The sequence below is a fragment of the Xenopus laevis genome, chromosome 3S (assembly GCF_017654675.1).
Source record: "Xenopus laevis strain J_2021 chromosome 3S, Xenopus_laevis_v10.1, whole genome shotgun sequence".
NCBI lineage: Eukaryota > Metazoa > Chordata > Amphibia > Anura > Pipidae > Xenopus > Xenopus laevis.
Window position 1 is genome coordinate 32,560,517 of NC_054376.1, and position 144,179 is coordinate 32,704,695.

The following is a 144,179-nucleotide window of genomic DNA, read 5'->3' on the forward strand; positions in this document are numbered from 1 at the left end:
CCAGCACTCATCAAAAAATCATTCGGACTTATCCCATTATAAACAACCGCAACAAGTCTGAGATGCCGGATTTTCTGATTTGGACTTTTCCATCCTCTGGGTTTAATAAATTCCGAAAAATTTGTGATTTTTTTAAAAGTCAGAATTTTTCGGGTTTTTTGCATTCGGAGTTTAGTAAATAACCCCCCAAATCTATAGAAAAGAGGACACAGAGGTTTACATAAATTACCGTATCAAAATAGTTAACTACAAGTCACTTACGTAGCATGGCACTAAATAACAGATCTAATCAATTCTTTTTAAATTTACTTATGCCTTGGTGACTGAATTCTAATTATAGCGGAACACCGATTTTACATACCTGGAAATTACCTGTCATTCACGAATATGATGATTTGCGGTCCGGCGCAGGAAAACAGAACTCTTTGCTATATTTTTTGTAGTCCCCGGGAAACCGTAAAAGTGGGGTTTTACTGTAGTTTAGATACATGCTGCATATGTCACTGATTTCTGTGCAAAAGTGTGGCATGCAATTGAAATAATCTGAGATTAATTAAAATTGCTGAATTTGTAGTTCAGACCCTTAGCTACTGCTCCATGCCTCACGGGGAAAACTGGTAAAACAAAGTGATCTGAGTGCCATCCCGCCAGCGGAGGCAGGGAAGCGAACCGATTGCCATCCCGCTGCCGATTTACAAAGAAGAGCAGAGCGACTAAATCTCCCCGAGTCTCTGCCTTTGTGAATAGGGGGGTGGGGTCAAAAAACTCAAAATGGCCCCCATTCACTTCCATGACCACTGCCTGGTAATATTTTAATACTCTCAAAATCTGTATGTTACTTGATTTGCAATAGTTTATTTGTGCAATGCTGTGCTGATTCTTTAGGCAAAATCTTTAAAAAAAAAAAAAAGCATATGCCTCCAGTATTCTGGTGATTAAAAATTACTTTTTATCTTAATTTCAGTTTAACACTTACAAATTTAACTGAACCTTTATCGTGAATAAATGGTGGGATTTTGTTGGACATCTGAACAAAATCTGTGCCTTCTTAAACATACAGAAGCTTAGCTCCGGCATCCCAAACACAGTGAACAAGTACTATGCCTCGAACACTAGGGAGCAGAATAACCATGAAAAGAAAACTGGTGAACTACTGGATCCAACGGCACAGACATGTATTATTACTATCATTGGCTGCTGTCCATTTGGGCTGGTAGAGATGAATCCAATTCGTAAAAAGGTATAGTACATCTAGCTTAATTCTTTGTCTTTTGTTCGTTCTCCATATGGGCACTGCCATCAGCCTGTGGTATGCTAATGTGTTGTTCTGCATTAAGTAAACAGAAAAAGTGTTGTTCTGGTTCACTGCCATCAAGCAGACAACAGTACAAAGAAAATTAGGTCCTTTTGCCCAAGAACAATACAAGACATTAATTCAGTTAAAATAGATTTTGACCCTTTCCCTTATGCATTTACTGGTCCAGTGTATCAAGATGGTTAGAAGGAAACAATCAAAAGCCTCTGCATTTGTTGGACATAGTCTTTTGTCGTTTAGGGGCATATCTATAAAGTATGTAAAACAACAAATTTGATACGTTTCTGTTGTAAGATTACATGTAAATTATTAAACTCTGATGAGCAGGGACCTCTTAAATGGGTTATTAATATTTTTGTAGCTTTAATTTCCCTGTATATTTTAAAAACTAACAAATACAAACAGTTTTTTTTTGTATGTTATTAAACCAACAGGCAGAAAGTATGATGAAGCAAGTTCAATGAACTCATGTTGAACAAGGGGGGTCAATGGGATAAATTCGGGTGACAGAGAAATTCTGGAATGAATTAATGGTGTAAAGAGCTCAGTACCATTTTTTATGCAGCATTCTTCATGCTAATACCTCTTTTTACACTTGGCTGTGTGGTTTTAAACAGCATACCTGTGTAAGGTGGCAATTTAATGTATCCTAAAACTAGTTGTTTTTTTTTAACACAACCTTATAAATATGCGGCTCTTATTATTTTTTATCAAGGTCCGAATTTATCTCAATATTTCTAAGTTTGAAATCCGACCAACTCCGATTGCCTGAATGGACCTTATTTATGAAGAAAACAGGCCGAAAAAATAGGGTTGGGCAAACTTCGGAGCTTTCTTCTGAAAACCCACAAATTGTTCGAAGTCTTGCGCAAAAACTACGATTTTTTTGTAGTTTTTTTGCTCAGAAACCACAAACTCATCGGATATCGGTACGGACAGTGCAGACACGGGGGGCACATTTACTATGGGTCGAATAACTAACCCTCGATAATCGACCATCAAAGTTAAATCCTTCGACTTAGAATATCGAAGTCGAAGGATTTACCGCAATTCGTTCGAACGATTAAATCCTTCGACTCGAACGTTTCAAAGGATTTTAATCCATCGATCGAACGATTTTCCTTCGATCCCAAATTGCTAGGAAAGCCTATGGGGACCTTCCCCATAGGCTAACATTGGTGCTCGGTAAGTTTTAGGTGGCGAAGTAGGTGGTCGAAGTTTTTTTTTAAAGAGAAAATTTAGCATGATCTGACCCTTTAAGAATTGAAATTCGACTATTCAACACCTAAAACCTACCGAATTTCTGTTAAAATCAATGGGAGAAGTCCAGGGATCAATTTTCGTAGAAAAAACTCAAGAGTTTTTTTGTAAATTCGAATCAAATTCAATTCTAGTTTTCGGGTCGATCTAATTCATCCGAGTTGTAAAAATTCGATTTTTTTTTCTTTTAAATTTTGATTGGACGAATTTCAAATTTATGGGAGTTTTTAAAAACTCACATGAATTCGAAATTCGACCTTTGATATGTGTGCCGCTAACTGTCCATCAGACTGAGCGCCCCATATAGAAAATTTGTAAAGCGACAAGCATACATTGCAACCCCTAATAGGTAATTTAATTCTATAATGTAATGACTCAAGAGCAGAAAATGTGCGCAGGAGTGTTGTTTATTACATATTTAATATATTCAGAAAAGGAAAAAAGAAACAGTTTGAGTGCAAAAAATAAATATAAAATTTATTAAAACACCCACAATATTTTAGTTATCAGGAATAATACAATTCACAAACAAGGTGTTTATGAAAATTATAATAAAATAATAAAAACAAAGGGGCAAAAAAGATTCATACTTGCAATTTGTAGGCATCCTAAAAAATAAAAAATGACAGAACACAGGAATGGGGGGGAGGGAATGAAATGAGAGAAGGAAATGTACAAAAAAAGGAGAATTATACAAAATAAAATTATCAGCATCAATTTACTGTACTAGTCATATCTGCAGTTTAATATACATTAATCCTACTTGCTTTCGGACATTGTAAAATCTATCATTCATCCGATCAACCCCAAAATAAAATGAATTTTCAAGTAACCACAGTCACAAGTTGAGATATATTCAAGTGTGGCTTCCAAGTTTACCTCCATTGGAGAACCTTGTAAAGACAATGAAATCAAAAACATCAACACCTATTTGCTACCTAACTATAATGCGTTTATTTATGCCACAAAACCAACCTGTTTTTCCGTATATTTCTTTTTTTTTTTTTTCTCTCTTTTTTTTTTTTTGAATACTTTCCAATGCTGGTGGACTAAACAATGCATTTGTTGCACCACTCCCAACAAGCACGGAGAAGATTTAAAATACATAAAAATAATAAAATGGACAAGCCATACCTAAAATGTACATTTTTAACCTGCGTTTCACACAGTGAGTACAAAGATTTTAAAAGCTACATTTTTTTGTTTTATTAATAATGGGTTTTGAGAAATATCCCTGATTATGTAAAATGGTGCCTGGTGGTAAAAGGTCTGTTTGAATTATCCCTGATAACAAATAAACATATAAATATATAGCTATGCTGAGTGTTAAGCTTTACATCCTACCAAAAACTATTTCTAGGGAAAGATAGTCTGCATTGAACATCTAAAATGCAATATTCTTGGGCTGACTTTAGAATATTTTATATTTTATTACAGTCCGAATTTGTCTCAATATTTTCTGCTACAAACTCCAATCAGGTTTTTTACGCTTATTTATCATCACATTTCCCCAAAAATATGCTTTGGGGGAAAAAAAAAAAGATTTTCACGATTGATTTGGATTTTTCCATCCGATTTTCACTATTTTTTCAGAATTTTCACCTGAAAACTTCAGGGTATTGGATGAAACCCAACGCACATCAAAAAATCATTGGGACTTCGCCCAGTAAGACAAATTTACAGGTTTTTTTTTTTTGACAAATCGTTTGAGGGACGTAAAAAAGGTATATTTGAGGTATATTTCAGGAAAAAGGATAAGTGTTGTGACAATTTTTATATGGCAAAATGCTAAAAATTGTTTTTTGTACAATTTTAAATAAATTACGCAAATCCAAATAAAGAAACAAAGCACCAACACATAAAAAAATGATAAATGTTTTGGAAGTACACAGAGAAGACAGGGCAGACACAGGAAATCTTTATATAAACCAAGCAAAGGAAGTATGAGACAGGAAGAGAACTGACCAGTAACCAGCATTATTATTGTAGTTATTCATAGAGACAATGACTTGGCGCAACACAAAGCCAGTGACAGCACAGAGTGTTAGATACAGACACAGCTGCCAAAATGCAAGTTAGCTTAACCATTAAAGGAACAGTATTTTTTTGCCTTTTAATAAAAGAAAAAAATATTTTCACTTTTTTTTTGTACAGCTATGGAATCTAATTTATAGCACCATGATATGCCAGTAGATAAAGCCTTATAATCTCTATACCCTTTAGGGCTAGGCCACACGGGAAGATTTCAGGGAGATTAGTCGCCTGGCGATTAATCTCCCTGAATGGCTTGCTGTTATCTTGCACCCGCTAGAGCTTAAGTCGCCTGCACCTATTCACACGGGGCGATACGTTTTTCAAAGTCGCTCGAAATTGCCTCACGAGGAAATTTCGAGCGACTTTGAAAAACGTATTGCCGCGCGTGAATAGGCGCAGGCGACTTTAGCGCTAGCGGGTACGAGATACCAGCAAGCCATTCAGGGAGATTGGTCGCCTCAAAGACGCAGCGATTAGTCGCCAGGCGACCAATCTCCCTGAATCTTCCCGTGTGGCCCTAGCCTTAGGATGACTTTTCGATCAACATAATACCAAAGACTAAAAAAAAAAAATATATTATATTCCAGTTCTATTAAAACAGATATTTTGGAAAAAAAAAAAAGATGCTGCATCTTGGGGTCCTAGTTGTATTTCATTTGACGTAACCATAGATAGGACGCGATGTACTGCCTGACTGATCTGACCATTTAACTTTGATTTGCATACCCATTCATCTCCCCTACTTACACATGACGAGTGAAGGCATGTGATTGTTCATACACCCATATCTATAAATCAAAGCTGAATTGCAAGACGAGGCACAGTGTTTAGTAACATATGATTCCTGAGCTAAAAGAAACATAAGGGCCAGAAGTCAGTTGTGAGCCACATTTGGGACGCGCAGAGCCAAAAAAATACTGTCCCTTTAAAGCATAATAATCACAGTATATTATGACAGAAGACGCCCTTCTACAATTCATACATGCAGTTCCAACTGCCTGTGTACTATACCAATATCCATAATGTCTACAGGGAAAGGCCATAAATGCACCCACTATGTTTGGTCACCAGTCTGAAGCTGGTTCTGAAAAGCCTAACCACATTGCATAGACCCAGTGATTGGCAGTACAGGAATTACACAGAATATTTTCTAATACAGAAAACTGCAGGTTGTATATTATATTGTCAGTAGCACCATGCACAGGCGGTACAATGATAAAGCACCAAGCTGAAACAAAAGTCTCACAGCAATGTAACCTTCCTGCTTGCTCTCCCTGCTAACTTTCTCCTAAAAACAGTGGCCCACTAATATTACGATGCCCCTTAATTAATTAATTGATCTCAGGAACGATCCCACTCAAGCCCTGCAGTCTGATCCTTCTCACAAAATTGAAGGAACTCATGCATTAGTGCTGATTGTGACATAAAGGCATTTAAACATTAACAGAATTTATTGGGCACAGTTTTGTCAACAAAGCACCATAAAGCATCATTACAATCTAAATCTTTCAGTGCATTGGGAATGCCACAGTCATGCAAAGGTAAAATTGCTTTGGCCACCACATGTCCCGAGTAAAAATAAGGAATTTGCATTCATAGAAATACAGATCATTGCCATATTTTTTGACTCGGAACAAGGTTAGCAAATGCTGAACTCTCCAGCTAGTGCAGAGAATGCTGGAAGTTGAGGTTATTCCTATCATTAGCTAATGCACCAAAGACAGCTTTAAAGCACACATTTTATGTAGGCTCCCAAATAAAGCAGTTGTTATGTGTTTATATAAAAGAGTCTTTGGTGCATTAGCTAATGATAAGAATAACCTCAACTTCCAGCATTCTCTGCAATAGCTGGAGATTTTAGCATTTGCCCTTGTTCTTTGAGTCAAAAAATATGGCAACGATCTGTATATATACACACTGTACATAAGAGATGCACCAAATCACTATTTTTGGGATATAGTTCGGATGAATCCCGAAACATATCCAGATCCTAATTTGCAACCAGAAGAAGAGAAAAGCCCATATCATGTGATTTTAAGGGTTTGGATTCGGTTTGGCCAGGCTTTTGGATTCAGCTAATATACCCATAGATTTTTTTTTTTCACACTTTTCTCATTGCACCAGATTTAATAATATCAGCACCTATTATATGGGTGAGTATGTTTTTGTTTGTAAAAATGTCTTTAAGTTGACTTGAAACAATGTTTAATTCTTTGTTTCCCACTATGAAACAGTAGTGAATTCTGGAAGGTCTTGAGCCCTTAAAAAAAACCATTTTGATTGTTGACATGCAGACCACGGTGGGCTAAATGTTTAATATTTAGATATTGGTGAGGAAATTGAATTGAATAATAATTAAATACCCCTTAATAAATACATTCAAATTCATAAGCAGAAGTTAAATTGTAGTACACTAGCTACGGTAGAAAAAGTACTGGCTTCAATGTTGCACAAGGACATAGCAAAATAAACAATACATTTCAATGGAAAATGTAAGAAGAAGAAACGACTGCTCGCACTCTAGACCATTATTTTATCATGTAAAGACCTAAAGGTGGTGGCACACGCTGCTACTTGGGGAGATTAGTTGCCCATCGACAAATCTCCCGATATTTCATAGGAAAGGCAAGCACTTCACCACTTCTTGCTGTGCAAATAATCCTTTATTTTAGCCAGTTTTACCACTCCAAGTACAGAACAACGTTTCGGGGGGTTTGCACTTCCCTTCGTCAGGTAATCTCCCGAAATGCCTTCCCAGTCGGCTAGAATTTAAATCACAGGGATGGCACTCGGAATGATTCGTTTTCCGAAGTCCCCCGAAGTTTCCTAACCGGCGAATCACATTCTAGCCGGCGGGAAGACATTTCGGGGGGAGATTAGTCGCCCAACGAAGAGGCGATTTGTTGCTGGGCGACTAATCTCCCCAAGAAGCAGAGTGTGCCACCATCCTAATGAGCCGTTAGTTGGAAGCCAAATCCAATCCATAATATCCTATGACAATATCTTGTTTTAAACAACTAGATTACCCATTCAATCATTTTGTCCGCTCCCTTTCTGTTCACAAACACGTTGTAGTAGAGATCTTAATGGGAGAATAATAAAAAAAAATGCAGAAGTAACATTTTCAAACATTTTACTAACCTTTTTAGGAAAAATACTCACTTAATATGAGGCACGATGAAGCGGGGCTGAATGAGACAATGTTGTTTTATAGAGAAAAAAAAATGATAGTACATTTATTACAAAATACAGAATTTTAGAGGTTGATGATCCAGCTGCAGAGCTATGCATAGATCATGGTGCGAGGCATGCGCAGTCTAACCCTTTTCACTGCCAGATTCTCTCTTTCAGGGCCCTTCCAGGCTGCTTAAGGGTTAAGGATTTTGAGGTAGGCTAGATGTAGTGTAAAACAAGATTTCAAACACTGCCACAATATTTAAATTGTCTTTTTCCAAAAATACATCTGGATACATACAGACCTGGTCTATCTCCCTTTACCCATTATATGTTAAATCACAGTTACCATTTTGTATAATTCTTGATTAAAAAAAAAAAAACTAAAACCAGATTAAAGAACTTGTCTGAGATTTATGGAATTAAGCACCAGTATTTTTATTTATCAAAAACACAGGGGAATAGACCTTTTTTTGCAGGGACATCCAACTTTCTGGGTTGTAATTCAAGACCAGTTTGTGGACCCTGTTTAGAATTTAGGTTCTCTGATATTCTATTCATGTATATTTAGAACATTTCCCTAAGGCATGTCATAAGGAGAAAGAGGTAGGCATTGGTTCTATAGACTCCATGTTAGGCGATGTTAACATCCTGCATTGCTCTCTTGACTCCTATGCATCAAGGTGGTTATATGGGGACATGAATAAACACTATATGCAATATATTATTTACTGTGAAAAACTGCAGAACATATCAGGATTATTTCTAAAGACACGATTTCACACAAAGTCATTCATTCCATTCTGAGCTTTTTTTTTTTTTATTTTTAACGCCCCCATAGCACCACTTTATAAATAACCCTAAGTGAATCTCAGACACACATTGGTAACTGCACGAACTACAATACTGGGTAGCAACCTTACAGGTCAAAAAAATACATTTCCCCCTTTTCATTTATTTGGGTTGAACAACTGACACTAGATAAATAATTTAGCTGTTAAAACACCACTCGGAATCTCCGGGTGAGGGTGAAGGGGGAGTTTAGCAGAGCAATTATTATCAAAAATACTTGTTTTACTTTCTAAAACATCAATAATATTTACAAGACACTATTATATGCAGTTCATATTCCAGCACCCTTTGGCTTGCAGGCCAGGATATGTGTTCAGTACACAAATCATATCAATGCTTGACATCAAGAGGCCATTATACACAGAAGCACCATTAATATAAAATAGAGTTGCTGGTTGCGAAGGGGTAATATTTGCCAATTTATATCTAGAATTGTCAATGGGACATACATGGCTTATTGTACACGGATGCAACAATTACAAAGACAGTCTGGAGTTTCAAGACACATCAGCTAGGTATTTAAAGCAATGACTCAAAAGTAACTGAGTGAGGTCTAACAGCCCCTGTGAATCAGTATTATAGCCTAAATTTGTAAGCCACCATTAGGTGTTCTTAAAGGAGAAGCAAACTCAAAAGTTTAAAAACCCCTACCCCCTACCCTAGATAGACCCACCTCCCTCCTCCCCCCAGAGGCAAATGCCTCTAACTTCTTACTTACCCCTCGGTGCAGATTCCGGCATCGGAGTTCACGGGCGCCACTGTCGGCTGCTTCAGTAATCTTCGGAATGAGACCGGCACTTTGGCAATTTTCGTGAGTTTCGACTCATGCGCAGTTGTCGCGAAACAGAAAATTGTTCCAACTGCGCCGCTCAGATCGGTCTCATTACGAAGATTAACAAAGAGAAGAAGATGGCGCCGTGAACTCTGCTGGACAGAATCTGCATGGAGGAGTAAGGAGTAAGAGTCAGGGGCATTTGCCCGGGGTAACAGTTAGGCTGGAGGGAGGAGGGTCTATGCAGGGTAGGGGGTAGGGTTTTTTTTTAAACTTTTGTGTTTGCTTCTCCTTTAAGTAGTTGTGGAAGTCAGGTTCCAAAAAAAAAAGGTGCTGAACTACAAATGACATCAAATTTCAGACCCCAGTAAAATGCACTGATTAATACACGTTTACATTTAGTATCCAGTTAAGGTTTGGACCTGTAGTTATATTTCTTTCTTAACAGTACAACAGCACACTACATTAAAATAGGAATGCTTTCTAATAATCGAGTGGCTTCTCCCAATATGCATCTCTATTTAAAAGAAAAAAAATTACTCATGATATAACCACCCTTAATAAATCTTTGCATTGAACACGATGCCTGGTCACTCTGGCAAACATGCTACACGGGCAAGAGTCTGGAAGAACTGAACTGTGCTACACAAGGGTATGCAGTCTGTAGGATAATCGATTGTTTATGTTCAAAACAGCAGAATATGACATTGCCAGTCTGGATACTGAATTTTTTTTACTACATTTAGAAGGCTCTTTAGAACTAATCACATACAACTCCTGCTATTATAATATTTTGGACAGTAGAGTTAAGGACTATGGTCTTTAACTCACCCTGTCAAATAGTAAGGGGGTTATTTATCAAAGTCCGAATTTATCTCAATATTTTCTGCTACAAACTCCGATGAAATACGCTCGGGTTTTTTACGCTTCTTTATTTTTACATTTTCCTGAAAATTTGCTTTGCTAGAAAAAAAAATCAGATTTTCATGATTTTTTCAGATTTTTCATCCGATTTTCATGATTTTTTCAGATGTTTTGCCCCGAAAACTCCAGCTAACATCAAAAAATCATTGGGACTTCTCCCATTGACTTATATACAACCTCGACAGTTCTGAGATGCCAGATTTTCTGATTCTGACTTTTCCATCCTCCATTTTTTAAAAGTCAGATTTTATAAAAAAAAAAGAAAGAAATTTTTGTGATTTGTGCATTCGTAGTTAAGTAAATAACCCCCTAAATTTCTACTGATACTCTGTATCATTCAACAGTGTGGTATAGTCTGTTTATGGCATGATTTAAGCTTCATTCTTCAATGATACTAACTCTTGCTCTAGCCAATATGAGAGCAACCTTTCCCTATTTTACAAAAACTAAGAAACGCCAAAAAAGGATTATAAATGCAGATATAGTAATTGGTAGGACGGACACACTGTGTTAAACATTCTACTGCTATGTACATTACATTTCTCCCATTATCTATTCCAATTGTTTGCAGCAGGATAAAAAGTGCTTTAAAATAACATTATAAAACAGAAAAATTAGCTATTTACAAACTGACGGTTTCAGATATTTGGACAGCATGGAATCCATTTCCATGAGCCTCGTTAAAATCTATTAGGAAAATGAAGTGTAAAATTCCTAGACACAAAACTGCCTCATTATTATAACTAGAGATTTACATTCTGTGATATTAACCGCTCTGAAGCTAGAGTGGTTAACAGTGTTGATGCAGGAAAAATAATCTTTTTAAAGACCCCATATTTAAATTTACCCCTACACCCTCCCCCATGCCGAGGCACAACCTGACCCTCATTTTGAGAATGTAGATAAAATGACCTTCTTTAAAAAATCTAAATATTTTGCCTGTGGACTTAAAAAATACCTTATTTAGTTTCTTGCTATCCTTTCTTTATCCTTATAACATCTAAATATCCTGTGTTGTAATCGCTTATACAACACCACTCTTTTGCTATAATGGTTATGATCTAGAAAGTATCACCTCAACCCACACCCATTGCTCTATACACTCACCCCAAAAAGTTGGAAGTAGGATGGCTATATGGACTCAAAGGTCACAATCACTACTATCAAATGTATTTAAAGAAAGTTGGGGCATATGACAGAACTTTTTGTTTTTTTTTAAGTGGAAAAAGCCTGAAAGGTCAGTATGGCAGTTCCGTTGATATAAATGATACAAAGAATGCCCTTATTCTGCCATCACCAAATAAACCAATAATCAAATTCCCAACAGAAATAATAATAATGGTATAAATTCACAGTTCTCATTTGATGAAAGATACAGTAACCCTTTTATCATGTTACTCCATTTTAATCTGCCACACCAAGACATGGGCTAAATGATTCTACTGGCAGCATAAACTGTGGATTTAGGATTTCATTTCCTTTGATCTCAAAAAGGCGAATCTGATGTTTTGTACGTATTAAACATAAGTATTAGAAATAAATTAGAAATCTTAAAATCACAGAAATTATTGCTTTAAATCAGGGTATCAGTATGTAACCACATCGTTTCCAGAAATCCTTGTATTTTTGCGGTTGTAGACTGCAGATTATTTAGAAAATACATTTAAAAAGTGGTCAAAGCAGACTTTTGCAGTAATAAATAGTGAGAACTGGAAAGTACATTAGAATTTCAAAAGGGATACTGTATCTAGCCTGCTGCCAAAAATACTATACAATTGACATTTTAGCAAAGTTTCCAGAATTACGTTTGAGGTTTCTTTTTGGCCATCGATCATGATTCTTGTTTAGCTTAAAATGAGACATTCCTCAAGCTAGAAATTCTGCACCATCATTATTTTGAAACATTGAATAAATAAATGTTCAAATGCAGTTAAAAATCTTTGAGAGTGTGGGGAGCTTGTGTCATAAAAAGATGCTGTGATTTTTTTTTTCTCGGTTTTCTTCCTGTCATCTGATATACAACATTATGTTTTTTTAAAAAAAAATTGAGAAATATAAATCTTTTTAAGATTAATGATTAAACAAATTATACAGTAAAAGTTCTCTTGCTGAGAGTCCTGGGAGGTGTGCACATGGTCGGAATTTCCAGACGGCACACAAGTGAAAAGCACCATAAAGTAGCACCATGTATTACAGTGCCGTGGATTAGCTGAGGTACAATTGCCACAAGAGTAGCTGATTTAATCTCATATAAAGCGACTGTATGGTCCTGTAACCTTGGTATAGGCATAGGAGAATGCAGTGGTAGCAGAATCTGTTAAAATAGTAGTTGCCTGTCGGGTTGGGATGAAGTCTTTCTTCTCAACTGGTGGGGTTTCTGTAGTGGCAGCACCACCCCACTTCCTCTTTTTACCCAAACTTTTTACTTCCTGTTTGATACCTAGCCTGGCAGCCTCTTCCTCCTTTACTCGTGCCCTTTCTGCCAACAGCTTCATTTTGGCCTCCCAAAGTGCCAATCCATGGTTGGGTTGGTTTAAGTTCTTGTGTTGGTAGAATACAAGAGAGATTCGTGCTGGATGACACCTGTTTGGTTTTTTCAGTGGAGTGGTAGCATGAAGCTCTCTCCTTGCACATTCAATTAAGATGGAGCCATGTCCTGGGGCTACAGCCACACCACCAATATTCTTATCCAGAAAGTTGTGCTCACTATCAGACCAGATCTCCTCTTCATCCTCCTCCTCTTTTACACTCTTTGATTGGCCATCATCCATATTATCATCTAGACTATATGGATCCCAGTGGTTCTGGCTGGATTCAGTCTTCAAAGAGTTTCCTACTGGATTAGGAAAGGATGCCCAGTTCTTGTCCTGAAGCTCAGCACAGGGGGTGACGCTACTTCTGTCGCTGGGCGTGACGCTGCACCTGTCACTGGCAGCAACTGAATTCCAGAGCTTTTCTTGGAACGGCATAGGCTCCTTCAGTCCCTGATTAAGACTGGCCTGTCTACCATTCCAGTTCTTAGTCTGTGTACTTGCAAAGGAGGGCAAGACAGCAGGACTGTCACTTAGCTTGCATGAGCTCCATACTTTTCCTGGAGACTGTGCGTCAAGTGAATCACGTTGTCCCACTGGAACGTCAGTTCCATAGGGAGTCCACTGTTTGTCCTTCAGAGCAGGGACATTTGAGTGAACTCCAAAATAATCTCTCTTTTCTAGACCACTTTTATCATTGGGCAAAGACATACTGCAAGGACCTTCTGCATTAGATCTTCCTGATGATGGTAGAGCACCGTTAGCTTTGAACGGCAGATCACTGGTCTGTAATGAGTGATTTACTCCTGGGCTCTGCGAATGTACACTATTTGCTCTCTGGAAAGGATCTACAAGAGGATCACAAACTGGCTCCTTTTTAATTACTTTATTATAACAGGGAAGATTAGAATATGGAGTGGTTTCCATAGGTGAAGGAGTAGTCCGGTGAGAAATATTAAATGACTTTTGACTGTTGGGATTCTGGAGGCTATAGTGGTGTGGCACCTCACTTGATCTTCTGTAACTCTGCTCCGGTAACTCACTCCCATAACTTTGATTCATTCCATCTGCCAATGACTGAACATCTGGCTTTTTCTCAAAAGAATTATTCATCCATCCACTGTTTCTTGCATCACTTGTACCATAATTCATGAACTGGTTGGGAACCACAGGATTGTTAGGAAAGCCATAAAATCCAAAGGGAGGAAGAGCAAATTTTGAATGAAAGCCATTCACGGAAGGCAGGTTAGGTTGTGCATAGAAAGAATGATAGGAGTAAACACTGTTCATGCTGTACGGGTCAGAAGGCCTGCAGCTGCCCAACACAGAGTAGCTCTCCACAACTCCATTTCCATTGTACTTATAGGTATTGTAGTGATTAGATGGCTCCACTTTTACACAAGGCTTTGTCTGTTGCTGAGGAACACCTGCAGAACAATGTTGCACAGATATTAGTATAAAAGAAAACTTGGATAGCATACTATGCATCTGTATAATCCAAAACACTATTAAAAATAACCAAAACGGTGTTCAGAGTCAACAAATTACATTGACAATGAGCAACCCCCAATAGGGATTCTGGACATTCAAGAGAGGAAATCATATTGTGAATATGAAGACAATTTAAATATTAACTGAGTAACTCCTATGTAAGGAAATTTGTTTTGAAAACGAACATAACTGTACCCAGTATACTTTTTAAAGAATATTGTGGTCTATTCTACACTTCCTTATTGTGCAAACATACAATAAGGATTCATGTGTTATTAAACAAACCTACTCCATTAACTATGACTTTTTTGCTTATGAGCACCTGGGTTTTGCTGGCACATCTTTGTGTCTGCTGGCTCCTGCTTGGTCTTATCTGGAGAGACCAGTTTCTCCTTCTGAAGTTTCTTCTTTTCGGCTGCAGCCTTCTTGGCATCTAGCTGTCGCTGCCTGCAAGACTTGGCTGGTTCTGAAAGCTTGCGCACCTCCCGGGGAAATGAGGCCAACACTTGGATTCCTCCTTTCCTTATCTTTTCAGCTTGACCATCCTCACTCCCAAATTCATCAGTTGAGGAAACTTTGTAAAGTGGAAGTACATGGAGCTGCTCATCCTCAGGAATCCTGCCAATTGTACGGTTATCCTCCTTTGTTAGAGTGCAAACCTTGGGATTAACAATACAGAAAACAGATAAGGTGCCAGCTTTGCCCAGTAGCAGTAAGACATAGCAACCCAACAAAATGTTTGCATTCAAATGGGTAACCAGTAAATGCCTGAGGCTGAGTACGTTTCATTATATCCAGCACTCAGCCCTGGGCTGGGATTCAAAATAGGCCCTGGCATTTTAACTACACAGAGGCCAAAACAGCCCCCACCAACCCACTAAATAGTGCCAGCCTATGGCATGTTTCAGCAGCCCCTCTGGCACTTCCCAGAATCCATGACATTTCAAATCAGGCTTTTTCTTTTAAGAATATATATGAAGATGAAATTTGTTTGAAATATTTTATTTTTCTGTTTGAAATATTTTATTTGGTTTTCACAATAAACCATAAACATCAATATGATAACAAATATATGCAGAATAAGAAGAGTAATGAAAATTTGTTAATGGCTGCCAAAGAAATCTGTTGAAATCTGTAAATAAGTACAAATTTAAGGCTCCAAATTAACGCCAGTAAGGGCTCTTACATACAGCTTTTTTTAAAATGCATCTGCAAATGCATGCAGAGAGCGATAAATCACATATTCCATTTAGCAAGTTAGCAAGTCACGTCTAAATAAGTGTAAAGCCCCAAATGCACTGAAACACAACTATGAACACTCATGAGTACAACCAGGCAGAATATAATGGAATCAATTAGACAATTCATTTAGGTGAGCTCAAACTTGCGTCTCAAATGCATAAAAAACACCTGTGTGTGGCAGCCCTTAGACTTCCAGTAATCAGCTGGGCCAGTCAGAGAAGCTGATATCTGTGAGCTAACCAGATAGGAAACCATTTATTCTGTGTTCTCAGAACTGATCATATAAGAACAGGCAAGTCATCAAAACCAAGACCCATGATAGTCCAGGGATTTATCTCTGCTGATCATTTCCAGTATCTCTACTGAACAGGCAGTGTCACTGTTCTAAGAGATATGTATATTTAAAGGGATTCTGTCATGATTTTTATGGCATACTTTTACACTGTTTAAACTGCAAATAATTCACTCTACCATATAAAACTAGTCTTGAAACAACAAGTATATTTGTTTTAATTGTAAGATCGGTGTGTAGGCAGCCATCTCAGGTAATTTTGCCTGGTCACGAGATTTCAGAAAGAGCCAGCACTTAACAAAGGAACTACTTTCAGACAGGGTATTGTTTCTCCTACTCAATGTAAATGAAGGAGTTGAAGTGGGACTTGGATTTTTTACTATTGAGTGCTATTCTCATATCTGCCAGGGAGCTTTTATCTTGTGTCAGGAGCTGTTATCTGGTTGCCTTCACATCGTTCTGCTAATAGGCAGTGCAGCAAGTTTATCAGAGCATAAGTCACATGACTGAGGGCACCTACGAAACTGACAGCTGCATGTCAGATTTAAAAATTAAATTAAACATATTGCAGATCAGAAGTCTGCTGAAGCAGCACTATTAAGTGCAAAACTGAGGCGTTTTGAAAAAAACTTGTTTTCCCATGACAGTATCTCTTTAAGGTTCAATATGGGAATTAGTGACTCTTCTTTACATTATAAATTCAAGGTGAAAAAGGCCACTTTGCTGCAAAATATACTACTATGAATGGGCTTATGTACCAAATTTGTTTATGTACAAATATTTATAAATACAGGCTCTGTTTTTTTAAAGACCACAGCAAAACCTCTGCTTAGTGCACCAAAGGTACATTTCCCCAAAATTCTCATTTGACACACATTCCCAGCCTCTCCATGCTGTGAAACAAGACTCTCAGAAATGGCTAAACCGGCATAATTATAGGTAAATAGCTTACCACAGTGCAGCCATTGTATAGATTGTGCTGGTCTTTGTGTGCATGGGCACAGAAATCCATGCATGCAGTCACCCCAGAGAAAGGTCGTCCCTCCTTGAGACCTAGCCGACAGTCTATTGCAACTTCCTCATTGTTAACCTTAAAGTGAAAAAAAGAAAGCAAAATAGGCTCAAAAAAGTAACATATCAAGGCATTATCTTTGATACCAGTGATATCATTTAGAAACACTCTGCAATAGTGATGGGTGAATCTGACCAGTTCCGATTCACCAAAACTTTGCAAAAGGGTGAAAATTTGCCAAAATGCATTAAAGTCTATTGGTGACATTTTTTTTTTTTGATGCAAGACAAATTTTTTCACTCATTAGAGGCATTTTTGCAGCAAAAATTGGTAAAAAATTTCGCTCATCACTCAATCATGGTACAAGACCCACCTCATAGAAAGAATAATAAAATGTCAAGAAATAGAAATGATATCCACAAGAGCTTAGTGGGTTACCTGATTTTCATAAGACTGAGGAGCAAGCATCTGGTATACTGGCGCAACCTTCGTAGCTAGATCCTGAAAGTTGTCATTCAGGAATTCTTCCTGTAAAAGACACAAATACAGTTTAACAATGTGACAGACTGAAAATGGCAACTGGAAATGCTTTATATTGTGCCGTTTTTAGGACCCCAATAACGTTGGAAACTTATTCACAACATATATTACAGTTGCTCATTAGAAGATTATTTTCTAAATGTAGTTCCAGAACGTAAAACTTTATATAATAATGTCATTAAAGATCTTACGTTTGCCCGCGTCTAGTAACCCATACTAACCAGAAGTTTGGTTAATCAGATGTTTGTTTTCAACAGCTTCCTAAAAAATGCTACTGTCTGATTAAGCTACTTGCATGGTTACTAGTCAAAACAAACGGAAACATTACAGGGGAAATAAAGTTGAAACGTTTATACTACCTCCTTGGGATTGTCTCCTATGAGTCGGAACTTCCTGGGGGTCTTACTTCGAGCATATTTGCAACCATTGAAGTACATGCTCCATGAGCACCCAAAGGAGAAAGAGGCACCACAGGTATTTGGGTCCTTGCCTTGGCATGCACAGGTTCGGCTGAAAAAGAGGCATCGCGATGAGGAATGTTATGATTGTTAATAATGTAGTGCTTACTACAGGTTAATTCACATTCAACATATTTTTTCTTACAGCTTGTGCTGTAATACTATAAGAATATAAATTATATTATCAAACTGTCTCCAATTGTCCCTCCACTAGACCATTTTTAACACTGCATGGACAGCCTGTTTAAGGATAGGCATAGAGGGCATCTAGCCTGTGATACCCTCAGATGGTGCATACTCCCCCAAAACTGCACTTCACAACTGCTGGATGACTAAATATTGCATTTATTTGCTTTAAGTAGCTTTTTCCCCCTTCCCCCCTGAAGTTTGGAGTGCCCAAGGACCCTTGCTCTCATATCCCATCCCGGCACTTAAGGTGGCCGTACACGAGAAGATTAAAGCTGCCGATATCAGTCCTTAAGACTGATTCGGCAGCTTATCTGCCAGTATATGGGGGCTTCCGACAGGTTTCCTCGTATGATATCTGGCCAAGATTTGATTTGATTTTTCCTGGCGATCGAGGACCGCATCAGCTAATTGATGCAGTCCTATGACCCGTTGGCGCCCATTCTCTTCATTGTAATCCAATCGTTCGGCTGCTGTTGGTGGGCATATCGGGAAAGATCTGCTCTTTACATAATCATCATGTGAAGCTTAAGCAGAGAACAACAATTATCGGCACACAAGACTTTAGTTTGCAGGGAAACCCTTGCTTTAATTCCTTGTGCAGAAGTGCAACATTTCGGGACCACTTCACTTTAAACGTACCACTTCCGCACAAAGAATTAAAGCAAGGGTTTCCCAGCAAACGAAAGCCTTGTGTGCCGGTAATTTTTGTTCTATTGTATTACCAGGAGGTTGCCGAAGCCTCCTTTACTGAGCAACAGGTTACAATCCGTTGGGGTTGTTGAGCGTGTGCGCCTGCTCCAACCTGTTTAAGCTTAAGCAGAGCTAAGGTGCAAGGAAAGTTCCAGTACTTACTCATCATTCAGGCCACATCTCCGTGATGTTGGATTTCCATATTTGGTGATCGTCTCGGTGATGTCACTGTACAGAGAATCTCCTAGAGCGCGAGGAATTCCTTCCCATGCCATAATTAAGATAATGATGACTGCATTTTCACAGTGGTGGCCTGCCCGTTGCCGGACCAGGCACATTAACTTCTCATCCTCACTCTGCCGACGTATAACCTAACAAATAAAGATAATTCCCTTTTAGTGGTTGTACAAGCTTCATTCCAAAGAGAGCTCTGAATTCATCAAGGAGAATAAAGGTGGCCATAGACATAACAATTACGATCTTTCTTGGAAAATATCTTTCCAAAAAAGATCGTTCGTTTCAATATACACGTGTAGAGCTGAATCGTCCGATATACAGGTAGAAACAATAGAATTCTACCTGTATCTGACCATTCAGCACTAACAATGGATGGTGTTTGGATGCCTTCATAGGCACCCGATCAAAATTCTCTGTCCAGCCGATCGACGAGCAGACCGATATCCAAGTCTTCTGCCGATATCGGTCGGCTCTTTTACCACCATAAACGCACCAAATATCGTACAAAAATTTGTTTTGTGCGATATTATTTGTGCGTCTATGGCCACCTTAACAGACCTCTCGAAGGAGAAAATATAGCCCCCTTTTTAACATGAGCTCATTCAGTTGGGATTATGCAGAAAAGGCACATAAACTGTATCTGAACGTCCAGATATACATATAAACGTACTTTTTACACAAATATAACTGATTACACAGATTGAAGGAAACCATGAAAACTCTAAAACTATTTCTCAAGATTCCTTATGCTGTAAGTGTAATGCAACCCCCTCCCTCACTTTGTTCTATTGTAAAGTGATGAATTATTCCCTCTGCTTTCTATAGTGAGTGATGTTAAGATTTTATGGAAAGCAGAAGGAATTCAAGTCCCAGAATACATCACTTCACAATGGAACAAGATAAGGGAGGGCTTGCATTACAGTGAGACTCTAGGAGGGCGGAGAACTGGTAAACAAACGGACATTAAACACACTTTTACGGTAAACACAGGCTTTTATGGTTTCCTTTTAATCTGTGCAATCAGGTACAATATGTCCATGTAGAAATAAAACACATTTACATTTATCTCTTGAAGTTGACAGTGTTTACGGCCTTTTTCCACTCAAGCCCAACTGATTAAGGTGATGTCAAAGTGGGGCGAGAATTTTCCCTTTAAGGGAAAAATATAATAATTGTCATAAACGGAAAAATAATTTGCGCAAAGAATTAAAATTAAAATTTTGCTATGTAATATACTTCTTTAGACTGCAATTGCATTACACATTTGAGGCATGCTTGCAGGGGGCATAATCTTTTGGAGAAAACAACTTTTTCAGCAAGAAATTCTATTACACATACTGGGAACTGGTGCAAACTATAAAATTCACAATTCATTTTCCACTGTTGGAAGAGGTCGATAAAGACTTACTGGGGTCACGTCAGATATATTAAACTTGCCCAAAAGGAAAATGTATTTGCATAGAGACATAACTTATTACATTGTGAATATCTTCATGCTATCACATTTTATTACATTGCCCTGTAAGAGTCTTTTGTGCAGTTTGTGCAATACACTGGTTTAAATTCCTATATCAGGTGCAGACTCTAAACTGTTCTAAGGTGGCCATACACGGGCCGATAAAAGCTGCCGACAGACCGAGTCGGCAGCTTATTGGCCCGTGTATGGGGGCCCCCGACGGGCTTCCCCGATCGAGATCTGGCCGAAAGTCGGCCAGATCTCGATCGGATGGGATTAAAAATCCCGTCGGATCGCGGCCGCATCTGTTCGTTGATGCGGTCCCGCGATCCGACCGCCCGTTTGCAAACGATAGGATCCGATCGTTGGGCCCTAGGATCAGCCCAATATTGCCCACCTCAAGGTGGGCATATCGGAGGGAGATCCGCTCATTTGGCGACATCGCCAAACGAGCGGATCTCTCCATGTATGGGGACCTTTAGTTGATACATTTCTCAGCAGCATCCCTAGAGCATTAGCAACTATTGTATCAATTCTAACTGCTGCCTTTAATGAAAACCAGAGATTCTGCTCAGCAGGGACATAGATAAGAAATGTATCAAATAACGTATCAATTTAGAACAGTTTACAGGGTCTGTGACCCCCCCTACCAGAGCTGTTTTATAAGGTGAAAGATGACACTTTACACGTCAATATGAGAAAAACGCTGGCACACAGAAAATAGAAAGTAATTGGATAAAGTCGTTATTTCTGATGATCTATCTGAAAACAACTAGTTGTTTGAAGATGAACCATCCCTTTAAAAAGAGGACATTCATATGTATATTTTGAGGACTTTGATAATGCACAATAGATCGTTATATTTTGAAAAGTACTTATTTTAAGCAAGCATTAACATTTTGGCTTCTTTACAGAGGAATAGTAGTGGTACAACGCTGCATCGTTTTATTTAATCCTTTAAGTGCATGAGCTCACACGGAAGAGAACAGCATCTATTTTTAGAAACATTTACAAATATAACATTAAGGCCCATTCACTGGCTAGTGTAAATAAGTACATAGTAGTAACACAAGAGACAGTGTGAAGAGATGCTGGTTTCCTGTGGTCGCTTTATAGACGTGAATTAAATAGTACGGTGTCCCCGGCTCACCTCTACCCTGCCTCTCTGAAATCATTTCCTCTGCTACAGGCAAGCAATTTATCTGCTTTATGGAAATTTAGAGTCCAAAGGAGCACAAATGCAGTAATTAGTGTAAATGTCCAAGGACAGGACTAATGGGAGGCAAGGAGAGAAGAAATACAACACTAATGACATTATCACATCGCCGTCTATCACAAAGCCAATATAATTAGTAATGTATTCCTCTAAAACATATTCTTCTGCTTTTGACAATGCAAAGCACTGCCAGGCAGCCAGACACTGGTGACGCTTCTGATACTTCACAATGTATTATGCGTTATTTCTTATTCTTATTTCTTGCCTGAAAACTGAGGTGCCTCAGACAAGAGAACTATACAGTCAATCAAGGTGATCCCCAACCAGTAGCTTGTGAGCAACATGTTGCTCTCCAACCCCTTGGATGTCACTTCCAGTGGCCTCAAAGCAGGAGCTTATTTTTGAAATCCAGGCTTGGAGGCAAGTTTTTATTTCATAAAAACCAGGTGTTCTGCCAAACAGAGCCTCAATGTAGGTTGACAATACACATGGGGCTACCAAATAGCCAATCACAGCACTTACTTGGCACCCCAAGAACATTTTTAATGCTAGTGTTGCTCTCCTTTTTCTTCTGAATGTTGCTCACAAGTTCAAAAGTTTGGGGATCCCTGATCAAGGCTATTCATAGCCCTCCGTCAGTGCAAGAGGGGGGGATCCTATCCCTAGATATTCACGTTTAGAATGTCAGACTATCTGCAGGTAAAACTGTCAAATAAGCAGTAATAACACTTGTAACTGTCAATTTAAAGGAAAACGGATAGAATGTAACTGGCAATTATTAATTGTGATAGATATACTGCATTCACTATAATCATTGAGTTGTATCATTTTTTTCAGCAAGAACCAGAGTATCTTTTCCCTGAGTAAGTTTTGGATATTGTTACATCAATTTCAAATTGTTTCCGTTTCAGAATTTATAGTCTGTAAATAACATATTGCAAGTGGCAGAAAGCGGTATTAATAATCCACCACAATTTGATTGTAACAACTTACCCATTTTGCAATAGGACAGCCCCTTGAGCTTTTTCCTTCCTTTCCTGTATAAATCACTTTTTCAATGCGGATTGCCTCCCCTTTCTCTCCAAACCTTGAACGTGATAAATAAGGTTCATTTAGTCAGGAAAAGTTGAACACCTTGATAATATTGCTAATTGTACACCCTCTAAAGTCTAAAGCAAATGATGTGTGCGGACTTCAATGGTGGATATATATATATATGGCAAAAATTACCTTCTGCCAGATCTAAAAATCCATTGGGTGGGGTTGCATCAGCCCATCCATAAGGTCCTCCCTTAACAGCTCTGCATAGTTATGATCATTGGACCAGGGGAACAACAATCACTTTATTCTAATTTAAATAAACATTTGGGGGTGTTACATTTAGCAATGATAGATCATTCCATGCATGGCTCGCTTAACATGGCCTAATAGCCCTATTCTAGTTCCCAAAACGACCAATTTGCAAGTAACTCATCTAGTGCTGAGCAGGCAAATCTAATTGCAGCATAGAAGCCAGGCCTGGACTGAGAATTAAAATAGGCCCTGGCATTTCAGGTACACAGAGGCCCACTCAGCCAACACAGAGGCCCAAACAGCCCCAACCAGCCCACTAAATACTGACTTTCTATGGGACCTTATAGCAGCCCATCTGGCATTTGCCAGAACCCACAGATTGCCAGTCCGGGCCTGATAGAAGCTATAAAGAACTCAACTCACCGGTCTTCCATTAGCTCTCTGATAGAAGCCACTGTTGGTCCAGAACCCAGATGTGTATAGTAGGGGCCTTCATCCTTTTCATTAATTTGTTCTGCAAAAACACACAAAAAAACAAATGATTGATTTTTACTAAATGACCTCCAACATAACAGCCGTATTAACAAAATAAAAAATAGTAACATATAACATCGTTTTGTGCCTAGAGCTCAAAGCATAGAGGAGCCCAGTGACATTCTCCAGTCCAGAAAAAATTAAATTTGCAAACGGCAAAAAATGTTCGCAATGGGCGACAAAATTATTGACATGCGATAATTTTTACACGAACGTCAATTTTTCTAATTATTCAAATGTATTAGTAAATAAAAATAAGTATGACGTGTGACAATTTTTATGTGCTCGACAATTTTTACACGCAAGTTTTTTTCCAAATGTACTAAAGTCAATGTGCGTCAAAATTATTTTGACGGGCAACAATTTTTACACGAGCGACTATTTTGTCGCAGTGTATTTTTGCAGCGGTTTTGCAAAACAATTCACAGGTGGCAAAATGTGGAAATATGCCGCAAATCCATGCCGGGCACATAACTTCACCCATCACTAGTGAAATCCTATCATATGCACATGTACCCTATCCTTTTGTCTAAGTCCTCTATTTCCCCTTACAAAATAGTGATACAGTTTCACCAAATGATTCACCAAACATTTATATGTTGCAAAATACAAACAGATTCATTCAGCGAGGAACACGCAGACAGAAAAATTCTGGCTTAAAACAGCAACAGAAAAATGAAAGCATAATAGCATGTTGCAATATTTAGGGGAGTGCCTGGGTGTGTGTGTACAGACATGTGTATTTGGATAGTACTATGATCAGGCTGTTTGTGGACAAGATGAGCAAATGCTAAAGGAACAGTGACACTGAAAGACATGAGGCTTCTATCATAATCCAGTTTTGCTTATTTATTTTGAACATTTGTGGTCCCTTTGACTTATCGAATAACACTAGATATAGCTGTTTAGGGAACTAGAATTGGTGAGTACAGCTGTACCCTCTGTAATCTGTTGATTAAAAATGAAGCAAAGTTCTAAACTTGTGAATTATTATCTACGGTGAAAATGTGACAAGTTTGCTGGCATGTGTTTGGGCTGTCAAAATCAAGGCAGGGGGGAATTGCTCCATATCTCAATCAAACCACTTTTCCTAGTTGTTATGGTAAAATGAAACATAGCAACTAGATGGCTACTGAAATTACAATTCCATTGAAAATGGGCTCAACATATACATTATCCTATATTGTTATTCAAAGATTAACAAGCCTTTTAGGTAGGCAGAAACATGAATTAAAGGATAAACTACCAATGTGTCTATATTTTAATGTTATTTTGGCTGTTACCCCAATCCTGGACCCAGGGTCGGACTAATCAGACAGAGATTTCGAGATTGCTCTAGCGAGCCCTAACTCAGGTCCATTCCCACGAGCCCAGTCTTATTTCTACCATAGACAAGTATAACACCTATAACATTTGGCCCTGTCTTATTGAGTAGAACCTGGGTGTTCCCTGCTGGGTTTTAGGAGGCCCAATCCGACCCTGTGTGTTGTAATACGAATTAGGATTATGACTTTGGCATTGAGAAATATGACCAAGGTGCTGCTGTAGATAATTTTTCTCCACACATGACTCCATACAAAAAGTAGAAATAGTTTAAATAAACTCTTGCGAGCAGGGCCCTCCTCCTATTGTCTCCGAACAGTATCCATTTGTAACTGTGAATCATTATTGCTGTAAATGTTTTTCCTGTATATGTAAACTGTTTGGTCTTGTATCTGTATCCTTTTACTTTGTCAGGAGCAGTAATGGAACTAGGTGGGGGCGGGCCCTGGTGCAGGCTGTGCAGCCGGGCCCGCCCCCACCCTCGTCCGTGTGATATTTCTCTGCGGCTGCAGCTGACTCCAGCCGCCTGCAGCGCGCGCGATCTGCCAGGGGGGCTCTGCGGGGGTACGGGCCCTGGCCCATTTGCACCCCTTGCTCCCCCGGTAGTTACGCCCCTGGTCAGGAGAAAATGCCCCGGACCATTCGTTTAAACAATTGCTTTTACAGGCATTCATTTCAGGTTACTCACCACTCGAAGACCCTGGTCTGGGTGCAACGCTCCGAACCCGCAGCTTTGGGGAGACCAGACAGACAATATACTTCCAATGAAGCCTGCACAGCCACAGACCAGAAACCAGCGGTGATTAAAAAGTAGCTTTATTACCCCAACACTCCTCCTGACGCGCTTCGTGTCGCGAAATGCATCAAGAGAAGTGTTGCGGTAATAAAGCTACTTTTAAATCACCGCTGGTTTCTGGTCTGTGGATGTGCACGCTACATTGGAATAGGGTTGCCACCTTTTCTGGAAAAAAATATCGGCCTTCCTATATATTTATCTTTTTTCCCTATTAATAACATTGGGATCAGCCATCATTTTTACCGGCCAGGCCAGTAAAATACCGGCCAGGTGGCAACCCTACATTGGAAGTATATTATTTGTGAAAATAAGACTTTTTAAATTTTCACTGATTTGCACATTTTTTCATTAAACAAAATGGGAAAGCTGCACTCCCTTCACCAGGGGAATAACTACAGAGGGGGGCTCAGGAGGTATAGGGGCCCCATGAGGCCCGAATACATATACAATTTCAATAAATATTGGTAAAACAATTCAACCTGTAGACATTTTGGTGGCCAGCAGATTTTTGCCCCAAAATGGTCGGAAATTGAGGAAAGTCATCAGAAAATGTGAGAATACAGAGTCCAAAATCTGGTAACTCCCAACTTCTACACAAATCAGTACCACTGCATGCTGGATATTGTAGTCTTACATTAAACTTGGCAGTCGGCAAATTGTTAAACAACTACATTACCCAACATGCATTAGGAGACGCAGGCTTGGCACATTAGAACTTTGGCTGGTTCTCAAAGTAAAAAACAGACAAAGGCCCAAATAGTAGCCCAAATACGTACCTTGGCTAGTTTGTACTTTCAAAACCTGTCTGGACTTTAAATTAGTAACCCAATTTGGCTGCCAACCTGGCAACCCTGTGTACAGGTGTCAAAGGTTTGGCAAGACTGGACCTTCATTATACAATTTATATAACAAACAAACACAAATAAGTACCCAGCTGGTCAAGAAAAAGGAGGTTTACACACTACAAATATAGTCAGATTGAATTAAAAGAATATTATACTCCGGTAATAAGGCTTATGGCACATGCCAAACTTCCCCTGCTGCCTCCCATTGATTGGAAAGCACTGCTACCTTTTAGCCCAAAAATGTATAGGGTGAATTATTTCACAGTTTAGGGCAGTGGCTGACAGGGAGATTTGTCGTTGATGATTATTAGGGTCAGGCCACACATGGCGTTTGGGGAGATTTGGTCGCCTGGCGACTAATCGCCTAGTTTTTGTAGTGACCAATCTCCCCAAACGCCTTCCCTGACTCTGCACCGGCTAAAATTAAAAACCGCCAGCGTTAATCACACGCGGCGATTAGTCTCCAGGCAACCAAATCTCCCCAAAACGCCTTGTGTGGCCTGACCCTTAAAGTGGACCTGTCACCCAGACATAAAAAGCTGTATAATAAAAGTCCTTTTCAAAATTAAACATGAAATCCAAATTCTTTTTTTTATTAAAGCATTCATAGCTGTTGTAAACTCATTTAAAAATCTCAGCTGTCAATCAAATATTGCCTGCCCCTCCTCTATGCCTTCGGCACGTGCCATAGTCCGCTTATGGCTGCCTTATTGATCTATTCCTCCACTGCATGTTGTTCTCCCTGTGGCAATTTTTTCTGCTTATTTGTGTCTAATTCAATATCACAACCAGGGGAAAAAACGGAGCATACATTCCATACAGACACATGTCCCAGGTTAGGCAATAACTCTTCCTAAAATTCCCAAGAAAATAAAACATCCTCCTATGTTTTACTAAAACCAGGGTACTGAGGAACTGCTGTGTTATGAAATATTTTTACAGTGAATAAAGTACCCCCTATTGTAAAATATAAGGATATTATCGGAAGTTATCGAGGAGTTCTATGATCATATAAAAGCACGAGGCCGAAGGTCATGGAACTCCATATACACCTTCTCAAGCAGTTCTGGAGAGGGGGGTCGCTGACTCTTTAACTGTTCTATATTGATACACTTAATATTCCACAGATACAGCTGAGAAATGGTATCAACTAAATGTAGCAAATTGTAACAGTTCAGAATCTGCTCCTGGATCACTGAGCTGCCAGACTGAAACACCAGAGACACGAACATTCAACTTTAAACTTCAATTTTGGAATTATTTAAAAAAAAATTAAAGATGAAACGCAATTCAAGAAAGTCTTTGTTTATGGTGAACAATCTGAAATCAACTGAAATGAAAAAGAAAAAAACAACCTGAAAATGGCTTGACTCAGCAAGTGTAAAATTGCTCAGCGGAACAGCTTCTGTTTATAAGAAACTGCCATTTAATAAACATATTCACCTAGCCTCCTCCAAAAAAAGTTAAAAAGTTAGCCTATACAAACTCTAATGTGCATATTATAGTTAATAGAAGTCACTCAGGATCCACAATTACATTTCCCACACTCTGCATTCTTTTCAGCAATGTTGGGGGACATAGTTTGTGAGGATCACAGCCTTAGGACGTTAACTACATTGTAGCCCATGCCAACCTCTTTTGGGCATCTCAATACAGTGATGACCCTGCACTGATGGTGTGCAAGAATCAAGCAAATAGTTTACACATTATTATTTGACTTCCCCTCCTTGTTCCTACAGGAATGCCCAACACATAGCGCATGCCTTTCCTGCAGCATTCCTGAGAAAAGATCCTATTGCAGACTTACACACAGTTACACTTCGCCTGCAGTCATTTATAGCAACACAAGCCGAAGTTCAAGGGTAAAGTATGCAGGGACAGAGGTTTTCTACATGAATTTGAGGAATGGAGCTCAAGTACAGCACTTAGGAAGGACAACAATGAGGGCTTTTAGGAATTTAGATTATAAGCTTAATGGGGCAGGGTCCTCCTTCCTCTTCCTGTTGAGTGTAATTGTATAGTGTTATTTGAAAGGGGTGCTCAAAAATGATGGGCAATTTATTTCCCGTTTTATGGCATTATTGGTTGGGCAACCCAAAAAGGGTTCAGGCCGCTTCAAACTCACCCCCTGCGTGTTCTCCTTAGTGTAGCTCCATTTTAGTGTTCCGGGTGCTCTGCCACCAGCGTTCCCACTGTAGTAAGATTTGCTCAAGAAGATAGAAAGGCGACACACTCCTTAAAGGGACACTGTCATGGGAAAACATGTCTTTTTCAAAACGCATCAGTTACTAGTGCTGCTCCAGCAGAATTTTGCACTGAAATCCATTTTTCAGAGCAAACTGATTTTTTTATATACAACTTTAAAATCTGACATGGGGCTAGACATATTGTCAGTTTCCCAGCTGCCCTCAGTCATGTGACTTGTGCTCTGATAAACTTCAGTCACTCTTTACTGCTGTACTGCAAGCTGGAGTGATATCACCCCCTCTGTTCGGCCCCCAGCAGCCTTACAAAAGAACAATGGGAAGGTAACCAGATAGCAGCTCCCTAACACAAGATAACAGCTCCATGGTAGATCTAAGAACAGCTCTCAATAGTAAAAGCCAAGTCCCACTGAGAGTGATTCAGTTACATAATGTAGGAGAAATAACAGCCTGCCAGAAAGTAGTTTCATCCTAAAGTGCAGGCACAAGTCACATGACTGGGGGCAGCTGGGAAACTGACAATATGTGTAGCCCCATGTCAGACTTTGATAAAAAAATTTGATGAAATTGAATATAAAAAAAATTTTTGCTCTTTTGAGAAATGGATTTCAGTGCAGAAGTCTGCTGGAGTAGCACTATTAACTGATGGGTTTTGAAAAAAAACCATGTTGTTCCATGACAGTATCCCTTTAATCATAAGCTATGATTTAAGGGAGTTGCTCCCAAAACGCGTCAGGTGATGTTGGTTTGTGACCTTTCTTTTTTACCGGAGCGCCACCTTTCTATTTTTTTGAGCATAATCCGTGGCTTTGGACCCATATATGGGCCAATAAACTGCTTTAGCCTAAAACATTTATTCACATGATTGCCAACCATTCCTCAAACTATTATTTAAATTCTGTACTGAAAAATATTCAAAAGGGTGATCTAAATAGGGCTCCTTGCACACAATGTGAAGCTGCTGTGATTTACTGGTAGAACCACTACAGCTGGCTACAGCTAAAAGGGTAACTTACAGACCCAAAATCAAAGGATTATTTATGTTCTTTAGGAAGTCAGCTTCCTGTTCCAGACTTTTTTGTAAAGTAACTATATACTGCTTAACCCAGCCCATAAGCCAGACAAAGCAGGTGGCTTCTTCCTCTCAGTTAAGCTCATGATCAAATGTCTGGCACTCTTGTGTGCTTTATTTCATAGGGGGCTATTATCCATATCCTCGTCGACTTTCTGGCAGTAATTAGTTGATATGGACAAGTCGCTCATTCGACGCTAGCATCAGCGTATTATCACTGCATCAGTTTCAGTTACCAGTGGATAAATCATTGAGGATCATTGAGGAGTTGCTACAAAGACCTACATTTACTTTCCATACTGGCAGCTATGTTACAGTTTGTTTTATCTTCATGAATAGACTATATTTTAGTTCCTATATGAACAAACGTGCAATTATTTACTCATGTCCATCCCTACATTAAACCTTCACAATAAGAAATGTGTCCCATACAAACCTTAAACCTCACTTTAGTTACTAATCACAGGATGACCAAGGTTATGTTATCCATAAGTTGGAATGATAATACCACAATGCAATTGCTTTATCCTTAGAAGAATTAACATCCTACACAGAAACTGGATATTGGTGCTGAATATGATCTGTGGCTCTAAAGCACTGGTAGTGGGCAGTCCATCTGAAGGTAAAGGGCACTGCATGCGAGTCATCAAGAATTTTTTGTAGCCTAGCCTGCTCAAATCTTCAGAGAATTATTTATACAATATCCTCATTTGGGTATTATCTGCCCAACAAGCATTTGGCAAAGTAGATAAGCAGTCCAGGAGGACATGGAGAATGTTGTCCAGGAGGACATGGAGAATGTTGGCAAAACTATCTAATTACATGCACTAAAGCATACATGTGAGTGAATATTTGACCAAAACAACTGCCAAGATGCTTCCATAAGTACAGAAGAAGAACTGACTTTGCGCCACTGCAAAAGTCTAACCACTGCTCTTTACTTTAGAACTCTTTGCGTCTACGACCAGCTTTAGGCATACAAGGACCTCTATGTCAGCCACATTTGTTTAACCACCTCTTAATGAATTGTCTCATTCCTTTTCTAATGGGTATGCAACACAGCAACCTAAAGCAACCAAGATGAAACCCTGCTCTTATGTTAACATATGACTTTGTTGAAGGAGTCTCACTCAAACCCACTGAAAGGGGTCTTTAATATTGCAGTGCAAAAGGCAAGATGATCATTTTGCTATTCTAAAACCACAACATGAATCTGGACTGGATGCCAGAGTAGTGCTTAATTTAGTGCTTAATTTAGTGCTTGGGATGAAAGAGCAACCCCTTGAACTGCTGAACCTTGAGTTACCCAAGCAAGACATTACACAGGGCACACCCTAGATTATGCTTGCTGACAAATCCTTATCAGTTGATGATGGATGGTATTAACCCTAAAATCAGCTTTATTCTACCATTCACGGACTCCTTTAGAGCATCTGCAACACATTTTCTGGGGGAGAGGAGCAGTGTCATGTTAAGCCAGCTTCTGGATGAACAACATAAATCACTGTGATCTAATGCAGAGTTCGAAAGTATGGGAAGTATGGGATCCGTTATCAGAAAGTTCCGAATTATGGAAAGCCTCCCATAGACTCCATTATAATCCAGATCTTTAAAAATCATTTCCTTTTACTCTGTAATAATAAAACAGTAGCTTGTACTTGATTCAAGCTGAGATATAATTAATCCTTATTGGAAGCAAAACCAGCCTATTGGGTTTATTTAATGTTTACAATATTTCCTATTAGACTTATGGTAGGGCAATCCAAATTACAGAAAGATCTGTTATCCAGAAACCCCCAGGTCCCGAGCATTCTGGATAAAATGTCCCGTACCTGTACATTAAATTTAGGGAAAAGGCAACTGTTTTGGGTATTCAAGTGCCTGACATTGGCAAAACAGCCAACAGTCTTATAGCTATCTTGCTAATATTGCCCAAGATTCACAGTACCTAAGCAACTCACACAAAGGTTCTTCATAGAACAATGTCCTTAAGAAAACACGGATATAACCTAAGACATTATGCTGCTACATGTAATTTTTTTCACATATACTGTACATCAAAATCAGTTGCCTCAAAAGACTCTTGTGTGGGGCAGTCAAACAGCTGTTCCTTTTCAAAGAACTGAATACATGGAAACAGCTGACAAACTGGTAAACGAAAAACTGAACGTAGATTCCTTTCATCAACTGTTATGACATAAAACTGATGTAGATGATTACTGCTATGGTACGTGTACATGCTATGCTAAAGTTACTGTAGGACAGCGGATTCTAGACTTTCTCATTTGAAGTTTTGTGGTTTTAAGTTTGGTCAAGCTACTCTTTAGCTATTTACAGGGTTAAGTCAACCTATTATAACTCTAGAGAAATCTAAAGGTGGCCATAGATGCAGCAATAATATCGTACGAAACTTAGTTTCTTACAATATTTGGTGTGTCAAGCGGAACCGATATCGGCAGAAGATTTGGATATTGGTCGGCTCGTCGATTAGGCTGGCCGGAAAATTTTGATTGGGTACCTTTGAAGGCAGCTGAACATCGGCCACGGATAGTGTCGAATTGTCAGGTAGAATTCTATTGTGTCTTCCTGTACAACTGACAATTTAGCTCTAACAGCATTGAAAACAAACAAGCTTTCCTGCAAGAAAGATCGTAATTGTAAAGTCTGTTGCCACCTTAAAACTAGCCCTTTCCCCAGAGGTCTTCAGGAGACTTTGTGTGACCGAGTCCTTGACTCGGGGGCCAAACAAATGGATCAATCGAATTTGTCCCTCTGCATGGGCAAAGAATTATACTAAGTTAGCATCGGGCTATAGTTGGACGAAATCTTCCTTTAGTCTCTCAATTCCGCATTCATCTCTGTAGAAGTAAAACATTGTACAGAAATGATCTGCGTCTAAAACAAATTGGCATATTCTCATATTGGGAGAATAAAGATGGTCCACAGCACTAAAAGTAGGTTATGGTTGCCAAGATCCACTTTACTTTACTTCAGAGTGAACAAAATGTGTTCTGAATTCCATTCTATCAATTACCAACTTTTTTACAGGGCTGACAAGCAGCATCATTGTGGCCGAAAGAAAATATTGTATGCTGTTATGTGGTATAAAGTGCTTCCTGGATGCTTTGCTGGGCTTTACCATAATAATCAAGCACATTAAAACAGCAGCCACACACAAATGGAGCTGGGTGCTGAGCCCACTTATTACCAGCCGCAGAGCATAATGTTGTGGGGTAATACATGAAGTACTGTAAAATAAAAAGTTAAAGTGACAACAAAGAGACCCGATGCCCAACTCTCTACGCCAAACCATAGAGCAAAATGGGCAGATCTCATGATATCAAAAAATGGATGCAGTCCTGCCCACTGTTGTCAGAAAGTAGGCAAGTTAAAGACAACTACTCTGACCTTCAGGCCTTCTAGTGTGCTTTCACCTAAAAAGTTTGAATTAAGTGTCACTCAAAATGCTCGAGACCCTCACCCTGCTAAGTAGCAAAAGTATGCAGAGGTCAAAACATTATTAACTAGACAAGCAAATACATCTTTCCTGTGCTATTTCCAATCCAATTTTGAACTGATCCATTAATATTGGTCTGCACTATGAGTGCTTTGGCAACACTGGCTAATTCATCAAATTGCATGGAAGATATCAGAAATCAGGTGACTGGATTTTTAATTCTTTGCAGTCAACTAGGAACCTGGCTCAGAATGTCTCTAGAAGGCCTCTTGCAACAAACACTTTAATTATTTGAGAACAATAAAAAAAGCCAAGAACCTAATTTGTATTGTGCATCAGTACAGATGGCCCATGCATACGTTACATTATGTTTTGAGCTTCTGTACCAGCCCAAGGCAACCACAGCCCTTTAGCAGTAAAGATCTGTGTCTCCAAAGATGCCCCAGTAGCTCCCCATCTTCTTCAGTTTTTGGATATGTTACTTGAAGGCTATCACTGCACATGCTCTGTGCTGCTGTCCGTTACTGAGCTTAGGGACCCACTCACAATATAAATGTCACTATATCATCATCATTTATTTATATAGCGCTGTCAAGATATGCAGTGCTTATATAAGACTGATTAGTAATTAATACAGATAATTACTACATGGCAGCAGAGACACCAGTGCAATTAGCATCAGAATTTAATAATTAGCCCTGTAGCATCAGCTTATATTACAGGCCAACCTCATTTTCTGCTTGATAGTTAGTTTCGACCCCTAAGTTTAGCTTCTCAACAGAGCCCACTGGGCATGTGAGTGTCACTGACACTTTCCAAGATGGTGACCCCCTGTGACAAGTTTGAAGTCCTGGATAATTGCTGCTATTGAGAAGCTGAAACTTTAGGCTGGTGTAATACGTTCAGTATATAAAATATGCAATTTTTAGCCATAATCTGCTTTAGGCTTTAGTTCTCCTTTAAGTAGTAGAAAGAGGAATAATAAAAAGTAGCAATAATAATACATTTGTAGCCTTACAGCGCATTTGCTTTTTAGATGGGGTCAGTGACCCCTATTTGAAAGCTGGAAAGAGTCAGAAGGTAAATAATTCAAAAACTATAAAAAAAAAAATAATGAAGTACAATTGAAAAGTTGCTTACAAACGGCCTAAAATATACGAAGGGGGTGGGGGAGAGAGAATTACAAAACTAGAAAAAGTTAACATTCAGCACCCTTTTTTAGACAGTACATAACTGGAAGAAATCATCAAGTGTTCAACTGATAAAATTCAAGGCACTTACCAACACAGTCGCATGTTGGAAATTCTGCCTGAGCCATTTTAGCTGGTGTATCTATTAAGCTCTTGGTTGGAGAAGTCAGATATTTGAGTGGAGATTCCAAAAACCCACTTAGAGTAGGATTGAAAGGCAGATCACTTTTTGTAGGAGTTCCATCAAGATGTTGGTTTTCCTCTGAGTAGAAACATGTGGTAGATACCACTGTTATAGCACCAGAAGATTCGATTTTTATCTTCTTAGGAGACTTTGATGAGAACAGACTATCTAAGTTATGAGACACATTGTGTGATATAGGATTATTTGAAAGTGCGGGATTCGAATGGGCATCAGGCCTTGTGGAATTCTCAGATGGTAACAACTGGGAAGGAAAGGGCATTTTAAACTGTGGATCTCCTGATATTTGTTGTTTTGGTGGTCCTACACCATTCTGAGATGGGGCCTCAGAACCTGGGAGAGAGAAATCCTCCCCAAACTCAGCTTCAAACTGCCTTAATAGATCTTCAAACTTGTCATCAAGGCAGCTGAGGTCATTTTGCCCAGGAACATCACCCACATTTGTGTGCTGGTTGGCGGAATCACCTTGTCCAGAGCTGGAGCTGGCATCATCTGTGGAAGGTGTTGGGCATGAATCTTTTGCACCAAGAGAATTGGCCTGATTAACACAAAGTGCAAAGTTACTGGCTTTTCCATTGCTAGCCTGATTTTCATTGCATGTTTCCTGAGTGTTTACAGTCTTTCGATTTTCAATATTTGCCTGTGATCCAGTCACCAATATAGACTGGGACTCAAGTAGGTCTGGTTGTATGTTATTAGAAAGAGACTTTTCAAGATTCATTTCTTTCAGCTGGTTCTCTTCTTTTTCTGCTCCACGAAAAGCATCCAGGCTTATTTGACTCACAGGCATGAAGACGGCATTTCCTTCCTTCATCCTGGGTTTTTTTATTTGCACTTGCTTACGTGGTGGTTTCGGCTTTGGTTCCACTTGCTTTTGTGAAGGAGATCTTTGTCGCCTTTTCTTCCTCTCCTTTACAGGATTCTCTGTTGTCTTGGAAACTGGAAGTTTTTGAGATTTTGGCACCCACCAGTTTTGCTGTTCTTGGGCACATGCTTCCATAGTGTTGGGGTCCACAAAAAGATTACGTTTATGATGGAGATGCTGCTGAAGTGCAGCCTGGGCATTATGGTGAAAGTCATTTTCTTGAAGAAGCTGAGACAGCTGTTGATCTGGTGACATTTTGAGAAAGTCAGACGATTTTTTTTTTATAGATTTAATGGTACGTTTTGTCTTCACATGTTTTATTTTGTTGGGCAAAGCCTCTGGCCCTTTAAACACAGACTTGATGTATTCATCTGTGTTCCCAAGCAATTGCTTCAACCCAGTCATAGGATCAGATGGAGACTTTAAAAGATCTGCATTTTGGATCCACTGCTGAAGGAATTCTGTTTTTTGTGGGGTAGAAGCATCACTGGGCAACACAGAAGAACTTTGAGATAAGTTCTCAGGAATGTATTGTCCTTCTTGGTAACTAGGTTTCTTGTTCTGTTCCCAAGAGGTTTGCCTTGGAGATTGGGGCACAGGAAGTGCATTTTTGCCAGTGTACAATTGGGACTGCTGATTCTGGAACAGTTCATTGCAGGCCATTGGAAATATTGGTAACTGGTTGCCTTTAGCAGTGGGGAAATGAGTTAACTGATCACAAGTGTTTATTAAGGGTTGGGAAGAAGAATTGGGGCATTCATTGTTTGTCTGTGGAAGTGCAGATGATAGTTGTGTAAGAGCTTCAATGGCAATGGCAGTTTGCAGGCTTATATTCTTTTCTTTAGCAAGACTCAGTGCATTCTGAGAAAATGGAAGGTTGCCTGAAGGACACAAATTTTTATTTTCTAGATTTAGCACCTCTTCTTTAGGGTAGGATTTCTGCACCAGCTCTTTACTGACCTGACCCAGACCGGGGAATGAGCTCTCCTGAGAATCTTTCTGTGAAGATTTTATTTTATTTTCCAACCATTCAAGATAGTCAGGACACTCAGGGCCATCACAGTTACAGTTAGGTGGTTTCACGCCATGCTTTGCAAGTGCAAGTGCTGTTTTAAGAGTGTTTAGGTCTTCAGGACATGATGGAGCATTGCCTTCTGGGTGCCCAGAGCTGTCTCGGTTTGTCTCATAATTAAACTTTTCATATAGCTGCATTGATACCGAAGAGGGGGTCCCTGATGCAGGCATGCCATAGTTAGACATAGCCTCAGCCACAGCAGAGAATGCAACTAGGTTTTTGGCATCTTCTAGGTTTGAATTATTAGTAGCAGCAGTATGGTTGGGAATGGTGGGTTTATCCCAGTTGAGCTTGTTGCAGGGATCCTGAGGAGCAGCTGTATTGCTTAGCCAAGAATTTGCTTCCATTAATAATTGATTTGCTAGATCCTCACATGCCTTGCTTGGAAGGGTAGAGTCACATTCCTTCTTCAACCTTCCTTCTTGAACATGGTTAACTGGCCCTGCTTCCATTTGGTCTGTTTTGGGTCCATCAACTAAAATGCTTTCAGAACAGTTCTGTAGGTAGAGAACATACATATGTACATGAGAATTATGAATACATCATCTTTTTCAGTACATAAACATTTTCCTAAATCATGTATAAGATACATGCTGTAAACGATATGGTAACATTTTTATGTAAATTAAAATCTACAACTTTCCACTATTTTCTTCATGTTATTTTGGTATTATTTGTACCCAAATATTAAGATATTCTTATTTCTGGGACTATTTAGAAGGAAACCTTCATTACTTGGTTCCTCATTTGTGTAGACAGAAGGAAAAACAACAGTTCAGAATCTCTGCTTTATTCCTATTCTCATCAGCCATCTGACAACAAGGGTCCCATCCCATCCTGCTTTATTTATTTATTTATTTATACTATTAACATATTTAAAAAACTATTTTGGGTACATTTTACTCCTTGCTGCAATACCCTTTTCATATTGATAGACTGCAGACATCAATACATGATAGATGTAAGTAATATCAGAGTGTAAATTAAGTTAGATACAAACATTTTCCTCTTTTTTCATTTTTAATATTTTATTGCAAAGTTTCTTTTTCCTCTGACTTCAGAGAATGCTGCCTGCTGCCACAGACATATAGACATCTTCTGATGGCAATCACTAACAAACTGATGTGGTTCAATAAGAGGGGGGCTGTTAGTAGAAGTTACTTTGTAGAAGTGAGGAGGCTGTTAAAAAATAATAAAATATTTAATAATGTTTTGTCTTACTTTATACAGACACATGCTTCTTAAATTAAAACATTAAAAATGCACATCTGCTATTGTGCATTTATTGGTTATGTTCAGCCAACCTGAATCTAATTTTGTATTTGTATAATTTTGCGATTTTGACAAAGGATATAAAATGAATCCCAAACCAAACCTGAATTGGCAAATGCAAATTAGTTAAATATCAGGGGTGGGGTGTTTTAAAATGCACTTTTTACTATCAGTGGTCTAAAGTAACACGATTGTAAGGGCTCGTATTGGGTTTGGGCAGGCCTTTAGATTCAGCCAAATCCAAATCCTACTGATCCTACTGCTTGGATTCAACCTAATCCTGAACCGTATCTGTAATTAAGTGCATGCCTAAATTTTATTGTGATGATGCAACATGGCAAGTGGTGGACCAGGTATTATTCCATTTACGCCATTTTTATGGTGTAAATTCTCTAGAGTATATTTACTACCCCAACTATATATTGAAAATAAACTGGTTCATTTACAACAAATTCACCACAGTACACTACAAGAGTGTACATACAATCTTTAAGTAAATTTGAGATGTGTTGCGAAAATACACCCGATGAACAAGGAGAAAATTCACACTTTAGTAAACATTCCCTGTTAGAGTGTTTAAAAAGTTTAGGGTCTCGAAATACTGAGAAATCTGCTTGCAATGCTGGAGAATATAAAAGATTTACAGCTGCCATTAAAATCTAGAAGAGGGGACATACGCAGGAAGGATTACCAAGGCAACAATCTGAATGGTGAGCCCTTCTAGACCACCCTGATTTAAAGTAAAAAAAAGAATGAACAGGCAACTTTGGCTCATTGTAGACTTAGGCAACCATTATACATGGAATACAAATATGCCTTGTAGCCATGCACACAAATGATGACCAGGTAGCTAGTGCAATAAGTCAAGGCTGTCATGGCTTCCCAGTTGGAGCGCAATCAATTGCAATCAAAAATAAGAATAAAGAAATATCCAAGTCTACTGCAAAACCTTTCTACCAATGAAGACAAAGCACTTCAAAGTAGTCACATACATACAGGTATGGAACCTATTATCCAGAATGCTCGAGACCTGGGTCTTTTCTGTAATTTGGATCTTCATACCTTAAGTCTACTAGAATATCATGTAAACATTAAATGTCTCAATATCTTAAATATATTGATAATGGGTTGAGTGCAGAGGACTCTTGTATTTGTCTATATGTTTTCTGTGGTCACAACCTCATTGAACCCCTGCCTAATGGTTTTAAATTTAGTGGTGAGCACAACTTTCCCTTGTTCTATCTATCTATCTATCTATCTATATTGTGTACAGTGTTCGCACTCTTACTGGAACAGAAGTAATTTCTGGGTGCAATGGTCAAAATTTATTTTCCAATTTAGCAAAAGGACCAGCACTCCAATATTTCGTGAAATAAATGTGTCTTTATTCAGTGCATATCCAACCATTTGCAAGTGAGTGGGTGCAACATTAAATAACCTTCAATTTGGCACCAAAGATGACGTTGTCAGCAGTAAAAAGTTTATTTATTTATTTATATTTGAAATATGTTTTGCCATGATGTTTTCAAACAGGGGGATGAGAGAGGTCTGTTTAAGCACATATGGACAGACATAATAGACAAAAACACACAGAAAACGGTAAAACTAAATATAATGTTTTCTAAAATAACCTTAAATCCTACATTACTTCATATGATAATTTATAAGGGCTATTTGCAAAGCTATAAAACCCCATTGAATACACTGTCTAACAATTCCGGACAGTTCGCCCTATCTGTAAAGAGTTAAAGAAATGGCACTTTCTTTAGCAACAGAGCTCTGGTATCCAAGCCAATAAAATCTCTCTTATCCAGCGTTTGCAATCGGTCATCTGCTGCCTCTTTGTCTCTGGCAGTGCAGCACAATGAAGCCGAGGCTTGTGCATCCCCTGTGTCTCTTTTTAGCTATAAACCCAGCACACGGCTCTCTCTCTAGCATGCACAGCACATCCTTGCCTTGCATACAAAGGCATACCCCCCCCCCCAAAAAAAAGACTATCACACCTATTTTCCTTGATCCTTGCTAAACCTCTATAACAGCAGTTGCACGTGCACTCACTTAAATGCCTTTTATTCTCCATTTTGCTTCTAAATTTTCAAAAGGCAAAAATATTTTTTTATTTCATAAATAAAATTAAAAAAGCACATCAGAGCATTTTATTCACAAATACATTAAATAAATTACATTTTGAGTGAATAACAAAAAAAAAAAAAACATCAATCAAACGGCACCATGGAAAGTGACTTGGAGACAGGTGCCTTATCTGAAATGGAAATCTTCTCTGAGTTACTTTGCTCAGGTTTGACTAGGTTAAATATTAAGCCACTCTATTTCAAGTGACTTAGGTTTTCTTTTATTCAGCCCAGGTCAGACTGCTGAGAAGAGATGGACGACCCTCGAGAAATGACAGGGTTAAAAGCAGACAATGCGGAAGAGAGAGAAATCTTTGATTATATAAAAGAAAAGGGGAACTTACATTTGAAGAATCCAGCAGAAAAAAAGAGAAGTGAGGAAGCCTGAGAGGGAAGAAGAGTCCTGGGGCTTTAAAAAGACGTGAGAATAGAAGTGGTGAGCAGGAAGCTGCCTAGAGATTCAGCCTACACACACCTCACCCTCCCCCCTTCTAACAGCTGTAGGGGCCATTAGCCCTGTCAAACAGCACACGTACATTTGGCTAACAGCACACAGCTCTCTCTGCAGCAAGCTACTGAAAGAGCAGACACTACAAGATGGGGAATGGGATTCTCTTTCCATGAGCACCAGCTAAATGAAAGTGGACTGACATCCGGCATCATGTGTTGCCCTGACCGCCTTGTGCGCGGCCCCAGCTCATTTCAATGGAGCGGAGTACAGCTGCAAATATTTTCTCTCTCTCCGTTACGGTTGGGCTTGTACTCTGTGTCGAAAAAGGAAGCTGTTGAGATTCGATTTCCCCCAAAGTGTCCGCTTCTGGTTCTGGACATCGAGTCCCCCTTGCGTAGGGCGTGCAGGAAAGGCAGAGAGAGCTCACCATTCTTTTCCCATTCCCCTGTGCCATGTGATGTAATCTGGAAAAGCCCTGGCAGATAAACCGGAGTCCACCCTTTTATGCTTGCGTATTCCTGGCTGCCAATCAGAAGCTGGGCAAAGCTTGTGTAGCGCAAAAAGGGCGATGATTTGCTTTTGCTACGATAATAAGCAATCCGGAGCGATGAGGTGGCTCATTTATAGCGCCAAGCAGACGACTCCTTGTTGCGCTCACCAAAAAAGCTTTATACAAGGAGAGGAGTCCTGGTTCTACATTTTTAGGAGATGTATAATCATATGGCTGGTGGACAACGGGGCATTTCTTTACTGGCATCTATTTCACTTATATGGGAAATACCTGGCAGTGTCGTTCAGTTAGTATTGGCTTTTTCGTGCTGAAAAGCACCCATACTGGAGCAGGGAATTGTTGTCCAGGTGTGTTTTTAGGTATTTCTCTAAAAAAAACAACAGAGGACAAAATGCCCCATGTCCCATAGCCCTTAGGCCAGTGGCACACTAGGTGCTTTCTTTGAGCCATGTTATTAATGCAGCAACAGGCACAGCATCGCCATGTCAAGCAGATTATTTTGGCACAAAAATGCATACTTTTGAGGTTCTGCACCAAAATCGGTGTCATGTGTGCGCCAATGCAGTACCTTGATAGCACGGTTTGGCCTTTTCAATACCTATGTTACTATGGAGGCAGAGATAAGATTAGTGTGCTGCTGGCCATACATGGGCCAACAGACCGAGTGTGTGGGGCCAGATGTCGATCGGGCAGAGTTAAAAATCCCGTCGGATTGCTGCCGCATCTGTTTGTTGATGCTGTCCTGCAATCCGACCGCCCGTAATGCCGTCATTATGATCCGATTGCTGGGCCCAAGGACGATCGGATCAGCCTGATATCACCTGGGCTGATCAGGGAGAGATCCGCTCGTTTGGCGAAATCACCAAACAAGCAGATCTCTATGTGTATGGCCACCTTAAGAGAGTGAAAAAAGATGAAATCATCAGCAGTAAAGAGGCAGAATCTGATAACACAGAGACCTTCTGTTTCAGACTAGACCTCATGACAGTGTGGTCCTTTAAATGTTTACCAAGATTTAGAAGTACATAAAAAAAAAATACTAAAAATTATGGGTGCCACAGTGTCCAAAACTGCCCCATGTCCCAAAGAGACACATAATACTTGTGAAAAATGTGCCAGTATTTTCAAGAAATATAACTCTTGGCTATATGCAGCGACAATTTTTTGGGGAGAGGCATTTGCAACAATGTCAGATTATGAAAAGCGATCATCTAGACTGTAATTAAAATGCCTTTATTATATGAACTTGCATACAGATACATTTATGCTCCTTTAGCAGCTTAGGCAACTCACAGCTGAAATTCTGTATCTTTTTGATTCTCTTAAAGGATCAGCCAAATAGGAAATAAAATACTTTATGCACCACTGGCCAACCAACGTTGCGCTGAAGATACTGAAAGAATGCTCATTATATTTCTCATTTCCAGAATGCTTCCATATCAATTTGGAATGTTGAAATTTTACTGCAAGTGACCAGGTGAAGGGGTAAAAGAAGGTTACTCCCAAACAATGATTTCTCTGACTAGTAACAAATCACTATTTATGCCTATAATGGTGTTTTATATTGTTAATCTTAACCCAAACATTTTTTGGAGTAAACAAGGGTTAATCTCAGTTTGCTCACGCTATATGCTTTCAACACGTTAAGCAATTGCCCCTTGTATTAACTGAACAAGTCATTCCAGTTTTAATAGGACAACTGTATACAAAAATATCATATGCTCGAAATGTGACATTCCAATTCTACATAACTCCCATCCCTTCAGGCTTTCTTGCTCTATGCAGGGCCAAATCTGTGGTGTGTGTATATGAGCAAAAAAAACAAATTACAGGTACTACCATGTTTCTTTATAATCACTGACAGATCTCTACCTATAGCTTCATCATTATTATCTTACAGAACAATGATTTGCCTATATACAGTGTTAGAAAGATGGTGTGAGCATTCACAAGCATATAAAATGCCTGAAGAAGAGACGCTAAGGCTAAAAGCACACAGGTCAATTTTGGCTAATAGCACACAGGTATGCAACAGCAAAAAGAAAATCCAATCTGCTCCCTTCTGCCGTCTGAATTTAGGCATGACAGACATTGGATCAAATGGGATTTTAGAAAGAAAATTCACACACACAGCCCTTTAGGTAGGAAAGGCGGAGGACCAACTTTTCTTCGCTGCTGAATGTACGCCAGAGGAAAAATTGACCAATGTGCTTTTGAAGTCTCAAAAGCTGTGATTTTCCCCTGCCGTTACAATGTTTTTGCTCCAGCAGAGAAAACCCCAATTTGCCCAGGTCCTTCCCTGTTTGTAAAGTAGCTTCAAGATTCAAGAGGAATTGCACACTAGGATTGTGAGTCCAAAATTGTTTAAAATCTGTATTTAGCACGTGTGATTTCAAAGTGGAGAAGCGTGTATGACCTAAAAGATATCACTACCGTGTATATGTGGCCCAGATTTCCCACCCTTGTCAAGATTCAAGCTTTTAGAAACGAAAGAAGTTTCATGCCGTAAGCTGACCTAATTTTGTATATTTGCACAGATATACTCATAAAATGAAAAAGAAAATATTAATCTGATATTAACTGAGAATATACCATATATCTTCAATATAAGTGAATAGTAGGGTGTATCTCCATAGACTTATTTCCCTAATTAATATTAAATTCATAAAACCACTCAAATGAAATAACACAACCACCACATATTTATTTTAAGTTGTCCTCTAATGAAATGGATTTGGCTAGTAAAGTTGCGTCCTATTATTCTAATCTGGTTTTTTCTTTCCCTTAAGGGCAGAGACACGTGGAGATTTAGTAGCCTGGCGACAAATCGCCTCTACTTCGGGCGCGTAATCTCCCGAACTGCTTTCCCAGCTGCTAGAATCTAAATCGCCGGCGGGTTGGCACTCGGAACACTTCGTTTTCATAAGTCGCCCAAAGTTGCCTCACGAGGAAACTTCGGGCGACTAAGGAAAACAAAGTGCTCCGAGTGCCATCCCGCCTGTAATTTAGATTCTAGCCGGGTTTTTCAGGGAGATTAGTCGCCCGAAGAAGAGGCTATTTAGCATGTGCTCTTACCCTAACATGGCAAGTTCTTTAATCCCATGGCAGAGCAGTATAGTACAGATTCCCAAATCATTAGTAAACTTACAGCCTCCTTCAAAAACAAGGGCAAATTCATTGTTTTGATTTACATCAGGTCCTGTTCACATTTGGATTACACTTTAACTGCCAATCTGTGTTACTGGTCAAACAGTAACTTTCCAAGACAGATTGTGTTGACCCTAAAGAGAGGTGTGCTTAGTCAAGTTACACACAGTTGAGTATTAATGTCCTGCCTGGCACTGGCAATTGTGTGTAGTAAGTATATAGTTTTCAGCACAGGTCCAGCTCAGGAAGCAGTGGATCGGGGGCCAATGCTACATGAACGCTCAGTGGAAATAAATTGAGAAAACACAGAGATCTGACAAAATTAACTTCCTCTCAGGATGCAGCTTCAGTAACACCCTCTCAACAGGGTTTTCTGTTTATGTGCCACAAATCTATCCTAGTCTCAACAAGCAGAGAGTAATCATATACAAAAATATTCATTATATCGGGTTATAGTGGTGCAACCCAGCAGTGCCCCAGAAGTTCCTGGTAGGTTCATGTGCCATCACTTTTCTTACTCTCCATTCACTCTTTTCTGGATTTGGCAAAATAATATCCAATATACCGTAGCATCCGGGTATCTCTGGGAGATGCCATTCACATCAGTCAGAGGGATACAATTTTGCTACACCTGACATAATCCATGCACAATTTAAGACAGGGATGTCGCCTATTGAGAGATGCGAGAAAGTTGTAGCCCAAATGCTCAATAGTGTGACAGGGTCTTCAGTAAGAGGCAATATGTTGCATATACAGTATATTTACACTCCCATTTATACATCTTGGGAAGGATTGAGAGGGGCAATTTAAGAGTAGGGAAACTTGCACCTAAAATGAGATGCGCTGCACTGATATCATCATGGCTTTCCACAGTGCACTTTTCTTTAGCAGCAACATTGTGATGCATAATGATAAAACTGCTCGTGTAACTAACCTATGTTCTTCATAGACTAACCTGTACTGGAATGTGGAGCGGGGCATGAATTATAAAGTCATTGCAAAACATAACTTGATTGGATATAGCAACTCATGTCAAAGTATCCACTGGCTGATGTTCTTCAATATCCAACCCATTGGGTTTGGTGAAAAATGCATGGATACCATAGAAGTGGCCATATGCATTATGCCTGCCTTTCTATTGTTCCATTGACTTGGGCAGACAACTCTGCCCAAGTATGATCAGAACTTCTCTTCTTCATCACTTCCTCATCTGCCTAAGCATCTAACACTATCTGTCATGGTATGTTGGCAATATCTACCAAGAGGTCCAATCAAGAAACTGACCAATCTCCATAATATGTTGATATCAGTTAGGACCGACGACATATGGTTAGCTTAAGTCACTTACTTTAATTATTTGAACTAGGGACGGTAACAGATGAGTAGCAAAAACAGGGCTGTGACAGGTGGTTGCCTGGCAGATAGAGGACCAGGTAAATAAAGAAGAAAGAGAATTCTAGGAGATACACTTTTTGCTATTTCACATTTGCTATCTGGAGGTTCCAGACTCCAGGTGCTAGATCACTTTCATCAAAGGTTAGTTGGGAATTGCTTTCACATGATGAGCACATACCCTTTATGCATAACCTATATATTAGCAAACTGTTCTGTATCTTTCTATATCTTGGGTTTTAATCCTTTTTAATGAAAATCTTTGCAATTGCTATGCCCTGGCCTCTTAGCTTTTACTCATTCCACAAAGAATCACAATTCAGTGGCTCTGGAGGTGCTGCAGATTTGGTGTGCAAAACTTGAGGGGTGGAGGTAAGTGATAATAGAATTATACATGGGAAATAAACCCATGGCAGGAATGTGATCGGTCATCAGATAAGTGGACAGAACTGAACTCTCCCAGATGTTTACTCCAGAACTACACTGCAGAAATGTGCCCCCAACCACCATACCTGGTAGTACTACATTGCCTTCTCACAAAAATCAAAATCTATGTAATTTAGTTAATTAATTTATTTTATGACTATGTAACACATGCACCAGTAACAATTTCTATCTTTATATTTGCCTATACAAACATCTAGCATACAAAGCACTACATCTATTAATGTCCTCCTACAAAACAATTATTAACAAATTAAATTATATAAATTCAACAAAACATTCTAGTTCCTGTATCTTTGGAATTAAGAGCAGTAATCCTTAAAAGGCAATGCTGGTCCCACTCAAGATCCTCCCTTTAAATAAAACTGACCAATCCGTGTTAAGCAAGCTTACACAAACTCCGTATGCAATGCCAGTGTTTATCAGCACAATATACACAGTCAAAGCTAAAAATCACTTTTGGATATTCCCAACTCCACATGGGATATTCTCTGTGCTCGGTCTAGTTAAGGCTAGAATCATTTCAGACTATTGAAGATTTCCACTAAAAAGCTCAAGAAGAAGTCACACCTCCAGCCACACCCATTCTTACCTGGCTATCCCACCGATCCGAGTGGAACAACTAAATTGACATGATTTTTTCACAAGGGTAGTCGGGACACTCAGGCTGAAGGGATCATGGCACACACCTCCTCCCTTGTCTTTCTTTAAAGGTGCAAGAGCTGCACCCATTGCACTCTCTCCACCTCTAGAACCACACCTGTTACCATAAACCAGTCAGGCAGGTCTGTCTTTGCTGCCAGCACCAACAGGATCTGATGTGTTCGTGCTGCTCTTTAAGCTACAGAGTCCAACAGATAAACAGGGCCAGTTTCCCTGCAGTTACAAACAAGGAGAGGAAGGCACGTCTCCAATTGCTGAACATCATTAAACATCCTACAACATATTCAGTTATTGACTATGTCATATTCATTTAAAATTTAGCAAGAACGTAACCCACCTTCCACATTCAATACATTTAGAGGCAATGACCTCGGTCAAACAAAGTTTGCAGTCTCCTTACAAAGTGTAGTACCATAGCAAGACCTTAAAGGGATACTGTCATGGGAAATTTTTTTTTTCAAAATGAATCAGTTAATAGTGCTGCTCCAGCAGAATTCTGCACTGAAATCCATTTCTCAAAAGAGCAAACAGATTTTTGTATATTCAATTTTGAAATCTGACATGGGGCTAGACATATTGTCAATTTCCCAGCTGCCCCCAGTCATGTGACTTGTGCTCTGATAAACTTCAATCACTCTTTACTGCTGTACTGCAAGTTTGAGTGATATCACCCCCTCCCTCCCCCCCAGCAGCCAAACAAAAGAACAATGGGAAGGTAACCAGATAGCAGCTCCCTAACACAAGATGACAGCTGCCTGGTAGATCTAAGTACAGCACTCAATAGTAAAAACCCATGTCCCACTGAGACACATTCAGTTACATTGAGAAGGAAAAACAGCAGCCTGCCAGAAAGCATTTCTCTCCTAAAGTGCAGGCACAAGTCACATGACCAGGGGCATCTGGGAAATTGACAAAATGTCTAGCCCCATGTCAGACTTCAAAATTGAATATAAAAAAATCTGTTCAGAATTCTGCTGAAGCAGCACTATTGATTCAATTTGAAAAAAATGTTTTTTCCCCATGACAGTATCCCTTTAAACTAGAAGAGCTTGTTGCTGGGGCTTGTTGCTGAATCTAGATGCCAGCAGTAACCATGCACAGGAGTCTTTGATCCACACTATTGGCATATAAAAAGGGAACATCCTGCGTAAGTTTATAGCCAGCAAGGTTTGAACGGGCATAAATTAAATTGATCGAACAGCAGATATGAAAATCATCACACAGGAAGTATGATATTAATGAGAACTGTATATATTATTGACACATTGCTGTTCTTAAATCTAAATTCAGTGCCTAGACATTTTATGGCAAAGCTAATAAATGTACCTGGGGCAGTCATATAGTTTCTGGATTGTGCCGGGGGCTTTGCTGCATAGCTCTAGCACGAGCTACTCTTAGGGATGTTGCCAGATAAATAAATGGCGGATACTATGGGATTCATGCTCTCAAGCCTTTAAAGGAGAGTTCAATGGTACTATTGGACAGTTATTCACGAAGTGGGCTATTTGCTGTTTTTCCTGTATGTTATGCTATTGCTTTTTGTGTCCTTGCCATCTAGTGTTGACGTACTAGTCTGTTTCCTTGACAGTTGATATTGTGTTACTGAACACACTTTCTTGGCAGCGGATTACAGACGAGTGCTCTCTGTGATTCCAGCATCTTTTGGTAGTTGCCTGGTGGCTTTAATTCCAGACATTCATGGTAAAGACATTCAATATCTCTGACAGCCGAGGTCCAGTGTTACATATGTAAACTGTTTGTGAGGTTAACAGACTGGCCTGTCACCCAAGACACCTATTTTTCAACTCTCTTGAATTAGACCCTTCAACGGTCAATGTCTGATTTGAGCAAACCAACATTGTGGGGAACATGGAAACTCCCTACAGTTCCATTTAGCCTTGTAGCAGATACAAAGTGGTTACATTTGAACTATATGGTCATATTAAACATTATGACTGCATAACATTTTCAGAAAATACATTTATGACAGCAGGTTGGGACTTTACATCTAAATTAGAATAGAATGGTTTGTAAATGGGTTTCAGCATGTTTAGGGTGGTGCTTCTTGCTTTCTCCGATAGAAGGCTTAAGGTGGCCATACATGGGCCAAGAAAAACTGCCAACAAAGTCGTCAGGTTATTGCCCAGTGTTTGCGGCCCTCCAGCGTGGTCTATAGCTGGTAGGTTTAAAATTCCAGTTGGATCGAGGACCGCATTGGTTTATTGTTGCAGACCTCAGTTCGACCACCTGCATTACCAGCATTGTGTTCCATTCATGGGGCCCTAGACTTTGCCAAACAAGCAGATCTTTGTTTATAGCCACCTTTAGAAAATGAACATTACATGCTGTGATTTCATACACAGAAGTCTATCTAGTCCATGGGCCTCCAGTTGGACACCCATTGCCTCCACATTCTACTATTGTGTAAATCTTTTATACAAAGTGTATATTTAAGCTTTGCCTGTGTTCAATATAGCCTCTTGTGTCTCTGTGACCTGCCGTTCCCATTAAGTATTCTGGACTGGAATTTCTAGATGCAGGGGGCTGTTTGCTGAAAGTGTTAATAGCTCACCTATTACTGGCTAGAGAGAAAACAAATGTTAGTAACAACTGGACAGTCCATGCAGCACCTGCACCAACCCCCAACCTGCATACAAGAGCAAGAAATAGAGGTTTCTGCTGGCCATCAGGGGCACAGTAGCCTTTAAAGGTTGATATATGGTGCTGGGAGCTGTAGCTTGCCAAAACCCATAGGTAGAAAAGCCTCTACAACCTCTAAAAAGCTCTGGTGGTCAGATCAATGTTCAGGTATAGTTCCTGCGAAGCAATCTCGATATTTGTGCTGTATCATGAGAGAATTGTTCTTCCTAAAAGTGGAGTTTTGTAAAACATTGTCCTCCCAATCCTCCCTGCACATCATTCCATGTACGTCAAAGAAAGCCAGAAACGGGTGTTATCTCTTCCCAGATCTGATCTTCTTCAGATCTGACTTGCTAATGTAAAGACTCAGGCTTATGCTGGAGGGGAAGATTTGTACAACAAAATAGCCAATTTCCTCACAGCTAGAGTACAAAGCGTTTACCACACACAATAAACAGTATGAGTTACAAAAGACAAAAGGTTTTACAAAAGATAAAGTGAGATATCGGTGAATGGCAGGTCTTGACTGGAATCCAAAATAGGCCCTGGTACAAAAAGCCCTTTGACAGTCCTCCAACAACCTCACCAAATACTGACTATGATATTTTACAGCAGCCCCAATGACAATTTCCCAGAATCCACAGCATGTCAATCTGGCAATGGCGAATGGGACATAAAGTTTTCTCTGCTGGTGTTTTACTGAAGTGCACGTTTTTGTTCCAAGATCCACTTGTTTCCTCTGTGACAGTCAATGGCTGGTGGCATAGATCTTTCTTCGCTGGTAAAGAACGTGTCTGATTTGTATGAAAACCTTTATACAATATTAATACAACTTTGATATGTTCATTGAACATATTTCAAACTTCTAGCACCTGTGGTCCCGTTCCATGGGCTCTCATGCTTGAGGCAGAGCAGCAGAGACTGGGAGCAATGCTCTGCTCAGAAAGTTATGGCATGGGTAATTAACACTTCTGTGCTGTTCAGACTCGCCCCATGCTACAGACAAGAATGGCTGGCATGAAGGTTGCTATATTTGCTTAGAGCTGTATGGAAGGTGCCTGAAACACCCGACTAAAAAGGGTTTCAGTAGCAACCAAACACCATATGCATGGATCCAAACAAATGTTCCCCAGTAAAAATGGGAAGTGGAGGAGACTTTGTGCTTCCATTTTTAAGGTAGCCTCAGAAGGGCTGATGCTCTACATCAGTGATCCCCAACCAGTAGCTCATGAGCAACATGTTGCTCTCCAACCCCCTTGGATGTTGCTCCCAGTGGCCTCAAAGCAGGTGATTATTTTTGAATTCCAGGCAAGTTTTGGTTGTATAAAAACCAGGTGCACTGCCAAACAGAGCCTCAATGTAAGTTGACAATCCACATAGGGGCTACCAAATGGCCAGTCATAGCCCTTATTTGGCACCCACGCTTGTGTTGCTCCCCAACTCCTTTTACTTCTGAATGTTGCTCACGGGTTCAAAAGGTTGGGGATCCCTGTTCTACATTATGCAAGTGATTTGGGGCCAAAAGGATGGATACCACACAACTGGCCTACACATGATTAGCCATATTGAGTTGTTTTGTTCATAAGGGCTTAAAGTCCATATGTTGAGAACAGTAGGAAGTTGAAGATGAGCTGCTGCCCTTCATCTGATAATTTGCTGACGCACCATGTGTTGTAAGTCATCAGCAGATTACATTTTTAGTTTTGACAGATCATTTGCAAAGTGACAGGGTTGCATAATTGTTTGTTGAAAACTGACCCCCAAACTGACAGGCGTTCCTGCATCTTGAAAAATAGTAAATCTTCCAAAAAAAAAAACAAAACAAAATAAAAACACGTGGCATCAGTGATGAAAAGGTTGTATATAAATACAAAACTGACTGCGGCCAATGCCAGCTCAAGTTATCATACCTTTCTTCCCTGCTGTCTCAACTATTTATTTCAGTGGTAGATTGCACAGATTCAAAAAACAAATTCTCATAAAACATGGAGGTAATGAGAGCAAAGAGATACTGTTTTGGGCAGGGGGTTGCTTGATTTGTTTATTAGGCTCAGTATTTGTGGGAAGATGTGACAGCAACACCCGAAGGAAAAAGAAATCATCAGGAAACGGATGCAAAGACTACTGGAACAGATATTTATAAAGACTGGAGATGTTTGGTCAAAACACCAGCTATGGTTTCTCAGCTATACAGGTTCCTGAATTTGAATAAGTGAGTTTAGGAGATGGAAACCATCTTCAATGTGGCCTTTTAGGAGCCACCATCATTGTCATTCAACTGATATTTATTTAGAATATGCAACATATTTTGCTGGTTGGCAAACACACACCTCTCCCAAGGCCTTGAGTCGTTCTAAGCAGGTTCGAGGCTAAAATCTTATCTATACAAATGTCTTTCTCCTAGACAAATGAAAACCTCTTGGCAATCGAGAGGATTTTCCAAACTTTTGTATTAATTTAGTCCCCAATAATGCCGTCCTGCAGACAGCAGCGCAAGGGAACATTCCCTTTCCTAGACTGGAGTACAGGCGGGAACTGCGTGGTTTGCCCGTAGTATGACGTGTGAGCTTTGTAATGTTTGTAAACTAAAGTCTCACGTGACATGGGGAACTGTGACTCCGCCAGAGACGTCGAAAGAGTGCAAGATCTGCCTGCCAGGAGATGGGTGGCGTAAAAACAGATTTCCTAGAAAGAAGAAGAGGCCCGTTGGTTTTTTTTTTTTAAACCTACACACAGCGGAAAAAGCAGCAAAAAACTCTCTGCCTGGCTATTAATACTCCTGCTTCGGTCTTGGTACAACCTGTTACTTAGGCTGCAATGTATTAACCCTCTGCAGCAGCACAAGTCGGAGAACCAGCGGACAAGGATACGCCAGCCAGAGGATAACGGAAAAGCAGGATTTCCAGGTATGAGCATTGCACATTTTAGGTTGTTTACACTCATACCCATGATCCAAGAACCGTGCACAAAATAAAGCAACAAGCCTCCAACGGCCATGAAGACAGATCGGTGAACCAAATGGCAAAGCAAGTACAACTATTTAGCACAACTAAAAACACTTTATTGGCATTTACTGCTGTTAGCTGATCTGACAAAAAACCCAATGCCCCCAAATTCTATGGGCAGCCGATTGACGGGTTTGTGTATCTTCGTTAAGCCTTCTGGTGACCATGGCTGTTAATTACTGAAGTTTATAAAAATGAAAAATAAATTGAAACCAAGAATCTACATCTGTGTGTAATGTTCACACATGCTGTCTGATATACTTTACTGAACTACAAATCCCAGCATACCCCATTGCCCTAGAGAAAAGCAAGGCATATTTGTGAGCGGAGTATCAACTGGTCTTGCCTGCTTTACGCTTAAAAGTCTACAGCTATCGCAAACGACAAAATGGGGGTGACAAAAGATCAAATGGGAGAGATTGTGTCATGGCCGAATCATGCCAATTCTTTGGTGCAGCGTTAGTATTAATAAATAAGTGCTCTCCTGCAGCAGGGCTAATCCGGCAAATGTATTTAAACGTGCACACATAGCATAGCAAAGCAGCATTATTAACCCCTTCCCTCTGTGTAAAGTACACGGATTATAATCCTACAAATGTTTAAGTAATACTGAGCCATTCCTAATAGCCATTTCTTATCCCATTCCTTTGGCTTATAAGCTTTACTATTCCTTGATCATCCTTCTGCTGCTTATTAGTCTCACTCAGTGTGATTATTTATTTTTTTTTGTGCAAACTTTTCTTTTTCTTTTAAAATCTCCAAAGCAACCGTCCGACTATCATTTGTATTAAACATAACGTTGGGAAGGGGTTAATGTGCACCTACCTTCACATTGGGCACTTGTTCTTTTGCCTGATTCTTGGAGTCGTCCTTATTTACAGCCTACAACGGAAATATTCAAAACAGAAAGAAAAAAATAAAATTAGGGCAAAAAAAAAAAAAAATAATAATAATAAATTCCAGCTTCAACATGCAAGATCACAAGAGGGTGGAAAGGGGCAAGTCATCCTTGAGTGTGTGTAATATTTATATACACACAGATACACTGCGCCTCAAGGGGAGGGTGAGTGGAAAGGAGGGGGCTCAGGGAAAGCTGCTGCTGGTACTAAATTCATTAAAAAGGGCCCAAATGCCTGGTGTCTATAACGCTAAGCCCCTGAACGCCTGGGCAGGTTTGGAAGCAGACAGACCTAAACAATAACCTTTTGTTTAAACAATCTGCCTTCCAGATTCAAAACACAGTTGATTACGGGCAGCCATTTTAGGTCTGCTCCACTGGTGCATTGGCTTTTTTTTTTTTTAACTCCCTCCCTCACTTGCTCATACTAACCCCCCAGACGCTGGGATCATTATCATAAGACCGAGTTCCTAGTAGCTCTCCTTTCCTACCTCCCCCAACACATGATATGTGACATAGCGCCCCCCCTGCTCTTGCTGTAGTACGGTCCAAGCTAAAAGAGGGTGGGGAGTGGGTGGGGGCTGGGTGCTGTAAGGCTGATTTTTTTTTCCTTCTCAACAGAGAGCAGACCATGTGGTTTCTCTACCAGCCTTTCGAGGCTGCCTGAAGCTGCGGACTGGACTATAAGAGCAGATGGAGCTGTCAGACACTCATAGCAAAGGCTACAATGTCACAAAAAATACTGCTGCTACATGAATGTAAAATACATAGTTGTCAGAGAAAGACAGAGATAGATGAGATAAAAGATACATAGAACCCGAATGTTACGCCTCACAGGGGTTCGGTGAAAAATGGTGTAAATTCCGGGAAAAAGTTAAATCCATTAAAGAAACACACAGGAACAAAACGGCACCAGTTCTGGGACATAAAAATCAGGGTACCGCTGTAAATACCACCGAAAGATAGCAGTCCCACGGACAGACGAAGAATAGCCAACTTTATTTTATTCTAACATAGGATTTAAAACCGCCTTATGCATTTCATGCATCAGGGCACAGAATCATAAGCTTCTACCGTAGATAGATAGATAAATGTATACATATCTTTATATATGATAAAAATAACAACAATGGCTCAATTAGCATTTAGGGTGGTGACACACGCTAGGATTCTGGGGAGATTAGTCGTCCATCGACAAATAGCCTCTTCTTCGGGCGACTAATCTCCTTTAAATGCCTTCCCGTCTGCTAGAATGTAAATTACCGGCGGGATGGCGCACGGAGCACTTCGTTTTCTGAAGTCACCCGAAGTTTCCTCGTGAGGCAACTTCGGAAAACGAAGCATTCCGAGTACCATCCCTCCGGTGATTTTCATTCTAGTCGGCGGGAAGGCATTTAGGGGAGATTAGTCGCCCGAAGAAGAGGTGATTTGTCGCTGGGCAGAATCTTAGTGTGTGTCACCACCTTACAATCTAGAAGCCAGTTTAGCAACAAATTATTGATAAAACGGATTATTTCTGTTGCTTTCAAAGAGGAAACAGAGTTTGTATTAAGGCTGTTTGGTCGAGAGATCCTTGGGACTTATTTCCAACTGCAGTTCCTACATATGAGCTCAGGGATATCCTCAGATCACTCTGGCTGAATGGGCACATAAAGTGGGACTACATTTATAAATATTATACACTCCTCTCAGTTCTGAATAGAATAAGTGGGTGATAATTCTAGAGCAATAATTTTGTTTCAATATACTGTATACTGATACTGATACTGATATGGACAAAGAAAAATATCACTACTTTAGATTACAATATTTTATATTATTATATGTATGGAATCTGTTATCTGGAAACCGATTATCCAGAAAGCTCCAAATTACCGAATGGCTGTCTCCCATAGACTCCATTTTATCCAATTTTATCCTTTTTCTCTGTAATAATAAAACAGAAGCTTGTACTTGATCCAAACTGAGATATAATTAATCCTTATTGGAAGCAAAACCAGCCTATTGGGTTTATTTAATGTTTACATGATCTTAGTAGGCTTAAGGTATGAAGATCCAAATTACAGAAAGATCCATTATCCGGAAAACCCCAGGTCCCGAGCATTCTGGATAACAGATCCCATACCGGTATATTATATATTTATACTTTATTATTGTTTATATTACATCTTAAATCTATGCAAAACAATATACCAGAATAGCAGGACTTGTTTAGAGAGGGAATATAGAGTGGGCTGTAATGGTGGCCATAGACACACAGATCCGATCGTACGAATCGAGGATTCGTACGATTTTCGGATCGTGTGTGGCGTGTCCCGACTTCTTTCGTCCGGCGGAGATCGGTCGTTTGGTCGATCGGTCAGGTTTGATTTTGATCCGACCGATCCCGCCGGAACCCAGGGCACATCGTAATCGGATCGTTCGGCCATGCTGCCGAACAATCAGATTACACCCGATATAGCCATGTTTGTTAATGGCATATTGGGGAAAGATCCGCTCGTTTGGCGATGTTGCCAAACAAGCAGATCTTTGCATCTATGGCCACCTTAAGCCCTAAAGCTGGCCATAGACGCAAAGATCCGATCGTACGAATCGTGGATTCGTACGATTTTCGGACCATGTGTGGAGAGTCCCGACATTTTTCGTCCGTCGGAGATCGGTCGTTTGGTCGATCGGACAGGTTAGAAAATTTCTGTCGCCTGCCGATAATATCTCTGCGTGTATTGCCGATCGTACGATTTTCAGTGGGAGACTGTCACTAGTGTTGTCAGACATAAGTATCGTACGATTGCTGTCAGGGGCAGAACATTGGGTGATCTGTTCTTATTTGATCGGAATGGTAAAGACTTTGATCTGAATGGTTAGTGGAGGGTCGGGAGATGGGAAAGTCCGATCGTACGTTGATTCGTACGATCGGATCTTTGCGTCTATGGCCAGCTTTAAGAGGAGCCCCATGGCTATAACATGTCCTTTAGGACGGCACAAAGTCCATATGCAATACTTTACCAAACCATAGACCCAGCTTTGCTACAAATTTAAAATATAAGTGGTCAGGGGGGTCTGGAAGTCAATGGTTCAACATCCCTTCATTCTTTTTTGTTTCATTTTCATTTCACTTTAGTTGCCCCAATCTCTCTCTGGCGCTGCTGAAGTAAAGTACCACTATGAAAGCTGGAAGAGCCCACACCAACTATGGCAAGTGCACGCTTTATTCGATAATAGTGGAAAATGAAGAGGAGATTCTTTCAGGAAAGGTAAGGATAGCAAAAAGGCTGTAGACAAGCACTGGATGCTGCTAGATTAGAGCTAACTATAAAGGGTGGTGCGGCAAAGCCTTTAAATAACTCGCAGTCAGAACAGTGGGAAAAGTTAACCATTACATTGCCAGCACCGAAGCCTGAATCTGTGGAGTTAAACCAAAAGATTATGAAACAGGAAACCTCTCTCAGAAGGAGGTAGGTTGTGGAAAGAAGTGATATGTGTCTGTTTCTACATATCTCTCGTGACAATTCTATGCAACATGTAATGGCAGAAGATCCTCTATATACAAACTGGGTTTTAACAATTAATCCCTGAAGCGTCAGGGAGACAGGGTGAACAAGCGGGATCTGGGTGACCTTAAATGAACTAGGAAAAAAAAGGGGACTCCAGTGCGACGTCACGTGCGTCTAATCCATGCGCAGCTACAGTTTAAAGGAACAGCATATCACACAGCAGGCATGTAGCGAGCAAACCTTCGCCAATGCAGTATGGAAATAAAGATAACTTAGCAACAGGACATATTACTGTCGTTCAAAGTTCAAGCCTAGATCACGAAAAGAGTGACTGACTTCAGTTTATCACGCGTATACACCAAGAAATGTGTTGGCCTGCACTTGTGCAATACTGACTGTGAAAGACACCATAAAGTGGATGGAATAAATAATCATTATTAGAGATTAAATGAATCAACAACTTCCAGTCTAGTTACATGATAATTAAAGAAGTCAAGTGAAAATTAAGGTTTGGATAGGCCAAATCATGTAAAAATAGCTTGGATTGAACTACTAAATGCCGTATAGACAAAAATGCTTAGTGCATTTCTGCAGTCTGTTAGGGCAGAGACACATGCTCAGATTCGGGGTGATTAGTCTCCCAGAGACAAATCTCCTCTTCTTCAGGGCGACTAATCCCCCCGAACTGCCTCCCGCCGGCTAGAATGTAAATCAATGGCTGGATGGCAATCGCTGCACTTTGTTTTCCAAAGTTGACTTTGGGGAAACAAAGCTTTCAGATTGCCATCCAGCCATTGATTTACATTCTAGCTGACGGGAGGCAGTTCGGGGAGATTAGTCGCCCCGAAAAAGAGGTGATTTATCGCTGGGCTAAATCTCCCTGAATCTAAGTGTGTGTCTCTGCCTTAGAGTACTGGTTGAGCCTCTGAGGAAGAATTTTGAACTTAGTACTGGTAGGCAGTGCACACTGAGGCACAAGTCCAAGTCCAAGAAATTGTCTTTCAGCATAAGGGTTTAACTAGATAAATTATACACGTAACAGTCGATAGAGGTTTGGTTGTCATATTGTGGATTCCTGGTTATGCAGTCAGCGGGGCTGTATTCCAGTGGCCCACTTTCAGTGTGAAGGCACCGTTTTTAAACTTGACTCATTTTATATAGTCATTCAAAATGGTTGAAAAAGTTGGCCAAAAGTCTAGGAATTATTTTCCTGTATCCTTCACATATGAGAGATAGGCATGGTGCCATTTTTCTGGTCAACAGCTACTTCTGAAACATAAAGTCACAAGAGGAGAGGCAGATAGAAGAAGTCTTTTCTCAGTAATGATAGGAAACATAAATGAGGCTGCGATCCGACAGGATTTTTTAACATGCCCGATCGAGATCTGGCCGACTTTCGGCTAGATATCGATCAGGAAAGCCCGTCGGATGGCCCCACACACGGGCAATAAGCTGCGGACCAGTGTATGGGGGACTTTACACTGTGTCTAAGTGCAAACTGACTGGGATTCACACACAAGGTGGCCATACACGGGCCGATAAAAGCTGCTGACAAACCGTGTCGTCAGCTTATTGCCCGGTATATGGGGCCCTCCGACGGGCTTCCCCGATCGATATATGGCCGAAAGTCGGCCAGATGACGATCGGACGGGACTAAAAATCCCGTCAGATCGTGGCTGCATCTGTTAGTTGACCCTAGGCCCTAGGGCCCACGATCAGATCAGCCCGATATTGCCCACCTCAAGGTGGGCATATCGGGGAGAGATATGCTCGTTTAGCAACATCGCTTGGCAACGAGCAGATCTCTCCGTGTATGGCCACCTTAAGACACTAAAGCTGGCCATGCACTATAAGATCCGCAATGAGCAGATCTTTCCCAATGTGCCCACCAACGGCAGGGCTATATCCCTAGGGCCGGCCGATTGGATTACTACAAGGAGCATTGGGCTCCAATGGGTCGATTGCCTGAAAAATGAAACCTTCCCAATCGATATCGTGGCCAGATATTGATCGGGAAGCCCCATCAGAAGCCCCCATTCACAGGCAGATAAGATGCAGAATTGGTCTGAAGGACCGATATTGGCAGCTTTAATCTGCCCATGTATGGCTACCTTTAAGACGGACATATACATGCCGATTTTACCCTTGTGTCCAACGAACAATTGGAATCACAATCTTCCGACCACTGACCATTCAGATTAAATCAAGTAGTAAAAGAACAAATCAGACAATGTTCTGCCCGTGACTGCAATCGTACGAAAGTTATGTCAGACAAATAGCAGTGACAGTCACCCATTGATATCGTCAGATAGGCGATGCAAGCAGAGAAATTATCATTAGCCAAAAGAAATCTTCTAACCTGTCCGATCAACTAAACAACCGATCGTCATGGTGCAAAAAATGTCAGGACGATCCACACATGGTCCGAAAGTCATTCGAAACGTTGATTCTTAGGACTATATCTATGGCCAGCTGAAGCCCCATTACCTATGACCAAACTACTATTTCTGCAATAACAAGTAAGATGCCATAAATCCAGGCACCCTAGAGTTCTGCCTCGCTCAGTGCCATCCTGTACCATTGAATAAATGCAAACCTAAGTGTGTGACAGGGAATGAACTACTACAGATAAATACAACTGCAGAGTATTTGTTCATTTACCGTATCCGGGATATTGGGTCATATCCAAAAGATTCTGAACTACCCTTACTTTGCTTATAGACATAGAGTAATGTTTGAGTCCTTGATGCTAAAAGAACTGTCCAAACCCAGTACAGACCCTTTAAACAAGATACAAGCACAAGTTTCTCGTTCTATCACGAAACGCAGCAGCAGCAATCACTGCAGGGCAAGTAGTTTCTGCTGCTGAACTCTGACAAGCCACCTAAATCCTGTACGTCTGCTCAGCACAAGGAATGCACCAGGAGCGCATGACTACTTTATGCCATAGGCTAATTAGCCATGTGAGAAGTGTCCGGACCTCGAGTCATGCACCGCAACATTTCCCAACAGATCCAACTCTGAAAATCTCCAACCCTGCCAGGTCTCCGTATAACCTTCAGCTGCTTAAAGCAACAGTAACAGTAAAAAATTAAAAAGTGTTTTAAAATAATTTAAATATAATAAACTTGCCCTGCACTGGTAAAACGGACTTGTTTGCTTAAGGAATACAACAATCATTTATATAAACAAGCTGCTGTGTAGCCATGGGGGCAGCCATTCAAGCACAGGATACACAGCAGATAACAGATAAGTTCTGAAGAATCCCATTGTATAATACAGAGTTTATCTGCTGTGTATCCTGTGCCTTCATTAATTTAAAAGACTTCTTTTTTGGTGTTTCTGTTCCTTTAAAGGCTTTCACTCAAGTTTGCAGTCTGCGGCTGCATTTACAGAAGCATGGAACATAAATGGCTATTGGCGGAGCATATCATGTTCTTCACGCTTTAAAGGGCATGTAAAGTCTAAAATAAAAAAAGGCTAGAAATGCGGTATTTTGTATACTAAACATAAACATGAACTTACTGCACCACAAGCCTAATCAAACAAATAATTTACACTTTCAAAGTTGGCTACAGGGGGTCACCATCTTGTAACTTTGTTAAACATCTTTGCAAGACTAAGACTGTGCACATGCTCACTGTGGTTTGGGCTGCTTAGGGATTTTCATAAAGCTGCTGTACATAAGTATGATTGTTTCCCTGCTCAGCAGTTAGGGACCGTCTGACAATTCCTATCCACAGCAGTAAATAAAGGGAGAATTTCACTGCATACAGTCAGGTTTCTTATAAAAACAGTACACATTTTTTAATTAAAGTATATTGGAGATAGGTTTCTTTTTCATTAAAGAAAGTAAAAATGGGATATTATTTTTTTACCTTTACATGCCCTTTAAACGGGTTGTTCACCTTTTTTCAGTTCAGTTGTTTTTAAATTGTTCACTGTAAACAAAGACTTTTCAATTACTTTCTATCTTTTTTTTTTTTTACCATTTTCTCAAAATGTAAGTTAAAGTTTGTGTCTTTAGTGCCTCAGTCTGGCAGCTCAGTGATCCAGGAGCAGATTCTGAACTGTTACAATTTGCTACATTTAGTTGATACAATTAGTTGATACATTTCTCAGCAGTATCTGTGGAATATTCACAACTATTGTATCAATTCTAACAGCTGCCTTTAATTAAACTCAGGGATTCTGCTCAGCAGGGACAAACATAACAAATGTATCAACTAAATGTAACCATTTCAAACAGTTAAAGTGTCGGCGACCACCATCCCAGAAATACTTTAGAAGGTGAAAAATGAAGCTTTACACTTCAGTATTAGAAAAACAGTCACAAATAGAAAGTGATTAGAAAAAGTATTTATTTCTGATGAACTATCTGAAACCAACTGAACTTATAAAAAAAAAGTGTTTGAAGGTGAACAACCCCTTTAATGATGAGGGATACAGTCTTAGAGGATATAACATCTTAAACAGTTACATTACCTAATGGAGAAGGAAAGCTGTGGAGGCATTTTATTGCCAATAGATTGCTGCAATAGTGCAAGCTATAACACTATATTTATTCTGTAGAATGTTTTACCATACCTGAGTAAAAAGCTCTAGATGCTCTGTGTTAGTTTAGGATAGCAGTTGCAGTATTAGCTTGGTGTGACATCACTTCCTGCCTGAATCTCTCCCTGCCTGAATCTCTCCCTGCTTACACATAGCTCTGGGCTCAGATTACAGCAGTGAAGGGAAGGAGGGGGAGAGGGGGCAAACTGAGCATGCTCAAGCCCTAGCCCTGGAGGTTTAAGATGAAAACAGGAAGTCTGATACAGAAGCCCATGAGTACACAATAGAAGGAAAGAAATGCTGTGTTTCTTTTGACAGAGGACTCAGAGCTGCATTACTTTGAGGGTTTACTGCTGTATTTATATAGACCTTTCTGATAAAGCTTACTTAATTTTAGCCTTTCGTTCTCCTTTAATGGATCCAGACTGCATACTATATATAAGTTCTCCCTCTTTATTTGCTTTAATTAAAAAAAACTTTTATAAGACACCCATAATAGCATATTTTTAAGTGATTATCAAAGGCTTTCCATGTGAAACTGCTCTGATACATACACTGAACCCTAGGCAAGAAGTTTCAGATCTGGTTTTCCCAATACCAGTGCAATTTAGTTCATTGATAGTTCATTGATAGGAGCAAATGGACAATAGAAGGCTTTAAATAAAAAAGTGAGATAATCCTTGTGTACTTAATTCAGAAGCAGCTCTTCTGCATCACACAGCAAGCCGCACTGCCCCTCCTAATTTCATAATGATCTTCTCAGAACACTGGCTACATGAGATTCAGATTGTAATTCAGATGGTAAAATCAAATATCTGAATTGGTTGAGCTAAGTTTGCCATAAACATGCTACCGGAATTGGTTGAGCTAAGGTGACAATATACACGCCTTTAAAAATTGGCAACCGAGTCCCTAGAGACCAAGTAGGAAGCTTATTGATCCATGTGTGAAGCCCTTAGGGTGGCCTAGCTAACCAATATACACCCACATATCAATTGGGCAGGTCTGAAAATCCTGTAGGGAAATAATCACATTGAAGTGACTCTCTTACAACAGGGTTTTTGTAGGCACAACGTATGATCTAGTTGAATCAGATTTTTGTGCATGGGTGGTCAAACTGGACAGAACACCAGTTTAAACTGGAAAAACCCTCCAAGAAGAATATGTTTATGCATTCTTCTCTAAATATTAGACAAATAAAAAGAGAAAATATGTGAGTTATTTTGTCTTCAACGTGGAGTGTTAAAAAATTGCAAGTTATCTGACCGGCTTACTCAATTCTGAATTATGAAATGAAACATCTTCAAAGACTGTAGTAAGTTACCAGTAAGTTTCTCTAGCCAAGGTACAGTTCAGGAAACTGGATTTAGAACACTGACAAAAGTAAAGCTTGTCTGTTTACACATTAATAGGGCTGCTGAAATTCTACAATCGTTTCCCACAAATCTACTGAAATGATCCATTATTATGCCTTTAGGACACCATAGGCCCTGGCTGGGCTATTTTTGAAGCTTCCTTTTACTTTTGCATTCAGAAGAAATCCTATGGCTTACAGCTTTGTGTTACCGGGACAATTTAGTTCCACCATAAGAGCAAATGGACAATAGAAGACCTCAAATAAAAGAGTGAGATTATCCTGACATTCTTATTCAGAAGCAACTCTTCTTCATCAGCACCACGTGCATCACACAGCAAGCCCACCACTTCTCCCGAAGCAGGACATTATCCTCATTGTTATATGGTTTCTATAGGTAGGGAGCGGACAATAACTGTCAAGCACTCAATAACAAAAGATTTGGGTGCATACTTTTTATAGGACTCTTAAACTGGCCATAGATGCAAAGATCCGATCGTACGAATCATTGTACGATCGGACTTTCCCATCTCCTGACCTGCCACTAACCATTCCGATCAAATAAAGTAGAAAAGAACAGATCAGCCGATGTTCTGCCCCTGACAGCGATCGTACGAAAGTTATGTCCGACAAAGCTAGTGACAGTCTCCCTCTGAAAATCGTAAGATCGGCAATACACGCAGAGATATTATCTGCAGCCATCAGAAATCTTTTAACCTGTCCGATCGACCAAACGACCGATCTCCGCCGGATGTCGGGACTCTCCACACACGGTCCAAAAATCGCACAAATCCTCGATTCGTATGATCAGATCTTTTTGTCTATGGCCAACTTTAATATCATGGATGTGAATTTTACTGATCATGATGCACATGAACAGTAGACTGAGATCCAGTTGGAGTAGATGTACCCCTGGATAACTGAAAACATTCCACAATAGATCTGCTGTGACACTACTCAGTCCGTGGACTGGGCAAGAGTGTGTGTGTGTGTGTGTGTGTGTGTGTGTAGAAAAGCCAACCAAAATTACCGCCAAGCAGAGGCTGTACACTGGGGGATGAGCATCCTAATAATCTTATCCTCCCTTCATTGATTGCCAGACCACCATTTCTGGTAATTGTGCCTTCTACCAAGCTTAACCATGAACTCTTCTGCTTGAATCTAAAGAGAAAAAAGAGCTCCTATGGTGGCCATACACGGGCCAATAAAAGCTGCCGACAGACCGAGTCAGTAGCTTATTGGCCCGTGTATGGGGCCCCCCATAAAAAGTCGGCCAGATCTCGATCGGATGGGACTAAAAATCCGACCGCCTGTAAAGCCACCGTTAGGATCCGATCGTTGGGCCCAAGGGCCCACGATCGGATCAGCCAGATATTGCCCACCTCAAGGTGGGCATATCGGGAGAGATCCGCTCGTTTGGCGATGTCGCCAAACGAGCGAATCTCTCCGTGTATGGCCACCTCTACTTGATTGGGTCCCAGGTAAAGCTCCCCAGGGGAGGCTGGTCTGTTTTAAGCTGGCCATAGACCTGCAGATTTTACCCTTGAATCCGATTAAAGCTTGGACGTCGCAACTGACCTGCTACTAATCATTCAGATTAAATAAAGTAGTAAAAGAACAAAATCAGACAATGTTCTGGCTATGACAGCAATCGTACAAAAGTTATGTCCGACAAATAGAAGTGATGGTCACCCATTGATATCGTCAGGCAATACATGCAGAGAACTTATCGTTAGCCAACAGATATCTTTTAACCTGTCTGATCGACTAAATGACCAAATCGAAAAATGCACGAAACCTTGATTTGCACGACTATATCTTTGCGTCTATGGCCAGCTTTACTGTAGCTAGCAGAGACAATGCTGCTTATGTCATCGGTGTTGCATAGATGCATACAATATATGTCTATCAGCTGCATGTGAGCCTGCATCACCTTACTGAACAGCAATGATTAGGGTGTAAATGGCTGGAAGCTGGGAAGACAAGATGTTCACGCATCTCCTTATCGCTAATGAGTGTTTGCATTCTGCTTGCGACCCCCAGCAGCCCAGACAAGGAGAAACCAGTGAATTTGTGAAATTTGCCACCTCTGATGACAACAGATCAGATTATAGGCAGTAATTTAGAGGCCATGTACCAAAATGCTTTTGTCTGCAGGGTGTAGGAAAGGTGCAATGGAAATTCTTTGCTAGCTATCTATTCACAGAAAGGAGAAAGAAGCACATCAAAGCTGAATATGATATCTTTAAAATGAGTTCGTTGTGTCTTATTGCACCCAAACAGATTTTTTCCTGCCTCTCCACATATTCATTTAAAGGGTGAAGCCATGTATCAGTGAAGCATCCACACCAATGGTGAAGTCAATGAATTGCAGCAATACCATTGGGTTGTTTATAGCATGATTACCATTATTTGTAGGGGACCCTTGGGATTACCAGTTCAACAGAACCACAAGTGATCCCACAGCAATGCAGCTGTTTGATCCAGACATAATCCATCCCCTTCAATGTCAGATTCAATTTACCACCCTTGAGATCCACTTGTCTGGCCAATCAGCCGAACAGGACTAGCGGCACTAATTGGCCAAATGGTACAAAATTCAAATAGTTGGCCTGCGCAGTCAGATAACATTGGTCAGAGTGTGGTCCATTTACTACCATTATATGTATGTGGATGTCTGCATGGCAGTGGCCTGGTGAGAATTTACTGTACCTGTTTAGAAAAATATTTCTGGACAGGTCTGCACAATGTGCATTTCATAAGCATCACTCTCTTTGGCAATGTCACATGGGATAATAAGAGGCATTTTTTCACCAAAACAAGAGGAAGGGTGCTGGAGAATATGCATCACTTTTCCTGATCTATACAAAGATAATTCTCAACTAGTTACTAACCTATCATTCAGCATATACATATTTCATAGAAGCTCGGAGTAAAAGGAACAATCAGGAAACTCTATTGCCTATTTGATATCAGTGGGTGACGGTCACTGCTATTTGTCTGACATAACTTTTGTACGATTGCCGTGATTTGTTCTTTTACTACTTTATTTAATCTGAATAGTTAGTAGCAGTTTGGAAGATTGGGACGTCCAATTGTTCATTGGATACAAGGGTAAAATCTGCACGTATATGGCCAATTTAAATGGGCAGATTAAAGCTGCCGATATCGGCCCTTTAGACCAACGGGCAGCTTATCTGCCCGTGTATGGGGGCTTCCAACGTGTCTTCCGGATCTATATCTGGCCACGATATCGATCGGGAAGGTTTAATTTTTCAGGCGATCGGAGCCCATTGCGCCTCGTTGTAATCCGATAGTTCGGAATATAGCCCTGCATTGGCGGACACATCGGGGAAAGATCCGCTCATATGGTGATGTCACCACATGAGTGCAGGGTCGGACTGGGGGGCTTCGGGCCCACCGGGGCTACTGCCCCAGGGCCCCACTCCGGTGTGCTTCATTGGGCTTGTGCGCATGCGCGCGGCGCCGCGTTTGTGTGCAGCAATACCTTTGTGCGCATGCGCAGATCTTCTATTTGACAGCAACCCCCGACAAAGTGGGGTCACGCCGCCAAACTAAGTAGCGGATCTGGGCTGGCAGGGCCCACCGGGTTTTTTCCCGGTGTCCCGCCGGCCCAGTCCGACACTGCATGAGCGGATCTTATAGTGTATGGCCAGCTTAAGTGAACTTATCACTAAGGTTAGGTAGGATGCACAGCAATGCATGATTAAACAGATGAATGTTCTGCCTAATTATTGTCCTCACGATCAGCAACAGGTGCTGATCTACAAGCAGGGGTATCGTTAATGCAGAACATGGACATAACGACTCCTTTATCTACAGCACCTCACAATTCATTATCGTCCCTGTCAGAACCACAAAGCATGCCATGCAGGTTACTAGAGAGAGCGCGAGAGAGAGGAACTTGTCAAACAGAAAGTGTAAGGCAGATCGGAAACACTTGGAGAAGAATCCACAGCTTTGCTTTGCTGTGCCACCGCATGTTTTCTACAGCGTAACCTAGTGGACCAAGACGGAAAACTGCCCTGCGAGGTAACTTAAGGACATTGCCATTAAAAGGCCTATGAGTCATTATTCTGACGCACTTCAGTGATTGGTCCAGAGACACGCAGCAGTGTCGTCATGATGAAGGAAGGACATGCATGTGAGAAGAGATAAATAAAGGGCTGATAAAAGTAGGGCACTTTCAACCGAATTGTCAGCGAGCGGTGAAAGTGAAGCTAGGATCCTGAAAAGGAGGCAGCGTGACGGATATCAACAGGTTACCAGATCTGAGAAGGCAGAGGTTTCCTGGGAAATAACCCCGTTACAGCCCAGACCAGGGCATCTGAAAATGCACGGAACTTCTTTTACATCCTACGGCTTGTCCAGCTCGAAAGAAATGTGATATGTTAAGAGTTAAACAAAAAGATCAAGATTCAAAGCTATTGTAAGCATCAGCACTTCGAAAAAAGAGCGATTGCTTCCGTACTGGGTACAGAAAACTTAAATATGGTCTAGCGCCGGAACGGAGAGTGTACAGTCCATTGGATGTTGCAGAACTACAGCTCGTACATTCCCTTAAGCATTACTTCTAATGCTCAGAATTATTATAAAGAGCTTTGAAAGAACAAACGTAAAAGGCATAGGCCTAGAAAACCGCACACTATTCGGCTACACATGATTTTTTTTAAATGACAAAAGTTTCAATATTTAGATTTGGTTTACATGTCCTAGAAATAGAATATTTCATTACGCTTCTCCATGTACCCTGTGGCGACATACCAAGGCTTCCCAGGAACGTTTCATAATTTGCAAACAGTTGCATCGACAAGTCTGCTCATGGAGCAATGTGTGTTTAGGCTACATGCTAACATGCTTGCGTAGCCAAATGTGAGCAATTTAAAGAAATAAACTGCTTTGTGCCCTGTTCTTCTCACCTGCCAGTCCCATTTTAAGTCCTTTCCCAAATCCCACTGCACACTAGAGTCCTTGTATTGTTATTTATAGGGGAGGCAGCTGGGAGTCAGCAGTTGCAGCTCACGCCAATGCTCTCCAGCTTGCCTCTCAAGGCTGGGATAGCTTTAAGTGTACATAGTGATCTGGCCAGATTCTGATCACAATGCTGCAAAGAAAGAGGGGAAAAAAATAGTCCCAGAGAAGGACGCACACAATAGGAGCAGTATGTGGCTTGCAGTGGGGGTGGGGAATTTAAAACCCAGCTGGCAGCCATAGGATACGCTTGTCTATACCACACGTCAAGAATCATTCCAGCGAGGGGTGGGGGAGGAAGACAGAGAGGAGTAACGGGGGAGGGCAACTGCAGGCAACACAAAAGAGAGAGGCCTGACCAGTAATCCCAGTCTAAGCATGTTTAACGAGGGTTATCGGTGCCTCACGTATTTCCATTGCTCTGGATTTCATTTTGCAACAAAAACAAACGGGGCGATCCAAAGGATCATAAAGCGAGACAAGGGGGGCTGCACAAAGTTAACTCCAGTCAATCAAACTGCACCGGAGGGGGAACACCGGAGCTCTAGAGCTCATTATACATCATTCATCATCAGTCCCCGTACCAGTAAAACAATCGAGCAACGGTAAACTTCGGAGGCGAAAAGTCTGCTTGGCCCCCTCTCCCTTTATTAATGACAAAAGAGCCGGCTGCTGCCGCACTACAATAACCACAGCCATTTTCTAAGAAACCTGGAGGTAGCGTTTGACGTCTATGACCGCCAGTCAATAAACAGCTGAGTAATGATACACCCCCTCCCCCCCGCACACAAAAATGACTCCTACTAAATGATAATCTCTTTAACATTAACTTATACACCAGCAGAAAATATGAGAATATGGCATTCCAATGCAAAACGTTGATATAGGTTTATCTGTAAGGCAATGAAAGGCATTTCGGGGCTCTCACGGCACAACTGAGAAACAAAAACATGTCGGATTCGCAGTGATTCCCCTCTGCACACAAACACGCCTATCAGTGACTTAGAAACCCCTCCTACACCAAATATGCCGGTGTCACAAAAGGCTAGCACTCACTCACAAAGCCATACATCAGTAGCGACTACGTCAGACTATCTGCAGTGTTGCCAAAGAAGAGACACACTGTGTTTCAGCTGGCACTTTCTATATGGTTATGAAATCTAAGTTTCCCTGGTATAACCTTAGCACACAATACAGGTTCCCATATGGTCTAGCGGTTAGGATTCCTGGTTTTCACCCAGGCGGCCCGGGTTCGACTCCCGGTATGGGAAGCAACTATTTTTCCGCCCTCACAGCTGGGCTTTTTGAAACCATTGACTGGACAAAGACGATGAAAGGCTACTTTTTTGTTGTTTGGTTTTGTAATTTAAAATAGAAGCTTCACAACCCGCAGCTTGCATTACAGTTCTACACTGGTGCTGTCCTAAGGACTACAACGGACCTGATACTTTATGGGCAAATTGGACACATTTGGAAAACGTACGGCAAATCAGGGCTCAGGATCTAGCAAGGACAGAGGAAATACAACAAACACAAAAACCATCTCACCTCCACTCCTTTCAGGGGGACCACTCTTTTCTTTTTGAGCTGCTCGCATTTCCGCATCTTACATATCTGGTGGCTGGTACTCCGGTTCACACAGTTGTAACAGGCTCCACATGGTTCCTTTCTCAGGCATGGCACACAGACCCCACAACGCTTCCTTTTTTTATTGGATTGCTCTGGAACTTCTTTGGCAACGACAGCTGCGCCGTCACCTTTGCTGCCACCACCATCACCATTCGACTCTGCTGGCATCTCAGAGACTCTTAATCTCCCCAAGGACTTTCGGTCATCACAGAATTCATATACATCTTGGGGCAGCACATGTGGAAGTGATGTGGGCTGAGTCTCCATCATAGTACAGCCAATGTAGAGGAGATCCCCAGTACAGACAAAATTTACGATACCAGCCTTGCTAAGGGAGCATGAGGTTATCCTGGGTGGGGGGGTCTGGGTAAATGTTATCTGGTCCTATAAATCAATGGTAACCAGCAATTAAAACTGAAACTCAGCTTCCGTCCCTTCATTTGGATGCAAACCCTTCAGTTGGTTGCACCTTTCTACAGAAGCTCCTTCTAGCGCTCCATGTTCCTCTTCTCCCAGGACAGGCAACGGGCAGAAATCAAACTTAATTGTATCTGGTGGAGATTCCGTATCCTCCACTGACAGTTCATCTTGATGCCGGTAGCGGAGAACTTTTCTCCCGGTGATGCATAAAAGGTTATAAACTTGGCTTTCCTGTATGGCTTCCTAGAAAAGAGAGTGGGACGCATCACTCACAAGCCCCTGAAATTAGCCGTGGTAAGAGGAATGGGGTTATTCTGCAGACTCGGCAAAACATTGCTATGATCGTTCTTCTATGGCGACTGATACATAAGGTTTATAGATGGGTTCATCAATTCTTAAGAACTGGATCGCAATGGGCTACTGGAACAGGTTGCTGACTCTGTTGCTATATTACCTAGAGACTATGCACAGTCAAACAACACTACTGCTGCTGTACGACTATTTTAAAGGATAAGTTAAAAAGAGTAGCTCACACGCCGCTTGTAAATAAAGCACTTGCACGTAACATGTGACGCACACTATTTGGCACGTGTACCCCTGGCTCAGTTGTCAGTGACAAATATGCATGAACATATATTATGTAGGGCAGCTAGAATACATTCACCCCATATTAACACTAGACCCTTGATGTCTTAGAAATGTATGACCCTTCAGATGCAGTGAAACTCCTGGCAGCAGAGGGATGTGGGGGGGGAGTCAAAGGGTTCAAAGAGTTGTAGTTTAACATTGTCTACAACTTCACCGGCATTGGACTATACATTTTTATACACAGTCAGTGCAATGCACAATTAAAGCACAAAGCCACACAATTCATACAGACATGTACATACATCACTAGACAATTACTGCACATTTACATACTGTTTATAGGGAGCTAATAACACTTCCCTGCACAGGCAGTGGGTAACTGTACACACACACACACAGACATAGATCAGATCTTAGCACAAACACAAGGCCATACACAATACTCATGGAATACACACCAGCAGAAAGGCCCTGCACAGGGACACACAGTGGGTGCTAATGGCTCATTATCAGTGACAGCCCAGACCTCCCCCTTGCTTCTTTGTTCACAGCCCAGAGATTTGGCTTCCCTCCCCCCCAACAAAGAGACTCACCCCCCTGAGAGTAAGAAAGGCCATCCCTCCCATCTCTGCACCATAATCACCCATATACACAGTGTGGCAGCCAGGGTTCAAACCTCCACTTGTAATATTGTCCATGGAGCATGAAGGCTGGTGCACACTCGCCAGCAACGCACGCTTTTACATGAGCCCAAAGAGTGAACTGCTAGCCTTCTGGCACAACTAGTTACAGCAACATGTGGAGCCTGGGAATTATTGCCCAAGCACAGAAGGACAGCCATTTGCTCTTCCTGTCTTGTGCACACACAAAACTACACAAGTGCTAAGTGACTGCCCTGCACACACATACACTATACTAACCTTGCTCAGGGCAGGCAGAACCCTCAAACTATCTCCATCCTGCCCTGGCACACAACTGATCCAGTGCAACCACACACACACTGACCATTTGTTATCTACACTGTTCCCTTTTGTGAGTCCTGCAGTCACAAAATACATATGTACTGTCTGTAGCAACTGTTCCATCCACAAAATCAATTATGAGCAACACACAACCCCTCTAAATTTGCATAAGTCCTGTACTTATTATTCCTGTAGCATTCACAAAAATTCCCTTCTGTCCAGCAGGCATTCTGCATTCACACAAAAAACACACACTCTACTAATCACTCCCTCCACAAAATCAATTCTGTCCCATACTCACTATTATTTCAGTCTTCACAGAATACCCTTCTGTCCAGCTCAAGGCTCTTCATGCATACAATGTTTTGTACTTTACATTTCTCTTCCACAAAATCAGCCACAAAACGCACGGACCAAGGAGGGATCCCCAGTAAGCAGATGCGGTTCTAGTGCGTGACAGACAGAGACAGAGACAGAGAGAGAGGGGCATGTACAGTATCACATGCAAAATACACCCACGTGTGCTGAGGCCAAAGTGAGAGGAAGAGACAGGAGAGCCGGGAGCCCTCACTCACCTTGTGTGCGGCGCCTCTGTGAGCTCTGGGCACTGGGGAGAGAAGGGAGGGGAGCGCACGCCGCACAGATGTGGAGCAAACAAAAGGGAAGTGAGGGACAAACACAAAAATGCGAAGTGGAGTAGAAAGGGATCCGGAGCTCACTGACAGACACAGGGAGAGCAGCCAGAGCTGAGAGGGAGGGAGTAGCTAGAGAGTAAAGCAGAGCTGCAGCAGCCGGCGGCACAATAGTCACACAGAGCAGGAGGAGAGCCTGAGTCCATTTCATACATGCGACACTGCCGCCAAGAGGAGTCGGGGCATGAACTTTGTACAGAAAGGGGCATGTGGGTTGTGTGTGTGAGTGTGTGTGTGTGTGTGTGTGTGTGTATATATATATATATATCCCCAGTTGGAACCTATAAGGATGATGTTCTTGTAGCTGAGCCCCATGTCACAGTCACCAAGGAGACTTCCCTCAGGGCAGTGACTATTCTAAAGGGCACGTTTATAAAGGATGGTCAGACACAGACACATGGCAGTAGAGTAGTGGCAGCTGGAGAATAGGGACACTGCAGAGCATTCAAATGTAAATGGCAAAAATGTTTTTTTTTATAAAAGTGAAAAAAATCTTTATTAGGCCACGTGTAAGCCTGACGCGTTTCATGCCTGAGGTGGCATAGCCTATGAGTAAGTGCCCACCTCAGGCAGGAAATGCATCAGGCTTACGCATGGCCTAATAAAGATTTTTTTTACTACAGGATGATCTCTTACTACATTTTGATTGCCCCCCCCCCAGTATGTCACAATGAGGGATAGGGGTGAGCACAGGGGCGATTCTAGCCATTATGCCGCCTGAGGTTGCCTTCTTTTGCCACCCCCACCCCTCCCCACAGCACTCACCTTTAGAGCGCCAGTCCATGTCACTTAGTGCAGAGAGCGCAATTGCGCTCTCTGCACTAGAAGAGACAAATTTCCAGGTTGAAAAGTGGAAATTCTGCTCTTAGTTACCAGGAGCGGCATTTTTGCCGCCTGAGGCAAGTAGCTCAACTCGCTCTCATTGGTGGAGCACCCCTGGATGAGCACCCATAGTTCCTGGCAGGGAGCTGGCCTGTCCAATAAGCTGCCACATCTGGAGGGGCAAAGCTGGCAGCTTACATTGACCGATATATGGACAGCTTTTTAATTCTCCCTCCTTATGTACATGGGATGCCTCTCCTCCTATATCTATATAGTGTATATTACCCCTTCTCTGACTGTACAAAAAATGTCACCCCTCCATAATGTACACTTTACCCTCCCACACTATACACTGAATATCTCCTCCTCCCCAAATCCACATAGTTTATATCAACTCCCCCCCCCCCCAATAACGGTTGTGTAGACATCTATTCTGCACATGGTGCAGATCACACTGCAGTCTATGCACAGCTGCACCCTGCTGCTCTACTCTCCCTCCTATGTTTACCTGTTTAGCCCCACCACCCCCACCCACAGCTTGCACCATGCTCACAATGAAAATAGCCACTCACACAAGCAAATCAACACTTAGTGCAATGATTAGCCAAGATAATGATAGGAGGAAGGGACCACTGTGTTGCTAAGGGTGATGGATGAATGCAGATTTGTATATAACATATATGTACATGTTTCTATAAGGCAGGGGATGCGCAACTGTCCTGATGTCACATTAATTCACCCCCTCGACTTTGCCCGTCAGCCTGGCATATGCTAGAAGAGGAGTTTATACTTTTTTCAGTGAACCCAAATTAAGCCAATCAATCAGTGTAAGGGCCCGAGGGCTCAGTAGTAGTGCGGACCAAGGAGGAGGCAGGTAGTCGCCGAGTTCGTAGTACAGAAGGATCAGGCAAGAGAATAGTCGTGGTTCAGGCAAAAGGTTCAGTCCAGGCAGCAAAGGGTCAATCCGAATAACAGGCAAGGTAGGTACACAGGAAATCAGGCAATAATATCACACCCAGGAATTCACGAAGATAAACCTATACTTGGGCAAGGTCTGTAATGTCCAAGGGGTTTAATTAGGCAGAATTGGCGCCAAAGTTTGGGCGCAATGACGTCATGACACTGACGCCGGCGTCAAGACGCTGGCGTCAGGATGCTGACGCACGTTCCGACGCCGGCGACCATTCCGTCGCCGGCGACCAATCGGCGGGCAAGGAGAAGCTGACGTCAACATGCTGCGACCGGCAGGATCCACATGGGGAAGCAAGGAGTCGCCATCTTGGACGCCGCCATCTTGGATGCCGTGGCCATCTTGGAGGTGAGTAACTTCAGTTTCCATTACATTACCCCGTTCCTTAGGGGGGGCCTCAGGACCACCAAGACTGGGACTGGAAGGAAATTGTTTGCGGAATCTTCGGATAAGAAGAGGAGCATGGACGTCCGAATTTTTCACCCAGGAGCACTCCTCAGGACCAAACCCCTTCCACTCAATTAAATATTGTAACACGCCCCTAGAAATCCGTGAGTCCAGAATTCTCTTGACTTCAAACTCCTGGTGCCCATCAACAAGAACAGAAGTAGGAGAGGAAGAAGAAGAAGAATTTGTTGCAGGCTTGAGGAGAGACACATGGAAGACATTAGGAACCCGCATCTCAGGAGGAAGTTGAAGACGAACTGCCACAGGATTAACAATCTCAATAATAGGAAAAGGACCGATGAATTTGGGGCCGAGCTTGGGAGTAGGAACTCTGAGACGGATGTTTCGAGTAGAAAGCCAGACTCTGTCACCGAGATTATATTGAGGAGACGAAATTCTTTTCCTGTCAGCGAATTTCTTCTGAGAAAGAGAACTCTTTTCCAAATTAGCCTTGGTGGCGACCCAGATAGCGAGCATGTGAGCGGCTTGATCATTGGCAGCAGGAACGTCAGTAAGAAGAAGATCTTGAGGAAATGCTAGAGGATTCAGCCCATAGACACAAAAGAATGGAGATTTCTCTGAAGAGGCGTGCATAGCATTGTTGTGAGCAAATTCTGCCCAAGGGAGAAGATCTGCCCAGTCGTCCTGACACAAAGACACATGGCAACGAAGAAATTGTTCTAACGCCTGGTTGACTCTCTCTGCCGCTCCATTGGATTGAGGGTGGTAGGCAGAGGAAAACTGGAGAGAGATGTGAAGTGCTTTACATAAGGATCTCCAAAATTTGGAAACGAATTGAGAACCTCTGTCGGACACCACTTCAGCCAGGAATCCATGGAGGCGAAAGATATGCTGAATAAATAATTTCGAAAGTTCTTGAGCAGAAGACAGCTTGCGCAGAGGAATGAAATGAGCCATCTTGCTGAATCTATCAATCACGACCCAGATGACCGTATGACCGAGGGAGACAGGTAAATCCACAATGAAATCCATCGCCAAATGAGTCCATGGACGGGAGGGAATGGGTAAAGGCAGAAGCGAACCCTTAGGAGGAGAGTGCCCAGACTTGGAAGCAGCACAAATGGAACAAGAAGAAACAAAGTCTTTGACGTCCTTCAGAAGAGAAGGCCACCACACCAGGCGAGATAGAAGTTCTGTAGTCTTCTTAATTCCAGGATGGCCGGCCTGCCTGGAATTATGGGACTGAGCAAGGATGGAGTGACGAAGGTCTGGAGGGACAAATGCGACTCCCAAAGGAGTATCAGCAGGAGCAGAAGACTGTGCGGATAACAACTGGGAGGCCATGGTGGGAAATAAGGCAGCAATAATTTTGACAGGAGGCACAACGGGTTCAGGGTCTTCGGAACTAGTATCTTCGGGAATGAAGCTTCTAGAAAGAGCGTCTGCTTTCTTGTTTCTGGACCCTGGACGAAACGTGATAATGAAGTTGAATTTAGAGAAGAAGAGTGCCCATCTCGCTTGCCTGGGATTAAGACGTTTAAGAGACTGGATGTATTCAAGGTTTTTGTGATCAGTAAAGATTGACACAGGCACAGAAGAACCTTCCAATAGATGTCTCCACTCTTCAAGCGCAAGTTTGACAGCCAACAGCTCACGATTTCCCACGTCATAGTTCTGCTCAGGAGAAGAAAACTTTTTAGAAAAGAACGCAGAAGGATGTAATTTCCCATCATTTGAAGATCTTTGGGACAATAGCTGGAGCTGTCCAGCCCCGACATCAGAGGCATCCACCTCAATGAAGAATGGTAGAAGAGGATCAGGGTGTCTAAGGATTGGAGCCGAAGAAAAATAATCTTTGAGGATCTTGAAAGCTTCTAAAGCTTGAGGAGTCCAACATTGAGGCCTTCCACCTTTCCGGATGAGGGACAAGATAGGAGAAATCTTGGGCGAGAAACCCTTGATGAACTGTCTGTAGTAATTGGCAAAACCAATAAACCTCTGAATAGCTTTAGTGCTGGTGGGGAGGGGCCAATCCTGGATCGCCGAAACTTTAGCTGGATCCATCTTGAAGCCTTGTTGGGAAATAATGTACCCCAGAAAGGGAATAGAGGGGACTTCGAAGGAGCACTTTTCCAGCTTGGCGAAAAGATTATTTTTCCTCAGACGAGATAAGACTTCCCGCACCTGGATCCGATGTTCGGTGAGGTTTGAAGAAAAAATAAGAATGTCGTCCAAGTACACGACCACACTCAGGCCTAGTAAGTCCCGAAATACATCATTAACAAGCTCTTGAAAAACCGCAGGAGCGTTACAAAGTCCAAAGGGCATCACGAGATACTCGTAATGCCCATTCCGAGTATTAAATACGGTTTTCCATTCATCTCCTTCTCTGATCCGGATGAGATTATAGGCCCCACGAAGATCTAGTTTGGTAAAAATGCTGGCACCTTTGAGCTGATCAAACAATTCGGAGATGAGGGGTAGCGGGTAGCGTTTTTTTTACAGTAATCTTGTTCAATCCGCGATAATCAATGCATGGACGTAAGCTGCCATCTTTCTTTTCAACGAAGAAGAACCCAGCCCCAGCAGGAGAAGAAGACGGACGAATGAAGCCTCTCTGGAGATTTTCCTGGATGTACTCTTTCATCGCTGCAGTTTCAGATGGTGAGAGCGGGTAAGTACGTCCACGAGGAGGCAAAGTACCAGGGAGAAGCTCAATAGGGCAATCATAAGACCGATGAGGAGGTAGGGTTTCAGCAGACTTCTTGTTGAAGACATCAGAGAAATCTTGATAGAACAGAAGATACCTTGACAAGGGGCTGAGCCGGAAGGCAATTCCGTTGGCAGAAGAAGCTCCAGTGAGAGATTTGAGTTGCAGACCAGTCAATGACAGGATTATGGATACGCAACCAAGGAAGTCCTAGGACTACTGGAGTCGATGGGCAATCAATAAGCAAAAACGAAAGTCTCTCAGTATGCAAGGTGCCCACTTTGAAAGATAACTCCAGTGAAGACTTGAAGATGAAGGCAGAAGAAAGGGGCCGGTCATCAATGGCTAGGACTCGGAGTGGTACAGCCAGGCTTTGAAGAGGAATAGAATGGCTTTCTGCAAAGGCTTTGTCCAACAAGTTTCCAGCTGCGCCGGAGTCAAGGAAGGCTTGAGTAGAAATGGTCTTGGAAGCAAACTGGAACTGTACTGGAAGAAGAAAACGATGAGCAGAGGATTGGGGAAGATGATCAATTCCGCCCAGGTAAGTTTCCCCAAACTTACCTAGGCATTGGCGTTTCCCGACTTCACAGGACACTCATGGGCAAAGTGGGATTTGCCCCCACAATATAAGCAGAGTCCAGCAGCCCTTCTCCGCAGTTTTTCCTGTTCGGAAAGACGGGCACGACCAATCTGCATAGGCTCATCAATCATAGAGGGAGAAGGAACCGGAGCCGAGGAGGAAGATGAAGCAGTACTGGGAAGAACCGGTCTCTGGAAGCGAGGAGCCAGAGGAGGTTGAAACTTTCTCACTCGTTCCTTAACAACCTGGTGTTCTCTTTGACGGGTATCTACCTTGACTGCCAAGGCCACAAGGTCCTCCCAGCGTGTAGGTAATTCTCGTGAGACCAAATCGTCTTTGAGGCGCATGGACAACCCATTGTAGAAGGCAGCATGATAACTGTCGTTGTTCCAGTTGGTCTCAGCAACCAGTGTGCGGAATTCAATAGCATATTCGGGCACCGAACGTGTTCCCTGACGAATCTGGAACAGGCAGGAGGAGGCTGACGCTGCCCGGCCGGGAGCATCAAATACGGTGCGCAGATCACGGATAAAGGCCTTGGAGTCAGGGGATCCTCTTTCTCCCACAGCGGGGATGCCCATTCCAAGGCTTTACCAGTCAAGCGGGTAATGATGTATCCCACCTTGGCACGTTCAGACAGATATTGATGGGGTAGCAGAGTGAACTGGATCTCACATTGATTGATGAACCCTCTACAAGCCTCAGAATCACCACTGAAGAGCGGAGGTGCAGGAATGCGAGGTTCAGAGACATTATGCGGTGCTAATAGTGGAATAGTGGCCGAAGCGGTGGCAGGAACCTGAACAGTAGGAGAGAGAGCAGACAATTTTTCCAGAATGGCCTCAAGGGCTTGGCCAAAGTGAGTCTGCCTAGCCTCATAGGCCTCCATGCGTGAGGCTATCCCACGAAAAGCTCTTCTGAAATCTGGTTGAGCCGAGGCCTCCTCAGATGGGTCCATGGCCCAAGTATAATGTAAGGGCCCGAGGGCTCAGTAGTAGTGCGGACCAAGGAGGAGGCAGGTAGTCGCCGAGTTCGTAGTACAGAAGGATCAGGCAAGAGAATAGTCGTGGTTCAGGCAAAAGGTTCAGTCCAGGCAGCAAAGGGTCAATCCGAATAACAGGCAAGGTAGGTACACAGGAAATCAGGCAATAATATCACACCCAGGAATTCACGAAGATAAACCTATACTTGGGCAAGGTCTGTAATGTCCAAGGGTTTTAAATAGGCAGAATTGGCGCCAAAGTTTGGGCGCAATGACGTCATGACGCTGACGCACGTTCCAACGCCGGCGACCATTCCGTCGCCGGCGACCAATCGGATCGGATCCACATGGGGAAGCAAGGAGTCACCATCTTGGACACCGCCATCTTGGACGCCGTGGCCATCTTGGAGGTGAGTAACTTCAGTTTCCATTACAATCAGCTTTGCAACCCCAAAAAGTGCATTCCCAGAATCCATCCTTTAGGTCAGGTCTTAGTCCTAAAGGGATTCGGTCATGATTTTTATGGTTTAGTTTTTATTTCTAAATTACACTGTTTACACTGCTAATATTTCAATCTACTATTCATTCCAAACGCAACAAGTGTATTTTTCTAGTTGTAATATTGGTGTGTAGGTGCATCTCAAGTCACTTTGCCTGGTCATGTGCTTTCAGAAAGAGCCAGCACTTTAGGATGGAACTGCTTTCTGGCAGGCTGTTGTTTTTCCTACTCAATGTAACAATGTGTCGCAGTGGGACCTGGATTTTTACTATTGAGTGTTGTTCTTATATCTACCAGGCAGCTGTTATCTGGTTACCTTCCCATTGTTCTGATGATGGGCTGATGGGGGTGGGGGGGGGGAGGGGGTAAAATCACTCAAGCTTGCAGTGCAGCAGTACAGAGTGACTGAAGTTTATCAGAGTACACGACACATGACTGTGGGCACTTGGGAAACTGATAATATGTCTAGCCCCATATCAGATTTCAAAATTAAATATAAAAAAAATCTGTTTGCTCTTTTGAGAAACGGATTTCAGTGCAGAAGTCTGCTGAAGTAGCACTATTAACTGATTCATTTTGAAAAAAAATATGTTTTCCCATGACAGTATCCCTTTAAAGGTGTTTTCACCTTCCAAACTCTTTTTTTCAGTTAAGTATTTTTCAGATTTTTTTCCCAAAATAAAGACTTTGTTCAATTGATTCTGTCTAAATCTGGCAGCTCAGTGACGCAGGAACATTCTAAACTGTTACAATTTGCTTCATTTAGTTGCTACATTTCAGCAGCATCTATGGAATATCAGCAACTACTGTATCAATTCTAACAGCTGCCTTTAATGAAACTCAAGGATTTTGCTCAGCAGGGACAAATATAACAAATGTATCAACTAAGCAACTAAACGCTGTTCAGTTACAGAGTCTGCGACCCCCAGCTGCTTTAGAAAGACATAAGGAAAAAGATTAAACTTTAAACTTCAATATTAAAAAAACAAACAAACAAAACCACTGAAAAAAAGTCTATATTTCTGGTGAAATTTCTAAAACCAACTGAACTGGAAAAGTGTTGGAAGGTGGACAACCCCATTAATCTTGGCGTAAACCTTCTGATAATATGACAGTTCACTGCACATGCGCAAATGCCATCACTCATACGCAATCACCAGCGGGAACGCCGGTGCGTAGCATGACGCAAACATTTTTCTTAGGGCTTGTTAGATTAGGGGAAAGGGCTTGGGCCGGCACCGACCAGGTTTTTTGCCGGTGTCCCGCTTGCCCAGAAGCTGGAAGACACCCATCTCGTGTACCATGTTTTACCTTAGTTGCACAGGACCTGATATCTAAATCAAATTGTTGCTAATAACTCTACGTGCCGAGGGACATTTATTCATCTGTGGAAAACAGTGGGCAGGAACAGATTTGTGGGAAGGCCACAAAAGCCCAGGCCTAGGGCATCAAAGTTTTAGGGGTGATATGAAGCCAGCTTGCTGCATTAATAGGGAGCTGCACTGGGGACTGCACCAGCTTTCAAATCTACTGTCCCCAGTGAGGCTCTTGTTTCTCCCTGTAAATCGACTTGTGGGGCATGCGCAGCAGTAAGTGGGATAGGCACGTCTTTTTCCAATGGGCAACAGTGATGGTCAAAACACCCCTGTATGGCCTAAAGTATCCAAGAAATGGATCAGTTATTAAAACCATTATGCCACATGGATAAGTCTATACTGAGAAATTCATTTAGGATTAGTTGGCCTGGGGGAGGAGAGGTGTGAGGGGTGTCACAAAGAATGAATAGCACCTAATTACATGCAAGATAAAGCTTGTCAGCTGGGTGCAGAGGTCAGAGGAGATAAATCATTCAGTTTGGAGCAAGCTGCGTAATGTTTAGTTTATAGAGCACAGAAATACACCAGCCAAGTGCCATTCCTTGGAAGGCAACAGTTTTCTAACATAAGGCTTTCACGCAGCTCCCCACAAAAAGCATTACAGAGAAGCATTTTCTGCTGCAGGAAATAAATGAAGAATAAAAACTTTTACTCTACTGCAGGAAAAGTTACTATGAATTTCTGCTTGCATGGGGGTAAAGGATCTGTTTCATGTGACCATTGTGATTTCCTTTCTGGCACACAACAAAGCCCTGTCTTGCTTTATGGCAGCGATTGTTGAACCAGTGTCCCATAGGTCAAAGCAGCATCAAATTATCCCATTATCCCAAAGACTCATTAACATTTACTACATTGCTGCTTGGGATGCTGGTGGTTGATGGAACAATACAGAATGATGGCACACGTTCACAGACTTAAACGGGAGATAGGAGACCATTTTCAGGCTGAAAAACACCACTGCTGGCACTTTCGGGAATTTTCAAGTCACATTGAAGATGCCAGAGGGTATTTTTGGCAAATTGGCTGGGTTGTTGAATGGCTTGTTAGTCCTAAGGTTAACGCTACGCAAGGAAATCCACACCCTGTTCAGCTAGAACTGCCGGCACAGCATCAGTCTCTCAAGGACACATTTTGGCCTGGAAAATTGGCAAATTTTCATACGGAAATCTGCCCTGTGCATGGATGGCATGGTTTCAGTGTTTGCCGATTAAGGTCCAGGTTCGGGGTGGACAGGTGTATTTCCAATAGCGGGGAAAACACTATGGGGGAATTCATAAAAACATTGATTAAGAAAAATGTAAAAAAAAAAATGTCATATTTGCGCCGACTTATTCACAGACCAGTTTTTCAGCCTTTGCCAACAATTCGCAAAAATGTTGTTTAAAAATGGACATGGTTATATTTGTGTCTTATGTACTGAATATGTGAGAATTAGTCATACCCACAACTTTAGAAGAATGTCAATGAAAATGTGGGGGTAATATGTTGATAGGTTAATTTGGCTTAAATTTTTTTTTATATTAGTATACTATTAGTAAAAACCACCAAGACAAATGAAACTTACAAATCGCAAAGCCTTTATTAAGAAATAACTCGATTTCTTCTCCCTGGCCATCTCCTATAAGGAAGGCGGAGCAGGAGAAATTGAGCACCGCATGATTGCTCTTAAGAGGAGCGCAAGCGGAGTTTCGGTAAGTTATTTCTTAATAAAGACTTTGCAATTTTAAAGTTTAATTTGTCTTGGTGTTTTTTTTTTAAAAAAAATTTGATGTTACTGGTCCTTTAAGCCTGAATAGAAAAATATTTTTGGCACACAAACAACATTTTCACAGCGTAATAAGTATTACTGGGTATACCACACTTTTCAAAATTAGGCAGCAAGTACGATACTATAAGAAGCCTCAGTGAATTTGTCGTGCTTACGTCATTTTGACAGATTTGCGACCAACGTTTTTGGAACTGTTAACTTACCGACACTTTTACAATTTCCCCCCCATGTGTGACATAGGCCTAATGCTAACATGGGACAAGGCATTTTGACCACCACTGCCATCAGGTGAAAAACTGCAGCATTCAAAACACCCCTCTCCATCTTTCACCTAATTCCATTATAATCATGAGAAACGTGGTGCCTAAAGCATAGGCCACAGCTACAGTGGTGTTCCGCTCGGATATGCTAAGAAATGGTTTCCATCTCAACAGCACTTGAAAGGGATAAGGTGGCTTAGACGAAACAAAGTAAAGAGATGTACTGGATTTATTAACAATATTAATTAATGAACTATAAGCATCTAAAGCAGTGATTCCTAAGCAGTGACTTGTGAGTAACATGTTGCTCTTCAACCTCTTGGATGTTGCTCCCAGTGGCCTCAAAGCAGCTGCTTATTTTTGAATTAATGGCTTGGAGGCAAGTTTTGGTTGTATAAAAAGCATGTGTACTACCAAACAGAGTCTCCTGTAGGCTGCCAGCTCACTTGGGGGCTACCAAATAGCCAATCAGAGCCCTTATTTTTACACCTCAAGGAACTTTTTCATGCTTGTGTGGTGCCCCAACTCTTTTTAAATTGGAGTGTGGCTCATGGGTAAAATAGGTTAGGGGCCAATATTTTAAAGCAGCAGCTCTGTTTACCTACCCCAGCCACAGAATATTACTCTCAATTTTGTTCCTTGGCCATCGTGGATTTGAGTATGAGATCTGATTAACTGCAACTGATACTCCTTAAATGATCTACATCAGCGCTGTCCAGTTGGAGACATCCTGGGCTAGATATGGCCCTACAAGTGATTTTTACAACCCCCAGCTTGCCCTAGACTTTGTGTTAGTAACCCACGAAGTGTGATAGGTCATTGGAGGCTTGTTGATTTTGTTTAGCCAAGTCCAACTATTTCCAATGCTTCGGACATTAGCACTCCAGGTCTGTATTTCAGTAACCGCCAAGTTCATATCCAAGATCTCTGACAGAAACTGGTGTGACTTTGCCTTTAAAAACCTTTTAGTCTTGGGCAGAATAACGAAGCCCTATTATCCAACAATTAGATTACTTTATCCGCTGAATGTTCCAGGCTGGGCATAGATAACTGGTGGGAAGTGAAATATTGGAATATGCATATGTGCACCATTTGGATAGAATATTCCAACATTTGCTTCAGCATTTATCCTTTCAGCGAGCATGGTCTGGATTTCATCAGATGTTAAACTGATTTTTGCTTCGTGTCATCCATGGGATTCTCGGATTTCCTCCAGCTCCGCAATTGAAAGCAGAATGGTCCAGGGTTCTCTGCTACTATACATTAGGACTGGGGAAAACATTAGAGTGACAATGTGAATGCTTGTTCTTTGAATATCTTGTCCAGATGTACCATAGTTATTCTTCCAAAAAGTCAATGTTACTTTTTCAATCGCCAACTTAGATCTCAAGAACAGAATCTCAACTTTGTGGCCTTTCCTATTTGCACAGTAGACAAACATGTCCGTAGCATTTACATTTCACAACCAAGAGATTGCTTAACTCATCTTAACTTTCAGTCTTGATAGGGCAGGCAGCATAGCTGGGCTTTGTCGGGTTTCTCCTGGCAACCCAGATCACAGCCTCTGTGCAACATGAAGGAACATCAGTACAGTACACGCAATCAACTCCTCCATATTGATGTATTTCAAGCACAGGCATTTTAGAAGATGTATTTTATATATTTACACCTCGTCTGTGCTGCTTGTCCTCTTGGTAAAAGGGAATGATATAAAATGAATTCTATGAGGAAAAGAGCTAGGAGGGACATAGGAAAGATTTGCCAGTTCTCCTGCAGGGACGATGAGATCCCATTTTATTCTAGAATAAGATTTTTCTCCAATAGAACACAAAAGATAGTTTTATAAACAGGCTTTTTTTAGTCTCATGTTGCACATAGGTCTAATGTGCCGATTAATAAAACTTGCACAAGCGGAATTGTGCAGATAGAGCTGTGAATGTCACACAGCCTCCTCCTTCTAAGGACAGGAACTTTATTTAGGGAAGGCAAGGTTGACCCATTCCAATTGACTGCAACCATCAATCACTGCACTGATTTTAGATTACATATAGATGCAGTGTTGGACTGGTCCTCCTTGGGTGCATAAGGGTGCTCAAGGAAAACTCCTGATGTCACCCACTCACACCACCTGCCCACAGACTCTCTCAGATTATCCCTACCCCTTGCTGCTTCACAATCTTCCTCCCACTCCCTTGACCTCTGATCAACAACACTCAACCCACCCACTCTCTATTCATCCACTGCTTGCCCCTTCCGAATAGAAAACCAAGAACTAAAAGCAGTGCCAGAATTAGAGGGTCTCAGCACCTGCCAGTTTCAGCCCTTGGGCCGGCCACAGAACCTGATATCAAGGGACCACTCAACGTTTAGATGTAAAAAAATACTACATATAAAAGATATCACATCAGCTTATTGTGGCAATAGGATCGTTTGATGGCAACAGTCTTGTCTTGGCTGGGGTCCACTAGGAGATCCTCTGAAACTCTGGCCGAGACTGGTCAGACAATTCTCAGATGATCCCTTGATTTGTGAGCACCAAGAACCAGAATATAGTGCAAACAACAGAGGGCAAATGTTCCCATTCTTCCTGGGCATGCGGCAGCAGATTCTTATCCAATGGCTGCACTTGGAACAATCCCTGAACTAGTCTATGCTGAAAAAAGAAAACAAAAAAACACTCTACTACAAATACAGCCCCCAACACTCAACAATCTTTCTATATTGTAACTAAAAACAACCAGCACTTTCCTAATATGACTGGCTGTCAGAGTCTTCAGAGTCTTCATTTTTCCCTTAGTACCTAATATGCACAATAACGAACAAAAATGATTTTTTTGGGGACGCCCCATCTTTACAGCTCTAAAAATAACCTGGGATTTTTCATTTCATCTACAAAACTCAAAGAAAGCTGCACAACACATCTGTTTTGTTCCTTTAAATGAAGCGGGATGATGATCGTGCTCCGCAAGCAAGAACCAGTGAAAAATACTGAGCCAAATGGATAACACAGGGAACATGTTTCTAGGCTTCATATCTGTCAGCCCAATACCAGAGATGCACTAAGATTCATATAACCCAGTTAATCTAATGTTTTATGGGGGATTATAGGCCCACATGAGCATGGGAAAGTGGCAGCCGTTAAGTTTAAAATTTTCAGTTGGGTTTCAGGGGTTTAGGTTTAAGGGTTATGATTGGTGGGATATGTGACAGATAACGGACTTACCTGGCTGAGTGGGTATATAAGGAGCAGGTCTCCGGCATTCCGTGTTGGACAGCCTGTGTGTGTAGAGAATGGAAAGCTTTGTTTGCTTATTAGATCATCAAAAACCGATCAATCTGGCAAAGGTGCGGTTTTGTGGTTGGGTACTAGTGCCATTTCTAGTCTATGTCCGATTCAATCCTTTAAAGCATTTGCTGCCATTCGTCCGTCAGTCTGTGGTCCATTTTTTATCCACACTGATGGTTCTTCCCTCACGAAATATCATTTCACGAAAGTGTTACATGATTGCATTGTGCGGGTGGGTCTTTCTCCTGATGATTACAAGACACACTCTTTTCGTATTGGTGCTGCTACTCAAGCTTCAATTTTGGGTTTCAGTGATATGTCTATTCAGAAATTGGGCAGGTGGAGTTCCAAGCGTTTTTTGTCATATGTCCGCCCTGCTTTAGTTGATATTTAATTTTTGTCTTTTCATTTTCAGTTTCCCCTCCTCTTATTTGGCTGATTGGTCACTCTTTCCTTCGTCGAGCTAAGCTGAGAGCGGAATCCCGTGTTTACAGTGCCAATTTGGGTTTGGAGAATGTTAAAATTGTTTGGATGGGGATTCAGGGTTTACGATGGGCTGATTTTATACCTGTAACTCTGCAGATGAAGGCAAAATGGGGATTCCCAGCTGTTATTTTTGTTCATCTTGGTGGCAATGATATCGGTAAGGGTAGAACTATCGATTTAATTAGGGCCATGAAGCGGGATCTTGCTCAGGTACATTTTATGTTTCCACATACGGTCTTGGTTTGGTCTGAAGTGATACCCAGACTGGTGTGGTTGCAGGACATCTACCTTCGACCTTTAGAAAAGTGTCGTAAAAAGCTTAATTTTGCTTTGGCAAAGTTTTCCAGAACTCTCAATATTTTGGTTCATAGACACCATGAGTTGGATGACGGTGGAGTGGGCCTTTATGCAGCTGATAGGGTTCATTTGTCTGACATTGGGTTGGACATATTTAATATGGGCATTCAAGATGCCCTTGAAAGAGCCTTGTCTTGGTGGGGTATGGCCAAGCCCAATGTAATGTGTTAATTGGTCTTGGCTTGGAGGCATGGCTTTATGTAAAGCGGCCTGCTGGGTATTTATGCAGAGGCTGGCTAGTGTATTAAGCTCCTATTAGCATTCTTTGGTTAGCTAACAGCATTCTAAAGGTAAATGTAATTTATTGTGAATTTAACAATAAATCAGCTGCGGCCTTTTATCTCCACCTACATACAATTTGTATCTGTTTTATTTTACTTGTGTCTTGACTTAGTGCTGTCTACGCTTCCCATGACCAAACTCCTTGCCAAGTTGCCAGATCACTAGCAACTAAAGTAAACAACACAATATATACCATTATACACAATGATCAAAAGAGCTTCATGCTCGACAAAGCCACAAGTACAACCCCAATTATTTGCCAGTCTGGTTGCCTGGCGTAATAACTCAGGTATGAGAACAGCTGGAAGCCAACTTCAGCAGTGTTGAGTGTTCATTTCTCTTGAAGACAACACCCACCTCAGGAATATAACAAAGACTCTTGGCTTTCATCTAGGGTTGCCACTGTATTGAGCCCTGACAATTGAGACATTGGCCATAAGATGAGGTTGAAAAAGCTACTGACCTAGGATATCAATCGGACAGGTCGGAGCAAGGACTGCATCAGTTTGTTGATGATGTCCTCCCTATGACTGCCTGTATCTCCTTCGTTGTGATCCAAATGTTGAACCTTAGTTCCACTCAACTACTAACTATACTACTTCCTGTACAATAAAGACACACCCCAGCAGTTGCTTATGTGCACCAGAACAACAACAAACCCTATTATAAGTAACGGTGGCACACAAGGAGAAGGCAAATCTGATGAAAATGCCTTGCTTAAAATTTTGAAAGCACATGTATTCTAAGCTTAAACAAGCTTTAGAAGATTGTCCCTCCTCCCTTGGTAGCACAGAGTAAATGTCAGGAGACAAATTTCCTCAAGTGTCAGTTTGTGGCAAATCCAGCGTGGATTATTTCATATAAGGCAGGGTGCAAATTGCAAAGATCTCTGCCCCTCGTGGCAGAGCAAAGGCCCAGATGCAAGTGCTGGAGAATCAGAACAAATTAAGCACCTTTTGGTGCTCCTGCACCAGGTCTTTGCAAAAAGACTGAACCAATAGATATTATTTATATTCATTCATATTTACTTGACCTTGCACACTGGTAATTTGTTTAAATGAACTATTTATGGAAGGTGCTCCCTTTATCTTTGCAAAATGATTGTCTTGCATGTATCATTGATGGAAGCAAAGCCTAGAGAAGTCTGTGTAAAAGGAATCGCGTTGAGTGTTACGTCACCTGCGCAATTTCACTTTCACAAATGCTCTTCCATTGGCTGTGCTGGTAGTCAATTTGGCCCTTCAGGCCACCGTTTTCCACCTGATTATGGCAGCAGTCAAAACGCCCAGATAAAATAGGCATTTTGTCTTAACGGCAAAGCAAAAGATACCGGTGGAAACAAAAAAAAAGTAGAAATGTCTCCTCTCGCTTCCTCTGATACACAGTTGTGCAGGTGGGTCTTATGTGAGGAGATTCCATTAGTCCGACATAAGTCTGTGGGGCTCATTTATAAACACTGGGCAAACTTGCACATGGGCAGTAACCCATAGCAACCAGTGATTCGATTTTTCCAGCCAGCTGCAAGGAAAGCAAACATCGGATTGGTTGCTTTGGGTGCAAATTTGCCCAGAGTTTATAAATGAATGTTTTCTCCTTGCCCCAATTCCCTGTGGAAAACACTGGACAATATCCTGGTGTGACTTTTACAAAGGTGTCCCTTTAAATCTACATTTACCATTGGGATTAGAGCAGCAGGGAGTGAACGTGACGGGCCCATTGTTTCCTTATCTATGCAGATGTACAATGTATAATGAACGATAAGATCTAAAGCAGATCATCTCTCTTGAATTACCATCCTTCCCTTCTCTGTTCACAGTGATGTTGCCTCAAAACATCAAAGCTCTGCGCATGGATAATGCAACAAATTGAAAGCGGCTTTATCACAACAGACATTTAAGTATTTTATAGTCCAGTCCAGATGAGAACATCAGTAAGGGAATTCTCAGATCTTTATCATCTCTCAGTAACAGGCTCTTAAAAAAGGATGGGGAATCCATTATCAGGAAAACCGTTATCCAAAAAGCCCTGAAATACGGCAATGGTGTTACCACTGTGAGTATTGGGAATTTATATGGGTGAAATCATCCCCAGTGCCACAGCCTCCTTCAGGGATGTAACATGAAGGAAACATGGGTTCAGATAGGATCTTTGTCCTGTGTGGTCTGGCTGCTGTTATACATATAGCTGGACGCTCAGCCACAAAGCATGACAGAACTGCTGTGCTGAGAATGGAAGATGCTTCCTTTGTAAGAACAAGTGAAATCTTTTCAAAAATATTTAATGGTTACACAAAACCTGCCCCATAGATGTTACAGGCTATTATAAGGTATTAATATTCCTGGCAAGAATAACAAGACAACATCATCCATTTTTCTTGAACATCCCCAGGTCATGTAAAAATATAGGGGCAATTTATTAAAAGTGCATTTATTTAGAGTGCAAAAAAACAAAAAACCCACAATCCTACAGGACAGGACAAGGCTGCCTAGCCACTAACTGACACAGTTGTTCTGCATCTCTTGCAGGATTTTATATTTGGCACAAGGAGCAGAGAGCCCACCACTATGAAAGTTCTTTTTGAGTGAGAATTAAAGGGATACTGTTATGGGAAAACATGTTTTTTTTCCAAAACGCATCAGTTAATAGTGCTACTTCAGCAGACTTCTGCACTGAAATCCAATTCTCAAAAGAGAAAACAGGTTTTTTTATATTCAATTTTGAAATCTGACATGGGGCTAGAGATATTGTCAATTTCACAGCTGCCCCCAGTCATGTGACTTGTGACTTTAGGATGGAATTACTTTCTGGCAGGCTGTTATTTCTCCTACTTAATGTAACTGAATCAAGGTGGCCATACACGGGCAGATAAAGCTGCCGATATCGGTCGTTTGGACCGATTTGACAGCTTATCTGTCCGTGTATGGGGGCTTCCGACGGGTCTTCCCGATCGATATCTGGCCACGATATCGATCGGGAAGGTTGGATTTTTAACCGACCGACCCGTCGGAGCCCCTTGGCGCATCGTAATTCGATCGTTCGGCCATACGGCCGAACGTTCGAATTACCCCCGATATAGCCATGCTGTTAATGGCACATCGGGGAAAGATCCGCTCGTTTGGCGATGTCGCCAAACGAGCGGATCTTTGAGTCTATGGCCACCTTCAGTCTCAGTGGGACTTAGCTTTTACTATTGAGTGTTGTTCTTAGATCTACCAGGCAGCTGTTATCTTGTGTTGCTGCTATCTGGTTACCTTCCCATTGTTCTTTTGTTAGGGTGCTGGGGGAGGGGGGGGAGAGGGGGGTTGGTGATATCACTCTAACTTGTAGTACAGCAGTAAAGAGTGACTGTAAAGAGCACAAGTCACATGACTGGGGGTAACTGATGTGTTTTGAAAAAAAAAAAAAAGACATGTTTTCCCATGACAGTATCCCATTAAGCGTGTAATTTTGCTCTTGCACTATGTCCATGGTCTATCTTAACAAACCCTTATGTAGTTAATATTATCCTTTATGGAAGGTCATTTATAGCTGGGGAATCTCAAGATCCATGCAATGCTGCTGCTCATGATAACCTTGCACCCAAAGCGAATATATATTTCTCTTCGCTATTTTACACAATTTCATGTCCAACACCCACATCTATCTGCCAGAAGCACAAGATAGGGTGCCATGTTGACCAAGTAGTGTGACATCAGCAGCTAGCAGGACCTGATAGAGAACTGAAGCCTGTCTGTGCTTGTGTGACTGCAGGGCTGTGATTGGCTGTCCCCTTCCTACCTTGCTTCTGGCAGGGACCATTAGGACACACCCACCCTCATTTGAAAATGGGACAGGAACCAGTGAACTCCCTATAGATAATGATCTATAGGGAGCTCCAATAAAGGGGTTATTTTTAAACATATTAAATTTTAGCACCATGTAAAAGCAACGCCATTTATTACTTATAATTGCCTACAAAATTTGTTTTTTTTCCTTTCATCCTATCATGTCTCCCTTAATGTTTAAATGATTTTAGAATTCTTAAAGGGATCCTGTCATCGGAAAACATGTTTTTTTCAAAATGCATCATTTAATAGTGCTACTCCAGCAGAATTTCTCAAAAGAGCAAACAGATTTTTTTTATATTCAATTTTGAAATCTGACATGGGGCTAGACATTTTGTCAATTTCCCAGCTGCCCCTGGTCATGTGACTTGTGCCTGCACTTTAGGAGAGAAATGCTTTCTGGCAGGCTGCTGTTTTTCCTTCTCAATGTAACTGAATGGGTCTCAGTGGGACATGGGTTTTTACTATTGAGTGTTGTTCTTAGATCTACCAGGCAGCTGTTATCTTGTGTTAGGGAGCTGTTATCTGGTTACCTTCCCATTGTTCTTTTGTTTGGCTACTGGGGGGGAAAAGGGAGGGGGGTGATATCACACCAACTTGCAGTACAGCAGAAAAGAGTGATTGAAGTTTATCAGAGCACAAGTCACATGACTTGGGGCAGCTGGGAAATTGACAATATGTCTAGCCCCATGTCAGATTTCAAAATTGAATATAAAAAAATCAGTTTGCTCTTTTGAGAAATGGATTTCAGTGCAGAATTCTGCTGGAGCAGCACTATTAACTGATTCATTTTGAAAAAAATGTTTTTTCCCATGACAGTATCCCTTTAAGGTAGCATTCTGGATATAATAGATCCCATACCTGTATTAGAGAGGCCGCTAGAACTTAATCTCCAAAGAGCAGCTGACTTGCCATTTAGCCTATGAGGCTTAGGTAGCCGTGTGATGTTCCTCCACAACTCAAGGCTCTCCCAGAAACTTTGCTGTGCTGTATGTCCAATAAACGATACATTCCTTAAAGTTACAGTAATGTGTTTGACTAAAAATACAGGCAGAGAATCTCCTTTTAATGGAGAAATGCACACAACGAGTGGTATGTATCACCAGCATATTTTACAATTTATCCAGCGTTCTAGAGGCTACAACTGTGGGAGTGATCTGAAAGTCCCAGGAACTGCCAAGGCAAAATGACTATTAGTTCCAGTTAACTCCCCCCCACCATCCGGGAGTTAACACAACAGATGCGCTAATTGCGATAAGGAGGTTTGGAGGGAGGTAACAATGGGAGACAATCTTATTTGCACGGTACTGGGATCCCCATAATATATATTTAAAGCCCAATGACTTCTCAAGTCCTTTGTTTAATAGTTTCCATGTCTGTAAATAGAAAATTTAATATTTTCCATTATTTCATACCATTTTTTTCTGGTCGCATGAAAATGTAAAGGGGGGGGGGATCCTACGGTATATAAATGTCCGGATTTGTGGCAAATCCACAAAGGCCTGGACCTAGGGTGGTAAGATTTGAGGGAGGCATGCCTCTAGGGTTGCCACATTTTCTGGACAAAAATACCAGCCTTCCTATACATTTATGTTTTTTTACTTGGCCAGGCCAGTAATATGCAACCCTATGCCGCTAAAATGACAAACCTACAAGCCGTTGAGCCACAATCAAAGGAGAACTGGGGACACGTGCTCCTCCGGCACATATATGTGCTCACAAGGGGAGGGAGTCAGGCGCTAGCACCCTGTGGGCCTAGGGGCGTCAAAGACAGAATTCTGGGCCAGTGTATATGGAACAATACAGCCAGGACCGGATTTGTGGAAAGGCCACGGCTAGGGTGGCAGGATATTTGGGGGGCGGCATGCTGCCCAACCACACCCACATTGGTTCAAAAACACTGGGGATGCGCTGGAGATTCAACAATTTTTTAAATTTCCCGTGCGCCAATCCCCATTGCCCCTGTCTCCCTGGAGGGGACGGGGCAACGAACGGTAGTGGGCCTAGGGATGCCCACTATCTAAATCCGGTCCTGAATACAGCCTGCAAAAAAAAAAAAAAAAGCCAGAACTGCCAAATCATTGACCTTTGTGGGCCAGGGAGGGATGGTGGCTGCAGCTTGCTGTAGATGACTAGTTAACCCAACAGTAGGATTATGGGCAAAGCAAATGACCTGCACTAAAGAACTGGAGGCAGGTGCTGCAAACACTTTCTTTTGCTGAATCAATCCCAATGATGTGGTCAGAACACTGGCTCATGTGCTTGCTGATAGGACTGTGCCGGAATCAACAAGTGTGTGGCCACATATTTCCCTTTTCTGGTGGACTTCACTTCTCCAGGGTGCTGTGCAAATACATAAACAAAGGCCTATGTTGTAGCCAAGGAGACTAATTGGAGCTATTATTTCACGGCCGACTGCCCTTTTGTTCACTTTAACGACTAATAGAGCAGCACCACATATTTACTGTGCAATCATTTCCAAAAAGGCTGAATTGCATAACCCAATGATAACATGAAAGAACTCTGTATAAACAGGTGTATGTATGCATAGTCAAACAGATTTGCAGAAGTAATTAATTCATCAGATTTTTTTTTGAAGGCTCTTAAAGCGGCAAAACCAACTGCTGCACAAAACGATCCGATCATAGAACACTCATGCACAGCGGCACGTTGCCTGGAACTCTTTTGCAGGTACGTTCACTCAATTTCTCCAGAAGAAAGCACTTAACTCACCTTTCTCTCACAGTCAGCAGAGGTGTTTCCATTGCAGACATGCAGGCTGGGTTTTTGTGTTTGGGCTGAACAGGCATAGACTTGGGATATTGATCCAGATCCCTACAAAAGAAGAATACATTCAATAGCTAGTGATGGAGAAAACCTAGTGATGGAGAAAACCTCCCTGGCACATCTGGAACATAATAGGAAATGCATTTTGCTCAGTTTTTCATGGTATAGTGTAAGTTATAAAAAATGTAGGGGCACATTTACTATTGGTTGAATATCGAGGGTTAATTAACCCTCGATATTCAACCGTCGAACTAAAATCCTTCGACTTCGAATATCGAGGTCGAAGGATTTATCGCATTTCCTTTGATCGAACGATTCGAAGGATTTTAATCCATCGATCAATCGATTTTCCTTCGATCCAAAAAAGCTAGGAAAGCCTATGGGGACCTTCCCCATAGGCTAACATTGGTGCTCGGTAGGTTTTAGGTGGCGAAGTAGGTGGTCGAAGTTTTTTTTAAAGAGACAGTACTTCGACTATCGAATGGTCAAATAGTCGAACGATTTTTAGTTTGAATCGTTCCATTCGAAGTCGGAGTCGAAGGTCGAAGTAGCCAATTCGATGGTCGAAGTAGCCAAAAAAATACTTCGAAATTCAAAGTATTTTTTATTCTAGTCCTTCACTCGAGCTAAGTAAATGTGCCCTGTAAACTATGAAACATGACACAGCCTTATTATGTCTGCTAGATTAATGGAATCATCTGCAATTTTGTCCGTATATTGGGCCATTGCGAAGTTGCGCTACTGTTGACTAATTTGCATACGACGGTTAGTTAAAGTACAATGGACGTATATGTTGCAGCAAATACATTACACTACACAAGGCCAGGGAACCTTAATAAAAGAAAATAGAGTTGTTATATTGCCCTATACATGAGCCCAGTGTATAGTTTATGTACCATATGTAAGGAAATGTAGGGGGGAAGCCGGTTACCCTAAAAAAAATTTACGGTCTTTTGCAGCCTATCACCCTGAAAAAAGGAAAAGTCGCCAGCGTTTTTTGGGACTTAGAGATTTTCAACTAAATGTGGAGGAAGTCCTATCTACTCTATTGCACTTTGCCTGGTCTGAGGTGGCGAAGGCAAGTCTGACGCAAGACGTAACGTTCAGTAAAATCCACATCTTAGTGAATTTGCGCAGTTACGTCCCTTCCCCAGAGTGCAACTTCACCTGGCGATTGAGTGGGAATGATCGCCAGCATCAGTCTTTTGCTAGCAAAGTTACGCCTTCGCCCGTTAGTTAATCGACGAAGTACCGAAATGATGTCACGCTGGTGAATTTTCGTCAGCGTTAGTCACTTCACCCTTTAGTAAATTTGCCCCCATTGAGTCCAGGCCAAAGACAGACCTTCCCATCTATGCAGTTGTAAGTTTAGGCCAATTCGGTTAATTTGGCACAGATTTATTTAATAACCGCCACAAAAACTAATGCCAATCGTGTAGATCACAAGCATAACTGCTGGTTTCCAACCAACTTCTGCCCTCCTTCTCTGAGTGTTTGTTGGAAGTCATAGCTGAAACCACTGCTGGACACTTAAAATAACATGGACAAATCAATTATTACTTAATATTGTGATTCCTCTAAGGATGGGGCTCAGGTCACCTTCTAAACATATTCGTCAGAAGAGCCCAAAATTATTGAGGTTGATTTGATCAATGCAATTCTCCCTGCAAATGTCATAATCTTCTACATGTCAGTCCTACATCAAAAAGCTTTGAAGGAAAAATAAAGTTGTTATGGTCAGGAACATGGCTAAAGGCTAATCCGAAGCAACTTTTTAATTGGTCTCCATATTTTTTTTTAAATAGTTTTTTTTAAATTATTTGTGTGTTCTTCTGACTCTCTCCATCTTTTAAATGGGAATTTTTTTACGCTAGGCGAATATGGACCATAGCAACCAGATTGCTGAAATTGCAAACTGAAGAGCTGCTGAATAAAAAGCCAAATAAAAAATGAAAACCAATGGCCCAGAATTTCTCTCTATGTCAAAGAAAAAGTTAACTCAAAGGTGAACAAACCCCTTTAAGGCTCAAATGCCATAATTTAACATTTGCCAAATCAACAGTTATTAAACGCAATGGTACCAACCAAAGCTACTAGTTATAAAACTTCAACGGGTGCCTAGCAATAAAAGAAAATGGCACATAGACAAGTACGCCAATATCATTTATTTAGAGGGTGCCATTTTGAAGTTCACTTGCCACTTCACACTTGATCAGCACAACTAGTATCAAATTACTTGGGATGGTCCAGTAGCCATGGCTTTGTTTTCCAATCTTTTACTGACCCGGATGTTTTTTTCTGAAGGCTATTATGGAAATCTGCATCACTTAAAGGAACAGCAGCACCACAAATGTTCCACAGACACCACCGTTTTTTTTTAAAAAACAGATCAGTTAATAGTGCTGCTCCAGCAGAATTCTGCACTGAAATCTATTTTTCAAAAGAGCAAACAGATTTTATTTTATTCAATTTTGAAATCTGACATGGGGCTAGACATATTGTCAGTTTTCCAGCTGCCCCAAGTCATGTGACTTGTACTCTGATAAACTTTAGTCACTCTTTAGTGCAAGTTGGGGTGATATCACCCCCTCCCTTCCCCCCCACCCCCAGCAGCCTAACAACAGAACAATGGGAAGGTAGCAAGATAGAAGATAAGGAAGCAGAGCTGACTGGCACTCGAACGGATCCGCAAGACCAGAGATATTCAGTTAAAAAATAAATTTGTTGGTAGAAAAGTTAAAAATATAGCTGCATCTCCATCCACCTTACGTGTTTCGCACCGCTCAGGGTGCTTAGTCATGGGCTACATGGGTAAGCAGATAGCACAAAATAACAGCTCCCTGGTAGATCTAAAAACAACACTCAACAGTAAAAGCCAAGTCTCACGGAGACTGATTCAGTTACATAATGTAGGAGAAATAACAGCCTGCCAGAAAGTAGTTCCACCATAAAGTGCAGGCACAAGTCACATGACTGGGGCAGCTGGGAAACTGACAATATGTCTAGCCCCATGTCAGATTTAAAAAACTGAATAAAAAAAAATCTGTTTGCTCTTTTGAGACTTGGATTTAAGTGCAGAAGTCTGCTTGAGCAGCTCTATTAACTGATGCATTTTGAAAAAAAAAACATGTTTTCCCATGACAGTATCCCTTTAACATAGTGTTCCCTGTACTGGTAAAACTGGTGTATTTGCTTCAGAAACACTACTACACTAAACAAGCTTCTGTGTAGCCATGGGGACAGCCATTCAAAGCTGAAAAGGAGAAAAGGCACAGGGTATGCAGCAAATAACAGATAAGTTCTGTAGCATACAATGGGATTCTTTAGGACTTCACGGTTATCAACTGTGTATCCTGTGTTTGAATGGCTGCCCCTATGGCTACACAGCAGCTTGTCTATATAAACAACAGTAGTGTTCCTGGTACATTATATAGTCATTCTTTTTAAACACTTTTAATATTTGGTGTTATTGTTCCTTTAAATTCCAGCCCCAGACTTCAGTATAACTTCGATAACGTTTAATGTCCATGGCTTCCGGGGCTAAGACATTCATTTTGGGCACAAATGGAACAAAGAACCGTTTATTAGACAGATTTATATTTTATATTTGTATCGTAAATTTCTTCAAATTAGAGAATACCAGGAGACTGTAGGATTAAATAACAGACGAGTCGAATGTACCACATTCCAGAATATCTAATTCCATGTATAAAGTCATTAGCAGTGAGTTTATAGTTACACGTACCTGAATATGAGCCTCATCGTCTTGTATTGGTCTTTCTGTCCTGATTTCGAAACCTGCTTGTCGACATCCCAGCAACCCTTGGAAAGCTGAATAGAAATCCTTATCTTACATTTTCATTTTGCAACAAAAGCAACTGCCAAAACCATTGCTTCCTCAACCACCATTTGTTTAATAAAATAAAAAAGGCAACAGAAAGTCTTTATACTACAGTATAGTCTTAATAGTATTTAACGAGGGACTCCAGCCAGGTTACCAGCTGTTTGCCTGATTCAACCACATGGTGGACAGAATGGAGCAGATCCAAAAACGTGGCCCAATGATCCAATCACTCAGGAAGTCTATGTAGTGGATCTACACACCATGGGTCCTACTCTAAGTCCTCCAGTGATGAACCCTTCACTTCTCCTTTAATCACACCATCAGTAACAAGGTATCGTCATCATTTGCTCATTGAAAAGACCTGCAAACTTCTGGTGCCTACTCCTTAAAGACATCCCTGGATGTCATTTTTTTTCCTCCAAAGGTTTATTTTCTTTTTAACCTTGTGGGCCTGCTCTCTCATGGGCAGGGCCGACATTAGAAATCAGGGGGCCCCGTACAAAGCTATTGATGGTCAGGGCCCCCTTATAAGTTACAAAAAACTGTGGCACCAAGACCCCCATAAAAGTTTTTTTTGTAAAAAAATTGGTGGTCAGGGCCCCCCCTACAAGTTAAAAAAAAATTGGCGCCATGGCCCCCCTAAAAGTTTTTTTTTAAAAAAAAAAAAACATTGGCCCCCCCCTTACAAGAAAGGTGCCCTAGAGAATATTTTTTTAAAAAACATTGCCACAAGGGCCCCCCGTTACAAGTTAAAACTATTTGGGGCCGCAGAGAATATTTTTTAAAAAAAACATTGGTGGCCATAGAGTATTAAAATAGAGCATTAACGTGCTCAGGACTTCGGGTCTTTTTGCTGCTTCGGATCTTCGGGTCTTTTCACCGCTTTTGGGACTTCAGCTGTTTGGCTGAAGAGGAGACGACTTGGCTTTTTCAAAAGTGCAGCACAGCCAGGCCCCCCTTCATGCCCGGGTCCGGTACAGGAGTACCCCCTGTGCCCACCTGATAGCGGCCCTGCTCATGGGAAGAGAAAACAAAACCCACCCTGTAATATAAAAAAAATTAAAAAATCCATTCAATGGCAAGCAGTCGAGAAACTGGCAAAAATGCACCAGTGAATAAAACATAAGTGGCATTAGCCTTAAAGGAGAAACAATCCCTAAAAATTAATATGGCTAAAAATGCCATATCCTATATACCAAACTTATAGCCTGTCAATAGCAGCAATGATCCAGGACTTCAAACTTGTCACAGGGGGTCACCATCTTGGAAAGTGTCTGTGACACTCACATGCTCAGTGGGCTCTGAGCAGCTGTTGAGAAGCTAAGCTTAGGGGTCGTCACTAATTATCCAGCAGAAAATGAGGTTGGTCTGTAATATAAACTACAGGGCTGATTATTAAATTCTGATGCTAATTGCACTGGTCTCTGTGCTGCCATGTAATAATTATCTGTATTAATTATTAATCAGACTTATATTGTGACATTTGTATTCTATGTGTACTGTATATTGTGAGTGGGTCCCTAAGCTCAGTAAGTGACAGCAGCACAGAGCATGTGCAGTGAATCAGCAGAAAAGAAGATGGGGAGCTACTGGGGCATCTTTGGAGACACAGATCTTTACTGCTAAAGGGCTGTGGTTGCCTTTGGCTTGTACGGAAGCCCCAAAACATAATGTACAACATTTCTAGCCTACTTCTTTAGTTAGGCTTTAGTTCTCCTTTAACATCAGGGTACACACATCAAATGTCTCTGCTTTCAAAGAGTTCCCCCGTCCCAGAAATTGAAAGAGTTTTGCAGCATCTATTCTAAGGGCAATAGCACACCAAGTTGCCTAAGGAGGAAACTTCAAACGACTGCAAGACTGAAGCGACACATGGGTTTTACCACCGGTGATTCACTCTACTTCACTGGTGGGAAGGCATTTACAGAAGATTAGTGATGCACAGAAAAGATTTGTAGCAGGTGATTAATCTCCTTGTGGGCAATTAAGATGTTCATAACCAGTAACATATCGATGTCCAGAGCAAGAGGAGAAGCACAGCAAGAGGAAACTTCCTACGCACCTTAATATCTCCCAGCTGATTCTACATACAGTATCAATTCCTTTTTCCCCCTTCTTGTTGCACGGCCTTAAACCTTACGATTTGTAACAGGAATGGGTGGGGAGAAGACACTTTTCATTATGGCTCTCATCAGGATCATAGAGTGGAGATACAATCATGGCCAAAAATATTGCCACCTTTGCACTTTTTTTCAATCTAAAAGTTTGAATTGACAAAAAGCAAATCCTTATTTCGCTGATAAGCAATCGTGTTGTTCCATTCAGAACTTGACATTATTTCAAATATGGGGGAAAAAAGCGTATTCATTCTGGGGTGTCCATTTTATATCTGGTAGCACACCCTTTGGAAAGAATAACTTCCTACACACAGGAATAAGCTTTCTACATCTCTGTACTAAAAGTTTGAGCCTCACTTCTGTTGCAAACTGATGCAGTTCTCCCAGATTTAAAGGATGTCTTTAGTTTACCGACACTGGGTTCGAAATTGCACTCCAAAATGTCTTGGTAATGTCCTGATTTCATGAGTCCATGCATGAACCAGTGAGAATCTTCCATGTTTGACTGTAGGGATAGAGTTCTGTTCTTTGAAGGCTTTTACCAACGTTACATGTTGTGTCATCTCTTTAAAGGAGATTCTCCGACAAGGATCAGGGCCTAAATCTAGAATCCGTCTCAAATTTGATTAAGCTGCTTTCACTAGAATTCAAACAATCCTTCACTGAAATCTCTGATCAGTTTTTTTCATGTCCATGCCTTGTGAGATTAGTTATGGTGCTATGGGTATTATATATCTTTATAAGTTGAGTTTGCTGGACACAGGCCTTGAGATTGTCCATACTTTCTTCCCTCCTCAGACAGATGTTCCATGTTTAGTGTGGTTAACACAGACCTTTCAAACTGACCGAATCTGTGGTTATGTTGAGGAAAGCACCGGCAACCCATCTTACAAATGAAAGCTAAATCACCTGCTTAAAATATAAATCCAACTTAAAATGTCCAATCATTTTGTCCAGTCCATTTTAAGACTTCTGTAAGACTTAAAGGGCATGTAAAGTCTAAAATAGAATAAGGCTAGAAATGCTGTATTTTGTGTATTAAATATAAACATGAACTTACTGCACCACAAGCCTAATCAAACAAATAATTTACGCTTTCAAAGTTGGCCACAGGGGGTCACCATATTGTAACTTTGTTACACATCTTTGCAAGACTAAGACTGTGCACATGCTCAGTGTGGTCTGGGCTGCTTAGGGATCATCATAAACAAAGCTGCTTGAGTTCTGCATGGCTGGGAAGTAAGGCAGGGGCTCCTCCTGCTGTTCATAAGTATGATTGTTTCCCTGCTCAGCAGTTAGGGACCATCTGACAACTCCTATCCACAGCAGTAAATGAAAGGAGAATTTCACTGCATACAGTCAGGTTTCTTATAAAAACGGTACACATTTTTTAATTAAAATATATTGGAGATAGGTTTCTTTTTCACTAAAGAAAGTAAAAATGGGATATTGTTTTTTTGCCTTTACATGCCCTTTAAGGTGGCCATAGACGTAACAATTACGATCTTTCTTGGAAAAGATCTTTCCAAGAAAGATCGTTCATTTCAATACACACGTGCAGAGCTGAATCGACAGATATACAGGTAGATATACGGGAAGAAACAATAGAATTCTACCTGTATCTGACGATTCAACACGAACAAAGAGATTCCCTTCCCTTCAAAGGCACCCGATCAAAATTTTCCATCGAACCCGATTGACGAGCAGACCGATATCCAAGTCTTCTACCGATATCGGTCAACTCTTTTCCCACCATACACACACACCAAATATCGTACAAAAATGTTTTTGTACGATATTATCTGTGCATCAATGGCCACCTTTAAGGTAAGCTTTAGACAATCCATCCAATTTTTGTGTGTGAAGATTAGGGTTGAGCTAAATATTTAGCCATGTTTCATTGAGAAAAAAATACCCAGACTATAATGCATAGTACAAAAAAAAAGTTGCAGTTTGAAAAATTGTTGCAAAAAAAATAAATAAAATAAATGTCCATTGACTTCAATGCGTTTTGCTAAATTTTCTTTCTTAAGCAAAATGGATCAGATTTGCACATCACTAGTTAAGATGCCTTGCATAACGTAAAAAAGGGTGAAATGCCAATTTGGAGGTGACCAGAAAAAGACAGATTTTTCTTAAAATCGTCAAAAATCAAGTTCATCACACGCTCCGTTCATTGAATGCTCAGGTGTTTATGCGTGTGATGTTTTTTGGTGTTTCCAAGTCACACCTTATTCGTTTCTCCCGTGTACTATGGTGCCAAAAATAACTTACACAGGAATTACTTGAATGCTAACCCCTAAATGTAAGAAAAGGCACTAAGTTTGACCAGGAGCAGTAACACATAGCAACCAATAAGATGGTTGCTTTTAAACACCAGTAAATGCTACTTTCTGATTGGTTACTATTGGTTACTGCCCATGAGCAAACTTAGTAACTTTTATTAGCTATCCCCTATAGTGTAATAATTAGTTTTCCAGCATTAAGAAACATGTTTCATCTTCAATGATTTATATAGGAATAGTTTTCCTGCTGACCAAACCATGACAGAGGACTTCAGATTTCACATGCCCATTCATTTAAACTGAACACTATCTTGTGTAATTGTTGTGATCTGAAGTTCTGTACATTCTAGCATCCAGTGCATGTTCCCCACACTAAATTCAGTGGGAAGACTTCCAGTGATCTGGAAATTGGCTCCATCTGTGTGTTATGAAATGATTTGAAATGACCCCTTATAGACATATGGGCATCAAGAATCTTTTTAGAGGGCTTTGAAGAATTTGATTTCTTGACATATTGAGTGTTCACTCGTCTGTGTGATTAAGATCAGGTCTCGTATTTTTATGTAGATCTGGTCCCTGTAGGCAACACCCCCCCCCAAATTGAAATGCTAATAAATATGCCCCATAGTATACATTGTATTAGTTGCATCTTTTTAAACCAGGTAGGCATGCACCAAACCCAGGATTCGGCCAAATCCTTCTGTCTGGCCGAACTGAATCCTAATTTGCATATGCAAATTAGGGACAAGGAGGGAAATCAGATGACTTTTTGTCACAAAACAAGGAAGTAAAAAATGTTTTCCCCTTCCCACCCCTAATTTGCATATGCACATTAAGATTTCCGTTCGTTATTCGGCCCAATCTTTCACGAAGGATTCAGGGGTATATCCGAATCCAAAATAGTGGGTTCGGTGCATCCCTATCTTTATTAGAACATACCAGAAAATCAACCTTTTTCTAATCTATTGACTTGAAGAGAGGTTTCGGGGAAAGATCATGTTTGTACAGGTATGGGATCTGTCATCCAGAAACCCATTCTCCAGAAAATTACTGAAAGGCCGTCTCCCAAAGACTCCATTTTATTTTATTTTTTATATATAAATAATTTTTTAAAAATTATATCCTTTTTCTCGGTAATAATAATAAAAATACCTTGTACTTGATCCCAACGGAGATATAATTAATCCTTAATGGAGGCAAAACCAGCCTATTGGGTTTATTTAATATTTACAGGATTTTCTGGTAGACTTAAGATATGAAGATCTAAATTATGGAAAGATGCAAAAAAACCCAGGTCTTGAGCATTCTGTATAACAGGTCTCATACATGTAATGGATAGTTTTACAAACTAAAAACACCATTGCATATTAACAAAGACAACAGGACCCAGTTGACCAGACATGCTGATATCTAAACCTCACAACTGCATTTACAAGGAAAAGTAAAGAATATATATATTAAGCGAGATTTTATTTCAGTTATGTTTCATTATAAAGAGGCCCAGCCTATCACGTATACAGCATATTTGCGTCTATATGAAAAATGCTTCCGCCAAGGCAGGCAGTACTCCAGCCCATGTATTAAGTGCAAATATACAAACAAGGAACATACGTGTGCAGAGAAAGAAAAAAGCCAAACTATGTAGACAGACTTCCCAAGCACACAGAGATGGGAAGGTGCAGGGAAGAAGCTACTTCAGTAAATCCTCAAAACAACTCTCTTACAGTTTTCTGATGCATTTTAAGACCCAAGTGATCAATTTACCATTACTTGGCATCTATCATGTATTTCCAAACATAATGAATTGCTACCAAGCAGCTTGAATATGGAATCCCCAATACACATGTGCCCAACATAAGCATTATGACCATAATTCACACTTTTTCGTTTTACATTTTAATTCGTGAAACATAACACAATGGCAGATGCCTGTGAATTTAGGCAAGATATAATGTGAACGTTTACATAGAGGAACTGGTATCTCATTTACCTTGGAGAATAACGACCAACAAAATGATTAATTGCTTCCACAGTTATGTAGTCGCTCAAATACTATCCAAGGAAAAAACATAGAGAAGCTTAAGGGTAAGGGCAAACGGGCAGATCCGGGGAGATTAGTAGTCCGGGCGACAAATTACCTCTTCTTCAGGGCGACAATCTCCCTGAACTGCCCTCCCGTCTGCTATAATGAAAATTGCCAGCGGGATGGCACTCGCGGCGCTTTGTTTTCCAAAGTCGCCTCAAGAGGAAACGTCGAGTCAACTTCGGAAAACAAAGCGCCGCGAGTGCCATCCCGCTGGAGATTTTTTATTATACCCGGCGGGAAGGCAGTTCGGGGGAAATTGTCGCCCAGAAGAAGAGGCGATTTGTTTCCCAGACGACTAATCTCCCCGAATCTGCCCGTGTGCCCTTACCCTTGGAAGAAAATTTAGGTACAGGTATTTGCTTTGGAATGCTCCCTGGACCCAACAATCTATGACCCGTATATTTAAGGCAGAATAACCCATTACCTTTTATTATGTTAATGGTTCAGACAGTTTTCACTTTTAAAGGCTCTCAAGAATTTTTGGAGTAATCAGTCCAGTTTCAGGGAAAGGAAACTTTATTTAAAGAAATATCTTTTTTTTTTCCCCTAGTACTCTGACAGAACAAGAGAACATCATTTACATTTGGTGCTCATAGAGACCCTGGATTAGGCTACACAAAAGCAGAATCCATCAATCCTGCTGAACATGGAGAAAGCGCCATTACAAAGACATTCCTGCAATATGGATGCACGGCAGAGACACCATCACTTTTGACCTCTGGAGAGACAAGAGAGGAACTGAGGTGCTCATCTTTGGAGTGAGTAAAGTCAAATGATCACCCAACATCAGTATTATGACAATGATTCTTGGGACATGTGCAAAAAAAACACGAGATGCCAAATCCCTGAGCAGCATATTTGTAAACTTAGACCAAAGCAGCTTTGAACTAAAAGGTCTACTGTAGTTTGTGTATAGTTACCAGATCATCTAAAAAACATCCAGGACACTTATGAGAAACCATCTAGCAGAGCTGCAGTGATTAGGTTACCCTTTGTAGCTCAGCCCTGCTTAGTGCATTTACTACATGTGCTAGAGATTTCAGTTGATCAGGCAGCCATACTGTACAGGATCTTCTCATGTAGAAAGCTTGCGAAGGATCATTTCTATCATATATCGCCATTAACTTATGAATAAGAAATCACGTGCCCTTCATGTGTACATGGAACCCAAACAGCTCCGCACACAGGGTAATGCTGGGAGATGTGGCCTGTTAGACAGCAACTATAATTTCTGATTACTCCACAAGTATTCAGACCATGACCAATTGTCTCATCACATAAAACCCACCCTGCTTTCCCAGTGAATATTTTTTTTTTGGATTATAAAGCATTTAAAACAAATGCTGTTTGCAGAAGGATTCAGCCCCGTGCTTTATTTTGTAGCCATAACTGCATTAAATGTTTTGGGGTAAGTATGTAGCAGCTAGGCACTCTGTTCAGCGTCCGTAATTCCAGTCCATTCTTCTAGATAAGTTTTCTCCAGGCTCAGACAACTCCGTTTTGTGCCACAGATACGCAAGTTGCATTCACATCCTGGGACTTGGTTGGACATTTGTCTTTTTTGTTCTTGAGTCCCTTGGCCTTGTGTTTGGGCTACCGCCATACTTCACTATAGATATGGGTTAATATTGGCCCCTATGAGAGGCTGGCACAAAAAAGAGACATTCCTGAGAAATACGTGTGGCAAAAAGCATGGCAGGGACACAAGTGAAAATAGTTTTGTCACTCAACTGAAACCAAGTCTTTTTGGCTACAGCAGTAAAGTGATGACATCACACATTGGGTATGGTTCGGAAAGGACTGGGTATTTTGTTAGAATAGAAGGAAGACTTTATGCAAAATAACCGGTTAGGGCAAAAGCTGTGCTTTCAATAGAAAAGTGATGTTGGGTCAAGAAAGCAGCATCTGAATGTTCTACAGTAGCCCAGCCAAGTCTCGATCTCAGTATCTGTGGCACAAACTGCACAAGGGTCATCCTCATCAACATGGATCAGATCTTCCTGGAAGAAATCTCGCCAACAGCGTGCAACTCAAGTGCATACTTATCCCAAAAGCCTAAAAAGGAATTGTTCAGTATAAAAATAAAAACTGGGTAAATATGATGTGCAAAATAAAAAAATACTTCCAATACATTTAGTTAGACAAAAATGTAATGTATAAAGGCTGGAGTGACTGGATGTCTAACATAAGTCAGAACACTACTTCCTGCTTTTCAGCTCTCTTGGTTTCCACTGATTGGCAGTAACCAATCAGTGACTTGAGGGGGGGGCCACATGGGACATAACTGTTGCTTTTGAATCTGAGCTGAATGCTGAGGATCAATTGCAAACTCACTGAACAGTTGCAGTCATATGAAAAAGTTATATAATAATAACTCCACTTTCAACAAAAAAAGACAACAGTGGTATGTATTTCATTTCCCAGGAACATCCAAGTACTGGGGTGTTTTCTGAACAAAGAGTTTTAGTAAAGAAGTATTCAGTTGTATGAAATTAAATCAAATGTGAAAAACTGGCTGTGCAAAAATGTGGGTACCCTTGTAATTTTGCTAATTTGAATGCATGTAACTGCTCAATACTGATTACTGGCAACATCAAATTGGTTGGATTAGCTCGTTAAGCATTGAAATTCATAGGCAGGTGTGTCCAATCATGAGAAAAGGTATTTAAGGTGACCAATTGCAAGTTGTGATTTTGTTTGACAGCATGGGATCCTCAAAGCAACTCTCAAATGACTTGAAAACAAAGAGAGCTGCAAAGCAGGAAGTAGTGTTCTGGCTATTATGTTACACATCCAGTCACTCCAGTCTTTATACATTAAATTTTTGGCTAACTAACTATATTAGAAACATTTTTATTTTGCACAGCCTATTAACCCAGTTTTTATTTTTACACTTAACTGTTCCCTTAAAGCAGACACAGCTGCCAAAGGGACTCCATTATAATAAAGCAAAAGCAACGCTCCTGTTTTTCACCATAAAACACTTATTATTAAAAAATAAAAACACTTGAGCTTTACTGCTTCAAAAGAAATATCACAGAAAACAATTCAGCTTTGGTGGTTTTTAGTAAATTTTGTGAATTGGTCAAATGCCTCAATACTTTTGCAATGCATTTTATGTACCCATGATTGAAAGGGAATTCTGAGCAGCACATTGTGACTCATTTATCAACACCGGGTAAATTTGCCTAGGGGCAGTTACCTATAGCAACCAATCAGTGATTAGCTTTTTAAAGCCAGTTGCAAGTAGAACAATTAAAGCAGCAATGTGATTGGTTGCTATGTGTTATTGCCCAAGGGCAAATTTGCCCAGTGTTGATAAATGACCCCCAGTGTGTTACGCTGCCGAGATCTAGATTTCAACTGCTCTGACTAGTGTGTGCTCCCCTGCTGAACTTACTGGATTGCTATAAATAGTGCATTATTTTAAAATGCATATATATATATATATATATATATATATATATATATATATATATATATATATATATATATATATATATATATATATATATATATATATATATATATATATATATATATATATATAGGACTAAAAGTAATCAGTTGGAAATGATCCCTTTAAAACTGTGTAATTGTCAGTATTTTCGAGTTTTCATGCCTCTTGCTGGATGCCTTCTGTAAGAATCATTGCCTTCAGTTCGCCAAGAAGCAGAGCCTCGGGGGGTGTTGGCAGATCTTGGTGGTGTTTGGTTGCCATTGGAATATCTAGATGGTGGTTGATGACCATTGGGATTTCTTGATTGTTGGTTGCCATAATGGTATGGATGGGGGTTCCATTGGTCTAACTGCTGCCAATCATCGTCTCTACAAAAGAAAAGGAAAAAAATGAACAACTAAGCAATAGATCATGAGTATGCGTGTGTATAAACTCCCCCATTGTTATATCGTTCGCATTCCACACCGTTATAATCGGCACTGGTCTAAATGGTAGGGCACCTCTCATCTGCCTGCTAATGTAAAGGTGCTGCATGATCCAAGGGTTGGTTTTAGAAGAACACCTGTAAATGGAAGACCTCTGCTCTTGGGAGATCTTTATAAAACAGCAGAAAAACGTTCTTGACATGAAGTCCAGTAAGCCAAGAGTATTGTGTGGAAGGGCTCTTAATCAGGCTTTAGGAAGGCAGTCTGGGGAAGAAAGTTTGAAAAACTTTGAATGGAACAGACATGGGGAGGGTTTTGTGCACATGTCCCTTCGTTTCTAATTACTTGGAGCATAAAAGCAGTTCACTGGCTGCATAGGAACAAGGAATTCTATTAAGCTCTTACTAGATGACACATTCCCAAATTCATATTCATCCGGATTTATTAAGGTGGCCATAGACACACAGATAATATCATACAAAACAAATTTTTGCACTATATTCGGTGCGTGTATAGCGGGAAAAGATGACAAATATCGGCAGAACACTTGGATATCGGTCGGCTCGTCGATCGAGGCTGGACAGAAAATTTTGATCGGGTGCCTTTGAAGGGGCCCAAACGTCAGCCATTGTTAGTGCTGAATAGTCAGATACAGGTAGAATTCTATTGTTTCTACTGTTATCCACTAAATATCTGACGATTCAGCTCTACACGTGTGTATTGAAATGCTGCTTTATATTTCCAAACAATCGAGTCCCTTATGCCAAAGGATAAGTCAAGGTTAGTCCGGAGATAGAAAGACACAGTCTTTATATTATGACCATGCAGGGCACTCTCTGTAATTGTGTAGAAAGAAACCAATCAAATCAATTGGCTCCTCATATCCCATAGAGTAAATGTGACAGGGACTTAATTTGAAATCCACAGGGTCAGGGGGTGATGGGAATTATTATTAACATGTATTTATATAGCGCCAACATATTTTGCAGCACTGTAATGCTGTACAATTTCTGTAAAAGTGCCGCATCACATGTTGAGCTACAGAAATGAAGCATAATAATGAGCTTTGTATGGCTGACATTTAAATAAGTAATGGACATGAGAGCTTTGTTTTCCAGTTAGCCCTACAAAGTCATTACAAGCCATTCTCCCCAGTGCCGTGACTAAGTTCTCAACACCCTCCAGTTTACAGCAGGAAGTGGTCTAACAATCTGTTATTGTCCTATAAAAGAGCTAGAAAGAGCCTGACACTCAAGCTGTGGTCATGTGTCTAAACAGGCATTTACACCAATGTTTTTAGGAAGCCAAACAGACTTTTTATAACCTATTAATGTCCAAGAAAAACCTTGTTGGCTTTTAAGGGCTCTCTAGCCAGGTGGCTGTAAAGATCAGTGGCTCAACAACGAGCAGGAACGGCACCACCCCCATTTCATCTAACACTTTCTTTATGAATTGCCTCATTTTCTTGGAGAGAGAGAAAAGCCCAGGCAGATACTTGGAGAGCAGACACAAAAGCTACTTCTGATGCGTCTATTACATTTTTTTTTTAATAAATATTAAGTCCTTTTAATAGTATTGTTAAAGGTGACATTGTGTGAAGTGCAAGAATCTGTCCATGCATTAAACTCCACTAAGTATAAAAGGAAAGTGCTGAGAAAAGTGGTGTTTCAGGCTGATTTATTGGAAACTTCTGCCAAACAACTAGGCTGACCTGATAGGGGACTGAACCCTGATATTGGCTATCCCCTAATACTCCTCCTGTGCTTCTGACAAGGACCTTTAGGGCGCGCCTTGCTTCAACTGAAAAAGGACAGGGACTGTAGCAGATCTACAGGAGCTCCAATAAATTGGCCATTTTTAAGACCAATAACACCTATCAGACTATAATAAAAGGGAAAAGCTCAAGAGCACAGGACCATTCAGTATGGTTTGTAATATCATAAAATATATAGCATTTTAAGTCTTAAGAAGATGTTGACATAGGAATAAACCTGGCACCGGCCATACCTTGGAGATAAAAGCTAAACGAGTTGTTCTAAAAACAGATATTCCGGTACTATCTGCTCAGTACTCCTCACTCCATGCTCTACACCCTAGATCTGGTGTTGTCAAGTAGTTGGTAAAGGCTCCTCTGATACAAAGCATCTTACTCAGCTCCAGCTGAAAATAGGTCCTGGCATTTTGAGTACACAGAAGTCTAAACAGCCCCCCACAGGTTGAATAAATAGTGTTTGTGGCATCTTAATGCAGCCCCTCTGGCACTTGCCAGAATCTACAAAGTGATAGCCCAAGCTGCTGAGCTGTGGCTTAAGGTGGCCATACACGGGCCGATAAAAGCTGCCGACAGACCGTGTCGGCAGCTTATTGGCCCGTGTATGGGGGCCCCCGACGGGCTTCCCCGATCGAGATCTGGCCGAAAGTCGGCCAGATCTCGATCGGATGGGATTAAAAATCCCGTCGGATCGCGGCCGCATCTGTTCGTTGATGCGGTCCCGCGATCCGACCGCCCGTTTGGCGAACGCTAGGATCCGATCGTTGGGCCCTAGGGCCCACGATCGGATCAGCCCGATATTGCCCACCTCAAGGTGGGCATATCGGAGGGAGATCCGCTCGTTTGGCGACATCGCCAAACGAGCGGATCTATCCGTGTATGGCCACCTTTACACATGCTGATAGCTATTATATTTTATCGGAAGCCAGCTGGGGGTGTGGGAAGAAACCAGAGTACCCAAAGGAAGCCCACTCAGACATAGGAAAAACATACAAAATAGAATAGAATTCCCAAGGAACCCTTCACTGCTCTCAGTAAGTTTCAGATTTCTGTGCATTAAATCACTAGTGAGTCACAGATAAGGGTAGGGGGACATCACCATTTAGGGAAACATAAAACAAGAGTCATATGATGTTTATTACAAATGCCATATCTAAGAAATGCATATTTCACATATTTGGGTCTTTACTTTCTCTTTAAAGGAACAGTAACACCAAAAAATTAAAGTGTTTTAAAGTAATGAAAATATAATGTACTGCTGCCCTGCACTGGTAAAACTGATGTGTTTGCTTCAGAAACACAACTATAGTTTATATAAATAAGCTTCTGTGTAGTCATGGGGGCAGCCATTCAAGCACAGGATAGAAAATAGATAACAGATAAGTTCTGAAGAGTCCCATTGTATACTACAGAGCTCAACTGGCTAATTATCAGGTGTCTTTTCTCTGCTTTTCAGCTTGAATGTCTGGCCCTAAGGCTACGCAGCACTACAGTACATTATATTTTCCCTACTTTAAAACACTTTCATTATTTTGGTATTACTGTTCCTTAAAAAGAACTTCATCTAAAAATTAGACACTATTGTAAAGCCTCTTGCTTTTATATGGTCATGGAACTCCTCAGTAACTTATAATATCCTTATATTTTACAAGAGGGGGTACTTGATTCACTATTTAAATAGGGCATAAAAAAGAAACATTAAAGTGGTGGTTCACCTTTCTTCTTCTGACTCTTTCAAACGGGGGTCACTGACCCCATCTACAAACAAATGCTCTGTAAGGCTACACATGTATTTGTATTGCTCATCTTTCTATTCAGTCCCTCTCTTATTATATGCGGACCTATTCCATCGAAAACAGACGTATTCGGCCAAAAAAATTAATTTCGGTTGGTCTTTTTGAAATCGAATTTCGGAGTTTTTTCAATTTGAAATTGACCCTTAATAAATATGTCCCTAATAATGGCAGTAAAAGATAAACCCCCCCCCCCCCCAAAACAGGCCAAGTGCATCAATCTATTGCAGTTCAAAAAAGGAATTTTTTTTTTAATTCATCTTACCCAAACTACTATTTATCCACTGTGAAACCTTAGTAGCCAAAACCCAACCAGTTATATTATCAAAACTAGCAGCAAGCCTGTAGGTTTACACAATGATACGCCTGTTTTTTATTGATCTAATGAATGAATGGATTTATATGGACAACAAATGTTTTTACTAGGAGGAATGGGGAAAAAAACCCCAAAACATTTTGGACAAATTTGGACATCACTGGCAATCAATAATTGACTTTGGCTACAGAGATATAAGGATAATTTAGAGTATTGGAAGCTGATGATATACAGTAGAGTTTAAGGTAGAGCTGCTGTACCCAAGAGCCTCAGAGAGAATTTTAAACTCTCCTTTACTTTCACTTTCCATTCAGCACTTCCTAGATGTCACTGATCTCCTCACATTCGCCCTCCCTCCTTACCATCTAATTGTGTAACCTCTGCATGGGGATTGCCATCAGGCTCCCCCCATTCTGGCACAGAAATAAGATTTTGAGATGAAGCAAGGCTTGCATTAATAACAGTGTTAACAAAATGGCAGCTGCCTGCTTGCTATTATTATGATTTCCCAGGATGAAGGAAGCACAATTTAAATAAATTATATAATATAAATAACGATTATTTTGCTACACTTAAGTGATAAAATAGGATTTGGAATTATTTCTTAAGGTGACAGGTCCCCTTTAAGACCTAACTCTACACAGCTTGACTGGAACTCACTCTCTATGCAGAGGCAAGAGACAAGAAGAGGGAGCTTGTTATGTTATTGGGATCAGGTTCTGCATCTAATACGGTACCGCTAATGTGAAGCTTTAATTACAGAACATACCAAATTGTTCTTACAGGGAGGGCATTTTACGTTTAATAAAACAGCTAAATATGTATATATTATGGTCAATATTTTAGGCAAGGATTGTTCACAGTCACTCCATTACCAAAAGCAATGATATTAATGAAATACATCAGCTGTTTTAGCAACTGGGCAACTTACTGCAAATGTTTGCACTGCAATGTGGGTATAGTGACTGTAACATCTACCCCACCAGATAAGCAAGTGGTGAATGGGGGGCTAAAAGGAGCCAAAAAGCCTTTTACGTGCAAGACTTGCAGCATAAATAATTCCATTAGGAGGCTGCAGTGAATATCCAGTACTTGGTGGCTAATAACAGTATATGATGAGAATAAATAAACAATCTGCCTGATACACTTGTAAAATACTGAAACCAACCAGTGTACAAGTGAAGTACCTCCATTACCTATTTTTATTCTCAAAAAATCAGCTTCTTGTTTGAGGGAGTACTAAAGCCTAACTAAAGAAGTAGCCAGAAATGTTGTACATTTTATATTTTGGATTTCTGTACTAGTCCAAGGCAACCACAGCCCTTTAGCAGTAAATATCTGTCTCCAAAGATGCCCCAGTAGCTCCCCTTCTTTTCTGCTGATTCACTGCACATGCTCTGTGCTGCTGTCACTTACTGAGCTTAGGGACCATCTAACAATATACAGTACACATAGAATAGAAATGTCACAATATAAGGCTGATTAGTAATTAATACAGATAATTACTACACTGAAGCACATAAACCAGTGCAACTAGCATCAGAATTTAATAATCAGTCCTGTAGCATCAGTTTATATTACAGACCAACCTCATTTTCTGCTGGATAATTAGTGACGACCTCTAAGCTTAGCTTCTCAACAGCTGCTCAGAGCCCACTGAGCATGTGAGCAGGGCCGCCATCAGAAATCGCAGGACCCCATACGAAAAAATTTCCTGGCCCATCTGAGCTGTGCCCACCTACAGCTCTGCCCTCCCCACCCCAAAGGTCCACCCCCCACCACACACTAAAAAAAAAAATATATTATAAAATAAAAAAAATATTGGTGGTCAGGGCCCCCTCATTAAAAATATTGGTGGATAGGACCCCACATGGAGAAAAAAAGTTGGTGGCCAGGGCCCCCCTTAAATGTCCATGTAAAAAAAAACTTTCCCCCCAGAGGTTTAAAAAAAATTTGGTGCCCAGGCCCCCCCCACACAACAGGGACCACAAAGGGTTACCTTTAGGGGGGCCCTGCTATGTTACATTTACTTCATTAGTGGGGCCCACCTTCTGTCAGTGAGCTGCCAACTACAGAAGGGAGGAGGGGAGCACAGGTGGTTGCATCTTCTTCCAATGACAGCATTTTCTTCCCTTATTGGTCACAGAATTTCAAGTCCTGTTAAAGCTGCATGGTGATTGGATGAGCTGGAGGAGAATTTCAAACCTCAGCTATCCAATCCCTGAGCAGCTCAACCGGGACTTAAACTCAGTGACCAATAAGGGGAAGTAATGTACAAAGATACCTCCCCTTGTGCTCCCACCCTGCCTTCCCGAAGTCAGCAACTCTCAGAAAGCAGGGGGGCTAATCAAGAAAGTGTGGCGTGGCAGGGCCCCCCTTACCCTCGGGGCCCCCTACAACTCTCCCCCCTGATGGCTGCCCTGCATGTCACCAAGATGGTGACCCCCTGTGACAAGTTTGAAGTCCTGGATCATTGCTGCTATTGGACAAGCTGAAACTTTAGGCTGGTGCAATAAGTTGAGTATATAAAATATGCCATTTTTAGCCACATTCATTTTTAGAGTTTAGTTCTCCTTTAACGGGGCGAACGTTACTTTTCCCACATCAAAAACTCATTTTTCATGGTCCCCGTGCATAACGCAATTTGACTTTACCTTGCATGTTCTTTTTCTTGGCCCCTGGATAACGCAAAATCTGGGTTCAACTGTATGAGTGCAAGAAACCTTGCAGAACCAAACATACTACCATATAGAAAACTGATAAGGGTCTTTACAGTTTAGTAGAGTTCCTTCCAGCACATTACCTGGGATACCTGCGACTGTTGTAATCCATGGATGGATCATTGTACATTGGCCGTGGCATGTTGTGCCTGGGTGGGTGTACAAATCTGGGTCTGGATTCTGGTATCCAAGGTGCATCCGTGGGATTTCCAAACCTAAGGATACAGAGGGAGGACACTTTGATCACATATTTCACATTATTATTAAGTCATTTTAATGCATATCCTCCGAGTCCCTGAACGTGCCCTTGTGATGCTGGATTGCCCAGAGCAAATGGCTATTCTGTTTTATACTAAATCAGCCCTGTGTCGGCATTTAGTACTGGCAGACGTCATATAATTGAAGGAAGGATGAATGGAGAAATGTACAGGGACATTCTTGATAAGAATCTGCTGCCATCTACCAGGATGCTGAAGATGAAACAAGGGTGGACATTTCAGCAAGACAATGATCCCAAACACACAGCCAAGGAAACTCTCAGCAGAGAAAGAAAATAAAGCGGCTAGAATGGCCCAGTCAATCACCCAACCTGAATCCATTTACAATTTGAAAAAAATAACTGAATATTAGAGTTCATAGAAGAGGCCAACGGAACCTTCAAGATTTGAAGACCGTTTGTTTGGAAGAATGGGCCAAAATCACCACCGAATCGGCTCTAGTTCATACATAACACTGTGTCATGCACATAAATCTGATCCCACACAGTAGTTTGTATTACAGAGGGAAAGTACCTAGAAAACCGGGGCTGATCTGGTCGATGATGCGGGGGTGGACATGGAGGCACTGAAGGATTATTTACATTTGGAATTTTCTGCTGGTATTTGGGTCGAGGCAACTGTGGTTCATCGCATTCAGCGTTACTGAAACAAGAGAAGAAAAGAGAGAGCAGGTGTGAGCAACACCAACCACTGCCACTTCTATTCACCGTATTCAGATTCCAAGTGGAGTTTAGGGGGGAAAATGCTGCAAAAATTTAGGAAAGGAGAATGCAGAACCGTTTAAACTTTCATCGTTGAGAACTGACATTTTTATTTTAATTGTTCAGAACTGTAATTTTATTTTAGAAAAAGCGAAGTCTGCACACTCAAAATTAATACAAATTCATTTTATTCCATCTTTTACAATTTACAATCACAGGGCAAATTTGTCCATGGGCAGTAACCCATAGCAACGATCAGTGATTGCATTTTTTCAGCCAACTGCAGGTAAAAAAAAATGAATGCAACAATTCCATTGGTTGTCATAGGTTACTGCCCACAGGCAAAATTGCCCATTGATTATAAATGTGCCCCAATGATCCCAAACACACAGCCAAGGTTTGGTTGGTTTCAGAGAAGGAAAATAAAGCAGCTAGAATGGCCCAGTAAATCACCCGACTTGAATCCAACTGAAAATCTATGTTAAGATCTGAAGATCACAGATCATAGAGCCCTGGAACCTTCAAGATTTGAGGACAGTGTGTGTGAAAGAATGGGCCAAAATCTCACCCGAGCATGTGACTAGTTTCTCCATACAGGAGGCCTCTTGAAGCCGTCATTCTACCAAGTATTAAATACATTTCAGTAAGCTTGTTCAATACTAATTCCCTGTGTCATGTCACTTTATTACACATAAATTAACATATGGACTTATTTGTTGAGTTTTTTTGTATGTGTGGATTACTTGGGTTGTTACTGACATCTGAGGTATAAATTTAATGTCAATAGCCCCATTACATAAATATATACTGAGAAAAATTATGTGTTCAATACTTATTTTCCCTGCTGTAAACCAGTTGGGAGGCTTAAAAGAAGAGTACAGGTATAGGATCCATTATCCGGAAACCTGTTATCCAGAAAGCTCCGAATTACGGAAAGGCTGTCTCCAATAGACACCATTTTATCCAAATAATGCTTTTTCTCTGTAATAATAAACAGTAACTTGTACCTGATCCAAACTATAGATACAATTAATCCTTATTGGAAGCAAAGTCAGCCAATTAGGTTTATTTAATGTTTACATGATTTTCTAGTAGAATTAGGGCATGAAGATCCAAATTATGGAAAGATACATTATGTGGAAAAGCCCAGTCCCGAGCATTCTGGATAACAGGTTCCATAACAAACACCAACAAAATGAAAGTTTTTTAAAGGAGTGACAATATTATGTACAGTTACCCTACACTGGTAAAACTGATGTGTTTGCTTCAGAAAGACTACTATAGTTTATATAAACAAGCTGCTGAAATGGAAACGGAGAAAAGACACAGGATACACCGCAGATAAATAAGCTCTGACGTATACAGATGGTTTATGTCAAACTTATCTGTTATCTACTGTGTATCCTGCGATTGAATGGCCGCCCCCATGGCTACACAGCAGCTTGTTTATATAAACTACAGTAGTGTTTCTGAAGCAAACAGCAGTTTTACAAGTGCATGGCAACCAAAGATTATATTGCCATTGCTTTAAAATGCTTTCATTTTTTGGTTTTAATATTCTTTTAAATATTTGCCTCCCAACCCACCCGTCCGCACTCCATCCCTGTGGCACCCCACTAGTGTGCTGAGTTTTAAATGTTCCTGCAGAAGCTGAAAGGAGAGCTCAGTGGGGCTCATTTATCAACACTGGGTACATTTGCCCATGGGCAGTTACCTATAGCAACCAATCGGTGATTAGCTTTTTAAAGCCAGCTGCAAGTAGAACAATGAATGCAGCAATTTGATTGGTTGCCATGGGTTACTACCCATGGGCAAATTTGCCCAGTGTTGATAAATGACCCCCAGTGAGCTCTCCTTTCAGCTTCAGCAGGAACATTTAAAACTCAGCACACTAGTGGGGTGCCACAGGGATGGAGAAGAGCCAGGTGATATGGGAAACTGTCCAGACGACACTGCTGTAAGTACTTACACAAGGGGTGGGGGTGCACATGTTCAGCAATCAGACAAACTGACTACACACCCACATAACCTATACGTATGTAATAATAAATCGAAAGCACAGTTACATTCAAGATGACGTGTTAAAAAAAAAAAGTGTAAAAACTACAGAGAGATGCCGGTTCGTCATAAAAATGTCACTCCTCATTGCTGGAGGTTATTTGCCTACCTTCTCACGTCTCCATGCATCAGGTCATCTAAATAATTCTTGCGTTCTATGCAGTGTCCGCGGCTCTGATTAAACTCTACAAAACACAAGAGGCAGCCATACTTTTATATTATATGCGGTAAATTCACTGCCAGATGATAGTGATATTCTAAATACACCAGGGATGCACCGAATCCCCGAATTCTTGGTGAAAGATTCGGCTGAATACCGAACCGAATTCGCATATTGGGGGCAGGAAAGCATAGTTATGTGATTTCCCTACCCGCCCCTAATTTACATATGCAAATGAGGATTCAGCCGGGAACAAGGATTCGGCCGAATCCTGCTGAAAATGGCAGAATCCTGAACCAAATCCTGGATTCGGTGCAGCCCTAAAATACACATTATATCAAGAAAGGCCAAGTGGTAACTATGTGTTACTACGCTAGTACAAAGATGCACCAATGTTTGCACAAAGATCTACACCCCTTAGCGTGGCTTCCTTACTCCTCATACAGATGGCTAACTTAAAATGAGTGCGACTTACTTTCTATGGCATCTGAGGGCTCCATGCCAAGCACATCAATCAGGTACCTAGAACAGAAGAAGCCATGTAATGTAATTGGACTTTCAACTATCCAGTGGTTTACTGCCAATGAGAGTGTCTGTCTTTTGGAATGGTTCAGTCAAACAGGTCAGTGTAATGTCATCACCAGACTCACCTGCACACCAAGTAGCCAGTCCTGTTTAAACCATGAGTACAGTGAACGCCAATTAATTTATCTGTAAGACAAGAACATGAAAAGTTGTCATTAAAGGGATACTGTCATGGAAAAAATTTTTTTTTCAAAATGAATCAGTAAATAGTGCTGTTCCAGCAGAATTCTGCACTGAAATCCATTTCTCAAAAGAGCAAACAGATTTTTTTATATTCAATTTTGAAATCGGACATGGGGCTAGACATATTGTCAATTTCCCAGCTGTCCCCAGTCATGTGACTTGTGCCTGCACTTTAGGAGAGAAATGCTTTCTGGCAGGCTGCTGTTTTTCCTTCTCAATGTAACAATGTGTCTCAGTGGGACATGGGTTTTTACTATTGAGTGTTCTTAGATCTATCAGGCAGCTGTTATCTTGTGTTAGGGGGGCGGCTATCTGGTTACCTTCCCATTGTTCTTTTGTTTGGCTGCTGGGAGGGAAAAGGGAGGGGGTGATATCACTCCAACTTGCAGTACAGCAGTAAAGAGTGATTGAAGTTTATCAGAGCACAAGTCACATGACTGGGGCAGCTGGGAAATTGACAATATGTCTAGCCCCATGTCAGATTTCAAAATTGAATATAAAAAAATCTGTTTGCTCTTTTGAGAAATGGATTTCAGTGCCGAATTCTGCTGGAGCAGCACTATTAACGGATTCATTTTGAAAAATTTTTTTTTTCCCATGACAGTATCCCTTTAAAGTGGACCTGTCACCCAGACAAAAAAATCTGCATAATAAAAGTCCTTTTCAAATTAAACATGAAATCCAATTTCTATTTTTGTATTAAAGCATTCATAGCTGCTGTAAGCTCATTTAAAAATCTCAGCTGTCAATCAAATGTTGTCTGCCCCTCCTCTATGCCCGTGGCATAGAGGCGGGGCAGACAATTACTTTCACTTTCCATTCAGCACTTCTTAGATGTCACTGCTCTCTACATATTTCCCCCGTTCTCTTCACCATTTAATTGTGTAACCAGGACATGGGGATGGACATCAGGTCCCCCATTCTGGTGCACAAACAAGATTCTGAGATGATACAAGACTTGTCTTAATAACGGTGTCCACAAAATGGCCCCTGCCTGCTTGCTATAATTATGAATTCCCAGACTAAAGGAAACAATATTCAAATAATTTATATAGTGTAATTAAAGTTCATTTTGCTTGACTAATGTGATAAAATAGGATTTTGAATCATTTTTTTGGGTGACGGGTCCCCTTTAATCCCTTAATTTCCCAGGGGGAGACTGGTAACTGCTGACTAGAATGCTTTTTAGCGGACAGATAAAAGCATTATTGGAGCTGTGGTCCAACAAGATTAGTGGTGCTTGAGCTCTTCCATGTCAGCAGATGAGACCATGCCCATGACTTTCCGATAGAAAAGCATTAGATATGCTCTGTTTATGACAGGCGGGCTGAACTATGGTAGACAACTCAAAAGATGTTGCTCCTGCATATGCTGTGCTTGCGAACAGGGGATGTATTGGGACAAGGACAAGTTAACCTCAAGCTTCAAAAGCTCAGAATGCACCAGATCCAGCATTTTGGAAACCGAAGCCTTTAAAAGTCTCAGAGTTTTAAAATATGTACAAAAAATGCCATTAATGGAGTACAGGTAGGGAACCTGTTATCCAGAATGCTCGGGACATGGGGTTTTCCGGATATGGGATCTTTCCGTAATTTGGATCTTCATACCTAAAGTCTACTAGAAAATCATTTAAACATTAAATAAACCCATTAGGCTGGATTAATTATATCTCAGTTTTGATCAAGTACAAGGTACTGTTTTATTATTACAGATTAAAAGGAAACATTTTTTAAAAATTTGGATTATTTGGATTAATTGGAGTCTATGGGAGATGACCTTTACGTACTTCGGAGCTTTCTGCATAATGGGTTTCCGGATAATGGATCCCATACGTGTATACCGTATTTTCAACTGGAAGGCTCAAGGGATAAAACTTACCATTGCTTGAATTTTCCTCTAGGAACTGGTTTACAATGGATTTGAACTGAAAGATGGTTTCATCACTCGGCACTTCATGCCCAACTGTGAAAATCTTTGCATAATGTAGTGATTCTGGTAACTCCTGCAGATAAAAATGTAAAAAAATAAAAATTCAATATATTCTACACAGTACAAAAGTATAATTGGCTTAGACAATATTGTGTGTGCTTCAACCACCTTATTTAACCTTGTAGGTTGGGTGCAAAGCAGTCCGGAAACCCTTGCCAGGGGTTTGCATAGACATACAGGAAAAAAGGCTTGAGAAAGGGCAAGAGTAAGCCCGAAACGTTGCCTGGTTGTTTGACCTAATAAATTCAAGTTTTCCCTTTTTGCAACTAAGAGGTGCTGCAGCGGTAATTTTTTTCCTGTAGATAAGAGGCTAAACTGTGGAATAATGCCTTCCATCTAAAGTGTCAGCTAGAGGAAATGATATAGGGGTCATAAACACAATTGCCAGTTATTCAGACACAGTTAAGGCTTTCAGGCCCAACAAGCGAGTCATGAGGGGATAAAACTGAGTCCGATTAGGTAGATGTATCCAAACAGAATCCAGCAGGAAAGCCTGGCTAATTCCAGCCTTGGTGCCTGCCCAGTGGTACGGTATATATTAAATGAGCTTGTGGATATCGAACAGATATGTCAGATAAAGTTTGCTTCCCCCTTGTCACAAGTTACCTGTTACACTTTCTAAACTATGGAAACATGCATTTTTTTTCTGGCTGAGGGTTAAATGCATGGCTATGAATATGTTACCTCTGGAGAGTAGTATCGAGTGGTACATGTTAAATCAATGATCAGTCCCAGTTCCTCGTCCTGGGCTTGGATGTCCCTGATGAGGTCGGCTGATGAGAATCTCTGCCACGACTCAATCCTGCAATTGAATATCTGAAATGGAACAGGATAATCAAAGTGTGGACTCGGCATTCCCAAAGCTTTATACATTCTGCTCTTTTTATGATCACGCAATTCCATTAAATTTATTCCAATATACTTTCTGCTGTCTGCCTCCAGCCCACTGCTTTTGTTACTCCTATGTAGAAGTGATTGCTTGTAACCCCCCCTGATATGTTTATCTTGTCAGCTTTGGCCTGTCCCAAAAAAACCTGATCAAAGGAACGTGCCTTACACAGCCAGGCAGCTACAAAACGGATGCCCAGTCTGCTATTACACTGTAAAGAGGAGCATGCAGATGCAGCTAGTCAATAAATAGGCAGAGCAGAAGTTAAATCCCTTCCTTCTCTGTAATTTTGCCACTTTTCTCTGAAGCACAGGCCCTGTCATTCTTCAATTGATAGGGACAACTTGCTATCTGTTAGGCAAAAACTCACCAGCCTGAATGAACTCAGAAGACTCTCACCGTAGCTCTCCTAAACCTGCCCGGCAACAGCTCCCATCCTGAACTGAAGCTTTAAATCTGACTTGTTGCCATGGGCTCGTATTCTGCTAGCCGGAGACTAAGCCAAGCTTTCCCACTGGCTGCAGTTTGCCACACCCAGGGCCAGAACTAAGGGTAGACCGAGCAGGCACTCGCCTATGGTGCAATCATGGGGGGGCACTTTTAAGGGGATTTTTTTTCTTTTTTTAAACCCTGGTTTGCATGGCCTTTAAAGGGGCTGTTTAACGTCCAAACACTTTTTTTTTTAGTTCAGTTATTTTCAGATTGCTCAACAGAAATACCTTTTTTCAATTACTTTCCATTATTTTTTATTGTTTTTCCAAAATCTAAGTTTAAAGTATAATGTTCCGGTCTCTGGTGTTTGAGTCTGGCAGCTCAGTAATTCAGGTGCAGATGCATTTTAAACCTTAACAATTTTGCTACATTTAGTTAATACATTTCTCAGCAGTATCTGTGGAATATCAGCAACTATTGTATCAATTCTAACAGCTGTCTGTAATGAAACTCATGGATTCTGCTCAGCAGGGACAAAGATAAGAAATGTATCAACTACATGTATCAATTTAGAACAGTTTACAAGGTCGGCGACCCCCCCATCCCAGAGCTGCTTTGGAAGGTGAAAAATTACACTTTCGCCTTCAATATAAGAAAAACGGTGACACATAGAAAACAGAAAGTAAATAATAAAAAGTCGATATTTCTGGTGATCTATCTGAAAACAACTAGTTGTTTAAAGGTGAACAACCCCTTTAACAATATGGTGGATGTTTTGGTTTATGTTGGCACAGGTACAGATTGGGGGTTACAATATGGTGGATGTTTTGGTTTACGTTGGCACAGGTACAGATTGTGGTAACAATACGGTGGATGTTTTGGTTTATGTTGGCACAGGTACAGATTGGGGGTAACAATATGGTGGATGTTTTGGTTTATGTTCGCACAGGTACAGATTGTGACAACAATACGGTGGATGTTTTGGTTCACGTTGGCACAGGTACAGATTGTGGTAACAATACGGTGGATGTTTTAGTTTACGTTGGCACAGGTACAGATTGGGGGTAACAATACGGTGGATGTTTTGGTTTACGTTGGCACAGGTACAGCTTGGGGGTAACAATATGGTGGATGTTTTGATTTATGCTGGCACAGGTACAGATTGGGGGTAACAATATGGTGGATGATTTGGCTTATGCTGGCACAGGTACAGATTGGGGTCTCGGGTCCATCTAAGGGATTGACTGCCGTTGACACTAGGGTTGCCACCTGGCCGGTATTTTACTGGCCTGGCCTGTAAAAATGATAGTTGATCCCAATGTTGTTAATAGGGAAAAAAGAAAAATATAAAGGAAGGCTGGTATTTTTTTTCAAAAAAGGTGGCAACCGTAGTTGGCACAGGTACAAATGGGGGCAATATGATAGGTGCTGGCACAGGTACATGGGACAACATGATGGCTGCTGGGACAGGGGACAATATGAATGGTAAGGTGGACCAGGTGGTAGGGGGGCACTGATTGAAGCCTTTGCCTAGGGAGCCAAAATACCTCAGTCCGGTCCTGGCCACACCCATGAACAACATTCCCAGCACCACTGTGCCAGTTTGTTTGTTATTTTTGTTTGTAAAGGTGTCAATGAATCAACTGCACTTTAACAAAGTAAATACTAAAAAAAAAATCCCCCTTACTTTTTTTAAAGGGACCTTAAAAGCAATAAAACGTGTGCCGGGGATGCGCTTTCCAAGTGAAGTGTATTCTGTCCATCTGCAAAGGAAGAAGAGAAGGTGATGCAAAGCCATGTTAATAACACCCTGTATAATAGTGTATAGAGATCCTCATAGGTCTCCAGTCAGACCCCAGTCACTGTCAGCTACTCCCCACTGCCATCAGCCATCTCTCCCCATGCCTCAGCCAGTGTAGCTGCTGCCCATCCCTCCCCACGGCCGCCGCCATCATAATAATAATGGAATGACTTCCTTATGAATCAGCGTCCCTCTCATGTTTCACTGTTGGTACCGGCCCATTGAGATCAATTGTGAGCCCCCCAGGTCTGAGCCCCGTCAGCTATTCCTCACCTGTCCGGTAAATGATTCCTGGGATTCCCCATATTCCTCGAATGGCAGCAAAACGTAGCGAGGGCTGGAAGCCGGACAAACGAGAAAAGCACACTCCTCAACATGCACAAGCACTTCAGCGCGCCGCCATCATTGCGTGCACCGGCCACGTCACCAGCCGCGCGTGACTATCCTTGTCTTTTCGCCAATACGTCGCCGCCATCTTTGATTGGGGAATTCAATTGCTGTGACGCTGATCTTGCCCCACGTTTGCTGAGGGAAGAAATGCCCTGTGAACACTAAAAGTTTCGCCATTGAGACTAGTTCCCTAAAATGTTCTGGGTCACCTTTAAAAGAAATAAAAGCATTTTAAAGTAATTACAATATAATGTACTGTTGCTATGCGCTGCTGTGATGTGTTTGCTTTAGAGAGACAACAATGTCATATGTAAATAAGCTGCTGTGTAGCTATGGGGGCAGCCATTCAAGCTGAAAAAGGAGAAAAGGCACAGGATACACAGCAGATAACAGATAAACTTTGTTACAGAATACAATGGAAGTGCACCAGATATCTGCTATGTATCCTAAGCTTGAATGGCTGCCCCACAGTAGCTTCTTTATATAAACTATAGTTGTGTTTCTGAAGCAAACGCACCAGTTGTAAAAATGCAAGGAAACGGTACATTTTATTTTAATTACTTTTTTGTAATTATTCCTTTGGGTGTTACTGAAGTGGTAGTGGAGTGCTGACTTGCAGTTCCATAACTCCCAACATTTTGGAAACAGAAAGAGGGACAAAAAGATTTGCCGCTGCACATTCTCTGACCATGCCCATTTGGTGGCCACACCCCCTAATTACCATGTTCATTTTTCAAAATTTGGCAGGTTACAAAGTACAAAGTACAAAGTACAAAGGAACAGTTCAGTGTAAAAATAAAAACTGGGTAAATAGATAGGCTGTACAAAATAAAAAAATGTTTCTAATATAGTTAGTTATCTAAAAATGTAATGTATAAAGGCTGATGTGACTGGATTGTCTAACATAACAGAACAGAACACTACTTCCTGCTTTTCAGCTCTATAACTCTGAGTTAGTCAGCGACTTGAAGGGGGGCCACATGGTACATTTCTGTTCAGTGAGTTTGTAATTGATCCTCAGCATTCAGCTCAGATTCAAAAGCAACCCCTCAAGTCTCTCATTGGTTACTGTCTAGTAACCAGGGTAACCAGTCAATGTAAACGAAGAGAGCTGAAAAGCAGGAAGTAGTGTTCTGGCTATTATGTTACACATCCAGTTACTCCAGCCTTTATACATTACATTTTTGACTAACTATATTAGAAACATTTTTTTATTTTGCACAGTCTATCTATTTACCCAGTTTTTATTTTTACACTGAACAATTCCTTTAAGACGTGAATTTAAGGGCAGAGACACACATGGAGATTCCAGGGAGATTAGTCGCCCAGCGATAAAACACCTCTTCTTCGGGCAACCAATCTCCCCAAACTGCCTTCCCGCCGGCTAGAATCTAAAGCGCAGGACAGGATGGCACTCGGAGCTCTTCATTTCTGAATTTGCTTCATGAGGAAAATTTGGGCGACTTCGGAAAACTAATCACCATTCGCCGGCGATTTAGATTCTACCTGGCGGGAAGGCAGTTCGGGAGATTATTCGCCCAAAGAAGAGGCAATTTGTTGTTGAGACTAAATCTCCCCAAATCTCCACGTGTGTCTCTGCCCTAAGTTCTCCCAAGAGACGTCCTTATCTTAAACTGTTACAAAAGTATCCAAGTATCTATTCTGGACTTTCTGCCAAAGGTCAATTAAGTTAGAAACTCTATATCTTTTTCTGGCTGTTCAGTGCAGGAGATCAAAGAGAAAGTCGGGACATTTCAGTAACAAACCCGGGACTGCGGGCTGAGCTGTCAAAATTGGGATTGACCCACAAAACAATTGGGAGATATGCAGTTCCCTCAGAAAGCGACGCTCCAAGTGAGACTGTGCACAGCCATTGCCACATAGGCTTCACCTTTCTTCATTGATGTTGGATGTCTAGCACAGCTAAGCTGAAGGCTGCAATCACCTGAACCACCCACACTGGATGAGAATTAAATTGATGGGCATGGCGATGTACGGTTCAGGTTATTATTTTGGATAAGTATTGTTTCTGTGTTTATGTTGGAATCTGATTGCATCTTTTATTTGAATTTGCTATTTATTCTAATACTAGTTTTAATTACCCCTTATTATAACATGAGCTGATCTGCATATGTCCAACACATCTATAAATGCACTGCTGTGAAAATAGTTTGGTAAGTTTTGCAGAAAGTAACAGACTGGGAGCCTCTGCCTGGACATGCACAATGTTCTCTGCCTTCTGTGCTTACATGCACTCCCATGGTTAGTCCCCATAGAGAATACTGGGGTCAGTTAACTCCTGCATTCCTGTATAGTGGAACACACAGTGCAGTGCACAGGAAAGCAGGATAAACCCTTGTGAGCACAAACCTTAGAATGAAGCACCTCCTATGTTTAATAAACCCTTCTTATAACATTTGTATTGCCCTCTGATCATTTGCTTTATGTATTCAAGGTTTTGGGGTATTCACCACCACAAACGTGTTTGGGCATATTACTGAGGAGGTTCACAAGAAAGCAAATGAAGTATTAAAAATAGTCGCTTTGGATGTTCCTTTTTCTTTATGACAGCTCTGGGTTTTCAAGCAGACAGGCATATTAGCATTACCTTTATGCACTTGTGTTTGATAGGGTGGCGTAAGGACTGGCACTAAGGTTGGGGTAAATGTGGCCACAGAATGAGAAAGGGCTGAGCTTACAGTTGTCATAATGAACCCCCAGGCCACAGGTTGCCCATCACTGCCTTAAATCATAGGTGTCTGTGCTGTTCTGTTTATGTGAGTGTATGGATGGGTCAGTGAGTGTATGTATGGATGCTGGGTTTCATTTGGAGGGGTTGAACTTGATGGACGTTGGTCTTTTTTCAACCTGATCTAACTATGTATAAGACTAAGGAATCCAGAAAAAGAAGGATATGTGTATATACATTATTGCATTTCAGGCAGGGAAGCAAATGAGAATAAGAGTATGTTTCTCCGTGTATAGCCGAGTGAGGTCATGGAAAAAGAAAAGAGAGCAGGGCAACATAATATTCTAGCACACCATGTCATATGCAAAGCACAAAACAAAAAGCTGAAGATGTAGTGCTGATGCCAGACCACAATACTCCATCTATGGGGACATGGAACCTGAGTAAGCTTTATGGTTACACACTGCACCCACATATAACATTTAACTCTCACCAGATATTTTTCAGTTCCAAACCGTCCAGATCTGTAAAAATGATTTCATGGAACCCCAAGCTCAAATCCTGAGCCTTTTCCTTAAAGGAGAACTAAAACCTAATAATGCTTATGACTAGAAAGGCCACATTTTATATATTGGGTGTATTGGACCAGCTTAAAGGGATACTGTCATGGGGAAAATTATTATTTTTTTTTTTTAAAAAAAAAATCAGTTAATAGTGCTGCTCCAGCAGAATTCTGCACTGAAATCCATTTCTCAAAAGAGCAAACAAATTTTTTATAATCAATTTTGAAATCTGACATGGGGCTAGACATATTGTCAATTTCCCAGCTGCCCCAAGTCATGTGACTTGTGCTCTGATAAACTTCAATCACTCTTTACTGCTGTACTGCAAGTTGGAGTGATATCATCCCCCCCCCCCCGAGCAGCCAAACAAAAGAACAATGGGAAGGTAAACAGATAGCAGCTCCCTAACACAAGATAACAGCTGCCTGGTAGATCCAAGAACAACACTCAATAGTAAAAACCCATGTCCCCCCGTTGAGGGACAAAACTGGGACCCCACATATGCCCATGTATAGGTATCTCCAACTCCGCCACATGTTTCAGGCTCAGTTTGGGACAGGAGTCATGGTACTGGAAGAACCCCGGGTGCTAAGCCAACTCAGAAAGAGGACACCTCCAAAATGATCTCCAAACTATATGCCATAATAGTAGAAACTGGTCCCAAACCCTTTGATAAAGCTCTAGCAGCGTGGAAAAGAGATATTCCAACTCTCAGTATTGATCAGTGGGATGAGGTAACAGGGAACCTTTATAGCTTCCTCATTAGTGCCAGAGACAAGCTTATTCAGCACAAATTTATTCTAAGAACTTACCTCACTCCCAACAGGTTATATTGCATGGGGAAACTTCAAGCACCACTATGCAAGTGGTGTGGGGTTCAGGATGGGTCCTACTGGCACATGATTTGGACATGTACGGTCATCTATCTGTTCCCCAGAGATTTGTTTGCTGGGCCTAGTAGATGACTTTCTTAATGCAACCAGAACAAGAGTTCTAGTTAGATCCCTCCTCTACTATGCTAGGAAAGTAATAATTATGAAGTGGATGGCTCCTTTACCCCCAAAACAGGGTGACTGGGTACAATATGTTAACAAAATGCTCCCTTTGATCAAACTGACCTATGAAGCCAGAGGTTGTCCTGGAAAGTTTGGGAATATTTGGGACCCTTGGACCGATGTGCACCTGACAACATTGCCTTGAATTGTGAATGATATTATTCTGTGTGCTTATGGAATGTAAAAGATGTTCCGTTTTTGTGGACTTTGCTGTACCTCCCCTCCCCCCTTCTTTTCTGTATCCCACTTTTTTTTTTTTTTTTCCCTTTGGAAATGTTAATAAAAAGTTACCTATTAAAAAAAGAAAACCCATGTCCCACTGAGACATTCAGTTACATTGAGAAGGAAAAACAGCAGCCTACCAGAAAGCATTTCTCTCCTAAAGTGCAGGCATAAGTCACATGACCAGGGGCAGCTGGGAAATTGACAAAATGTCTAGCCTGTTGTTTCTCCAACTCAATGTAACTGAATGAGGCTCAGTGGGACTTGGCTTTTTACTTAGGTCTACCAGGCAGCTGTTATATTGTGTTAGGGAGCATGCTATCTGGTTACTTTCCCATTGTAACTGTTTCTAGGCTGCTGGGGAGGGGGGAGGTGTAGGTTTCACTCCAACTTACAGTACGGAAGTAAAGAGAGACTGAAGTTTATCAGAGCACAAGTCACATGACAGGAGACAGCTGGGAAACTGACAAAATGCCTAGCCCCATGTCAGATTTCAAAATAAATATAAAAAAATCTGTTTGCTCTTTTGAAAAACTGATTTCAGTGCAGAATTCTGCACTATTAACTGATGCTTTTTGAAAGATAAAACATGTTTTCCAGTGACAGTATCCCTTTAACTAAATAAGTAGCTAGATATGTTGTACATTATGTTTTGGGCTTCTGTACCAGCCCAAGGCAACCACAGCCCTTTAGCAGTAAAGATCTGTGTCTCCAAAGATGCCCCAGTAGCTCCCCATCTTCTTTTCTGCTGATTCACTGCACTTGCTCTGTGCTGCTGTCACTTACTGAGTTTATGGGTTTCAATCTATATATACTGAATATCTATAATATAAATGTCACAATATAAGGCTGATTAGTAAATTATCCAGATTATTGGTGCGTGGCTGCTCAGAAACCAGCACAATTATCATCAGAATTTAATAATCAGCCCTGTAGCAACAGCTTATAATACAGACCAACCTCATTTTCTGCTGGATAATTTGTGATGACCCCTAAGCTTAGCTTCTCAACAGCTGCTCAGAGCCCACTGAGCATGTGAATGTCACAGACACTTTCCAAGATGGCAGTGTCAGACTGGGGGGCCTGGGGCCCCTCCACCCCAGACGCAAAGCCCCCACCGGGCCCATCTGCCTGAGCCATAACCCCCCTCTGGCCTCCTGCTTCTACTTTATTATGGGCATGCCGGGAGCCAGGGACGTAGGTCAGAAGCCTTAAAAAAAAGGCTTCACGCAGGGAGCAGGTCTGGGCTGGAGCCAACCAAGTGTCCCACCGGCCCAGTCCAACCCTGCAAGATGTTGACCCCCTGTGAAAAGTGTGAAATCCTGGATCATTGCTGCTATTGAGAAGCTGAAACTTTAGGCTTCTATAATATGTTAAAGGGCACGTAAAGGAAAAAAAATGAAATCCCATTTTTAGTTTCTTTAATGAAAAAGAAACCTATCTCCAATATACTTTAATTAAAAAATGTGTACCGTTTTTATGAGAAACCTCAATGCATGCAGTGAAATTCTCCCTTCATTTACTGCTGTGGATAGGAATTGTCAGATGGTCCATAACTGCTGAGCAGGGAAACAATCATACTTATGAACAGCAGGGGGAGCCCCCGCCTTACTTCCCAGCCATGCAGAACTCAAGCAGCTTTGTTTATGACAATCCCTAAGCAGCCCAGACCACACTGAGCATGTGCACAGTCTTAGTCTTGCAAAGATGTTTAACAAAGTTACAAGATGGTGACCCCCTGTAGCCAACTTTGAAAGCATAAATCATTTGTTTGATTAGGTTTGTGGTGCAGTAAGTTCATGTTTATATTTAGTATACAAAATACAGCATTTCTAGCCTTATTCTATATTAGACTTTAGATGCCCTTTAAGTATATAAAACACATCATTTTTAGCCATATTCATGTTTAGGGTTTCGTTTTCCTTTCTCAGGAATCACAACATTCCATGCTCTACCAACAGGAGCTTTCCATTCTTATTGCGATTTGTTATTGCATTTGTTAAACTATTTAAATTCAGATGATATTAATTGCAGCTAGTCATTTTCTGACTATATAGCTTTTTTTAGGGTAGGATTTGTGGTAATCAATAGATGGGTTAAGCACTCTTTGGAAAAGTCTGGGCTAATGTGCTAAGCCTGATATGCCGCCAGGATGCTGCAAACAAGCGATTGTAAACTATTTTGAGCTGTGAGCTCTTTAATCCTTGGTTGTATTTGCATGGCATTTTTGCATGGAAATGGTACAGCACTACAGAATATGTGGGTTTTTAAAATAAATTTCCCAAGATTAATACTAATAACAAGCAAATCCACATCAGAAGAGTTCTCAGGACTGTGTCACGATCTGAAAACCGCCCAGCAAGTGGTTATAGCAAAATTCATACTAATGTACACTGCAAACGTTTTTAGAAGGGTGCTCTGCCAATTTTACAAGACTTTGTTACAGTCCAAATCAACATTTTGCGGCCAAGTTTGCCTGTCTGAGAAAAACTTGCCACAATTTTTGTATAGATTTTATTACTTGTTCTGCCACTCCCCAAAATCCCGCTTCCTCCTCAGTCCTTTCTACATTGGATGCGATAACACATGCTGGCAACTCGGCTAAGACCCAATAGTCCCCAAACGTCTCACCAAACTAATCTGAATAAGTGCAATCACAATGTTTTTTCATAATACATGAATAACTGGGAAGAAACAATAAATGGGGAGCTTAAAGCTTGAAGCTACTGCACCCAGTAAAGAGATAAATGCAAGCGGATGCCGACAGATGTTAAAAAATGAAATAAAGGGTAAATTAAAAGCTACAGTGATCAGAACAAAAGGGATTACATTTCCTGTGTCACAAGGTGCCCCTCCTGGAACCGATCCGAGGTCAAAAGTAGCGAGCTTAGAATGAGTTCCCCAGCACCCGGAGTTTCTCTGGGCTTCATTTCAGAGCTCACATACTCTCACTAAAGTCAGCCACACATGATATTCCTGGTCACATAAATACATTATAGAACGTTTTTAAAGGAAATTGAACAGGAATGAATGATCCACATATAGTATCAACGTTACACAAAATACACCCATCACCCACCATCACTTGTCCTGCTTTCAGTGAGTTTATATTCAGCTCCCCAATGATCCAGAATACCATGATCAGAAGACTGTTACTATTTGCCCCAGAAGGGTAAAATATTCTCCTTCATCATGATAAGTCAGATCAGTCTTTCAATCACATTTTCAGCTGTAGAGAAAGAAATCGTATCTGAAGAACCTCCATTCTTCTTATTTGACAGGATGGTCTTATGGCCTTCTCCTCGCTACTCCAAACAAAATAATCCCCATGTCTGGCTGATTGACTGGCTGCCACTAGTTCTCTGATAGTCAAGAGCATGCCCAATTGAAGCCTACCTTGTACATAGAAGGACATCCATTGGCAATGATACTGTCCCACAATTTTACTTCAATCAATTAGACAGGTTGTCATAAGTTCTGCTCCTTCCCTGTGACCTGTATCTGTTGTCTTCCTTGGTTGCTACATAAAAAGATTAATAGCTCCAAAACCACAAATAATGAAAACCATTTGCAAATTGTCTCAGAAGAACACGCTCTACATCATGCTAAAAGTTAACTCAAAGGTAAACAACACCTTTAAAGTGAATTGTCAAGGATCACAAAGGGTTACCATGGGGAATCAAACCTCAGTCTCTGAAATGAGATCCCACATTACAGGCTGAACACCTCTAGGCCAACATGTTGTCATTCTGCTTAAAGGATCAGTAACATAAATTTATTTGTTTTTAAAAAAAAAAATTAGTTAGAAACTTTTAAATTGCTAAGTCTATATTAAGAAATAACTTACCGAAACTCGGCTTGCGCTCCTCTTCAGAAAAGGCGACAATCCATCATGCAGTGCTCGATTTCTCTTCCCTGGCTACCTCCTATAAAGAAAGCAGGGAGGAGAAATCGAGCGCCGAACGACGGATCGAAGGATCGCCTTATCTGAAGAGGAGAGCAAGCGGATTTTCAGTAAGTTATTTCTTAATAAAGACTTATCGATTTAAAAGTTCAATTTGTCTTTGTCTTTTTTTGTTCTATACTAACGAATTTTTTGCATTCCTCCCAACTGTCCCTTTTTCAGAGGGACAGTCCCTCTTTTGACAGCTCAACCCGCACTCCCTCATTTGTACTGGATTTGTCCCTCTTTTCTCTGCACTGAACAGCCAGAAAAAGAAACAAAGTTTCTCACTTAATTGGCTTTTAGCAGAGAGCCCAGAACAGCTAACAGGTGCAAATAAGATACTTTGTAACAATTTTGAGACACAAAAACACAGTTTATATAAGGAGAAATATTTTCAAACTTTCATAACCTGCCAAATTTTGTAAAACAAACATGGTAATTAGGGGGTGTGGCCACAGAAAGGGGTGTGGTAAAAATTTGCTGCGCTACATGCAGAAAAAACATTTTTGTCCCTCTTTTTACTTCCAAACTGTTGGGAGGTATGTTTCTTATTTTAAATTTTTTTATGTTACTGGTCCTTTAAGAGATGGGATAATCGGTAGCCCAATCTCACGTGAGTCTGCAACTTTCTTTTAGACAGAGGAGAAACTGTACCCAGACACCATGCTTCTCTTTCTTCAAGAAGACAAAATTTTATTAACACTTCTGCAGTATCGGAGTATCACTTGCTCTCATATTACAGAAAGACATATTTAGCATTAATGTATAGTACAATGGTTTATACTCCAAATATGTCATGTAAAATTTATCCCAGTTTAAACTTCGTTAATGGCTTAGTCACAACATCTGCTACCATTTTTTTGTGGAACAATACTCAAGAGTTATATTTTCCTCAGTACAGATCTAAGAAAATGGGATTTAAAGGCAAATGTTTGCTCTGTGTCATCAGGTGCTTGCTTTACATTGTCCCGCCCCTTGCGCCTGCAAAATGTCACCTTCTTTTATTTAGCTTGCTTGGGCATGCGTTAACTTTGTGGCACTTTTGGTCACAGTTGTAGCAGACAGGGTTCCTTTTGCCTCTCTCCTTTACTGCTGTAACAGGGGTGCTGACCTGCATCACATTATTAGTGTTTGGGCTGACACGGTATTTCTCAGTTTTCTCAAAACTTCTTAACTGCGTTTTAAACTCAGTAAAAGTCACCATCATCTTGTGTGATATGGATAGCAAAGGGTTTAAACAATTCAGGTAGGCCCTTAAGAATCATTGCGATCAACAATCCATCACTTAGGGGCAGATTTATCAAGGGTCGAATTTCGAAGTGATAAACACTTCGAAATTCGACCCTCGAATTTAAATACTTTGACTTTGAATATCGAAGTCGAAGTATTTTTTACCAAATTTGGCCAGTGAGCGATCTAAGTAAAATAGTTCGATCGAACGATTCGAACGATTCGAACGATTTTAGCGTACGATCAAACGATTTTACTTCGATGTGTGAAGACTTAGAAAAATGGTCTAGAAGGTCCCCATAGGCTAACATAGCACTTCGGCAGGTTTAATTTAGCGAAGTATTGAAGTCGAAGATACAGTACTTCTATTATCGAATGGTCGAATATTCGAACAATTTTACTTTGAATCGAATTCGAAGTAAATTCGAAGTCGTAGTATCCTATTCGACGGTCGAAGTATCCAAAAAATTACGTTGAATTTCGAATTTTTTTACTTCGAAAATTCCCTCGAATTCACTTCGACCCTTAATAAATCTGCCCCTTATTGTCTCTCCAGCATTTCTCAGTGCTATAATGGCTGTTTCTGCACGTATTATATAGCCTGCTTCCCTCCCCCAGCCTAGCTGTTACCTTTGGTAAATGCCCCTTAAGCTCCCCATAGACGCGACAATTCTTCTTGGCGAACGACCGATTTTAGGGAAGTCCGACCAATCCTTCAAAATTATCGTGCAGTTAGTGGGATTCGAATGATCGTACAGCTTAAGATTTTTTGGTCGACATTGGCAGGAAATTGATCAGCAAGGTTAAAAAATCTTTGTCGTTCCCAGTGCAATCTATCTATGTTTGCAGGGCCAAGCAGGCAGCTCCCCTTTGTTTTCCTGGCAAATTGGTCTTTTTAGTTGATGGTCAATTCACACGATTGTACGATCGTTCCAAGAAAATCGTGGTCTCACGATGAGGATCTGATCTTTTAAAAATCTCAATATCTATGGCCAGCTTAACTCTTTATTTACCTCTCTTTGCAGATTCAGCGCAGCGGAGCTCACGGATGCCATTCTTCTGGCGCTTCGGCAGTTTCAGTCCATTTTGCCGCATGCGCAGTTGTAAAAACCCGAAGACTGCCCCAACTGCACATGCGCCAATACGGCTCTTCCTTTACAAAGAAGACCAAAGAGGAGAAGATGGCACCTGTGAGCTCCGCTGCGCTGAATCTGCAAAGAAAGGTAAGTAAAGAGTTAGGGGCTTTTACTGAAGGTAACAGCTAGGCTGGGGGGGGGGAGCAGGGAGGGGGGTCTATGTAGGGTAGGGGGATAGGGTTTGGTTCTCCTTTAAGCTAAGGGTTTTTCATAAATTATCAAAACAGCACAAGTCAAATAATATCTGCCAGAAATCGATACAACAATACTGATTAATAATCAGAATATACAGACTGCACTGGGTCTGTGTTGTCATGTAATCTAATGTGGATTTTATAGTTTTTGTATTGTTTAATACAAACTTTTTCCAACTGTGCAGAACCAGTGGCTGCAGCAAAATAATCCTTCAATGAGAATCCCAGGTTATCTGTTTAAATCTGGCTCCATGATCTTTGTCCCTACCACTGGAGTTGGAAACATTAAAGGGGACATAAAGGCAAAAACAGAATCCAATACAAATCTCTACACGGCTGGGAAGTAAGGTTGAGGGGCTCCCCCTGCTGTTCACAGGTGCGCTCCGCCAATGAGGCGAGCTGAGGCGCTCGCCTCAGGCGGCAGCGCCAGATAAGTTTCCAGGGGCGGCAAAAAGCCGCTCCTGTCACTTTAAAGAGCCGAATTTCCGGTTTTGAAACCGGAAATTCGGCTTTACTAGCGCGAGAGAGCGCAGTTGCGCTCTCCGCACTAGTGTTTCTGCGAGGGGAGGGGCGGCATTTAAGGAGCCGCCTCAGGCGGCGTCTTCATTAGAATCGGCGCTGGCTGTTCATAAGTATGATTGTTTCCCTACAGAGCAGCTAGGGAGCGTCTCCTATCCGCAGCAGTCAGAGCAAGTAAATAAAGAGGGAATTTCACTGAATACAGTCAGGTTATAAAAATGGTAGACCTTTTTTAATTGAAGTATATTGGAGATAGATTTCTTTTTCATTAAAGAAGACTAACAAACACGTTTTGATGAATAGCCTGAGCAAGGTTTGTCAGCATTATTTATAAAGGCCAGTCAAGTCATTCCATTCTGGAGTCACCAAAGTCATGAACAGGTGAGAACCTTGCATCAGAGCCACCTCTTGTAACTTTAAGAGCCGAATTTCCGGGTTTTAACCAAAAAATTTGGCTCCATTAGTGCACTAGCGATGCTGCCACCCTTTGACCCACTCCGATGCTGATTTTTAAGGCATCTGGGAATCGCCCCTAGTCATGAAATGCACGAGGATACAATTAGGACCTTGAAAAGAAACAGGAAATATAAAGACAAACCTAAGTCCAGAACAGCAACGTAACTAGAGAGGGGCGGGCCCTGGCCCAATCACACCCCCTGCTCCCCCGGTAGTTATGCCACTGGTCCAGAACATATGTTCATGTCCACTATTGAGTATTTTGCTTACATACATTAAAGGGCACAACTTTTTGCATAGCTTTCCACACCATCCTAAATTTCTCCTATATCTGAACCTGTCCTATTGCTTTAAATGGGTTACACAAAGGTCTGAGATGGTATAAAATCACTGTCTTACACCACTGCCTGCTGACATAATGACTTTTGGTGCAAAACATTGTCCAAGTTGTCCTCCTTCCATTGGAATGCACTAATTCCTTTTGTTATTAATAACACATATTTCTAATTCATAAGCTTTGCCATACAAATTCAGGTGGTCAGCTTGGCAAAGAAAAACATGTCCGTAAAATATGAAAACGTTTTAAATTTTGATAAAAGTTTTAAAAAATGAAAATGTCTGGCATGAGGACAAGCAAGAAATGGGACAAGAGTGACCTCATGTGGAAAGAGTTAGAACTGCAGAAAAACTTGTAAATAATTGTATTTATGAACGAATTGAAAGACATTTCCTCTCTCTCTCCCTGCAAGATACTCCCATGCCTTTCATTTTCTCAATGTAGCCCTATGATTTTCTCTCCCCCCCTTCCCTCATCCATCAAGTTCAACTTTTTATGACTATATAAAACTTGCTTAACTGATAGCTGATCCAGAGGAAGGCAAAAAAAAAAAAACCCTTCTGAAGCCAAATTTGCCTTTCTCACTTATTGGCAATCAGACCAGTCCCTGGATCAATTTGTTCTAAGAGCTATTTTCAATAACACACTATTTGAAATAAGAGACCACTCAAAGCTCCCTCACCACTGTATGGCCCTCCAACATTGCTCTTTTCTTTTGTATAACCAGGTGCTCAGCCGACAGCGTCCCCACTGTACCAATGTAGCAAAATCAAGGACAATACTCTGGATAAAACACAGGTTTATTGCCCAGACTGCTGACGATTACACCTTCTTCTAGAGAAACTAGTTGGAATCAATAACCTTGTATTCCGTCACTTGCTAAAAGCCATCCAACCCTTTCTTGACACTATCTAATGTATTTGCCAGTACGACTAATTCAGGGAGAAAATTATTTCATAGCTCTCTCATTGTAAAAAATTTCCTCTTCTCCAGCATAAACAACCCCAACTTGGCCAGTCTTTCTTCGTAACTGAGACTTTCCATACCCTTTACCAGCTTAGTAGCCTTTCTTTGGACTCTAATTCAGTAAAATCCAGTTTGAGCACTGGAGGCCAAAACTGTACGGCATATTCGAGACGGGGCATTAGCAGTGCTCTGTAAAGTGGAAAAATGACCCCCTCCTCCCATGAATCTATGCCCCTTTTAATACAGACAAAACCTTATTTGCCCTTGCAGCTGCTGACTGGCATTGCTTGCTACACCCAAGTTTATTATCTACAGGGACTTTTCCATTATGGATTTGCCTAGTGCAGTTCCATAAGGGTATAAATGGCTTGTATTCAATCTCATCTGCCACCTAACCAGTTTGTCAAGATCCTGCTGCAAGGATGTTGAAGCCTGGATGGAATTAATTGGACTGCAATGTTTTGTGTCAACTACAAACACTACATTACTTACAATACACTCCCCCAAGTCATTAATGAACAAGTTACATAAAATAGGAACCAATACAGAAACCAACGCGACACCACTAAGAACCTTATCCAAGAAGAACAACCACCCTCTGTACCCGATCATGTAGCCAGTTTTAAAACTGTGTACAAACAACATAACTAAGACCAAAATACCTTAGTTTAGAAAGCAGCTGTTTGTGGGGCACAGTATCAAATGCTTTGGCAAAATTTAAATAGATCACATCTACTGCTCCCCCACTGTCCAGCTTCTTTCTAACCGCATCATAAAAAGCAATTAAATTTGACTAACATGACCTATCCTTCATAAGGCCTTGTTGATTACTGCTCATAATTTTGAATGTGAGGAATCAGGAATACAAGAATCACATCTGCTTTCCTCCAATCCATAGCTACCATACCAGATGAAATTGAATCTGAGAAAATCAGAAATAGAGGCCAGGCTAAAACTGAACTAAGCTCTATCAGTACACAAGGGTGTATTCCATCTGGCCCTGGATGCCCATTTCACATTCATTTTGAGTAAACTTTTATGTACCATATCCTACGTCAGCCACTGACTAGATTGAGCTGCGTTTCTATCTGATGCAGCTTTAAACTCTGACTTCTCAATTGAATTTACTGAAGAAAAGAGCTGATTTAGTACATTTGCCTTTTCTGTATATGTTATAACCACATTATTACCATTATATTATAAAGCCACACTCTCAACCTGCATCTCTCACTATTGGGGGTACGTTTTAGCCTCTGCTGCAATAAACTCCTAAATTTCTATCTTTGCCTTTCAATATCGCAACATTTGCTATAGTGTATATATATTCGTAAAATGCAGATTCTGCAGCTTTAAGGTGTACATTGTTTTTAGAGCATATGCTGACACAGGGGTGTTTTGATTACCACTAACAGAAGCAGCAGTCAATACAGCAATGTCATATGAACAGGTTATTTTTCTTCTGAGAAAGTGGCAACATACATTCAATTATTATAACAATTAGGTCAGTATTGTTTCAGCCATAAAACTGTAATTGGAAATAAAAAATAAATGAAAATAAGCATTTAAAGGTAACAGGGGTGATTTTTTTAACTGAAATTGCACCAACAAATCTGTCCCTCGCCCAGGGGCATAAGTACAGAGAAAGCAGACCCTGGCCCAGGAGGAATAAGGGCCCGTGCGCTGTTTCACAAGTCATAAACAGAGAAACAGGCATAAACAAACAATGCTTTCATTATTTTTACTTTACATAACGTTAAAGCTAAATATTAGAGATTGTTAAGTCGCATATATGGGAACGTATTTTATATTTTCTTTCATTATTCAAGAACTGTGTTTGAGTGTAGACTCCAAAGCCCAACACTACAGTTTCCACTCAAGAGATGAAAATATAAATGTAATTACCTAGAGTAAAGGTGGGTTTTATAAAACTACAAGAACCTCCTGTGATCAATCAAATTTCAACCTCAGCCAGAGGGGTTGTGTCATGGCTCCTTATGCAGAAACCTCTAAACTATTATTATTCAGGTGTTGCTCAAGGACAATTCCAAGCCTCTCAAGAAAATAGCTGCAGTTGTGGAACAGCTGAGGATCCACAGTTTGTTCTTTAGATCAAAATAATGTACATTTATACACGTATATATCTCGACTTGAGTATTTCATCTGGACATGAAGAATAGGGCCATGACAAGATGCCAAGAAATGACAAATGCAGGTTATCTGACTTCAGACTGGTCTTATCCTTCAAAATAGTGATGCCTGGTAGTGAAGTAGAAAAAGAGAAATTGACCCCAAGGGGCAGATTTACTAAGCGGCGAAAATTCGCCATCGACGGCTTCGCAGGCAGCGCAACACTTTGCCAGGCGAAAATCCGCTCAGACAACGCTAATTCACTAACATGCAAAGTTGCGTCAATGGCGCTGAATGCTGGCGAAGTTGCGCTAGTGTTAATTCGGCAAGCAGAGCGAAGTTGCACCAGCGTCGGCTAATATGCATACGGCGAGAAGTTGAATGGACGTATATGTTGCAGCAAATACATTACACTACACAAACCCAGGGAACCATAATAAAAGAAAATAGAGGTGTTATATTGCCCTACACATGAGCCCAGTGTATAGTTTATGTGCGATATGTTAGGAGATGTAGGGGGGAAGCTGGTTACCCCCCAAAAAAATTTACGCTCTTTTGCAGCCTATAACCATGAAAATAGTAAAAGATGGCAGCATATTTAACTATATTTTTAGGAAGTCCTATCTACTCTATTGCACTTCGCCTGGTCTGAGGTGGCGAAGGCAAATCCGGTGCAAGAGGTAACGTTCAGTAAAATCCGCATCTTAGTGAATTTGCGCAGTTACGTCCCTTCGCCAGAGCGCAACTTCGCCTGACGATTGAGTGCGAATGAGGGCCAGCGTCAGTCTCTTTAGCTAGCGAAGTTATGCCTGCACCGGTTAGTAAATCGGCAAAGTACCGAAATGATGTCACGCTGGTGAATTTTCACCAGCGTTAGTCACTTCGCCCTTTAGTAAATTTGCCCCTAAGAATCTAAAATATACATGTGTGTACATACTATAATAATTCTGAATTCTAAGACTGACTCACACTATAGATTATATATATACATATATATATATATATATATATATATATATATATATATATATATATATATATATATATATGTGTGTGTGTGTGTGTGTGTGTGTGTGTGTGTGTATGTGAAAATTGATACAGCACTTACATGACTTAGGTAAACATAAAAGTAATTTATTGAAGCAAAACTGACATTTATTCTCTCTCTCTCTCTCTCTCTCTCTCTCTCTCTCATGAATAAAGTACCCCTTATTGTAAATATAAGGATCTTATAAGTCACTGAGGAGTTCTATGACCATATAAAAGCATGAGGCTGAAGGCCAAATGCTTTATATAAAGGTCATTAATTAAAACCATTAAATCTTGGAGAAAGCTGAAATAAAGCTGTTCTATTTCCTGAAATGCTGCAATTTGTCATATATCAACTAAAGGCTTTTCGAATCTACGCAACTGATGGTGCTGTTTCAACTAATAAGGATAGAAAAGGTATAAACATTCCTGTTTCCAAAGATGTGCGCAGACAGTGGCAAAATAACACCGTTGAGAGCCCTCACAGACAGCCTAAAATGGATAAACACGGATCAGCCTGGTGAGTTCAGCAATGCTTAGGAAGTCTGAGAGATACAAAGAGAGGCAGAAATCCCAGTCTGCTCTTTAACTGTATCATTTGTCAACAAAAGGAAAAGTATTTGCCAGGGTTTACACAGTAAAGATTTTTCTATCTGAGCTGACAAATGCATACTGATATTATATACTATTTCCTGATTCTTCAGCAACAGCTTATTATTAATTGAATCTTGGCCTATGATACTGGCAACAATGCTGTTGGTGTGCAGTCTTTATATATCTCAGAAAAACTGTTGCTGTCCTTAAATTGTTATCTTAAACTGTTACCTTAAATTTTGCCGACAGCATAGCTTCCCATTTTAACTTTTAGTTCGTTAACTTTTAGCATTTTATAGACTAGCTCATTTTAAGCACCTTTTCAATTGGCCTTCATTTTTCCTTATTTCGTCGTTTTTGAATTATTTGCCATCTTCTGATTGTTTACAGCTTTCAAATAGGGGTCACGGACCCCATCTAAAAACAAGTGCTCTATAAGGTCACACATGTATTGTCATTGTTACTTTTTATTGCTCATTTTTCTTTCGAGGGCCTCTCCTATTCATATTCCAGACTGGGCTAGAGTAGCAATCAGATTGCTGATATTGCAAACTGGAAAGCTGCTGAATAAAAAGCCAATTAACTCAAAAAACGAATTGCATGAAAAATGAAAACCAATTGCAAATTGTCTCTGAATATTACTCTCTATATCATACTAAAAGTTAATGAAAAGTTAAACAATGGGGCACAAATTTTAACTGCATCTTTACTATAGGTGATCCCTATAAAACTGTACGACCCCCATGCCTAATGTTGTCTTTATGTTAATGGAGTTGTTCACCTTCAAACACCTAGGGGCAGATTCACTAAAGGGCGAATTGTCGCCAGCAACAGATTCACACACATCGCACCACTTCGCCAGGCGCAAATTCGCTACCACTACACTAATTCACTAATATGCGAAGTTGCCCCCTGGGCGCCAAGTGCTGCCGACTTTTTACTAGTGTTACTTCGGCAGTGTGTGCATTTCATAGCGAAGATGCGCCAGCGTTCATTTGTGCCTATCGAAAATTCGCTAGTTGTCTTGCGCTTAGGTCAATTTGCTGTTAATTTAAAGTTGTATGGAGGTCTTTATTATAAATATTGGTGCAAATGCTTGAAGTTACCACTTTTTTTTTTTTTTACAAATGTCCTGGGAACCTTAATAAAGACAAGAGAATTTATATAATGCCCTACACATGAGCCCACTGTAAAATGAATGTTCCATATGATAGGAAATGTCTGGAGAAAACTGGTTAGCCAAAAAAAGTTTATTAGTACTTTTGCAGGCAATCCCGTTTAAAAAAAAAAAGAAAAAGTCGCCAGCGTTTTTTGAACGTTAATGAATTTTCGGCAGACAGGATATGATGTAAGTGACAGAAGATTGAGGAAGATGCAGCTTCTTTTTAGCACTTTGCCTGGTCTGAGGTGCGAAGTCAAATCTGGCAAAAGAGGTAACGTTCAGTAAAATCCGCACTTTACTAAATTAGCGAAGTAATGACCATTCGCCAGAGCAAAAAGTTGCCTGGCGATAGAGTGCGAACGAACGCTAGCGACGGTCTCTTTCGCTAGCAAATTGTCATCTGCGCCTGTTACTGAATTGTCGATGTCCATGTGATTTCTGATGAAAAGTCGCTAGCGTTCGCCCTTTTAGTAAATCTGCCCCCTAGTTCTTTAAAGATAGTTAATCAGAAATGAAGACTTTTTCCAATTACTTTCTATTTTCTATGTGTTTTCTAATATTGAAGTGTAAAGTTAAATTTTTTTACCTTTTAAAGCAGCTCTGGGAGGGGGGATTGCCGACCCTATAAACTGTTCTAAATGGATACATTTAGTTGATTAATTTCTTATCTGTATCCCTGCTTAGCAGAATCTCTGAATTTCATTACAGGCAGCTGTTAGATTTCATACAATAGTTGCTAATACCCCAGAGATGAAGATCCCTAAGCAGCCCAGACCACACTGAGCATGTGCACAGTCTTAGTCTTGCAAAGATGTTTAACCAAGTTACAAGATGGTGACCCCCTGTGGCCAACTTTGAAAGTGTAAATTATTTGTTTGATTAGGTTTGTGGTGCAGTAAGTTCATGTTTATATTTAGTATACAAAATACAGCATTTCTAGCCTTATTCTATTTTAGACTTTACGTGCCGTTTAAGCAGGGTCAGACTGAAGCAGTGGGGGCCCACCGGGGCTGCAAAATGAAGGGCCCTCCTGGCAGTCCCCATGAGTTCTGGGGCCCACCAGGCTCAGTCCGACCCTGACATTAAGGGTACAACTCCACAAGCGTTTTTCGTCGGATGGAGATGTAGGCGTCAAGATTCTAATTGGACTGAATGAAAAGTCGCAGGTAAAAACTACATTACATCCGGCACAACACGATTGGCAGCGTCTTCATCCGACAGTTGGACTGTGTAGTTGTTACCTCCGACTTTTCATTCAGTCCAATTATATTTTGACGCGTGCGACTCCATTCCATCTTGTCGTGTGCGTTTTGTCACCGGGCATCAATCCGACGGAAAACGCTCATGGAGTTTTACTCTGAGATAAGGAAGCTTTAGGCCAAATGGCTCCCACAAGGCTGTGGCATCTGCTTCTACTGATTTGTAAGATAATAGAAGAGAAATATAATGGATGCTAAATAGTTGTACATTTCAGCAATGTACAGTAATCAATAGGAACCAATTAGATGTTTGATTTCACTCCTCCAGCTTCACTACATAAGTAAAAATTAGCGGGGAATTAATTGTAAGATCTGTAGCAGACAGACATAGATTTGATGCCCTCAGATGGAAAAGAGTGATGGACAATATACTTCTTCTGTCAGTACTTATAAACAGCAGGAGGAGCCCCCGTCTTACTTCCCAGCCGTGCAGAACTCAAGCAGCTTTGTTTTTTTCCCTGTAGAGCAGTTGACGACTTTGTAAAGATTTGTATTGGATTTTATTTTGGCTTTACATCCCCATTACTGTTTCCAACTCCAGCTGCAGGGACAAAGATCATGGAGCCAGATTTAAACAGATAAACTGGGATTCTATTTGGAAGATTATTTTGCTGCAGCCACTGGTTCTGCAGATATAGAGAAAGTTTGTATTACACAATACAAAAACTATAAAATCCACATTAGATTACACGACAACACAGTGCAGTCTGCCTATTCTGATTATTAATCAGTCTTGCTGTATCGGCTTCTGGCAGATATTATTTGACTTGTGCAGTTTTGATCATTTATGATCCCTAAGCAGCCCAGACCACACTGAGCATGTGCACAGTCTTGGTCTTGCAAAGATGTTTAACAAGGTTACAAGATAGTGACCCAACTGTGGCCAACTTTAAAAGCATAAACCATGTGTTTGATTAGGCTTGTGGTGCAGTAAGTCATGTTTATATTTAGTATACAAAATACAGCATTTCTAGCCTTATTCTATTTTAGACTTTACTTCCCCTTTAATGCAAGCAGCCTATTAAATGCACACAGAGCAGTGACAAGCAGGTCTTGCCGCTCTCAGATAATGCACTTTGTAGTAGTCAAAGTTTGAGGTTTTTTTCTATGAAAAAAATTGTTTTTTCCCTTTACTCCTACTCCTACTAGAAAAAATATCGGAATTTAATAAATGACTCTGTAAATATTTATACTTACACTATGTTAAAAACAAAAGGTAAGTAATAATAATTTA

At 41.0% G+C, this 144,179-nt stretch overlaps 2 protein-coding genes and 1 non-coding gene across 10 annotated transcripts; 1 reads left to right on the forward strand and 2 right to left on the reverse strand.

Moving 5' to 3' along the window:
- Nucleotides 1-11,936: 11,936 nt before the first annotated feature.
- Nucleotides 11,937-71,897, reverse strand: tet3.S (tet methylcytosine dioxygenase 3 S homeolog). 7 transcript variants are annotated; one of them, XM_018255198.2, is made up of 12 exons: nt 71,665-71,897; nt 69,039-69,782; nt 53,024-53,080; nt 34,491-37,038; nt 23,402-23,492; nt 22,679-22,772; nt 18,939-19,147; nt 17,799-17,949; nt 17,338-17,427; nt 16,840-16,977; nt 14,676-15,012; nt 11,937-14,289 (listed from the first exon to the last, which is right to left on the reverse strand). In XM_018255198.2, exons 2-12 carry the CDS (start codon nt 69,387-69,389, stop codon nt 12,578-12,580), a joined length of 5,778 nt encoding a protein of 1,925 aa, XP_018110687.1. In that variant the 5' UTR covers nt 69,390-69,782; nt 71,665-71,897; the 3' UTR covers nt 11,937-12,577. The 7 variants fall into 7 exon arrangements, with proteins under 7 accessions (XP_018110687.1, XP_018110686.1, XP_018110688.1 ...); XM_018255197.2 differs by lacking the exon at nt 71,665-71,897 and adding an exon at nt 71,391-71,658; XM_018255199.2 differs by lacking the exons at nt 53,024-53,080; nt 71,665-71,897 and adding an exon at nt 71,391-71,658.
- trnae-uuc lies at nt 68,690-68,761 on the forward strand. The gene has a single exon. It is a non-coding gene; the product is annotated as a tRNA-Glu (tRNA).
- Nucleotides 71,898-106,500: 34,603 nt separating the features above from the next.
- dusp11.S (dual specificity phosphatase 11 S homeolog) lies at nt 106,501-123,597 on the reverse strand. Of its 2 annotated transcripts, XM_018255204.2 has the most exons (11): nt 123,345-123,582; nt 122,958-123,033; nt 120,634-120,765; nt 119,839-119,962; nt 117,843-117,903; nt 117,668-117,714; nt 117,142-117,217; nt 114,787-114,915; nt 114,079-114,210; nt 107,037-107,338; nt 106,501-106,944 (listed from the first exon to the last, which is right to left on the reverse strand). In XM_018255204.2, the coding sequence occupies exons 1-10, from the start codon at nt 123,446-123,448 to the stop codon at nt 107,110-107,112; spliced, it is 1,110 nt and encodes a 369-aa protein (XP_018110693.1). In that variant the 5' UTR covers nt 123,449-123,582; the 3' UTR covers nt 106,501-106,944; nt 107,037-107,109. The 2 variants fall into 2 exon arrangements, with proteins under 2 accessions (XP_018110693.1, XP_018110694.1); XM_018255205.2 differs by lacking the exon at nt 114,787-114,915 and having other exon boundaries at nt 123,345-123,597.
- Nucleotides 123,598-144,179: the final 20,582 nt, after the last annotated feature.

Excerpts from the sequence above, each read along its gene's own strand:
- tet3.S (XM_018255198.2), bottom strand. The coding sequence starts at position 69,389 with ATGATGGAGACTCAGCCCACATCACTTCCACATGTGCTGCCCCAAGAT. Across the intron at positions 23,493-34,490 it reads TCCAACATGCGACTGTGTTG|AACAAATTAATGAAAAGGAT; the intron begins GTAAGTGCCTTG and ends GTGTTTTTGCAG. Across the intron at positions 17,428-17,798 it reads TAGGAGACAATCCCAAGGAG|GAAGAATTCCTGAATGACAA; the intron begins GTAGTATAAACG and ends TGTCTTTTACAG.
- dusp11.S (XM_018255204.2), bottom strand. The coding sequence starts at position 123,448 with ATGTTGAGGAGTGTGCTTTTCTCGTTTGTCCGGCTTCCAGCCCTCGCT. Across the intron at positions 117,218-117,667 it reads GCCCTCAGATGCCATAGAAA|AGTTTAATCAGAGCCGCGGA; the intron begins GTAAGTCGCACT and ends TGTGTTTTGTAG. Across the intron at positions 114,916-117,141 it reads ATGCATGGAGACGTGAGAAG|TAACGCTGAATGCGATGAAC; the intron begins GTAGGCAAATAA and ends CTCTTGTTTCAG.